Source organism: Gadus macrocephalus, chromosome 15, assembly GCF_031168955.1.
Source record: "Gadus macrocephalus chromosome 15, ASM3116895v1".
NCBI classification, from domain to species: Eukaryota; Metazoa; Chordata; class Actinopteri; order Gadiformes; family Gadidae; genus Gadus; species Gadus macrocephalus.
In genome coordinates this window covers 20012118-20156296 of record NC_082396.1, presented here as the reverse complement: position 1 = coordinate 20156296, position 144179 = coordinate 20012118, and the positions used below count along the sequence as shown (strand labels likewise).

The window sequence follows — 144179 nt, the reverse complement described above, 5'->3', positions numbered from 1 at the left end:
TCACACTGATTGACAAGAAGAACATTACAATACATGCACACACAGAACAACTGGCATAACGGACAACGAAATACAATGCAACACATAACACAAAAACAATTTAATTGTCCCAGGGTCGCTACAATATCGTAAATACGAATTCGTTCTCAGCCTATTTTTGCCATTTATTTACCGTGTTACTATGGCAGAATAAAGAATAAATTCATGCATTATCATTCAACTTGAACATGTGTTTTTACAGTATAGAGTGGTGGAGAGGGATGACGTATCGACAATAATGAACACACGAACAATGTTAATAGAACAACACGCAACCACATAACATCCCGAACCCATTAACCCCACTTAATCCTAACAACAAAACAAGTTAACAAAAGCCCCATTTGTCAACTGAGAACCCCAATTCCCAGAATCCCCCGCGGCTCCGGAACACGGCGTAGCTCATATTAATCTTTATTATCTGAATGGGAAATGCAATATTTTAGGACAGATACACCATTAAACGCGTTTCTAATGACATTTCTAGCGAGAAATGTACATTTTCCTTACATAATCTTCAGTCAGTGAATGTGTATGATCTTTATTAATCTTTATTATCTGAATGGGAAATGCAATATTTTAGGACCGATTCACCGTTAAACGTGTTTCTAATAACATTTCTAGAGAGAAATATACTTTTTACTTGCATAATCTTCAGTCAGTGATTGTGTCTGATCTTTAGTTTTATAGTTATTAGGATTTGATCGGCTCGCTCGCATGTTTCAACGACGTCAGGTTGCTTTCGCTAAACTAGCAGCTCACGTGCTTCCTGCGTTTGTGTTATTAAACTGTTACTTTATGTAACTTTTAATGATATCATCTTGTTAGAAACAAGTATATCTGCCCAGTCGCCAAAAGCATACCTACGTTGACAGTGTACGTTTCGTGAACACTGGATTACGTCGCATTTCAACATAAAATAGCGTGTTACACACACACACACACACGCACGCACACGCACAGACACACACACACACACAAGCACACACACGCACGCACAGACACACAGACACAGACACACACACACACACACACACGCACACACGCACACGGTGCATTTCGCTGCTAAAACAACAACAAAAAAACTTTGAAAACGTTGGCCAAAATGGCCAATAATATCATTTTTTATTTGGGATGCTTCTAGGACATTTTGGGTGGATTTTGAACGGTATGTGGGGGGCACGTTTTTTGCAGGACCTGGCAACCCTGCGCTGTTGCCCGAGATCTGGATCCACCCCGGCGTGGTGCCGTCTCCTTTTGACCTTTTGACCCCAGACTTCTGGGGGAATAGCTGAATCAATTCATTAGTCAATCAGAAGCATGTAAATATCTTCACGGTGGCGTAAGAGGACGAACAAGGTGTCCTTCAACATCTACGCTTCCAGGCGATTGCAACGGTGCCACACATGAGCATATTCGAACATGTTTAATGGTAGTAATTAGCTGTCGAAATTGGAGGCCTTAATCAATACTGAGCAGCTATTGATTTGCTTCCCGATAAAGATTAGTCACAAATGACATGTTATTTAGCATCTACACGTTGAGCTGAGTCCAATGACACCAAGAACGACACTCTAGCTAATGGTAACATGTATTTTACATGGTACACCTAGGTCTAGGACATGATCTCGGTGTAGCAAGAGGCCGAGCTTGATCTCATTGGACTCAGCTTAACGTGTAGATGCTAATTAACATGTAATTTGTCAAAAATCTCCATCGGGAAGCAAATCTATAGCTGGTCATTATTGATAAAGGCCTCCAAAATCGACAGCTAATTACTACCCCGAAACATATTCAAATATGATCATGTGTGGCACTGTTGCAATCGTCTCGAAACGTAGATGTCAAAGGACACCTTGTTTGCTCTGTTGCACCACCGGGAAGATATTTTCATACTTCTAATGGATTGATTCATATTTGAAGGTTCTCGGAGTGAGACTTTAAGTGGCTGCAGCAGAAGTGTTGAGACGAAAGATGATATCAAGAGATTTATAGAATATTCCCATTCACATTATGATTCTTCGTCGTAACATCCGACCAAACATCCTTTACATTCACAGAGCGAAGATTATGAAAGTCCAGGCTCAGCAAGTGCTCCATCTCGTTGCACCTGCACCCAGCGGCTCGCTTGCAAGATTTTGGCCTGAAGTTCTTCCCAGACCTATACCCTAACAGTCCAATATGCATATCTGAGAATCAGGCCTCTCTTCAATAATGACAAAATGTAATGAGAGAAATACAGATTCACTTTTTGTTATCTCATAAGCGGCGTGGTGCCGGCTCCTTTTGACCTTTTGACCCCAGACTTCAAAGAGGTGGCCACAGGTCAGCGCTGTCTACACACATTAAGCCACAAATGTACACCTCCATCCCGCAAAAAATGGGGCCTAGAAACTAACCTCTGTCTTATGTACATTGACTGTACTGTTGGAGGTCACGCCCCTTTTCCAGCCTTTTCGAGATAGCTAGGGATGCTAAAATGTTTACACACATTTCCCGGGGCCCCGTGAACGACATATCCGAGATTTGGAGTTCTAGCCCTTAGAGAAAAAAAGTTTTCCCAAATGGAGTGTCATTTGGACAAAGCCCAGGTTCAGAATGTGGTGGAAAAACAGTTTTTGAGATAGGAAGGTCCTACCGCCCTGAAATTTGAATGCCTTATTCTAGGGCCTAACTTGGACCTCGGCTCCGAAACTTGGCCCGGTCGGACCCCGAGGGCAGGAAGGGGGGGCCCTTCCTGCCCGAAACTTGGCCCGGTCAGACCCCGAGGGCAGGCCCCCCCTTCCTGCCCTCGGGGTCCGACCGGGCCAAGTTTCGGTGCGGAGGTCCCAGTTAGGCCCTAGAATAAGGTATTAAAATTTCAGGGCGGTAGGACCTTCCTATCTCAAAAACTGTTTTTCCACCACATTCTGAACCATTAGGTCTTGCAGGCTACACTTCTGAGGGGCTTTGTCCAAATGACACTCCATTTGGGAAAACTTTTTTTCTCTAAGGGCTAGAACTCCAAATCTCGGATATGTCGTACACGGGGCCCCGGGAAATGTGTGTAAACATTTTAGCATCCCTAGCTATCTCGAAAAGGTCGGCAAAGGGGCGTGACCTCCAACAGTACAGTAAATGTACGTAAGACAGAGGTTTGTTTCCAGTCCCCATTTTTTGTGGGATGGAGGTGTACATTTGTGGCTAAAGGTGTGTAGACACAGCTGGCCTGTGGCCACGTTTTTGAAGTCGGGGGTCAAAAGGTCAAAAGGAGCCGGCACCACGCCGCTTATGAGATAACAAAAAGTTAATGTGTGTTTCTCTCATAACTTTTTGTCATTATTAAAGAGAGGCCTGATTCTCAGATATGCATGTTGGATGGCTATGGGTGTAGGTCTGGGAAGAACTTCAGGCCAAAATCTTGCAAGCGAGCCGCTGGGTGCAGGTGCAACGAGATGGAGCACTTGCTGAGCCTGGACTTTCATAATCTTCGCTCTGTGAATGTAAAGGATGTTTGGTCGGATGTTACGACGAAGAATCATAATGTGAATGGGAATATTCTATAAATCTCTTGATATCATCTTTCGTCTCAACACTTCTGCTGCAGCCACTTAAAGTCTCACTCCGAGAACCTTCAAATATGAATCAATCCATTAGAAGTATGAAAATATCTTCCCGGTGGTGCAACAGAGCAAACAAGGTGTCCTTTGACATCTACGTTTCGAGACGATTGCAACAGTGCCACACATGATCATATTTGAATATGTTTCGGGGTAGTAATTAGCTGTCGATTTTGGAGGCCTTTATCAATAATGACCAGCTATAGATTTGCTTCCCGATGGAGATTTTTGACAAATTACATGTTAATTAGCATCTACACGTTAAGCTGAGTCCAATGAGATCAAGCTCGGCCTCTTGCTACACCGAGATCATGTCCTAGACCTAGGTGTACCATGTAAAATACATGTTACCATTAGCTAGAGTGTCGTTCTTGGTGTCATTGGACTCAGCTCAACGTGTAGATGCTAAATAACATGTCATTTGTGACTAATCTTTATCGGGAAGCAAATCAATAGCTGCTCAGTATTGATTAAGGCCTCCAATTTCGACAGCTAATTACTACCATTAAACATGTTCGAATATGCTCATGTGTGGCACCGTTGCAATCGCCTGGAAGCGTAGATGTTGAAGGACACCTTGTTCGTCCTCTTACGCCACCGTGAAGATATTTACATGCTTCTGATTGACTAATGAATTGATTCAGCTATTCCCCCAGAAGTCTGGGGTCAAAAGGTCAAAAGGAGACGGCACCACGCCGGGGTGGATCCAGATCTCGGGCAACAGCGCAGGGTTGCCAGGTCCTGCAAAAAACGTGCCCCCCACATACCGTTCAAAATCCACCCAAAATGTCCTAGAAGCATCCCAAATAAAAAATGATATTATTGGCCATTTTGGCCAACGTTTTGAAAGTAATACTATTTGAGGGAATATTTTTTTGTTGTTGTTTTAGCAGCGAAATGCACCGTGTGCGTGTGTGTGTGTGTGTGTGTGTGCGTGTGTCTGTGTCTGTGTGTCTGTGCGTGCGTGTGTGTGCTTGTGTGTGCTTGTGTGTGTGTGTGTGTGTGTGTGTGTCTGTGCGTGTGCGTGCGTGTGTGTGTGTGTATAACACGCTATTTTATGTTGAAATGCGACGTAATCCAGTGTTCACGAAACGTACACTGTCAACGTAGGTATGCTTTTGGCGACTGGGCAGATATACGTGTTTCTAACAAGATGATATCATTAAAAGTTACATAAAGTAACAGTTTAATAACACAAACGCAGGAAGCACGTGAGCTGCTAGTTTAGCGAAAGCAACCTGACGTCGTTGAAACATGCGAGCGAGCCGATCAAATCCTAATAACTATAAAACTAAAGAACAGACACAATCACTGACTGAAGATTATGCAAGTAAAAAGTATATTTCTCGCTAGAAATGTTATTAGAAACACGTTTAACGGTGAATCGGTCCTAAAATATTGCATTTCCCATTCAGATAATAAAGATTAATAAAGATCATACACATTCACTGACTGAAGATTATGTAAGGAAAATGTACATTTCTCGCTAGAAATGTCATTAGAAACGCGTTTAATGGTGTATCTGTCCTAAAATATTGCATTTCCCATTCAGATAATAAAGATTAATATGAGCTACGCCGTGTTCCGGAGCCGCGGGGTATTCTGGGAATTGGGGTTCTCAGTTGACAAATGGGGCTTTTGTTAACTTGTTTTGTTGTTAGGATTAAGTGGGGTTAATGGGTTCGGGATGTTATGTGGTTGCGTGTTGTTCTATTAACATTGTTCGTGTGTTCATTATTGTCGATACGTCATCCCTCTCCACCACTCTATACTGTAAAAACACATGTTCAAGTTGAATGATAATGCATGAATTTATTCTTTATTCTGCCATAGTAACACGGTAAATAAATGGCAAAAATAGGCTGAGAACGAATTCGTATTTACGATATTGTAGCGACCCTGGGACAATTAAATTGTTTTTGTGTTATGTGTTGCATTGTATTTCGTTGTCCGTTATACCAGTTGTTCTGTGTGTGCATGTATTGTAATGTTCTTCTTGTCAATCAGTGTGAGGGCGAATCATTAGGTCAGCTGGGGGAGGGCCTTGGAAGAACACGAGGGTGGGGGCCTGCACGTGAGTGAGACCGTGTTGGGGGTTGCCGGGGTAACCGGGGTTTGTTTTGGGTGGGATTTCTGCCGTTGGTTACGGGTTTCAGTGACCTGGTTTTGGTCCATTAAAAGTTCCTTCAATTACTAATGACTCGACATCGTTATGTCACCTGCGAGGTCATTACAATATGTTCAATAAAACGTAATCACGGACAAAATACGTTTTTTAGGCAAACGTAATTGAGAATGCCGAATAGTTCTCTGGGAACGTAATTTTGATGAGAAAGGGTTGCCCGCACATGTAGAGGGCCTCGTTCGCTCGTTTTGGATAAATTCCAATGGGTCGTAATCTGTGGCGGAACAAACCAACGTGGTCGTATTTTCCGAGAGGACAGGCTGATACTGGACATTGATTGGTTTGTAGGTGGGCGTGAGTCTGACGTCACCGTTCACCGGTATAGCCTTCATGAATGAATGAAGAAACGTGTGAACATAATTTCCTGCAGCTCAGTTCAGGCAGCCGCCCAGACAACGCACACTTCCCGCTTTGACCACAGCTATAGCCCTAGATAAAGAAATCAACAAAGCAACCCCCGCTCCTACAGTTACCCCGTCAGCAGCTAATTTCTCCTCTTGTGACATGTTGATATAACGTTGGACTATTAACATTACAATCAAACGTACGCTTCCCCGAGAGGTAGACCTATGCCTATATGCTGACAATAATGTGTTATCGAAATTTAACGTAGCCTATTAAGGATACGTTTCAATTAAATGTAGCCTGTAATCCAAGAGGTAGCTTAAATAAATAACAACAAAAATGTTGAGAACGAACCTATTTGCAATATGTTCAATAAGACGTAATCAGGGACAAAATAACGTTAAATTAAACGTTTCCCGAAAGGGAAATATGCCTTAATGACAATAATGTGCTATACGTTGACATTTAACATATTTGGAATGCGTTTCAACCAACCATAATCCTAGAGGTAAATGAATGGCAAAAAATAGGTTGACAACGAACGTATTTGCGATATGTTCAATAACACGTATCCACAGCCAAGATACGTTTTTCAGACAAAATACGTTAAATGAAACGTTCCCTGAAAGGGAGATATGCCTTAATGACAATAATGTGCTATACGTTGACATTTAACCTATCTGGGATACTAATCCTAGAGGTTAATAAATGGCAAAACAATAGGCTGACAACGAACGTATTTGCGATATGTTCAATAAAACGTATTCACGGCCAAGATACATTTTTCAGACAAAATACGTTAAATGAAACGTTCCCTGAAAGGAAGATATGCCTTAATGACAATAATGTGCTATACGTTGACATTTAACCTATCTGGGATACGTTTCAACCAAACATAATCCTAGAGGTTAATGAATGGCAAAAAATAGGCTGAGGACGTACGTATTTGCAATACGTTCAATAAAACGTAATCGCGGACAAAATACGTTTTATGACAAACGTAATTGAGAATGCCGAATAGTTCTATGGGAACGTAATTTTGACGAGACAGGGTTGCTCCGGATGGCCGTAGCGCGGGGAGCTCATAGGGATTGGGCTTCTCGGGAGTCGGGGTTTGTTTACCGGCGTTGCTATGGGTTCCGGTCTTGTGTGTTCCAACGGTTTATTAGGTAGGCCTATCTATTAAATGATGTCTTCGAGCGCGCCTATCGCATGATTTTAGACTCGACGATTTCGGTTGAGTATGTGGGGATTTTTTCAGTCGCAATTGGTTTGCACATTTTTAAAACTGGTGGGGACGAAATTAGTATTTCAAACAGTGGGGGGGACATGTCCCCCCCGTCCCCCCCGTAATCGACGCCTATGCCTGTGTGTTTCAAACGTTCCGACTAGGCGGGTCGTTTGAAACAGATGTCAACTTACTTTCAAAGTTAAAAAATCTGCTCGATCATCCAACATATGTATTCAATTACACTTGTAACTAAGATAACACACATGTGAGTTGTTGATCATATGCTGAAATTATTTGTATACGTAACGTCATCTTTGAAAAAGACGTTTAACTGAAAAGTGCAATCGACCCGGCTCTCCCCTATATCTTCAAAAGATGGCTGCAAGTATATCACTAGGTTCGAAGTTTCCCTTTTTTCCTTATTATTAGTGATGGCAGTGTGACACTGAAGCTTCGATACGTCCATGGCTTCAAACCCTGATCTACAACTCCCAAGAAGCACTGCTTCGAAGCTTGCTTCAGAGCAAAAAAAATCACGTGACATGTGACGTCCGAAGCAGCAACTGATTCGTTGCCTGAATGAATCACTTGACTGGTCCGCGGCTCGGTGGAGAAGCTTTGAGCAAAAAAAAAGAAACCGATTCAATCCATAAGGCAGCCTACCTCAATACAAATCTTTGAGTGTCTAACCCCATCCCACATAATCACCCCCTAGAGTTACTCAAGCACACCCAACCAACCTTGCCCGAAGCCAGCTGGTCACCGCCTAATTATTTAATGAAAAGAAAAAACACAATCGATGCTACAATCGTTTACGGGAGTTTTGCATAGTACGGTATGTATGTAATGCCGCTTTTCCACTGCATGGTACCAGCTCGACACGACTCGACACGACTCGACTCAGCTCGCATTTTTTGCGTTTCCACCGCGGTACCATGGTATCTGGTACCTGAAGTGGCTGCTTTTTCTAGTACCTACTCGCTCTAGGTTCCAAGCGAGCTGAGCCGATGCTAAAAGGTGACGTCGGCAGACGGCCGGCGACTGATTGGCCAGAGAGTGTGACGAAGTCACGAGAGCGACATGGCATCCATGCTGGTAACATCCATAGCAGCGCCGCAGCCAACATGTTCCACTTCTCCAACTTCTTCAACATGCCAGCTAATAATAGTAATGCGATCGATGTCCTCCATTGTTGTTATGTGGGTTCTGTCCATGTGTGGGTTGCGTATGTGTTGTTTGCGTCGCGTACACAAATACGTCACGGCCCTTTCGCGCAGCCGACCCCGCCCACGTCCAGGAGGTACTATTTGCGGTGGAAAAGCACCCGTGCTGCTACCGTGTCGAGTCGTGTCGAGTCGTGTCGTGTCGAGTCGTGTCGAGTCGAGCTACATGTGCGGTGGAAAAGCGGCATAGAACAACATATGGTATCGATTAGAGTAGACTAGGGGATAACACACCGACTGTGGAGTGGAGGATCCGGGTTCGAATCCCATTCCTGGGGGGAAAGTTTATATATGCTGTTATATCCTAGCCTACATCAGTTGGGTGATTCTCCGAATCCGGTGCCTTTTGTGTCCCACAGGTTTACGTCAAAGATTTAAATACAAAATAAACCACAAAATGCATTTTGAAACAAGATATGGAAAGATCCATGTGTCTTTGCATTGTAACACACAAACATATTTTTTAAATTATGTTTTGAAAAGAATTATGGGTTGCTGAAGTATCGTGGTCAGCCAAATGAGCATGTCCCCACTAACCAGTTACTTTTTCATTGAATGTAAAACAAATAAAAATAGCCAGCAACAGCAAGATTTTTCTGCTAATATAATCATTTGCCGGTCTACTTTAACCTAAACAAAAGAAATATGAGAAAAATACATGAATTATTTATAAATTTGCACTATTTAATCATGTCCCCTAGTTTTGTTCAACCCCAACAGCATACCAATCCCCCCCCCCTTTTTAAAATAATGGTTCAGTCCAACTTCCTAAGCACCCAGGAAGTGACATCACACAAGTCTTTTCCCGCTCACAACGTAAAGAGAGGTAAGTGTGTGCATACTTTCTTACCTATATTTGATTGTTTTTATCATCAGACTGACATCGTCAAGCTCAACCTTTCAGCACTGTTACATGCATAACTGATATATACTATTATTTGGGGGGAAAGCAAACAATTGTCTTGGGAAAATATATAATTTTTTTGTTTCCCTCATGCCATAGCTGCTCCATAACCTCTAGCTAATGTGGACTTGTGGCTACATTAAGCTAAAATCTTCAACCCCGTAACATTCAACCCCGTAACAAAAAACACTGTTACGGGGTTGAATCATTGTTACAGGGTTGAAGGTTGGACTGTTCTTAGGCCAGCCAGCCAGCCAGCTCTATATCTGTTAATTCATGTTCATTACTTTCAGATGTCTAAATCAAATGCTGAGAGGCAAAGGGAATACAGGGCGAGAAGAAACGCAGATTCAGAGAGAAGGGAAGACTACCTAAGGAAAGAGAGAGAGAGATGGAAAAGAGATACAGATGCAGGGAAAAAGAAAGCAATCAGTGACCTGAGTGAGAGAGGTCAAAGACGTAAGCGTAAGGAGTGGCGGAAGGCTAAAGACAGACAGAAAAGGAGAGCTGAGATTGAAAACAGTGGGCCTACCTCTCTAACCCCTCCACAAAGTCCTGACAGTGAGATTCAAGATGCAGTGCAAGCCAGACCAGGGTCCTCACGGCAGTCAAGAGGAGCTTGTAGAGAGGTTCCATACACCTCACTAAGTTTAAGAGGCATCTCTTCAATATCAGGCAACAGTATGCCTATTACCGTGGACTGCGCAGCTGCATGGCCAATGATGAATGCCTTATCCACATTGACTTCTCTGAGAACTTTTCTTGTAAGTACAGTACTGAAATTCAGTCAGTACACTTTGGATCATCCCACCAACAGGCCACACTGCACACAGGGGTCATCTATGTTGGTGGAACTCAAGAGCCAACCTGCTTTACCTCCATCTCACCATCCAAGCACAAGAGTCCAGCAGCCATATGGGAACATTTGAAACCTGTACTGGACTATGTACAGACCACGCATCCAGAGGTTTCTGTTGTGCACATGTTTAGTGATGGACCCTGTACGCAGTACAGACAAAAAGGAAACTTTTTTCTTTTCAGTACAGAGCTTGACAAGAGAGGACTGAGAGGGACCTGGAATTTTTTCGAGTCCAGTCACGGCAAAGGAGCACCAGATGGTGTAGGTGCTGCCTTAAAGAGATCAGCAGACAACCTCATCAGCCATGGCCGGGACATCATCAATGCTTATGAGCTATTCAAGGCCCTCTCCGAGACGGACACCTCAATCAAATTGTATTTTATCGAAAATGAAGCTGTTGAGCAGGCACTGCAAAGGATGCCGTCCACCATTCCACCAGTCCCAGGAACCATGCGCATCCATCAGGTCATCACTCTTGCTCGAGGGGAGATAACATATCGAGATGTCAGCTGCATGTGCTCCACCAATGGAAAGCTTGAATGTGAATGCTGGAATACAAAGCATTTCAGCTTTGTTAGCAAAATCCCAGCTACTGTGTCACCAGCTACTGTGTCCCAAGGGCAGAAACCAATCAATTGGGATGATCCTGGGGTAATAGGGGAGTGGTGCGTGCTCACCTATGACAAGGCATTGTACCCGGGGATAATCCTTGCCACAGATGAAACGAACGTACAAGTCAAATGCATGCACCATGCTGGAAGAACCAAAAACAGGTTATTTTGGCCTCTACAAGAGGATGTGCTGTGGTATGCATTTGACGATGTGCTTGAGCTCATCCCACCTCCTCAGCCCGTGACAGGACGTGATTCACGTCACATGCACATTCAGAAAGAGATCTGGGACAGACTGCTTGACTGAAGGATGAAATGTTAATAAAAATTGTAATTGTATAGTGATTGTAATGTTTATTAAAAAAAAGCAAAATTATTTGAATGTTAACAATACATTTATTGTTAAGAGCGTAACTGTGTTGAGTATGTTACAAACTGATTCCTGATTAAACTGATACAGCGTTCAGCCCAGTCATTCTTAATTTTTGTCCTCTCATAGGACAGATTATTTTCAAACAATGTAAAATATTACATACTTAATGTTATGTTTCTCTCCTGTTGTTCATTTTAATTAATTAATTAAAGTCCATTTCAGTTTGATTAAATGTTGTGTCATTCATTCAACCCTGTTACAGTGTGTTCAACTCTGTTACAGTGTGTTCAACCCTGTTACTTGATATATTTTCATATATTTTTGGAAAATAATAACATTAGATAAATGTTTGAACTGTATGCAAAGTTTGGAGGACAAGTAGAAAATATAGGAAAGTCGTATCTAATGTTTATGTTAAAGTATATTTTCAGGATTTATGAAGACCGCTTGTACAGTAAGTTGCCATATCCTACTTGAAAGTTCAATTATTATTTAGATATAAGATATACTTACAAAAAGTCATTCTACACAAGGGACAGGTGATTTACCTTGATACTGGAAGAATTAGTTTGAATATGTTTTAAATTATACTCATACAGGAATCAAATTGTCCCGTTACGGGGTTGAATTTATAACAATCTAAGTGCCAAAGAAACTCCTAATAATGTTTGGGATTTCATGCCTAAAGGTGCGGACACACCAAAAGCGTATCCCGAGTACCATGTACGTGCGTAACGCAGCTAAAATGTTGCTTGACCATTTTGTGTCAAAAATGGTCCTACATACGCAGCTACGCGCCTGTGGCTGCGCTGGATTTAGGAGTCCGAGGAAGGAAACCCAAACGCCGCCGTGTCTGGGTGCATGATAGAGCTTGAATCGGGTTAGATTAAATAATCTCGGATATAAATAACAATAATCGGGTTAAATAACTTCACATGGTGTGTCTGGTGTGTTTCCAGCATTCGTAGTGTTGATCGGCAGAGAAATAGTCCGCCAAGTTGAGGTTGCTTAGCAACCAGAGACTCTGTCCATGCAAGTGAACGGAGCGTTCACTCTTCGTCATAACTATCAAACCAAACATCCTTCACATTCACCGAGTGAACATTATGAAAGTAAAATGCACATTTCTCGCTAAAAATGTTTCCATAAACGCATTTAATGGCGTAACTATGTTACTATTTCCACCCAGAATAAAGAAAGATGTCGGCCGTATGCTTCTGTGCAAGGGTCACTACTCTCTGCCAGTGACGTCGGGTCAAGCTCCACGCTGATTGGCTATTGCGGCTAAGTATCACGCGTATGAGCGTAAAAAGTTCAATTTTTTTAACTCCTCGCGTACGCGCGTATATGTACGCGCGTATATGCACGCGCGTATATGCACGCGCGTATATGCACGCGCGTATATGCACGCGCGTATATGTACGCGCGTATATATACGCGCCTCATACGCCCCTAACGCGAGTAAAATGTTGCTTGGTACGCATGATACGCGTGTACGCACCTCATACGCGTAAACCAATGCTTCCCTATGGAAAAATTGCCGATTTTATACGCGTGGTACGCGGGTAACGCGTTTGGTGTGGCCGTACCTTAAGGTGGGAAAATGTATTTTCACAGAGGTTCAAATAGTCCTTCATCAGATGCAATGTTCAGAAACCCAATTTTTTGTGGTATATTTGTCAGTAACCAGAGAACCCAATGTGCACCGAATTCAGAGAATCACCCAGTTATCCTATCTGGTCAGAAGGCTATGCATATCCCTTTAAGAACAATTTAGAAATCTGTATTTAGATCAATCTTTATTCGTGAAAAGAACATGCTATTAAGTATTTGGGTTTGTGTGTTTGTGCGTCAAATAGTTTTCAAAGCAGGGATACGTTGAATCCACTGCAGCCTTGAACTTCGCCAGCAGAGGTCACTGTCACTGAAGCTTTAATGAACCCATTTTCGAAACATTGGCTCAACTGGTTCAATGCTTTATAAAAGCTTCATTTGCCCATCACTACTTATTATTACTGAACCTGTCTACTCCAAACAGTAGGCCTACCGGCGACTCACTGCACAGCCATGCAGTCGGAGTCCACGACGCCGAATGGCGATCCTCCACGACGCAGCAGACAGGCAGAGAAGAACGGGTCACGGCACCATTTGTAGCGGTTGGGTACTCTCTCTCGTTGCGTTGTGAATGAGACGATGAAACCATTGGCAGCCAGCCGTTTATTATTTTCTGGTTATATTTTCAAAAGGGGAAAATCACGGATGAGAACCCTTAAAATGGCAGCCTCTCCCAGCCGGGGTACACGTTCAAGGCTGCCTTAATGCACGGGCTTGCCTGGGCTGAAGCCCCAGGGCCTACGCCGATCGGGGCCTATCATGAGCTGCAGAAAAAAAAAAAATCATTCATCATTCATTTTTATATTTTTTATACTGGCCCATGATAGGCCCCCCGATCGGCGAAGGCCCAAGACAATGTGATTTTTTGTTTGGGGCTTACAAAGATCAGAGGCCTATCATGGGCCAAGAAGAAAGAGGGCCACTAGTGGTAGCTGGGCCCAGTGGCCCCTTGACACCACAGCCACAGTATCTCACCACCCCCGTCAGGATTTCTCGGCCAACCCCTGCAAGTGGGAAGCACCAACCCCGCTACATTCACAATGTGTAAAATAAAATAAATTGCTTACCGCTTATATTTTGCTTATGTTTTGTAGTTATCTTGATAAGGAATATAAAAAGAGAGAACTTTAAAGGTAAAAAGTTTGATACAAAGTCAACTGTTATAGGTTTTTCCAGCTAATTGTGATTTTTCCAAAAAAAAAAAGAGAAAAACTTGACTGTTGTATGCACTATGGGGTAAACTGCATCTGGTGTATTTTTCTTTCTATATCTTGAGTAATTACAGAGAACTTAGGCTACTATTATCCATTAAAATGTTAATTATATTTCCTTATGAATCATAGCCTGAGTAATGGGTATTTGAATGCCTTACTCAACTGTAATGTGCACTGAACACATGGACTGTTAAATTCTTGCCTTTGCAAGATAAAGCTACACTTTATCAGCATTCCTCTTAAATTGACGCCTACTAGTTATACTGCATCCTTTCAACTAGATTGAATGTGTATGGGGGCTGTATATCTGTATGGACATGTTGGTATTTATTATTGTGCTGGAGTGAAATGATGTTTTAATTGTCATCCAGAGTGAGGGTAGTGTATGTGTATGCGCGAGAATGGCAGTGTGTGAGTGAAGTCAGCGAGGGAGTGAACGAGCGAGTGAGCGAGAGATAGCGTGTGTCAGTCTAGGGAAGAATGGAACGAGTCCGGTTATATTTGGTGCAGACGTGTAGGCCTACTGTAGGTTGTTGAAACTGTGAAATATAGTATCCAGCCGTCAAGAATCAGTGCCCGTGTCATTCCGACCTAGGAGCAGACCCACTCCCGTTCATAGTGAAGGGTGTTACCCCCGAAAGGACATCGGCCCTGGAGGGAACGTCTCCCCTGCTGTGCTCCCCGACTACGGTCTGGGAGCCATAGAGCAGGAAAGGTGTAACACATGGATGGTTACGACATTATGCTAATCAAAATCTCTATGCAGAATATGACGGGATTTTCACTTCCGGAACCAAACTGTTGCGCTCTGTGGGCATGTCTGTGGCGGGCGATCGAGGAGCACAAGGAAACATAATCGAGCCCCGAGCCCTGATGGAGAACACGCATGCGCATGCGACACGCTTTCCGCTCGGATCTGGAAGTGCCTCAGTGTGAAAATGGCAGAAAGTAAAGATGAATCAAAGTTGGATCTAATCAGCAGATGTATCCGACCGTTCCCCGACTTCCCAAGTGAAGGGATTCTCTTCAGGTGCGTACATTTGAGTTGCTATCTAGTGTAATAACGGTTAAATAAATAATATGTGTTATATAACGTAAAGTAGACCATTGCTGATTAATCTATATGTAGGTTTACGTTATGTGTGAGGCTGACATCGTGTGTTCGAAACATGATGTGTTTAATTTGCAGAGATATTTGCCCTATAATGAAAAGTCCAGCAGCACTGACAGCAGTGATCGATCTGTTTGAACAACACGTCCTAGAGTGCCACCCGGTGGTTGATCTGATAGTTGGTAAGTAGCCGTCATGTCGCCACACATACACCTCCCTTAAAGGCACCCAGTGCAACTTTATGTAAACATTCAATGAAAAATAAACATTCAATTTCTAGTCTTTTTTACACGTAGTAAGTTTCAATAACTCCATACCATTACATATCGACATTCAAGGAGCAAAGATGAGACGTCGTTGTGTGGTGAGAACTGATAGAAAATCGTAAACAACAACAATCGCCGGTGGGGAGAAGCCATTTTTCCATTGACTGGAAGCCTGCTTTATTTATTGTAGGTTACAAAAAATAAAGAAAATGGCGGCATTGTTGTTGTTATCGATTTTCTATCAGTTCTCACCACACAACGACGTCTCATCTTTGCTGCTTGAATGTCGGTATGTAATGGTATGGAGTTATTGAAACTTACTACGTGTAAAAAAGACTAGAAATTGAATGTTTATTTTTAAGCCTCGAAAGTTGCACTGGGTGCCTTTAACCCCCCTGCTCATCTTTGGTAAATTCGACCCGGTGCTTGATTTAATTTCTATAAATTGTCCGAAACCCAAAAATCCCACAAAACTAATTTTAACTCTTTACTAACACCATTTCCAACAATTAAATCAATATTTAGTTCAACAAGGTTATTAATCTCTCACAGATCATTGTTCAATCAGATTAATACAATGTGAAAACTTCTTTTACCACAGGTATTGATGCTCGTGGGTTCCTCTTCGGCCCTCTTCTGGCACAGAGGTTAGGAGTAGGCTTTGTTATGGTGAGGAAGAAAGGCAAGCTGCCAGGGCCTACTGTGTCTGTGGCGTACACGTTGGAGTATGGCACGGTAAGGTGGATTTGGATGTTCTCAGTTTAATGATTATTCAAAGTATAAATGTAGTCATTATGTAAGGATTATTTTGGTAAACACCATACTTTAGAGCCTACTATTTATGTACTATAAATAAGGATACTTGATGATTGAAATGTGCAGTTAGACAAGAATAATTAGGTTCCCCCTCCCTCTATGTGAGTGACTTTATTGGTAAGATAATGTTTTGTTTCTAACATAGGCTGAGGCTGAAGTTCAGGAAGATTCTGTGTCCCCTGGACAGAAAGTTATTCTTATTGATGATCTTTTGGCCACTGGAGGTGAGAAAATATGTTTTTATGAAATGTTGACGTTGTTTATTTCTGTGTTTTTAAAAGTAGAATTTAACAATCCATCGCTACCATATTGATAAATGAACATGCACCAAACATGAAACAGAACTGCTTTAAATGTTTTGGTTGTCTGCCGTCTGTGTTCTGTTTTACAAGGGACCCTGTTTGCTGCATGCGAACTGATGAAGAAGCTACGTGCCGAGGTCCTTGGATGCTTGGTGGTGGTGTCGCTCAAGGACTTGAGCGGTGCAGACAAACTGAAGCCACACACCGTTTTCCCTCTTATTCAGTATTGACCCTCTCTTAGTAAGAGTTTTTTTTGCTAGCAGCATGATGTGATCAGATGTGATAAATAATCAATACATTTTCTTCCTTCCACATGCATCATACATCACCCATGGGTTTCGGCAAGGGTCCTAATTCTAATAATTGTAAATCTTTGTATTAGTATGCAAATAGAAAAAAAATCATAATGGAGCCTTGGATTTGAGAGTCTGCATGCAGTGCGTACAACTAGGCCTACCTTGTAACTACCTTGTACAGTGTTGTTTATATTAAACCGTGTGTGTGTGTGTGTGTGTGTGTGTGTGTGTGTGTGTGTGTGTGTGTGTGTGTGTGTGTGTGTGTGTGTGTGTGTGTGTGTGTGTGTGTGTGTGTGTGTGTGTGTGTGTGTGATGTTTGTTGCTTCCTATCAACACTTGCCCAATGCAAACATGTTGCCGAATAAGTTATTTGTTCTATTGTAGAACTGCATTATTTTCCTTATTAGGTTGTACCACAACGTAAACAGGCTCCAGTCTCCCCTACATGCATAGAACACCATCCCCATCCAGACTTAGAGCCGAACTGTTTGAATCGTTACACCCTGCAGAAAATCAACATTTAAAAAGCTGACCATGGACCTTTGACGCATAGTACAGAGGAAGAGTCATTTTGTCTAAATTTAAATCAGAACAGTGAGGTTTTGTTATATTAAAGGACCCAAATCATTAAGAAATTAGAAATAAACGTTTTTCTGATTTTGCGGTACTCCGGATATGGCAGTAATTTCCTGCTTCGACAGTTTGTTGTCATCTGACCGCCCCTTGCCTGAAGCGGAAGGCATGGCAACCCCAACTTCCTTTGAGGGTCCCTCATACTGGGATGAAAGCATCATCTTAAACTCAACAAACGTCGCTGGGTCCTCAAAGACGAGCCCCATCCTCATAACCTGTAAAACATTGCATTCAAATAGTCATTTTGTGTTTTTTAACAAATAACTTCTGAATCCCTCTTCCTTGTACATATGTCAAGTGTGTTAATAATCATTTAAAATTTTTACATTTTATTATGTTTAATGCAAATGTTTTACAAAGTAAAAGAAGGGCCTGTTTTTATTGGCTGTGCGTTACATTCACTCTTCTTGGATTTGGGGAAAGCACAGTAGGAAACAGCTTGACCACAAATCAAATGTAAACACAATATCTGAGCTGACTAACCAAAACAGTTGAACACTAACGTGAGTTGGTGAATCTTCCTTTGGAAGGTGAGGTTCCACTTTTCCTCGAGGCCATATGGTTACTTCTCAAATATGGGATGGATGACACTGGCAGTGTCAAATATGAGCGCTTGGGCAGGTAGCCTTCAGTTTTTGCAAACAAATTCCCTCAGCTGTTCCTATAGCTTTTGTGGATCCTTCTGATTGATGGAATGCGCAAAAAAATAATCTCATTACATGACCTGAAGGCTGCCCTACTACTTTGGTAAAAGATCAAACTCATCAACTAATCTTCACTTCACTTACGAACTTGCTCACTTGGCATACTCAAGGTCAATCCCCAAATACATTTGAAAAATAACTTGAAGGACTTACTGGCTCAGAGGAATCTGAGCCACATCATTCTTGCATGTCCTTCCAGTGCTGAGACCAGCTGGCCTGCACTACCCACTTCGTTCCCTTTATATTATATGCATTTGTTTTTGGCTGAGAGTTTAAAGGACAATTCCGGTATTTTGAACATTGAGCCCCCTTTCTGGTTTGTTTAGGATGAAATAGAGTGGGTGACACCGAAATTTGAACTATTAGTCCTTTCTCGGGTATTTGGCTCATTTTGAATCGCTCCTGCCTGCTTCACAATGGTTGTCTGTGTGCATACACAAACCTGTCAACCCAGCAACCCTAAACGTTCGTTTTCAAAAATGTGCAAGTAACCGAGTGGTTAGTGGCATTCGTGAAGTTTAAAAAAATTATATCGGCGCAATATATGGTTTCTGTCCGTGTTAGTTGCTAAATTGAACTATTTTTTCAGATACCTCACAACCGCATATAAACTTCCGCACAAGGTCCCACTCCGTGCAGCACCTACTTTCGACTTCCGTCGGCATCTGCCTGCACTTCCCACAGGCACACCACCCGCCCGTGATCCTGGGGGGACCACTCCAGCCGGAGCTTCAGGCGCCTCCGTAGCCCTAGCCTCCATCTCACGTAGCTCCTCTTGGGTGAATTCTGGTTCAAAACGATATCCTCTGCCGTCAAAATCGAGTGCGTCCTCCAGAAGCCACCTTTCATAATCCATTTTCAGTGATTTTCTATGTGATTTTCCCTAATCCGAAGTGCTCACGGTACAAGACTTCAAACCAACGTAAACAGCCCACCTTTCCGGTTCGGCGGAGTAATATCATCGTGCAGTAATGAGTCTTCCAACTGAAATCAACTGGCGATAAATGTGCAATAAAACACGACAGAAACCATATATTGCGCCGATAGTTTTTTTTTAAACTTCACGAATGCCACTAACCACTCGGTTACTTGCACATTTTTGAAAACGAACGTTTAGGGTTGCTGGGTTGACAGGTTTGTGTATGCACACAGACAACCATTGTGAAGCAGGCAGGAGCGATTCAAAATGAGCCAAATACCCGAGAAAGGACTAATAGTTCAAATTTCGGTGTCACCCACTCTATTTCATCCTAAACAAACCAGAAAGGGGGCTCAATGTTCAAAATACCGGAATTGTCCTTTAAGGACAGAGGGGGGCGTGTTATCCCAATGATAACGATCCATGCCAACTTTTAGTTACTTTTTTTAGTACCATCTTGGATATGCTGCTCTGGCTTAAGAGCAAGAAAATATTAATAGCTATAAGAGCTTGGGCTTCTGAATCCTCCTGAAATATAGTGTTTTCAAAAACTTTACCTTTGCTCTCACTGGACACTCTAGAAACGTGCAGACTGGGTCAATGTGTCTCTCTGTGGCTTCTGTTGTTCCTTGATATGAGAGAAGTGTGAACATGTGCTCTTTGGGGTTGTGTATAAGATGGGTCGGGAGGAGGACGGAGGTAACGGTGGAACAAGTATCAACTAGAAAATGCATTTCCTGCAGAAAATGCGGTGAGTTCTGTAGTACAAAGTGAGGTTGAAAATATTTTTTTAATAAAGCCACATACATTAAGACATAAAGGAATGTTAAATGGCTTAACTCAAGTGAAGGGATTTGAACAAAAGTTCAAAGTCTAAATGGAGTAAACCTGCACATCCATGGCAGTCCACTCCTCCAGTTGAAGTAGGCCTACCAGAGTCCTCCCATTGACTCTCATGTTTAAAAAAAAAAGCTAATATTTTAATAGTAGAATATCTTAAAATGTTTAAAATATTCAAAAAATCTGAAAAGAAGTGCATACCCAAAGCTATGAATATGAAAGGAGATAGGTCCCAAAGTTTGTAGAGAAAGAAAATAAATCACTGAGTGCCTACAAGTGTGCGCAGCTGAATCAGCTTCACGTTCCGCCCTGTACACGCCCCTTTTTAACCATAAATGGTCAATGCAAATGACCTCATGAATTCGATCTGCATATAAAACAGACTCAGATGCAAGTATTATGTCTTGTCGGAAACAATGGCAGAAATAGGCCTACTGAGAAAAGCGAAATTTCACGGAGGTTGAAGTGGAGACACTTGTGGGTGAGATGGAGGCCCGAAAGGTAGTTTTGTTCGGCGGTCACGGGATTGGGATCGACAACAACAAAAAGCAGAGTGAGTGGCAACATGTTGCTGCAGCAGTGAACTCTGTCAGTAGCACGGAGCGCACAGTCCCAGAATTAAAAAAGAATTGGTCTGACATAGTTACATATTTTTATGTAGCCTAGTGTTATGGTCCCTAAAGACCCTCTCCCTCCGAATCCTGCCATTTGCATGGTCCGCCAGAAGTGCCATATGGTGCAGCATTACCACGGCGCTCACCTCTGTATTTATAGGGTTACGGTAATAAGACTGACCGAGAACACCTTGGATAATCAGTTTGTAATCACCCACGTAAAATGTTCTTGAACATAACCCCTTTTTAATGCATGATTTGTCATGAAAAGCATCAAGAGTAACGGACAACGATTGTGATGAGGAGTGTGGCTTGGTTTTCCACACTTAATTGACATTTGATTACCTGTTTACAGTGTCACATAAAAATATTATGTTATTGACACATGTTGGACAGATGCTTTATTCCATGCAGTCGCGCCGTCAGTGGACAGTATGGAGTGACGGGATTAAATATAGAGAATTTTTTTAAATTTATATTCTAAGGAGATGTTTCTGGAGTTATAACTGAGAAATAACGCAGTTGACTTAAATTATTAAGTCAACTGCGACCCCTGGCCATTCTCTTAGGCGCACACAGCTGTTTCACAAGCTCCAGAATAAATCTCTTTCTGGTCATGTTGACGTCCATGCACTGTTTGTACAGAATGTGTGCATTGATTGCAGCCAGGTCTAGGATGTTGTAGAACTTTTTTCAATTTATATTCTAAGGAGATGTTTCTGGAGTTATAACTGAGAAATAACGCAGTTGACTTAAATTATTCTGATTACATAGATGTAACGCATGATACGGGTTGAAATTAAATTAATGAAGGGAGATGATGAAACATAATCATTCTTCTCACTCTACAATTCTTCGGTCTGACTTCAGTTCACCACCACACCATCTGTGTCGCCAATTCTCCTTTTCCTCTGAACTATGCGTACGCATGGGTCAGAGTTTGCTTAGGGCTGCGCACATTTTCCCGTCAAGTTGGTTTTTTATAGATCACAACCTTAGCGTGGAAAGTCACGTACGCCAATTTCAGCCCCGTTTTGTGCGTACGCAACGGTTATAAATGAGACCCCAGGGGCCTCATGTGCTAAGACTTGCGTGGATTTCATACTGAAACTTGGCGTACGCCAAAACCCAGAAACTGTCTTACGCACAAATAAATTCAGATGTATCAAAGTGTGCGAACGCATGGATCCAAGCACGTTTCTTTTGTACATCTCGATCAACGTGGAATTGAGCGCACATGCCGAGGTGCCAAACTCCTCCCTGTCCACGCCCTCATTTAAATATGCAATTTCATTTAAATAGGCCTCTGGACCTGAGATTCACCTCTTAATCCGATCACCGGAGTCTGAGCTCGAGATTTTGCTCCACGAGGTAGAAATGCGCAAGCATATGCTATTTGGAACCCTGTCAACAGGAATAAATGCAAAACAAAAGAGAAGTGAGTGGGAGCGTGTTTGCGAGGCCGTCAATGCAGTGGGGTCTCAGCAAGGGCGTAACCACGCATTCTTTGGGGGGGTCGTGTCCCCCCCAATGTTGAGAAAATACTAACCTGTCCCCCCCAATATACAGCAGGATAAAATGTAAAATATATGTTCTCTTTTTATGAACCCTGTCAATGGATCGGTCTCTTGTTATGTCTTATTTATTTTCAATTTATTTCCGTTTGTTAAGTGTGTGAATCCCCCTCCTAATTGTACACTTGTGCGATTTAGTTTGAAACCACCTCGCGACTTTCTGCGTTGTCATGGTTACCCCACACTCTTTCTTCAGTGAGAGCCAAGAAAGAAAAGTTGAGTAATGGAGGATTTGAGGTTACCTAAAAAGCAGAAGAAACTGGACCAACAGCCAAGCAGTTTTTTTCAGACAGTAAGTAACTTGATACCGAGCTTTGAGTAAGCAAATAAAACGAGTAGCCTCGTAAAAGCAGAATATTAAATATAGCTCATGAAGGTCAGTCGCTGTTCTTTTGATAAAATGACATGGTTACGATGCAGGCAGCACAGAGAGAGAAGGAGAGAGACAGGCATGCTGAAAGCAGTGGCCAGACAGGGACATGCTCTGAACATGCAGGTGATCAGGTGAGTCATTTGAATGTAAGTAACGTTATTTAACGTGTTGGAGAGGAGGTAACGGACAATTTAAGGTTACTTAAAAAGCGGATAAAACTGGACCAGCAGCCGAGCGTACACGTTTTTTTTTTCTCCAGACAATTAGTAGCTTGATACCGAGCTAAATGTGTGAGCAAATAAAACGAGTAGCCTAATTAAAATATGAGTCGCTGTTTTTTCTGATAAAATGACGTGTGGTCACAATGCAGGCAGGTGTGTGTGTATGTGTGTGTGTGTGTGTGTGGGGGGGGGGGGGGGGGGGGGGCGGGGCAGACATTACATTATTACATGCTTTGGGTATGTGGTATTTTTCCATTGGAAGCTATCCTTTTTGCTACAGTACTACTGGAAGAGCATAATTGTAATTGGTAGGTGTGTTTAAGGTCAGTAAGCAACTAACCAAAACAAAGTGTGTGTGTATGTGTGCGTGTGTGTGTGTGTGTGGGGGGGGCGGGGCAGACATTACATTATTACACTATTCCTTTAGATGTGAATTCAAATGGTCAATGTAGTCCTCGAAACTATGCTCTAAATGTCCACATTTTCATATATAAATATAGAATTGTAGGCAATGCACTTAACAAATAATAATAAAAAATTGGACCCCCCCAATGTCTAAACCATGGTTACGCCCTTGGGTCTCAGCAGCGCACACACTCTGAAATTAAAAAAAAGTGGTCAGACCTCAAGGTGGAGGTGAAGCGGAGGGTTTCTGCCCACCGCCGAAGCGTGACCGCAACAGGTGGGGGGACGGGAGTGGGGAAACTCTCCCCCTTCAATTTGAGAGTGGCCGCTTTGATCGGTGACACAGCTCTCACCGGAGTGGTGGGAGCCCATGAAGGGGACACCGATCATCCCCAAGGTAAATATGCTGAAGTCATAAATGCTGTAATTATACTGGTCATACAATTGGCTGCTTACAATACACATAAGTCGTGCGTAAAGATGCCAGGATATTAAAGACTTTGACTCGTGTTTATTAACTTAAATTTTTTATTTTTGAATAGACAAGCAAGGAGAGGGCACGGATTGCTCCGTCGGCCCCGGCGTCTCCTCCGTCGCACGCGGCGCCTCGAATTCATCTGCTGACCACCCGACCGGCCGTGTCCTCACCTGAGGCCTGTTTCAGGTAGCTGGTTTTGAGGCAACCCCGAGTTTGTTCGCTCTGAGTTAATGGAAACTCTGGGTTTTCCGTTTCAGGTAGCAGGTTCAGCGCAACCGAGAGTTAGTTGCTGCGGCAACATACGCCGTGGGTCTAACCTGCTCGGGAGGTGGTTAGTAGTGATGTTACGTTTTGCGTCGAGGCATCGAGGCGTGTGTCGAGTATCTCGGCTCCTCCCCCAGCGAAGCTCCGCTTCGAGTAGGATTCACGTTGGCAAAATGACGTAGGGTGTGACGTTCGAGGCTTCGCCTCGGGCTTCTGCTTCGAAATATGGGTTCAGTCGGGAGATTTCGACTATAAAGATGTCCCGTATGCGATCACAACCTTGTGGTATATTCAATATACCACTAGTCTGTGATCGTAGTAGTTTGAGCATTGCATTTTCTGTAGTATCAATCGAAACATCACACATTGTGTAAACATCACGTAGGGAGCTACGTGAAACATTACCCCCCCTGCACCTCCCTCCAAAGTTGACTGTCGCCTTGCATGGTTGACTCTGCCGTCGGTGTGTCAATGTGTGTATTTACCGATGTAAGTCGCTTTGGATAAAAGCGTCTGTTAAGACACACTTTTGCCAAATGATTTATTTTCTAGCATGAGCTCTGTGCCATTTTATGAATGTCACACTCACACACATGTATCACTGAAATGACTTCAATTCTCAAATGATTTAATGTTGTATCGGCACACGAAGCAAAAATCACATTTTGGGTTGGGTTGTCATAATTTCATTCACCACTAGATGTCCCTAGCGTACTCATTTGAAGCTTCGAGCACGAACCACTTAGGTGGTTCATCTGGCTTTGAGGCTTTGACGTTTCATGAGGCATCATCTCGGCACCACTAGTGGTTAGACCTACTATGAGTTTGTTGTCTATAAGGCTGAAGGCAGCTCTCCGACAGAAGGAAGTGTTAGAAATGCCATGTCCTTTTCTACGAGAGCCTGCGGACGTAGAGGCTGCGATCCTCAGAGGGAATCTCCGTGAGGAACGATTATAGAGTGGCGAAGTCACGCCCCTTCCGGTAGGGCTCATGGGACCTATGAGATCGAAAAATATGAATGGGTGTCAATGGAGAGAAAATAATTATTTTCTGGTCCCGGTCTTTATATGCCCTGGATTACACATATGTTGTTTGTGGATTTAAAGGATAATTTTTCATGCAAAGAGTTCGACCGTTTATTGTGCAATTGTTCAGATAAAGGCTGTAGAGAAAACACAACGAGAAAGACTACACGGCTCGTATGTGACGTCACGCTCCCTGCGACTGGCGTGGAGAAGACCGACAATCTTCCCATCGGCATAACTGAAACTCTGCACGTGCCCCGACTTATAATGGTTTTCACCTCTTTCGATGCTTTTATCCTCCCCTTGGAAAAAGCGGTGAAGTGGGGCAGAGAGATCGCCATCTCTGTGCCGAGTTCCAAGGGCGGGTGTGGTGACGTATATCATATGCGTCGAGAGCAGCGAAGAGCTGTAGTTCACAAAGCGGCCTCACATAAAACCTAAAATTATCAAACTTCTTCACGAACATTTTTAGTTTTCTTTGCATGAAAAATTATCATTTAAATCCACAAACAACATATGTGTAATCCAGGGCATATAAAGACTGGGACCAGAAAATAATTATTTTCTCTCCATTGACACCCATTCATATTTTTCGATCTCATAGGTCCCATGAGCCCTACCGGAAGGGGCGTGACTTCGCCACTCTATTAAGACGCCGGCTGGATACACTTTATTTTCCTGAAAATATTCTTCACGAGCGCTATCGTTTTTCAGCGCAATCTATCAGACCACCTTCTCAGCCCCCATGTTAACTCTCAAACGCAGCGGGGGCATGCTTTTATGTTTTTTTTTTTAACGCAATTAACGCATTTGCAGAATGATCCGCCCCGTGCATCCCACCCGCGCTGTAGGCTACTACAGTCACTTTAACGTTGTGGCTTTCCAATGATCAGAGTAGCTGGCTAACCACGGACCTATAACTGCTGCAAGTCAAGAAACGCATATTAAGAATGCAGGGCAGAAAATACCCTGGTAGGCCTACTGCTTTTAACCAGATGCTTCACTACATGCACATGCTCAGCATAATCGTCTGCATTGTTCACTGGAGTAAAACCCTTTGAGTAAACTGTTCAACAAAATAACTTGTCCAACCACAGCCCGTGTTCTAATAAAGACAATCTACTTTTTATGAGGATTTCTTTATTTCCTGAAAGCACAAAAAAAGTCATTCATATTGGGTATGTTTTTAGAGCAGGGAACAGTATCCCAGTTTGCACCTCACCCACCTTTAACTTATGTTCCAAAATGTGGATCTCCAAAGCATCCTTTTGCATCTTTTGCCTAAGGTGGTCCATTTCCAAGTCTGCTTTGTGTATATGCTTTTCTAGATAGATTTTATATAAGTCTTTGACTGGAAGCTATAGGAATGCAAAAGATGAGATTGGATTTCACAGTGCCAAGTAGAGCGTTTCATTATAATTCCAGGGAGAATCTTACAGAGGTAAGCTGTGATTTAGAAGTGGATGGCCTCTCATTGGATTCGATTTCATCCTGTTTGAGAGAAAGAAGATGTCAGTTTTAAATTGTACAACGCTATCATCAACTTTTAGAGGTTATTTTTAAAAGGTGTTAACCTCAATAGGCCTTTCCTCTTCCCTTTCGAATGCCGCAGACAATGTTTCTCCATCATCTTCCTGTAATGACATTAACGGTTGTGTTCAGCAATTACAAAGACATTATTAATAATCTGTGGAAGGTGAAGAATTGTTACAATTGCATGGAGGTTGGTGAGGAGCTCCCCCCAGGGATGCCCTCAGCCACAGGACCCATACTCTGTTGGCTGAGGGCCATCTCCTCAGCCTCTGTGAGGGCTGCAGAGGTGGACCCCCTCCAGTCTGCCGGGGCTCTGCTTTTTTTCGATTTGCTAACATGGAGGAAAATGTTACCCTAATATTCAGTAAGCGCTATTTTGAAGACATATATATATATATATATATATATATATAATGCATTTTGCCTAGGAGTAGCCTTCTAATATATCTAAATCCTATTAAATATTGGCAGTGTTGGGGTGGCTGAGAAATGTACTACTTACATTTCCTGCTTAAATATAGGCCCATCACATGTTGAATATAGCTGTTAAATTAGGTAGAGCAGGCAAAACAGCACAATTGATTTGATTTCAATTAAACATTAGTTTACCTGTTTGAACCATATTTTTGTACTTCATCTTCATTTGCTGCCAAGTCCTCTTGGGGCAACTCGGGTTGTTCCTGCGTAAATTGACACACACACACACACACGCACACGCACACGCACACAAATTACATATTGAATAAGTGGAAGATATTAAACTTTCCTCTTATTTTTATTTTTATTTTACTAATTTATTTTACTCACGCATTGACTTGTTCAGCTATTGCCTGCCGAGCTCTCTCTCACGCTCTCGCTGCCGCGGGAGCATACGCGTTCATTAGAATTTCCAATTCCGTGGGGGAAAAGTAAGTGGATCTACGCTTTTGGTCCATGTTTGATCATGTTATCAGGGATCCATTGATGATGGCTCTTCATAGTCAACAGGCACGCCCTCAACCCAGAGTGAACATACTCAGAGTTGATTAACCCAACGCTGATCACCTGTTCTGAAACCGAAATCCCAGAGTTGCTTTTCAACCCTGAACTCTGAGTCAACCAACTCAGAGCGCAGGATTAAACTCAGAGTATGTTAAACCAGCTACCTGAAACAGGCCTCTGAGCTGTGCTGGAGTCACAGGCAGAAATCGTCAGAGCCATCGGTGGCATTAATGATCGCCTTGATCGGCTTATGAATGTACTCAGTGACATAAGCGCGTCAATAAATACACTTGTGTCAAAGTAAATTCTGTCCTTGCCTCTTTACATGCTTGAAATCACATTCTGCCGGGCCCGTATGGCTCCTCGGGGTGGGTTGCAGTTGACGGGTCCGGTATCCGGTTCCTCCAGTGGGGGGTTGTGCTGCTCTGGCAGTGGTATGCCATGGCGGTGTGCCACATTGTGGAGAACGCCACAGGCCCTCACAATGTGGCACACCTTCTCAGGTCTGTACAGTAGCATCCCCCCCGACCTGTCCAGGCATCGCCACCGTCCCTTCAGCAGGCCGATTGCCCTCTCCACAATTAGGCCTATTCTCGTCCGGGAATGGAGGTCATTATACCTCCTCTCTTGGTCGGTGTTGGGGTTTGTAAGAGGGGTCATCAGCCACGACGGTCCCCTGGGGTCAGATGAAGGCAGAATACAATACACAACGTAAAAACCACACAATGAATGAATGCAGAAGTGCACCGCGGGCGACATTTCTAACTTTACGCCCGCTTTTACTGACGTGAATACTGAACACGTCAGAGAAACATGATATTTGGATGTGCACAAGCCCCAGATGTGCATTACGCTGGTTTATACATACGGGACAATTACACAAATAAAGCATTTACTCACCCAGAAGCCACCCATCGCGCACAGTGCCAGCCTCCAGCCTGTTCCCAACCATGCTGTTGGTCAGAATGAATGAATCGTGCGTTGAACCAGGCCACCTTGCCACGATGTTAAGAAGCTGCATTTGCGCATCACATATGACTTGGACATTGATAGAATGAAAGTGTTTCCTGTTGACGTAAACAAATTCATCCTGTGATGGCGCTTTTATGGCAATATGTGTGCAGTCAACAGCTCCGATTACATTAGGGAAACCGGCTGTTGCTGCAAATTGCGCTTTAATGTGGGCCTGTTCAACAGCATTGTATGGGAATTTGATGTATGACATTCGGATGATTCCGTCCCACACAGCTGGCATGGCTCGGCTCAGGGTGGACTGGCACACTCCTGACCGATCGGCCAGCTCCCGCTGGAAGGCCCCTGTTGCCAGGAACCCCAGCGTGGTCAGCACCTGTGTGGGCACGGACAACCCCTGGCTCCTGGCTGTGTGGCGCTCTAGGGCCGGCCGCAGCTCTGCGCACAGCTCCAGTAATACTGGCCTGGGGAAACGAAATCGGCTCATGAGCCAATCATCATCATTTGCGAGTAAGTCCTCGCGTTCCCTAAATATACGTTCCCTTCGGATTTGACCATTTGCGATGTCCTCTAACAACGCTAACACAGCCATTTTTAAAACAATTTTCTTCATCCATTGCGCATGCTTTTATAGCCACCCATATAATTGCAAGGTGTGTTAATTGTTCATTAGTGTGTCTCTGATGTGCAAATCACTCTGATGAGTCATTGTTTTCACCTTTTTTCCCAGTTTCCCAGCGTCACCTCTAAGTGTCGCCAAAGGAACAATAGCTGTAGAAACGTGCGTACGACAGCTCTGGAGCTGGCGTGGGGACCGCACATTTTTACGTTTTTTTTTCATTTCACGTTTTGTACATCTGAACGTGAGCGTGGAAAAGGACGTACGCCACGTTTTTGTGCGTACGCAACCTTAGTACATGAGGCCCCAGGTGAGTAGAGGTTGGCCTATTAGTCCTGAAACAATCATATGGTTGAGGCCAGGGCCGGCGATCGGCATAGGCGAGCGGAGGGGGCGCAGGAGCAATCGCCAGGGCGACCCGAAACCGTCACCGTAGCACCCCCCCCCCCCCGCTCGGAAGACCTCAACTTAAAGAGATACTTCACCGGTGGGAATATGAAGGTTTTATGAATTAAATAATTCAATGTATTATAAATGTGAAAAAAAAATTGAAATCGGTTCATCCTAGCCTGAAAAAAGGCAGAAAGAGTGTTTTCATGGTCTCTCTGGCTCAAAGTAAGAAAACCTCCAACTACCACAGTGCATTGCGCTCGCTGCCCCGCCCACCTGTCGGTCTCCCGTCCCGCTCATTCCCCCTCAGTACGCGAGCTCCCGCCCCCTCTCATTCCTTATTGGTTGAAAAATTTTCCACCAAAAGTGTGTTGTAGTCCTCGGCCCTTCTAGCGGGAAAAGAGGTTTCTCCCGAAATGACGTCAAACGCGTCATTTGACGTCATTTCGGGAGAAAATTAGATGAGAAAAAATGGGCCAAGGGGAGACTGGTTTAGACTGATATTTATTTATATATTTATTTATATTACAATAGCGATTTTATAATGATAGAACGCCGGTTCTAAATGGGTGAAGTCTCCCTTTAAAGACCTGTCCAGGGCGCAAGTTGATTTCGAGACGCCTAGGGCGCCGAAACGGCCAGCGCCGGCTCTGGTTGAGGCAGGTCACTATTTCCAACTAGACCTTACTCTAGTAAAGACTGAAACTCCAATTACAAACATGACACTAATCTTATGTTTGGAAAAAGTTGTTGGTGGTAATAACATTGTTGTTCCTACTATAATCCTGCAATTTTTACATTGTTCTGTGCCCTGATTGCCTACAGCCGTACCACCCTTGTATGAACTTATGTATGAAGTTACGCTTGTTCAGGTCAAACTTAATAGAAATACACAATTTCATGGGCTGCTTATTGTATTCTTTCTCAAAACAATGTATATAATGTCATTGCGCTTTGTGTTGGAAGCTGCATTCTTTGCTATGACATTACACCATTCTATTGTCACCAGAGCAGGGCTCCACTGCTCCGTTGCATCCATCTGCAGTTTGTATTTTTACTTTTGGATTCGATTTTCTTAACCTTTTTCAGACCTCAAGGTAATATGCTCTGGGTTTGATCTGTACTTCTAGCAACTTTAGCATTTAAACCCAAGTAGCACTTAAGAATACAATTGATAAATCCAGCCGCAACGTATTTTATAAAAGCTTAGTAAGGCGTAGTCCTCACTTTAGATAAGCTCAAAGAAATACCTAATAATGCCAACTACCGGACCTAATCCTGATTGCAGCATTGTTTGTTTCTAAAGCACTATTAGCACATTGAAATCTATTTTTTTAAACCATTGACACACTTTTAAATAAATCTTCAAAAAATATCTCAATCATTTTAAATGATTGTAAATAGCTTACAAATGCATATTCATATATGAACAATGCTTACTAGGAATCCACTATTTACTACCCCTATTTAATGCTTTCAAGTTGTTATCCTAAAGTGCTATTCATCCCTCCCAAAAACCCGTTACTAGATTAGTTATTCTATTTATGTCATTATGTCAAGTATAAGTATTAAATAAACATATTTAAAATAAACAAATCACGTTAGACAAAATCCAAAAAGCTCAGAGTATCAGCATCCTGGTATTTATCAATATATTTAATTCATATAAAAAGTTTGCAGAATCAGGGATGCAATAGGTCTGTTAATCATAAACTTAACAGCTTCAAATGGAAATTCAGAGCTCACTTGAACAACCCATAACTTAGTAACAAAAGTAGTGATGTGCTAATATCGTCTTTGTCGCATCGTTTGAATAAGCTTCCAAATACAAAATAACTGATTTTTTTCTGATACACATATGTACATTCATGCCCTTAAAATCTGACACACCAACACAGTAGCATTTATTAATGCTAAACCAAAATAAAAATGTAAAGCTCAGCAAGCCACACCTATACACAAACATGCACACTATCCCCTCAAAATCCTGCATTATCCATGTTGTTCACTTGAGGTGTGCCATTATTATTGGACAAAAGCTGCCATCGAATGTCAAGGACACAACCTCTGTCAAAATGATTATTCAACTGCTATGCAGGTTCCAGGTATTTTGAGAGGAACGGGGGTAAAACAGTCCAGGTTACAAACGGAGATGGTCATCTTAAAACCACTTGGTTATTAAACGTTTTTTCAGCCTGCTTACTAATCACTTTTGACACCATTAATGACTGATTAAAACTTCAAGACCAAAAGATGCATATTGAAATACGTATACACACAAAAACACATTTCTTCAGAGCCTCTGTTCCTCTTTAAGCCTAAGGGAAAGTTTGTCCTGAACAATGTGGAGGTCCATATTCTTGCAGAGCTTTAGGTAGAAGTCCTTCCTGACTGGATGGATTGTCAGCCAATCAGGGACCAACTCTGCCAACAGCTGGAGGTGTTTCTCCATCTCACCTAGAAGAGGGCGACAAAAGTGTGAGCAACAAAAATAACACATTTCCCAAGATACCGTTTGATGCACCAGTAGCCTACCAAAAGCTGTGACTATAACGAATACTGTAAATACACATTTACATTAGAGCTGTTATTTTATACTAAATACTATATCTGGTTTGGTTGAAGGAATAGTCTAACGCACAAATAGGACTAATCTGCATGCCAAAATCAACGTCGCTTGTGGTCTTTTAGTTAAACAAGCAATCATCGCCAAGGAAAGTGCTATGATCCGGTAACTTCCCCTTAAATCCGATGGAAGGCATCCAGGAATACATCAACCCCTGGCTGGCTGTTATAGAGCTTAAATATGGAACGGCAGACGGAACGCAAAGGGACACGAATCAGCTGGAAGCACTCATATTCTTCTCAAGGCTAATTGTTTGAGTATTTCTAATACAGACGTTCTGTAGGAATTTCCCTGATAGAAAAAAAATCTCAATAATGTCAAGCAATATATCAAAAGTTGGCACATCTCAGTACCACCACGGCCCCTGACAGTTATTTTTGCAACATGCATTATTGCAGTTGGCCCTCATGCCGTGAATGTGTTCCGCCACACACCAGTTGGTACGTAGGTATCAAAACAGTAAGCAGTTCCTTGAAAGTTAAAATATAAAAATAAATACTCTTAGCCTTTTAAGAGACTGGAGCACAATCTCGTCCATACTGGCACGTTATTATGTAGTTTCTAATTATAAAGGATATGAGAAAAGTCATGAAAGGCCGATCTTACCGACCGGTTTGAAAAGGGCTGTCCAGAATTTTCCCCCAGATTAAATTAATGATCAGATGTTTTGGGAACCTGCATGTTGTTTAACATCGGTTAACCTCAGGGCTGTAGGACTCAAGACCTTTTATAATCTCGGACTAGTTTTATTTTAACTCTGACTTGTCCTTAAAAAAACCGGACCGCCAGTTCAGTACTGTGTCCAGAGACCAAAAACACCACTGACCGAAATGACCGAAATGACCGAAATGAGTATATATGAACCCGATTCAAAACGGCTCCGCAAAATGAATAAGGACATAGTCATTTCGAGTTCATAGGGAGAGTTACACGGAGAACAGAGACCAGGTTTACATCTTTGGTAAAGACACTGGATAACAGTACAGCACGCCACCACGTACAGGTTTTGGTTGGGCTGCCCTACCAGGGATAGAAACAGAGTTTTGCGCCACTACCTCTGACATCTGGTCAGGTTGTACATTCTACATGTCTATTACAAGGACTTGATGATCATAATCACAAATTCGAACACGGTTCTCGGGGTTACTTGCAGTTTTGTCTTTGGAGAGTGTTGAGTATGATATCAAGTGAAATGGCTAATGAAAGCCTAATTTGATCCTAACAAATAGTGCAAAAAGGTTTTTAAAATAGAAGATACTGTGTTTCTAGCATCACACAAATTATAAAACGGTTAGTCAGTGTTCTCGGAGAGTATTCATTTTTCTGTCCCTCTCATTTGGTCTTCACCTGAACCCTAACCTCTTTGGACTCAGACTCGACAAGCCTTGGCCTTGACAAAGATGGTCTTGACTACAACTTTGGTTGATTAGGCATATTAGATGCATATTCTAATTCTTCAATTAATATTTCCAACATTAGTGCAGAGCATCATGGTTTCAGGACATAAAAACTGTAGAAATAAAACCTTTAACCAACTGCTCTTTGTGGTGTCGACTTCCAAACACAGCCTAACCGTCGTGAGCTAATTTATACCACAACACAGGATCTACATCTAAATACACGATCATCTGAAATAACATTGATTATACAATACATAATACCCATTAGCTTTGGTTACTTGTACTGCACATTTGTCCTATAAAACCCTATGTGTACGCACCTGTGGAGAGGGCAGACCTGTAGCTGGCCACCATGCGGTTACACGCCATCTCCATGATCAGAGCCGGTTTCCTCTCTGCAACGAACACTGTCCTCAGGATGCGGGCCAGCTCCGTCAGACGGGTCATCATGAGGAGGCGCAGCTCCTGGGCCGGGTTCCTCGTCATGGCGGCCTCCAGATTCTGGGCCTCCTTTGCACGGATCTGACAAAACAGACACCTATTTTAAAAAAACTGACCGACTCAAGTCAAAGACCCGGTGGCTGCGACGCAAACCTCTGCTTTTGGTACAGAAGTCAAAATTACTGTACCGACAGCGATACATTGTTTCACCTTCTTCTGCCAAATGTACTTATTTTAAGTCGCTTTGGAGAAAAGTGTCTGCTAAATGGTCTGAATGTATATGTAGAAGTCCTTCAGCGACCTGAACCCAGATTCAGCTGTAGACATCATAATAAGGACTGTGGTACTGTTACATGGCACCTACCCGATCTAGAAGGGCCTGAGAAACTCCTTTGAGGTCCCTGGAGGTTGTTGAAGCAGGAGCTACCGGCTCGTTGGTCCCTGTGGTCGGTGATGAGACAGGCTGTGGCTCCTCACCAACAGTGGATGCTGCGGTCGTCTTTAAGGCTGCACAGGTCAACGCGCTCGCCATCTGGAATGCAAGCATTACATGTTAAAGTGGCAGGCTAGGGCTGAACGATTTGGGGAAATAATCGAATTGCGATCATTTCAACAAATATTTTAAGTAGGGACATTTTTTTTTGTGATTTACATATCGCGTTTTATTATACCAGTCCACGAGTCTTGCTAGACATTACCTGGAAAATACAAATATGACATGATTTGTAATCCTGAATTTTTTACGTTTTATTTAACAAACGGCACTATATCCTAAACTGAATGCAGATAAAGTGAGGGGCAACGGACCATTAAACCTCATGTCTTGGCTACAGAACTGCAACATAACGTCTCACATAGCAGCAGTAGTGTACCTTGGGGGTCAGTAGTGAGCGAGCCCTGTTCAGAACCTCCTGAGCGGAGGTGAGTTTCTCCACGTGAGGGGGAGCGGGGAGCTCGTCTGGCACGATGGCAGGCACCATGTCCACTTGGAAGCGAGGGTGCCAGCGAGTGAGTTTGTCCTCTGGCACCAATAGGGCAGGAAACCGTGAAGACAGGAAGGTCTGAAAATATTACAACAGATTAATTAGCCAAGAGTTTGAATCTTATGAATGGGTTAAACGGATATAGCCCATTTCACAAACGACGCATTGATGCAACCTCATATTGTAAAAACGTTATGCCATCAAAGCTGAAAACATTGCATCTTAAGTGCTGATACATTCAACAAAACAACAGACATTGGCAAAATTGGTATTATTATAGCCAAGGGGAACATCTAGGTGTAGTACTTACCTTGTGATGCTCTTTGACGTGGCCCACCAGATTCTGGTGGAAGATGCGTCTTCTCTCCAGGAGGCGAGACGCTGTGAGAAGTGGCCGGGCCTCTTTTTGACCTGAAAGAAGACACCACAATGAAGGCACACTTTACAATGCTACGCTCTGTGGCAACTTCACATCCACATAAACTAAAAATGTAGTTATACAAGGTTTGGCAGAAGGCATTAGTATACATCCTTACAAATGTATGCCAATGATTTGGGCTTGACACATCATTGTACACTGAAGACCTCTGGCAACTATGAATATGTATACTATAACGTTTCTCAGCTTTAATGATGTCATGCTATCAATGTAGAACAAGGAATGCGCGCAGGATCCAAACTATACAGCAGTGCAAAGTGCCTCCCCCCACCTGTTACTACCCACAAGAAGGTTTGCAGACCATTGCATTGAATGACTTCAATTCAGTGTTAATTTCGTTAACGAAAAATATGACGAAAAATGTTTGTCAACAACCTTTTTTCCGTGACTAAGACGAGACGTTGACGAGCTAAAAATAGATCTGTGATAATAAAAACGATGACGAAATGTCATTTTGTTTTCGTTGACGAGACGAGACAGGACGAAAATGTTATTGGTGTGCTATTTGGACATTCAAAATGCACGATATTTTCCAATCCGTACACTCCCGTAAGGTTCTTATGCAACTGTTCACTCCTCCAGTAAATAGGACGGACCTTAGCTACGACTTGGCAACGGGATGTTTGGTCCACTCAGCTATGAGCTAACGTTATGCATTGTACATGATTCGAAATTCTTCCCCGCTTTTATTCCACAGATACTAGGGTCTATAGCATATAACCGCGTTGTCCGATTACAGTTTAATTAATTTTTCACAATTTACCGGCTCTCATTTGGAAGAAAATCACCGCGCCATTCGTTTCAATGGGAATCGCCACGGTCTATACTTCAACATAAGGTGGACTTTGAAATTCGTCCCAGCCTTTATACCCAAGATACTATAGGGTTTATAGCATATAACCGCGTTTTCTGATTACAGTTTAATGCATTTTTCACAATTTACCAGCTATCGTTTTGAAGGCTGAACAGACAAGAGTACTAAAGTGTGACGTCACGTTTCGAGAGCAACAGATTTTCGGTTCTACACAAACCAAATGAACAAGGGGAAATCCTATGCCACACAAACCTTTTATAGAAAAGGAACAATCTTTTTGCGAATTGATTTGTGAGTTTGCTTTACCAATGATGTAAGTAATATTGAGAATAGATTGTCTTCATATTAAAAAAAAAACTAAACTAACGTTAACAAACTTTTCCTTTTAATACCCCAGGGGAATACATGAACGCCTCGACATTTTTCGATTGGTAGTGATTTTCACCTCTTGAAATTGATTTATTTTAATTTTGAAAGAAACAACACATGGAAGCAATGGAGAACGCCATCTCTCGTTTGGTTGTTTAGAACTGAAAATCCGGTTGCCAGGAGAACCTAACGTTTTCACTTTAGTACTCTATTTGAGTGGAACAACTTAGCAGGTGTCCATATAGCCTATATAGGGTTAGCCTAATTGAACTAGTTTAAAAAGAGAAAACATTTTGACTAAAAGTAATGACTAAAAGTTGACTAAAATGTAAGGACTTTTCGTCGACTAAAACTAGACTAAAACTACAAAGGAAAACAATGACTAAAATCTGACTAAATATACTAAGCATTTTCGTCAAAAGACTAAGACTAAATCTAAAATAGCTGACAAAATTAACACTGATTCAATTCCATAAAATATAACTATGGTCAAACAAAGCCCATCATATCACCGTTTCCTTGAAAGCCCCATGACAGCAAATGTTCAAGAGAAAGCAAATGTTACAAGGGCCCATTGGCCTCCTTCTCACCTGTATTCATGACAGGCTCCAGGGTCAGCTGATAGCTTCCCTTCTTGATATTGGAATTGAAAGTTGGGATGTTTCTTTCCTGCCTGAACGCATAGGCGCCAGGAAAAACTGTTTTCATCTGTCCCATGTGACTCTGCTCAAAACGCCTATAGAGCAGACAAACAGGAAAGGTCCATAACCAGATACACAGACACAAAGAACACAATGAGGTGCAACACCAAAGAACACTTACTTATGCATCATATCCCGAACCCCTTGCTGGACCTTGGCGAAAGTCACCGTTTCATTGCGGTTGTAGAGCATTCCAACAATGGTGTCTGCACTTCTAAACATCTCAGCCAGGAGCTTGTACTGGTACGGTAGTGTGAGGCCGGGGGTCTCATCCTGGGCCAGCGCGTGGTAGCACTGGTAGGCTGGCAGATTGCTGTAGAATAAAACAAAAAGCATAATCACGCAAAAGTGTTTTTTTGTTTCATTTAATAACCAGTCAACCCAACACGTTTACCCTTTACACACCTATCCTGAGCTTCAGTGTTCCCAGCATCCGTCTTCCCCTCCTTTTCCTGCGTTGTATTTTTGGAAGTATTCGTTGACTTAGCAGATAGTTCTTTGGCTCGAACCACCCTCTTCTTCAAGGCAGCAATGTCAATGCAAACTGGTGGTGTTTTAGAAGAAGTGTCTTCGTCCTCTGCCACCGGGGTCGTCTTTATGGAAGAGATGCTGGGAAGATTCTCAGCCCGTCTTCTGATAGTCTCTAGGCGTGATTTGAGACCCACCAGGTCTTCTTTGGACATGGCCTGTGATAGCCAAAAAGGAAGAATGTAACTTACCGGCCTTTTTATTATTTATGCATACATATCCAACTTAAACCTCTGTAGAGGGATTTGGCCCGAAGCTTACATTAGTGTCGAGACTGCCTGCATGTTGTCTGGAGGAGATCCTTGCTGCCGGGATATTCAGCTCCACTCCTTCGGATACATGAACCAGTGCTGCCGCTGCAGCCAGGTCGTCTGCACGGCATTTTTCCGTAGCCTAGAGAGAAAAATATCAGAAAAAAGTTTGATTACTATTGTATACGTACTGCAACGTTATAATTTCAATGTTGGAAGTTTTAATAATTTAGCTGACGTAATTGACGCCGAAGAAAACAAGCAGTAAATCTTCCAGAATTCCATACCTCTTCATTTTTTGAGAGTATCAATCTTTTTCTGGCCGTTTTCCTCTCCGTCTTTCGATCTTCTTGTGCGCCTTTGCTCACATCCAGCTGTCTTCTCTTCTTCGCAGTGCTGTGGTCCTTTGCAGCCGACGTTACGGAGCCCAGGTCCGCGTCCACCGAGGTCCGCTTGGGGGTGACGGGACTCGGAGGGGTCTTCGTCTGGCCATTAGGGTCAGACCAGTGGTCGGTCTCTTCTCCAACCACCTCTGTGGCAGCAACGATATTCCTGACGAAGTCCCGATGTATGGACTTTGAACAACTCGAAGAAAGTGGCGTCGAGCAGACTGTGGATGGCAAAAACACTTTACCGGACAGACCATTGTCCCCCGACACGCTGCTGGTTCTCGGTCCCTTTCGGCGCGTCGCTTCTTGAGCGCTGCTCTTCTTCTTCTGCGGGAAAAACGCCGTAACGCGAAGCTGCGCCATGGAACTGAAGACAAGTTATTGTAAAGATCTCGGCGATATTTGTCCACTAGAGTTGTTGTTGTAAGCAGCGTTGTTTATATAGATCGCAGCGAAACAGCAGCACCGGAAATGGAGCTTAGCTTTGCCGCGAAAAAGTTGTACTATTCTGTCCCCGATTGGCTAGAGACGAGTGACGTAGAAGAATGCGACGGAAGTAACTAGTTTATTTCTTAGTGATCCCTTTAACCATAGATATATATAGAAGATAGATGGATAGATGAGCAATGTTTACTTCAGTCCACTGGGTAGGCTGGTAGATAGATCTATCCAGCACAGATCTAGGTGGACACACCCACTAGTGATGTCATATTAGGCAGATTTTCGAAACGGCTTGTAAGGCTAATCACACTCACACCTGGTGGTATAATAAGTCCCCTTTAATGAACTGTAGTGGTTATGGGATGAAAAATCAATTGAGAGAATTGGGTATGCAGGAGTATACTTTGGAAAATATTTTAAGATTAACGAAGAGGAATTGTATAAAAGTATTGTTTGGCTTTTTGAGAGAAACAGGGTTATATGATAGGATATAGAGTAGAAAGAAGGTGTGAATGAGTGAGTGTTTGGATATTTTTGTTTTGATTCATTAACTGGATCAGAAGAGGGCGGTAATGCACCAAGTTGTGGATGCCAACCGCCGTAAAACCCCAAGAAGAAGAAGAAGAACAATAGGTTCATGCCTTTAAACCTAGTATATCTTTTGTTTATTTATTGGTAATCCTTTAACCTTATTATAACTTTAGTTTATTTACTAGTAATCCCTTTAACGTAGTAAATGTACCCAGGCCCGTTTTGGGAATTTTCCAAAATTTTGGAAATATATTTTATGCATCCCTACACCTATAGGTGATCAATCCATAATGAAGTTATTGATTTAATCTCATTAATTATTTTTAAGTAGTTAGAATTCTAAGATTCATTAGAAAGGAAAGATACCTGTATAACATCTTACAAACAATTTTATACATTCCTGATGTGTGAGTAGCACTATGATTCAGGAGATTTCTCCAGAGTTAAAAAAAAAAAACGTTGCTAGAGAGTTTCTAAAAACCTCCACAGCATGTCTCAGTGCTTCAGTGTGGTCGAAATTCAGTAAGTATCAAAATATTGCTTGATTGATTTCAAGGCCTGTGGGAAAGATTTTCAAATACTGCATAAACAGGTTTTCATACTGCATAACTGAATTACTGGAAAGAAATACAGGAGATTAATCGTGGGAGTCAGGGGAATTAGGTCTCAAACACTCATACGGATAGTATGGGTGGTGGAAATTCCTTAAGAAAGATTGGAGATAAACTTAAATGTTCGTTGTCCTTACTTTCACTCTTCAACTTGTACCTCAATTAAAGATGTGTGTGTGTGTGTGTGTGCGCCTGCTTATATACTATTTCCATACAAGATCAAATCAGTAGCCCTATCTATATAATTCACAAATCATATCAACCTTTTTTTTTTAACATATAAATCAACTAATCTGTCTGTTTAGATTACCTATAACAAAGCATAATGAGGTGATGACAGTATGCGGTTTCTATCACAATAATGCTCTTGAGCTATTAGACTGTAAGTTTAAGGTTTAGGCCAGCTTCGGCTTCGAGACTCTCCTGTGACTGGAGAATTAGGACAGATCCCTTAAAAGTGTGTGGTGAACCCTGAGCTGTGGTCGGGCAGATTGGTCTTGACATGAGCTGAACAGGCACCTTGGTGAACCAGTGACTGTAACCACAAATCTGAATGCAAATAGAGAGGTGAGGGAGCTAAACCGATAGAAGCAAAGGTGGACATTCATTTTATGTAAAAAATGTTACATAAAATACTATGTGTATTAACACAATGAATCATAAGCACCTATTATGCTTTTTTGACTTTATGACCTATAAACGTTGTTATAAGGATTTATAGTCATGTTTAACCATATTAAAGTGTAAAATAAGGACATGGATGTATCATCCAGGCAGACCTCAGTTATTCCAACTGCATCCAATTCTCATGGTTTATTCGCGCCATCTTAGTTTGACTCGTCATGGTTTGACCAGAGAATGTCTAATATGAGGAGAATGGGCACTCGCTGGTTAGTTCTGGTTTTCTGGACTGGTTGCAGTAATAATCTCTGTCGACGCGGGGCGCTCGCAGGCGAGTCCAGAATGAATGGGAGCCTATGGGGTTTTATCCTCAGAATCCACTTTTCTCACGATGTCATTTTTTGTCAAGTAATTTGAAAGTTGCGTTCAAAAGGAGGGGCTAAGAAAATAAACTCAGCTGAATATTGCATTTTTTAAGGTCACGTATCTATTCTAAAAAGGCGTTAAAAACATGCGATGACGTCACACATTGTCATACTGTCAGAGGTACTGCTTTACAGTTTCATAAGCACTTCGGCACTTACGCATTTCCCCGCAACGATAACACCAGCTGTTGGAGGTAAGGCATTTTTTTGCTTCATACACTAGCTACAGAGTTTTAGTGAGCCAATGTAAAAAGAAAAAAAAAGAAATGCGCAAATGTTTTACATATGTATGTTACTTACAGAGTGTTTTTTTTAATCCTCACGAGTGCCGATGATAAAGCTTTTTTTTTAGTAACGATTATGAGCTATTTCTTTCTCCTGAAATGGAAACCTTGATTAGAGTCATCATTTTAACACTGCATCAACTTAGTTTACATCAGTAAACAATCTCCTAGAGAGCAGTGTTCTGTTGTACTCCTCCTCATGCCTCTTCCTTTCTTGATCTCTTCAGTTGGACCTTGATGCTGTGACAACGGACAAGTTCTATGTCGTATAGGCTTCGCCTTTTAAGGCTATCGCTATTGGATTATCCCTAGGCGTGAGCCGTAGCACTGAAAAATTTGTAATCCCCGCCCACCAACAGCGTGGGCCTCAATTACGTCCGCGTGCGGCGTGCCTCAACAACATCCGCATTTCGCAGATATAGTCGGGCGCCGGCAGACGTTCTGCTCCCATTTTCTTCAGGACGATCCTGTAGCATACTGAAGTAAATAAATAGATATTATGGACTCAACGGCGAACGGCATCTGCAGGCGCATAACATCTCCTCCATGGCGGTTGACCCTCATCGTCGACGTGGTGAAAACCGCCGGTGTCATCCTCTGCCTCTGCTCCACCGGCGCGGTGGCAGCGGCCCGGACGGCGGCATGGCAGCACCTCATACAGAGGAACCTGTGGCTGCAGCAGACCCCGGGCATCCCTGAGCCGATGAGTCGGCAGTTCCTGGAGTGCCCCATCAGCCCGGACGTGCTGTTCGGGCCCCGTCTGTCATCTATGGTGGATGACATGCAGGCCGCTTCCGAGGAGGCAGAGAAATTCCGGAGACACGTCTCCCGCCCTCCGCCTCCACCCGGGCGGCAGCGCTCTGCTCCAAGCCCCCGTCGCCGCCATAGGCCCCCGGTAGTCACTGTCGCGGCGCCGCCGGCAGCTCCTCCTCCTGGCCCCCAGGCTTACCAGCCCCGCCCGCCTCCATCGCAGGCTGCGGCGAGCGGCCAGCGAAGGCCCAGGGCAGCGGGCTCATGGGGGCTATGCGCCCCACAAGCGCTGGCGAAGGCAATTACGGGGCGAGGGAGAAGCGTGTGACAGCGAGAAACACCTCTTTACTAAATACGGCTGTTATTTCCCCACACAGTTAACGCCGGAGCCTACCGGCTCGGCCATAACTGTTTCGCACGCATCTTCTGCTACGTATGGGCGGGCCGTCAATACACCTCGTGTCATTGGTCGAGCCAGCCCTTCATTGCTTTTAAAAAGGCAACCTCGCCCTGCTTACCAGCCCCGCCCACCTCCATCGCAGGCGGCGGCGAGCGGCCAGCAAGAGCCTCAGGCAGCGGGCTCATGGGGCGATGTCCCGCCCCACAAGCACCGACTATTACGGGGCAAGGGAGGAGCGTGTGACAGCGGGGAACATCTCTTTACTAAAGACGGCTGTTTTCTCAAGCATCTTCCACCACATATAGGCAGGCCGTCAATAAACCTTGTATTATTGATCTAGCCAGACCTTCATTACCTTTACATAGGCAGCCTTGCTAGGGAAACCACCTAGCGTCGCAGCCCGTTGCAGCCAGTGTGAACGGCCCAGTTTTAGAACGTCGCAGCCCGTCTCATCGCAAGGAGTCGCAAGGAGTTGCGAGTTGCAAGCCGTTGCAAGGTGAATCTTTGGTCTGAACTGGGCTTTACAGTGTGTAAAGCCGGGCGACTGGTTCACCTCAATAGATTTGAAGGATTCCTACTTCCACGTCACAGTGATCCCCAAACACAGGAAATTCCTGTGTTTGGGGAGGGTCACACTACCAGTCACACTACCAGTACAACCGTCTCCCGTTCGGCTATTCTCTAGCCCCACGAACGTTTTCCAAGTGCGTGGAGACGGCTCTCCGGCCGCTTCACGCAACAGGAATGAGAGTACTGTTCTACTTGGACGATCTGCTTTTGATGGCTCGCTCCAAGGAGGAAGCAGCTATTCAAACAAAAAAGCTGGTGAGTCACCTGTCGAATTTAGGCTTCGCAATAAATTGGAAGAAGAGCTCCCCCCTCCCCTCACAGAGTGTGATGTATTTGGGGGTAGAGCTGGATTCAGCTGTAATGAGAGCACGGCTCTCACAGCAGAGGACGGAGACGCTGTGGTCTCTCCTCCGCCGCTGTTCCCCGGGCAGCGTCGTGACAGCCTCTCTGTCATGAGGCTGCTGGGCATGATGTCAGCCGCTCACACAGTGGTGCCGCTGGGGCTGCTTCACATGAGGCGGCTGCAGAGATGGTTTTCTCGCCGGCGCATCAACCCAGTGCGCCAACGGGGGCGCAAAGTGACCATTCCCCCATCAGTGGGCCCCGATTTGACCCACTGGGGCGATCCCCGAACTCTCGCGAGAGGGGTGCCGTTGGGCAGAGCAACGTCACACATCTCGGTGTTCACGGATGCTTCTCTGTCGGGCTGGGGAGGAACATGCGAGTTTCACGTGGTGGGCGGCGTTTGGCCCCCCCCCGTGACCATGCATATAAACTAGAGCTGTCAAGCGATTAAAATATTTAATCGTGATTAATCGCATTAATGTCATAGTTAACTCACGATTAATCGCAAATTATTTTTCTATGCTAAATATCCCTTGATTTTTTTGTCCCATAATTCTTCTCATTTTAATTCTCTTATCAACATGGTGAAGCGCATCAGCTTGTCTTGTGCAAATGATTTTTTATTGATAACAACATTGGCATATACTGATCAAAACAGGACGATACAAAAAAAGAGCCTATAGTGCAATTAAACGACTGCTTTGAACAAATGTCATTTGAACATAGCAGTCAGGCTACTGCTTCTTTGTTTTGAGGCAAAAAAAAAAAAAAAAAAATTTTTTTTTGTAAATAAAATATTTGCGTTAATCGCGCAATAATTTTTTTAACGCCGTTAAAATTGGTTTGCGTTAACGCTGTTAATAACGCGTTTAACTGACAGCTCTAATATAAACGCATTGGAGCTCCTCACTGTGTTGAAAGTGGTCCAACACTTTGCCCCATTGTTGACGAATCAACACGTAATGATTCGCACGGACAACAAGGCGACAGCAGCATACATAAATCGCCAAGGGGGCGTGCGCTCGGCACAGCTGCTGAGCAGAGCGAGACAGCTGTTATGCTGGGCGCACACACACTTGCTCTCCATCAGAGCAGCGTATATCCCCGGTGTCCTGAACAGAGGGGCCGACATAATGTCGAGGGGGGGTCCCCAACCAGGAGACTGGACTCTGCACCACGATCTGATCAATCAGATATGGAGCGAGTTTGGGAAGGCGGAGGTCGACCTATTCGCCACACGGGAGAACACAGTGCGAGCTGTGGTTCTCTCTCAGCGCGAAGGACAATCCCCCACTCGGGGTGGATGCGTTCGCTCACAGACCGTGGCCGAACACACTCCTGTACGCTTTCCTGCCCGCCCCCCTGATTCCCCAAGTCTTGGACCGAGTCCAAGAGGAGCGGCTGTGTATGATTCTCATAGCACCGCAACGCACGAGTGCACCGTGGTTTCCCTGCCTCCAGCTCTCGGGGTCTGCTCTCGGGGCCGCCGAGGGAAACTCCCTTGGCGGCAGGACGCTCTCTCACAGGCAGGAGGAGCAATCATAGATTACCCAGAGATCGGCCAGCGCTTGTGGGCCTGGCCGCTGAACGCGAGCGCCTAGAGGGTCTCAGCCTCTCCCAGGAGGTCGTACGGACCATCCAGGGTGCCAGAGCTGACTCCACCAGAGCGTGTTACTCGGCTAAATGGGCGGCTTTCCAGAAATGGTGCACGGAGAGGGGTTGTGATCCCATCTCCTGCCCTTTGCCGCGTGTGCTCTCTTTCCTCCAGATGCTGATGGAAAGAGGGCTGGCTTTTAGCACGGTTAATACGTACGCTGCTGCTGTTTCATCATGCCACAAAGGCTTCGGGGATAAAACTGTTTTTAGTCACCCCTTAATGAAGCGCTTCCTAAAAGGTGTGAGGAGAGAGAGACCCGTGACGCGCTCTCTCATTCCACAATGGGATTTAACACTGGTTAAAGCCCCATTTGAGCCTCTTGACCGGTGACCCTCAAGTTTGTGTCAGCCAAGACAGCTTTGCTGCTGGCCCTGACGTCAGCTAAGAGAGTGAGAGACCTGTCTGCATTCTCTGTAGCCCCTTCTTGTCTTAGAATACAAGGAGACGGCAGTTCGGCCATATTACGCCCAAACCCGGCTTTTACACCAAAGAGTATTTCTAGCTCGTTCAGATTGAGAGTAATAACACTCAATGGTTTCTCTCTCCCTCCTCATCAATCTGAGGAGGAGGCAACAGCCCATCTCTTGTGCCCCGTACGGCGCTTGCCTGTTATGTGAAGCACACGGAGGCTCTGCGCAAATCTCAACAGTTATTTGTGCATTACAGAGAACATTCCCTGGGCCTCCCCCTGACGAAACAACGGCTGTCGCATTGGCTGTGTGATGCTATCACACAGGCTTATGTGTCAGCGGGGGCAGAGCCGCCTGAGACTATCAGAGCTCACTCGACCAGAGGAATATCGTCCTCTGTCGCTCTGCAAAGAGGGATGCCTATGGAGGATATCTGCACAGCAGCCTCCTGGGCTTCCCCATGCTCTTTTATTAGGTTTTACCTAAGAGACATGTCGCGCCTCTCTATGACACACTCAGTTCTAGGTGCTTTGTCAGAGTGAGTGTGATTGTGTGACTATTCCCCATGCATATTAGACAATGTGAGGAGGAGTCAAATATTCATGCTGAGAGCTCTTGTGTCTTATCAGACACATTGGAGCTGCTCGTTGATGACATGCCGTTAGACGCATGACGTATGTTATGCTACGTCTGACGCTAGCGCGTATGTGGCTGTGTTTCTGGTACTCATCGGGACCAATGAGGCATAGACTATATCGTGCTTCGCCCTTTAACCCAATAGCGATAGCCTTAAAAGGCGAAGCCTATACGACATAGAACGATAGTTACTAGGGCTGTCACTTTTTATTCGAAGTTCGAATATTCGTTCGAAGGTGGGGTGAAAAGTTCGAATTCGAAGTGTAATTCTCCATTCGAACTGTGTGTGCTGCCGTCTCATAAGAACTTCAGACCATTTTAAGTAGTCTGCTTTCGATCCAGCAGAGGGCGCGCTGAAATTTTATATCAGTTTGACCTGTTGCCGACCCTCTTGGCCTGGCTATCTGTATCGAATGTTGAATCAACATTCGATACAGATAGGCCAAGAGGGCTTTGAAACAAAACGTAACTGAAGAGAACGCGAACCGAGATACGGCTATTAAAAAACTGCTATTAAAAATGGAGAATTGCGAGGAGTACAATGCTGAGCGGACCATAACGACACCATCACATTTAAAAAGCAGCGTATGGAAGCATTTTGGCTTTTACACCGTGGGTGGAAAAGTCACAAACAAAGACAAGGCCGTTTGTCGTCTTTGTAAAAGAGAGCTGTCGTACTTATCGACAACATCAAATGTGCGCACTCATCTGCTAGCTTACCACCGAAATGTAGCAGCAGAGGAACAACTGCCGAGCGGAGCAGCACAGAGCACAGAGTGTACAGCCGCGCGTGACAGCATTCTATTCGGCTCACTCAGCAGGCCCCTTACCTTGACGCCCGTAACAAGGCCATCACCGGTAAAATCGTTTATATAGGCTGTGTGTGCCATGGACGACATGCGCTCCGCATATCGCGCTCCGAGCAGTTATTGTTAATGTGTAAAAGACAGCCGCACTTGGCCGTCGGAGCTTCCTCTTGTTGTGTTTACAAATGTGTTATCAAAGATGTGTTTTTATCCTGTGCTGTTATGAATTCAGTAGGTATACGTGATTTCCACAAGAAATAAAAAGCAACATAAAAAATCAAGACTGTTGTCGTGTTCTATGCGGGGGGGGGGGGGGGGGGTCGAATGTATTCTAATGTATTCGAATTAATTATGGGCATTCGGAATTCGTTCGAATTTCATTTTTGGAAAAAGTGACAGCCCTAATAGTTACGTATTGTAACTCTAGAGTCTATGAGTATAGGCGCAGCCTTTTAAGTGTCGGCCTCATTGTCCTTTAAATAGATGAGGCAAAGCTGTTTATTGGGAGCAGAACGTCTGCCGGCGCCCGACTATATCTGCGAAATGCGGACGTCGTTGAGGCACGCGGACGTAATTGAGGCCCACGCTGTTGGTGGGCGGGGATTACAATTTTTTCAGTGCTACGGCTCACGCCTAGGGATAACCCAATAGCGATAGACTTAAAAGGCTGCGCCTATACTCATAGAATCTAGAGTTACAATACGTAACTATCGTTTCCATGGTTGTTTTGCTGTTCGTCAGTCTCTTCCCCCAGATACAGGCTAAATCCCCGAATCAAGGTTCTTGTTTGTTTAGATCACTATCGAATGCCTCAGATTTTCCTGAGAGTGTAGCCTTTATCATGTGATATGTATGGCTGGCCATATAATGTAGTACCCTGCTCCAGAGCTGCTAGTTAGCACATATTCGTCGGTGACAGAATTTCACGAGACGTGAACCTCCATTATAGATTTACCAATGTTATACCTTTGGTGTAGTTCCCCGCGTGTCCATGATGTAAACATGTTTGTAAAAAGATTGCGTTGTATTTTTTCTTAGTTACAAGCGTTGGAAAACAGCATTGTTATGAGTTATCGTTAGGAGGCTTGATGACCCAAGATGGCTCGGCCTGCTTGCCCCGGTACAGCCACCACCCACATCCGAACTTGTGCGGTACAAATGTCACGATGAAATCAAGAGAACCCTCAAGAGGATGCTACACAATTGCTGTTACTTGAATTTTTTTCAATTTCCAAAATAAATATTTTAACCAAAAAGTGTATAGTATTGAACAAATGAAGGACAGGTGGTGATAACATCTGTTATCTAAAGGGAACATATTTTAAAACCATATACAATAATAATTATTTTCAATTTTTTTATTCGCAAACCTTTAAGGTGCGGACACACCAAAAGCGTATCCCGCGTACCATGTACGCGCGTAACGCAGCTAAAATGTTGCTTGACCATTTTGTGTCAAAAATGGTCCTACATACGCAGCTACGCGCCTGTGGCTGCGCTGGATTTAGGAGTCCGAGGAAGGAAACCCAAACGCCGCCGTGTCTGGGTGCATGATAGAGCTTGAATCGGGTTAGATTAAATAATCTCGGATATAAATAACAATAATCTGGTTAAATAACTTCACATGGTGTGTCTGGTGTGTTTCCAGCATTCGTAGTGTTGATCGGCAGAGAAATAGTCCGCCAAGACGTTGAGGTTGCTTAGCAACCAGTGAACATTATGAAAGTAAAATGCACATTTCTCGCTAACTATGTTACTATTTCCACCCAGAATAAAGAAAGATGTCGGCCGTATGCTTCTGTGCAAGGGTCACTACTCTCTGCCAGTGACGTCGGGTCAAGCTCCACGCTGATTGGCTATTGCGGCTAAGTATCACGCGTATGAGCGTAAAGTTAAATTTTTTGAACTCCTCGCGTACGCGCGTATATGTACGCGCGTATATATACGCGCCTCATACGCCCCTAACGCGAGTAAAATGTTGCTTGGTACGCATGATACGCGTGTACGCACCTCATACGCGCGTAAACCAATGCTTCCCTATGGAAAAATTGCCGATTTTATACGCGTGGTACGCGGGTAACGCGTTTGGTGTGGCCGTACCTTTACACGTAAACAAATGTGTCCCTAATCTTCCAGAAACTGCATCTGGCTATGATAATGGTGCGTTCGAGTATTCTCTGCGAACCGACTCGGATCTCGGATCTGACGCCACGCCCACACTTCAAGCGTTTTATTATTTCGCTCGGTCGTTGGAGGAAAACATGGACGCCACCCGGAAAGCTGTTGGCAGAGGACCAGGCGATCCAATATAAGTAGGCTATAGGCCATAGTCAAGTCAAGTCAAGTTTATTTAGATAGCACATTTAAAACAACAGTAGTTGACCGAAGTGCTGTAATAATAATAATAATAATATCTTTATTTTATATTGCGCTTTTCAGATACCCAAAGTCGCAAATTACAAAGTCATAGAGGGGGGGGGGGGGGTATTACAGACAGGGGGACAGTACAAGCAGGACACATTTACATTTACAGGCAAAGAAGGGGGGGGGGGGGGGATTACAGACAGGACACAAATGTACACAAATACAATATATTTGTGTACATAGGCAGAGATACGGACGCAGTAAGGTATTGCAGTAATACGAGTGATTGAAATTACAATTTAAGCCACCAAAGTGGTCCAAGCACAATGAAAACAGTTCATACTTCAAGTCACAATGGGCGCAGCCATCTTGAATTCTGTCTCGGAATTTCGCTCGGTCACCACTGAGTTCAACCGAGATGGCGAGATCGCCGTCCGAGGAAAAGGGGCGTGTTTGTGCTTGTCGCTAGGCAACGTCCTCGGACCTCCGAGACGGATGGATATTAAAACGCACAATCACTCTCCTGCCGGGTCTGGCGACAGCATGCCCTCTCGATGTCTGAATCCATCTCCCTGCCTACACAAGTTGAGCAGATACATAAATGTACGATTGCTGCGCAAATTGTTAATGCTATCGTTATGTATTATGTTGGCCAATCTTATACAGATCGTTCGGTTCAACAACCAAATACAAACCAATTATAATCTAGGATATAACATCTCCCCATCAACTATAAAAAAGGATGGGTTCATGTTTATTGTAACACAAATACACCATTTCAAAATGTATAACCTTGTCTACCCTTCATGAACAGCGAACATCAACCTCGGATATGGCTCCAAGCATTCGCCGGCTTCTTTGAAAACAAATACACATGGCTAGCTAACGTAGAAGTTGATGGGGAAGGGTCGTCAACGAGTTGTTACGACAGTGTTGTAAAATATCTACTCTGAAGCGTAGGGGGAGCTGTGTAGAGAAAAGTGTGAGCGCAAACCGAAGAAAACAGCGAAGAAATGGCCGATCATGCATAGGGGCCTTTAATCTATGTGGCCTTATTAAAAAATATTTTCAACCTCGGTTTATAGGCTACTACAGCGCTCACCGTAATTTCTGCAGGAAATGCATTTTCTAGTTTGTATCGTTCCACAAATCCACAGATTCATAGTTTCAAGTCATCCCCCTCTTCTCAGGCGTCCCAGTGGTGGTTAATAGGCGAGCTGTAGGTTACAGGACGCCCCAGTGTTATTGGTGGTATACTGACTGTGGGTTACAGGCTCCAACCATACCGGTGAACTAATGCCGCTTTTCCACTGCATGGTACCAGCTCGACACGACTCGACTCGACTCGACTCGACTCGACTCGACTCAGCTCGCATTTTTTGCGTTTCCACCGCGAAAACATGGTACCTGGTAGGCCTACCTGAAGTGGCTGCTTTTTCTAGTACCGCCTCGCTCTAGGTTCCAAGCGGCTGAGCCGATGCTAAAAGGTGACGTCGGCAGACGGCCGGCCACTTATTGGCCAGAGAGTGTGACGAAGTCACGAGAGCGACATGGCAACCATGCTGGTAACAGCCATAGCAGCGCCGCAGCCAACATATATTCCACTTCTTCAACTTCTTCAACATGCCAGCTAATTATAGTAATGTTATCGATGTCCTCCATTGTTGTTATGTGGGTTCTGTCCATGTGTGGGTTGCGTAGGTCTTGTTTGCGTCGCGTACAAAAATACGTCACGGCCCTATCGCGCAGCCGACCCCGCCCACGTCCAGGAGGTACTATTTGCGGTGGAAAAGCACCCGTGCTGCTACCGTGTCGAGTCGTGTCGTGTCGAGTCGTGTCGAGTCGAGCTACATGTGCGGTGGAAAAGCGGCATAAGTAGGCCTATGCACACGTAATATGTAGCTCTCTCCTGACACCACACACACACACACACACACACACACACACACACACACACACACACACACACACACACACACACACACACCGTAGGAATACTAGGATTATGTTTTTACACGTGTTGCCTACTATGCTCCTTTGAGTCAATATGTGAAGAAAATCCCTTTCATACAATGGGTCTGCTACAAAAACAGTGTTTTTGTAGTGTTTGTGCAGCAGCAGGGAGGTGGCATGGCGTCAGTATAGCAGGGTGTCACAGAGAGAAGGTCCGCAGCAGCAGCACACAGAGGGCTTGTTGAATCATAGTTTCCACTCTGGAACATCACCGAGGAGGAACGCCTTGAGGAGAACACACACACGCACACACACGCAGGCAGGCTCAGGCTGGGGCGGACCCACGGACTAACTTGGTTTTAAAATCTAAAGCATATAAATTGAGCTGCTTAATTTTATTTCAAAGAATGGTTCTAGCTCAAGTGACACCAAAGAAAGAAGTGTATTGAACACTTCCAACTTTTTACACAAACTTTTTACGCAGTTCCGATCTACGATGACCGCACCGGGGAGTAAATGTGTTATCGTTCAGCCGGACTGTTTATCAACTAGTTGAACCGACGATTGATGTTTTATTTTTAAACATGTAGTGCACTACATATTATTGTACGGTTTATTGGAGGATTGGCCCGCAGTGTGCAACGAGTTGTTGGTCCGCCTCTGAAGGCTTCGTGACGGCTCTGTGCCGAAGCACGGCTCCTCAACATGGAGCTCCAGCTGGTCATAGGCTTCTTCTACTGTATGATCCTACCTGCAGTGCTTCTGACAGGTAAGACTGGACATGGTTTTATAATGTAACTACATCGATACACTCAGAACAGGCAAGAACGTTCAATATTCAAATACTGTAGTTCAAAAAGGTACAGTCCATTTATGTGAAACGCCTGTGTTTACACACACACACACACACACACACACACACACACACACACACACACACACACACACACACACACACACACACACACACACACACACACACACACCAAGACACCCCCCCCACACACACACACACACACACACACACACACACACGCACACCAAGACACCCACACACACGTCATATTTCAGGGTTCTGCCTCCTGCTTTTGTTCTATCATGATATATTGCAATCAGCCTTGTTCATACTCAAAATATGTAGAGAGGGGGAGAGCAAGAGAGAGAGAGAGAGAGAGAGAGATATCCTGGTATGTTGCTAAGCCAGTGAGACATTTCTTGACTTGATGTGAGAAGTGATCAGGATGACATCTCCCCGGTTTTAGTGTACGATTTCTGTGGGAAATGTGTGCTGGTTGATCTCAGCCGATGAGAACTCCAGAGATGAAACACAAAATATGACCACACTGTCACTTCAAAATATGATCACACTGAGTGTCAATTCATTTTTGTCATGTTCTCTTCAGCATCTGCTGCCTATTTCAATTCAAGAGAGCAGACTGTGCCTTTAACAGTTAAACAAATGTACCTTTATGGGTACATCTATATTTCCGATAAGCCCTAATTTAAGGGAAAGTCCATGACAAAGAACAAAATTACAATTTGCTGTATGGGTTAAGGTCATTGCTGAATATATGGTCTTACGTTGAATGTGCTTTTGTTTTCCTCCTCTTCTCTTGCCAGTGTTACATGTTTCCAATAGTGTGGATATCTTGGTGTCATGTGCGAGGGCTCATGTGCCCAGGGGCGGGGTGGTTTTAACTGGGCCTCCAGGTCTCGGGCATTACAAGTTCAACCTGAAGCTAGTTGAGAAAGTCTTTACCCTCAGAACACCAAGGATTTACAAGAGAGGCAGTACGCTATCCAACTAGCCATAAATTATCTCAAGTGCCACCCACTGATTAGGTCAACACCACCCTTTTTTAACTGCTTACAGCTAGATGTATTTGTTCCGTGTGTGTGTGTGAGAGTGATAGTGTGTGTGCCAACACACAGGCACACACGTGCGTGTGGGGAGGTTAGACAAAAACAGGAAAGCATGTCAATTCAGATTCACCAGTTGCTAACACACACACACACACACACACACACACACACACACACACACACACACACACACACACACACACACACACACACACACACACACACAGAGAATGGAACATTTCTGGGCTTATTGTTGTTGGACCAGTTGTCGTCATAATGACTGACAAAAGCAACAATGGTTATGGTAACATCAAGCCTGCTAACACATAGCTTAGTATGATCTCGTTAATATTTATTTTGTACTAGTCCGGAATAGTTTTTACAGAACATTAAACAGAGTTACGGCTTAACTTTTTCCATAGCTCCACTGTAATCCCAAAATAACCACGTTGGTTGCCAAGATTTGAACTGCTTTACCTTAATTGTCTACAGCTTTACTTTCCAAATGAGAAGATAATAATTTGTAGGCATTCAAACCCTCTCTACTTTACTCTATTTAATATTTAGTTAAAGTGGTTTGCTGTGTGTGTCTGTGTCATTGGCACACTGTATAGGCTCATATTGTTCAAAGTCAATTTCAAATTACCTCTCTATATCTAAGTTGATAGTTGGTAAGGCGTGTAGTATGTCCATTGTGCAATGCCCGTAAATCGGTTGGTTCAACAAGCATAATGGTTTATAGCACATTATGGCCTCGAAAACTCTCATCACGAAAGCGACTTCCTTCCTCAGATCAAATTCACATTTTGAGTCATGATCATATTTCTTATGTTCATTGTATTGTATCCCTTCTCAACACATACGTTACATATTATTGCCTCAGACAAACTATTATTATTCCATGATCACAGCGACAATATATTTTTTTTAAATTCAAAAAAGTAGACCTATCTAGTGAGAGCAGACTAAAGCAGTGAACAACTGCAATCTGTTGCACTGTGCTGTTTTAAGTGATAAAGAACGTCCGCACGTTGTAAAGAGCGGGTTTATTTCTATGGCCTTGGAAATATGTAAAATGCTAATTGTTTTGAAATATTTCCACGCAAAACCATTGCAATAGGGCTTGAACATTGTGAATTCACTTCACATTGACCGCCTCTATTCCGAAGCGTTGGAGAATAGGAATGTATTTGTTAATAAGGTTTTTTGGTTTTTTGGTTATTGTTGGGCAATTACTTGGGAAATCATTGGTCATTATGGGGAGAAATTGTTAGGTTTGAAACATGGTAAAACAAAAAATTTATTAGCCACAGTTACGGCATATTTACTTTTATTTATGATTTTACTGCAACTACCTGAAGATTGCGGAGTATCAGCAACATAAATCTCATGATATGTTCTGATCGACAAGCCATATGATTATTAAACATGATTTGCAGCATTATCTTTAGCAATGAAAACAGGTAGACCACAGTCTACGTCTCCCATTCTTGGAGATTGTTCAAACCATGTACAGTATGTGGTTCTCAAACCTGCAACCTGTTAGTGTTTGCACATATCAGCGGGGATCTTTCAAAAATGCCCCCAAGTGTAAAAAAGCTCAAGCCCAAATCACACATCTCCGTTTCAGAGCCGTGTTGCTGCTCAGAGACCGTACACGTCCCGTTAGATGATACATGAAGATATAGGTATATTAGCATATATATTAATCTCTCTGGGACTTGGAGTCCTCTGAGAGCCTAGCGAGGTGTCACACAACACTGCATGGGTCTCGGCTTGAACACATTGCTTATTGTATCGAGAGACATTCTAAATTCTAGAACCGTTGTTGAATCTAGATACTTATCTTGTGTAAATGTGTTATGTATGTATGTATGTATGTATGTATGTATGTATATATGTATATATATATATATCTCTAGATGATTAACAGACAATTCAAAAAGTGACCCAAGCGTATAGATTATTCATGTATAGTTTGAAGTAAGAGCAGATCCTTTTATACCTGCAATGAAACGTGTGTGTGTGTGTGTGTGTGTGTGTGTGTGTGTGTGTGTGTGTGTGTGTGTGTGTGTGTGTGTGTGTGTGTGTGTGTGTGTGTGTGTGTGTGTGTGTGTGTGTGTGTGTGTGTGTGAGGGGTTTGCATGGATGTGTTTGGTCTTTTTTGGAAATGGTTGAAGGGCTGATAACCTTTATCTATTGTTTATCTAAGCTGCTACTGCTCAGAGAAGCCTGCTACTACCTGCTGCAGCATATAATGTCTGTGTATATATGAATGGGTAAATACAGTCTTTAATGTAGATGTCAGTAGTTGCAGGATTTGAAAACCATTGCAGAGGGAACAAAACATTACTTGGGTCAGAGCAGATGAATGGAATCAACTAACAGAAACAAGAACTTAAACATAAGGAAACCAACAAATAGGCAGAAGACATAGACGGTACTATCTAATTGCTGATATCTCCCACAGGGTGATAGCAAGGAAGAAGGATGCTTTCATCTGATTAGCGAGAGTTTTGACGTTCCACCTTTGAATAAACTAAACCATTACATTTGAACAAGATACAATCTAAGAACTATTCAGCAGCTTTAAAACATCAAATATTTAAAGGGCCCATGCCACCAAGTGTGGGTGTGATTAACTGGTGGCACACCTGGTGGCATGACATGAGCCCTTTAAGGAAGGGTTTATGTGGAGAAACTAGGAGGAGAAGTGGGGTGTTGTAGGGATGGTCTATGCCAGTGTCCATAAAACCATGGGAATCCCCAATGGTGTTATGCTGACAAAGTGCATCCGGTCTCGTGGCAGCAGTTATTCAGGCCTAGTGATTGTGGCAGCTGCTTAAAAAAAAAAAAAAAGACCAGTTCCTCTTCAGACAATTTTCAGACGGCTATGGTATTTTGCTACCCAAGTGTAAACATTTGATCAGTTTACCTGCTAATATCAGGGCTAGCGATAGGGAAAACATGCTTTTGACCCACTAACGGGCATATCCTTCTGCTTAATTTACACCACATTAATCGACCCCATACTAGGCCGACATTGCGTACGTGTTTGAATTCCCAAATTGATACAAATAAAATGCAAGTAAACCGCGATATAACACGGTTTGACATAGTGCCTATATGGATGTAACGTGGTGCGACCATGGACCCCGATTAGAGGGGCGATTTCTGCACAGAACTGCCTAAAAAACAAATGAAACGTCTGTGTCTAATCTATAGTCGGGTGTAGTTTTGATAGTGAAATATTAGAATGCCTTCCTGCGGCGCCCTTTGTAAGAAGAAGCTTACAAGAAGATTTGTCAGCAATAAGCCAATTACAAATAAAAAGCCCTTTGTTGTTTCATATTAATCACAGGCTTCGGCTAAATCTAAAGTATTCTACAAAGCTTGTTTACGGGTGTGTTGTTAATTAATCACAGAGCTCTTCTGGCTATCTGTGTCGCCACATGAGGTCAGATTGATACAAATAATAGGCTTCCCATCCCAGGTCATTCACTGAGCAGTCAACGAGCAGTCAATGTGGGAAAATCATGATTAACGCACTCCCAGAATTATATGTTTATACTATAATAACGAGGTCATCATTTTGTGGAGCCAAACAAAGGCGTTAAATTGGGTTTTACCTATATCAGGGATCTCCTCAAACAATGCTATAGTGGTGCTGCGCCACCATACTCATTTCAATTAAAGGTATTTGTATGTAGCCCTTAATCACAGTTACAGTCTCAGGGCTTCACAGGCCATATATTCATGAGATCCACCTAGGAGTGGTTGCATCCTCCTTCCTGGGATGGTGAGGAGTGCAATGGGTGAAATAATTGACAAGGCAATTCTGTTGTCTTGGTGATAGGGTGGTGGCCGGTGAGCAGGCTGGTTACCTTCTGGGAATTCCAGGCATCCAGTCAGGGTGCAAATAAAAAATGTTTTCAACCACTAATATACAGTGGTGGGTAGAGTACTGAAAATCTATACTCAAGTAAAAGTAAAATTACCTCCTTCAAAATCTACTTAAGTAAAAGTAAATATTCCAATTTGAAAACCTACTTGAGTAAGAGTAAAAAAGTACTTTGTTTTAAAGTTACTCAAATTACAAGTTACTTTACATTTTTGTATTGGAGTGCTTGGATCAGTGAAAAAGAATCAGTAGCATGCGGTGCCCCTTCATTTTGGTGTGGCAGAAACTACTGCGTATGACCACACCCACAATTTATATATATTTTTTACATATATATTTTGAGCTACATTAAAACATGTTAACTAAACTAATTGTGAGTAAGAAATAAACTAATAGCCTAATGTTACTGCACGCTTTTGAAGTGCCATCCGCAACACTCGTCATATGATGTCCCTTATAGGGAAGTTATTTCTTCCATATTTTATTTTAACAACAGGCTTAGCGAGTGCATTGCAAATACATGAAAAGTAGAAATACAAGTCATCAATCAAGCAGACCTTCGATTTGGAACTTGGCCCGACGATGTGTGCAAATCTCTCAATAACAACACTTTTGAAATCAGATATTTCTCAATAACAAATCAGGTATGAAATCAGGTATGCAATTTGAATACCTGTTGAAATAAATAAATAAATAAATAGTCTTCAATGCCGAAAGATACAGGCGGAGTAAAGTGATTTTAAACAACAACAGTCCTAGAATATGACCATGGGGCAGACTACTTTACGACCATATGGGCGTCTTATATCGCTGATTGCAATTCTTATTGCAGCCTGCAGGGTTATGCGAGAAACATACGGAGGGACGCGGTCGTTGAGCTCCGCCGCCCCACATTGCATGACACGTTAAACTCAACTAGAATCACCACCATCAATTTGATATCAACAGACCAAAAATTGTCGGAAAGCCTACAGAAACTATAGATAGTTAATGTGACAATCACATTATTAACAATAAACTTGGAGCAATGATTTACTGAGGACCAATTTTTTTTGGGAGCATGCTTTTGCAGGGAGTTCGCCGCCCCACCTGCCCATATGGACGGCACGCGGCTGGTTAGAATGCGTGAGTGAGTGAGGGAGAGAAAGAGATGCACTCCTAAAACATTTCTTCACAAGTTGTACAAAAAGCAATTGCATTAAGCTCTGTGCATGTGACAAAAGGCAAGAGCTTTGTAGGAACACAACCAATTAAACACAAACGAGACTGACTTGGTTGGCTGATTGGGCAATCAGATTGATCCAGCCCACGCACACTCACAGAGCCAGACACGACAATGTCGAACAAGTTTGTGAGTGGTCTGCAGAATACAGTGTAACATAGTTTCTTTAGAATTATATAAACTATAGCCTGCCCTACGTGGACCGTAACTCTGCACCCCCTGGCGAAAATATCTTTCTGCGCGTCTGCATCCATGCGTTTCTAGTCCTCAGTCCCAACGTAACGGTCGACTCACGTTGCAACCTAGGGAAAGCGCGTCGCTAACGTGTACGCTTGTATTACAGTCAACAAAGATAATGTTTTAATCAAAATACTAATTTTAATGAAAGCACAATGGAAAATGTAATTGAGTAAAGAGTAGAATTCTAAATCAAATATTTACTTGAGTAAGAGTAAAATTACAGACTTAAAAAAGGAACGTGAAAAGTACTCGTCAGCCGAAAAATGTACTTTTTTACTAATTTGCGTTACTTGTAATGCGTTACTACCCACCACTGCTAATATAGTGCGAGTCATCTGCAGCAATCTCAGCAAACCCAGTGCAACAGCAGCTTAGTGCGCCTCTAGGCCAAATAAAAGAGTAAAATAGTAGGTAGGTTTTCAGCTTGTCTTTGAATATCTCAGTAGAGTCAGTTTCCCTGATTACAGATGGTAGACCATTCCAAAGATAGGGGGCTCGATTGAAGGACCATCAGGTAGGATGGTGCTAATTCATGCAAGGCTAGGTAAACAGTAGCACCTTAAAATCCGAACTGGCAGTTCTATGGTTGTTGTGTTTTTTCCCCCACTTATGTTCTGAAATGGTTCAATTGGTTAGAAGGTATGTTTACGGCTTGGTGAAGGCAGAACTTCACTATGAAGCGGCTCACACACCAGACAAGGAGCACCGCGCGGGACAGCCTTATGTAGTGGAAAGGATAAACCTGTGAGAAGATTATATTTTAGGTGATAGGGGAGGTCATGAAAGGTTCGAGCCAAGCTGGAAGTTATAGAGTGGCTCTAATTGGAAACATGACCCACTGAAGTGAAGTTAAAACATAGGGCTTAAAAGGAGATTTTTACACTCTGCAAAGTGTCAATGAAATTGCACAGTAACACTTGTGCTATAAAAGACAAGAGCATACAGACAAAATACAAACAATCACTATTCTGACGACTGAGAGCCAGAAAAGGAAATGAAGATCAGGTATAATACCTGTTTACCAGCCTGTTGTTATTAGTGGTTGAGGTTTTTAATGTGTGTGAGAGCAGTGTTGGTAGTGAGGAAAGAAAAGACCCCGGCAGTAAAAAAGGAAAAAGGCATTTACAAGTTATTGCAAGTAAGTTCATCTTTACAAATAAATCTACAGAGATGGATGAAACGGGACAGAGGATGTGCCAATACTGTGACAAAGTGGGGAAAAAGGGTGTGTGACAAATTCTGTTTGGGTGACACAGATCTCCAGTAGCGCCGAGATCATTCATTGGCCTGTGACATGTGCCACCGCGACCACTGACATACCATGGCACATGCCGTTCTGGAACGGCAGATGCCGCTCAGGAGCGGTAACTGCCGTTCAGGAGCGGTAACAGGTCTGACTAATCGATAACAGAGATTTAGAGCTATAGTTATGGCTACAGAGGCAGTTCCCTAAATTGACTGTCTAAAAAAAATTCCACTTGTGTTTTATCAAGGTGTCCTAGTAGCGTAGCCTATATAGCCTACTGTATGACTGCTTCAGCTCATAACTATTCAATAGGCCAAATATTAAGTTTGTTCTTATTGGTGTTTAACCCAAAAATTTAAGTAGGCCTACAGGTTAAATGTAAATGTAAATGGACTGCATTTATATAGCGCTTTTCTGACCATCGGCCACCCAAAGCGCTTTACAATGTTGCCTCACATTCACCATTCACGCACACATTCACACACCGACGGCGGAGTCAACCATGCAAGGCGACAGCCAGCTCGTCGGGAGCTAACAGTCAGGGTTAGGTGCCTTGCTCAAGGACACCTCGACACTCAGCTAGGAGGAGCCGGATTGAACCAGCAACCTTCAGGTTACCAGCCAACCCGCTCTACCTCCTGAGCTACTGCCGCCCATGCAAGGTTATATATATAGCGAGGTTCCTATCATTTAACACTGATCCAGTGTCATAAACCTTTCTATACCGACATGATCCAGTGGTATCATGGCATAAAGGCTAGTCCAACCGTTTTTCCGCTGGCGAGCCAATTATGATAAATGGAAGTTCCATTTCCTACTGGAACCACCGTTTTTCCGCTAGCATGCCACTCATGTAAAATGGTAATTACCAGTTTATACTGGCTGGCACCTACCGTTTTTCCACTGGCATGCCACTTATGTAAAATGGTAATTACCAGTTTATACTGGCACCTACCGTTTTTCCACTGGCATGCCACTCATGTAAAATGGTAATTACCAATTTATACTGGCACCTACCGTTTTTCCACTGGCATGCCACTTAGCATATGTACAATGGTAAGTACTGGGGATGTGCATTTCTGGCAAAAATACTATTCAATATTCGCTGAGAAGTATTTGGTATTTGAAAATCGGTCAATCAAGAACCCACACGCACCTCGGATACACTCACACAGAGGCTTGTTGATTTGTATGAAATCAATCAAAATTATTAAAACATCGCTATTTATTTTACTGAACACAGCCTGCATGACGGTGAACTAGACACGTCTTTAGGCCAAACAAATTTACACGGTGTGTCTTTTTACAATTTATTTGTTACCAGCATTCGTAGTGTGATCAGCTGAGAAATAGTCTGCCAAAGACGATGACGTCGCTTAGCAACAGAGGAGTCGGAGGGATTATTAGTCTGCGTCACTCCCCGCTCTAAGCGCATGTTATGCAGAAAGAGACAAGAGCCCCAATCATGTCTTGTTGTGCACAAACAGTTTTAATAAGACGCAGAAGTTTTACAGGATACCATCAACTCGCACCCCATTTAATGCAAACAGAAGACGTCTTTGGTTACAAGCTATCAGAAGAAGCGATTGGAATGAGCAGATGATTAAGCTTACTACCGTCACCGGAGTCCGGCGGTTTTCAAAAGCATCTGTCATTTCAAAAGCAACAACAAACAGATCGCACATATCCGAGTCCCTCCAGAAAAATGCGGTGTTTTTTTGTGATTTATGCGGCCAAAAATCCTTGATTATGCAGCACGTTTTCTACAAAAATGCGATGAAATATGTGGCATATTTATGCAATTTTATGAGATTTAATTGCGGGAACTTGTGAAAATTGCGGTTTGATGAAAGAGGGGAAAAAAGTGATTCCCCCAACACCCTGTTCTCAAAGTCCATCTCTTTAACTATCCTTGCGTGTTCGGCTGCGGCAAAGTGGTTTTCCAGCTTCGACTTCCGCCTGTGGTCCAACACGCAGTTGCACAGAGTGCAAATTAATTTGCCCCCACTGTCGTGTAACAATCCGGGAAACTGCTTTGCACGGTCTTTTGCACTTATCTTTGTTGGCAAATGACACCGCTTCATCTTGCCTTCGTCACAGGGTTTGCCATGACGTTCACGACGCGTAATTACGTCACTCCATGACGTTCCCATGGCAACAGGGGGAAATGGCTGCTTTATGCGGTGAAAGTGCGGCATATTTAAAAAAATGCGCCCCCCGCATGAATATGCGGACTCGCTGATTATGCGTTGAATTATGCGATCACATGATCGCTTTTTTCTGGAGGGACTGATATCCTAACAACAGAACGGACAAGAGAACCGTATGAATCCCTTTATTCACGGCGTTATATTGTTATATAGTGTCGATAAAGACCCAATATATATAGCTTTACATTTACGGCAATATGGCCTACTTGTCTTGGAATTATACGGGGGAAGCGGGAAGTGCTAAGGATTGGTTTTGGGTCGTTTTAGAAAAATAAATGGCTTTGGTGGAATTTGTAAAGACATAATTTGAATACCTCATAGATTAGAGAGACATATAGAAATACATAATACAAATCTCACTGGCTCATACACAGGCAGTGACAATCAACTCGGAAAACTGATTCTCATAGCGCATGCTCACTAAGAGAAGGCAGATGGCTTTGCCTTTTTCGAAATATTACACTTTATTAAGTGCTGGAAAACTGGATCTAGAAGCTTAAAATAACCATTACATATCCCATTATCCATGACACATCTACCAAATATCTAGGACATTTTTGAAAATGATATAAATATACATCTCAAAGACGGCTAATAACTCTTCCCCTCAATGCTTTGTTTGGCTTGTACTTCCCCAACCCATACAATAGGCACTATTGCCTGGATTAGCCATTTGAGAGTATGGTCATTCATACCCACCACTCCTTGCTATTACGAGTCACTTATTTCTGTTGTCCATCACTTTTTATTTTACAGGCAGCTCCTTTAAAGGTATAATTCGCCCTGATAATCTATAATAAATGATAATCTCTCGCTCTCTTAATGTGTTGCCTATTACAGTCAGACAGTTTTTAATTCATATTTTGAAGAGGCAGGGGCAGGGCACAACCTTCTCCTATCAGTCTTTTTCACCTGCGCTATTCTTATTGGAACATGCCAAATAAACGCGTCATTACTGATGAAATGCATACTGAAAAAACATTGTTTGTCCAAATTATTTAAGTTTTTCTCAGAGTGAAGTTGTGTTCTCTGTGTTATAATTATATTATTTTAATGATAAAACAGCCAAGAGACACCAGGGTAGCCTCATTGTAAAACTCTTCCGGATGTCCCTCCCCTACAGCCTCCGCAAATCCCTACTTAGATATTTCCTACGTGTATGCGTAGTGTTAACGATATATTGTTATAAAACATGTTCTATGATTGTAGCTGCAAGCTTCATTGGCTTGTTGATTGTAGGTGCAAGCCTTATTGGCTATGTATACTAAATGAATGATAACCAACGAAAACAGTGGGGACACACAGATCCTCCCCACGGTTGAGTTGGAGAGAGTTTCTCACTACGGGGGCAGGAGATTAAAATCCTGGACATAGCTCAACTTTGTGGTTAGCTTTTGTCTTCTTTTTGCTGATCAAAAACTTGATTTGCAAATAATACATTGATGTTTGTAAGCCTCTTGGACTGGAGTTGTGTGTCACCTGGTCCCCACATGTCTGAAACGGCTGCTCTTTCCTGTGGGGGGCCTAAAAGCCTTGTATATGCTCCCCTCAGTTCATATTGTGAGCAAATTTAAAGGTATCAAATATCCCTTCTACCCTGACGATATCCAGGGTAAATATCCCTGGATATCGTCAGGTATGTCTCTTTTAAGTCCTAATGAGACTGACAAAGTGTGAGAGTGACTGTTTTTGCACATTTGTCTTACTTTCTTAGGGAATTGGTTCCTTATCATTGCTTCAGAAAGAAGTGTGTCCAAGCTTGCGTATTGGGTCTCCTTCTGCAGCAGTACTATCTAACTATACAAATCACTGGGTTATATTTGACGCTTTGTACTTCGATCAACTTGTAAAATCGTTGTCCTCAATAGATTTTTTTTATCTAAGATACATTGCCAAACTCAGGTTTGCTGTATGCCTGTGTGGTGAGACGCAGGGGCAGAGCCCTTTGTAATGATCAGGGCCGTCACAGCCAATGGCTTCCGTCTCCACCTTATTTATTCTGAGGTAGCTTTTTGTGTCGGGAGGTGCCACAATTTGTCTCCTCGTTATTTCCTGTCTATCCCCTACATACCAATTGATTTCATTTATCCTGTTTGTTACATGTGGAACACACATGTTTTAGTTAATAAAAACAACCTATTTTTGGAACTTCGTCTCTGGTGCAGTCAGTCAACGAACGTGTGTGCTATATAATTGTTTGGATTTAATTGATCAGTATATCCCTGGGTGCAATCCCTAGGGTGGCGTTTTCGGTTAGCTTGTTTTTCCCCTTAATGCCACATTTGGCGTTGTCGGCAGGATGACTTTCTAAAAACACCAGAGGCGTATGTTCCGATATTTATAGGTTGTACTTTACTTATATATATATATATATATATATATATATATATATATATATATATATATATATATATTTTATTTTTTCTCCCTTCACTTCAGGTATTTGGATTGACCTTTCTCTCTGTCTGCGTGAGTGTATGTTGGCAAAAACAGCAGTTGTCCTGACCGTCGTAGCAGTTGGCTGCTGTGCTCCTTTTACAGTGGACCAAAAACCTCGCTGGCACAGGTAAATCATAGTTTAGCCATGAATATAGAAGAGCTACAAGAGCTGAGGGAATTGGTGGCACAGCTTAAAGCAGATAATGAGAGATTGAACCTAAGACCGAATCCAGCACCTTCGGGCGATGCCTTACTTGCTGAGCCTGGGGCCTCTGTGGCAGAGAGATTGGTGTTCGTCCCCCGTGATAGAAAGTGTCCCATGTTTAAAGGAAAGTCAGGGATTAAGGTAAATGAATGGATTGAAGAGGCAGAGGCATGCATGCGGGCACGTCACCTTTCTGTGAATGATCAAGCTTTCTTTCTGTTTGATCAGTTAGAAGGGGAGGCCAGAGAGGAGATAAAGTATCGCCCGAGCACCGATAGAAATGATCCCAAAAAGATCAAAAGTATTCTCCGGGAATTGTACGGATGCTCTCAGTCTTATGTAGCCCTGCAAGAGGCTTTCTTTTCGAGGAAGCAGCAGGATGGTGAAACCTTGTTGGAGTTCTCTTTGGCTTTGATGAGTATTATGAATAGAGTAAAGCATCGTGCACCCGATGGTTTGGTGAATGCTGAGGTTTTGTTGCGCGATCAATTCTCTGAACATGTTATCGATGGTGCTTTGCGGAGGGAACTTAAGCAGCTTATAAGACGCCAGCCAACCATGACCATGCTAGAGCTCAGAGCAGAGGCTATTAGGTGGGAGCACGAGGGCATGCCGGGTGGCGCGAGGGGTCGCAGTCAGTCTGTTCCATCCATACATGGTGTCCAGTATGCAGTGCATGGTGGTCATATGCCCGTTTCTAGCAGCTCCACAGAGGGGTCTGAACTATCAGAGCTAAAGGACATGTTGAGACGTCAACAAGAGCAGCTTAATCAACTGTCCCAGAGTGTTGCCACGTTACAGCGCCCTTATCAAAGGCCTCGTGGCAACTCCATTATATGCAGGCGGTGCCAACAGCCTGGCCATTTTGCCCAAGATTGTGACGGGCCAAGGGTTCCTCCTCATGCCCAGGCCTTCTCGGCAAACCACCCTAGGAGCAATGGACAGGTTTCACCTCGTCCGTCGGCGGGAAACTAGCACCCACCGAACTGCAGAGCCAAAGTTCTGGTGGGGGGTTGCCTGGCTCGAGTAATGTGTCCGTCGGATCTAGCTTAATCTCATCATGTCCCCATTTAGATGTACTCATTGGTGGGGTCCCGGTACCATGCCTAATAGACACCGGGTCAATGGTGTCTACCGTCACCGAGACCTTCTTTTTGAATCACTTTGAACCCTGGGGCTCTGACCGTCTGCGCTCTTGTCAATGGCTACAGCTCCGGGCAGCCAATGGGCTGAGCATACCCTACGTCGGCTATTTAGAACTGGATGTTGAGCTTTGTGGAAAGTCCATAGCACAGTGCGGTGTTCTGGTTGTGAGAGACCCACCTGGGGGGATTGGCCTCCAGGCACCTGGTGTGCTCGGCATGAACATTTTGAATAAATGCTACCATGAGCTTTTTGGGCAGCATGGTCTGGCCCTCTTCGGACTGCCCTCTGTCTCTCAGGCTCATGGTGCTGTTGCTGAGGCCCTACAGCGGTGTCATTTTGCAGAAACTCACCCCATAAGGCCAGGGAGGGTCAAAGTCCGTGGAGGCCGAGCCCATCGTATCCCGGGTGGCACTATGGTTATGGTAGCTGCTACATGTTCAGCACAGTTTTCCGACACCTCGGTATTGTTTGAGCCCACGGACAGAGGACTTCCTGCGGGCTTGTTGGCCTCGCCATCTCTGATCCGGGTGAGCCGTAGTACTAGCTACATACCGATAGTTAATGTGGGCACGGAAGATGTGTTACTGTATCCTCGCACCGATTTGGGAAGTTTGTGTTGTGTGCAAGTGGTGAGTTTGCCCGCAAGTGTCACCGAGGTCAACACTGTGATGGCCACTGTTGCCTCCCAGATGGTTACATCATCAGTACCATCCCAGATTGAGGAAATTGACCTCTCTGTCTTGGAGGCTTCAGACCAGGAAAGGGTCCGGAATTTGCTACAGCGGTTCAGCGGAATCTTTGCCTCCCATGATGGGGACCTGGGTTGTACTAACCTCCTCTCTCATCAGATTCCACTAGTCGATGAGGCGCCAGTTCGACAACGATACAGGCGTATCCCCACATCGGAATATTAGATGGCTAAGGCTCATATCAATTTATTGATGGAGGCACAAGTTATCACTGAGAGTTGTAGCCCATATGCGTCCCCTATAGTGTTGGCCCGAAAGAAGGATGGTAGTCTCCGCATGTGTGTTGACTACCGCCAACTAAACGCGAAGACACGCAAAGACGCTTTCCCTCTTCCTCGCATCGAGGAGTCCCTCGATGCATTGACAGGAGCCCACTGGTTCTCTACTATGGACCTAGCCAGCGGGTATCACCAGGTCCCTGTTGCGGTGGGTGATCGTGCCAAGACGGCCTTCTGTACACCTTTCGGCCTTTTCGAATGGCAGCGAATGCCATTCGGCCTTTGTAACGCGCCAGCAACCTTTCAACGGTTGATGGAAAGGATTTTTGGGGACCAGCAATGTCAAACCTTGTTGTTGTACTTGGATGACATTGTGGTCTTTTCTACTTCTGTTTCCCAACACCTGGAACGTTTGGAACTTGTTCTGGGGCGTTTGCAGCATGAGGGCCTTAAGGCCAAGTTGAGCAAATGTGCATTTTTCAAACAGGAGGTTGGCTACCTCGGTCACGTCATTTCGAGTCAGGGGGTGGTGACGGACCCTAAAAAGATTGAGGCAGTGGCTAGTTGGCGTTGCCCTAGCACCGTCTCGGAGGTGCGTTCTTTCTTGGGGTTCGCCAGCTACTACCGCCGGTTTGTGGAGGGTTTTGCCAAGGCGGCGGCCCCCCTCCACAAGCTGGTGGCGGCGCTGGGTGGCACTAAATCAAAGCGAGGCCCGGGCCAAAGTTTGCTGTCCCATTGGTCTGAAGAGTGCCAGCAAAGCTTTGATGCCCTAAAGAGAAAGCTGACCACGGCCCCTGTCCTTGCCTACGCCGATTTCAGCTTGCCATTCATCTTAGAAGTGGATGCGAGTTACAGCGGATTAGGGGCTGTTCTATCTGAGGAACAGGGGGGGAAGGTGCGCCCTATAGCTTATGCCAGCCGTGGTCTTAGGCCCACTGAGCGCAACATGTCCAACTACAGTTCCATGAAGTTGGAGTTCGTCGCGCTCAAGTGGGCCCTCACCGAAAAGTTTAGGGAGTATCTGTTGGGGCAGCGCTGTATTATCTTTACGGACAACAATCCCCTAAGTCACCTGTCTACTGCAAAACTAGGAGCAGTAGAGCAGCGCTGGGTTGCCCAGATGGCTCCATTCGACTACGAGATCAAATATCGCTCCGGCAGACAGAACCGCAATGCGGATGCTCTGTCGAGGCAGAACCCCTCGGACCATCCTGTTTTGGCGGATTTGGCCCTGGGCACGACCCTTCCAACTGCCTTACAGCAAGTTGAGCAGGCACAGCCAGTAACGCAGGTGGTTCAAGCGGTGGTTACGGCGTTCCCTGATAACAAAACCTCCCATTTGCACTCTAGTCAGGAACAAGATCCCGTCTTCCAGGAGGTTGTGCCACATTGGAGGCGAGGTGTTAAACCTGGGCCTGCTGAGAGACAGCGAATGTCCAAGTCGGCATTGGTTCTCTTACGCCAGTGGGACCGACTAGTGGAAAGGGAAGGTGCCATATACCGTAGGGTGTTTCGTTCAGACGGAGCAGAGGAATATTTCCAACTGTTGCTTCCTGCTAAGTTGAAGTCTGATGTTCTGACCCAGCTACATCAGGAGCATGGCCACCAGGGGGTGGAGCGCACCTTGGACTTGGCCCGTAAACGGTGCTATTGGCCCGGGATGTCCTCCGATGTGGCTCGTTGGTGCCTTGAGTGCGAGCGATGTCAAACTGCAAAAGACACTAAACCCCCAGCACGTAGCTTCATGGGGCATTTGTTGGCCTCAAGGCCAAATGAGGTGCTTGCTGTGGATTTCACGTCACTGGAACCGTCTCGGTCGGGTGTGGAAAATGTTCTAGTTATGACCGACGTGTTCAGTAAGTTTTCGCTGGCCATCCCAACCCAGGACCAGCGTGCCTCCACCGTGGCAAGAGTGCTTGTCCATGAGTGGTTTTACAAGTTCGGTGTCCCTGCTCGCATCCATTCCGACCAAGGTCGTTGTTTTGAGGCAATTCTCATCCAACAACTTTGCCAGCTCTATGGTGTGGAGAAATCACGCACCACGCCCTACCATCCTGCCGGTAATGGCCAGTGTGAGCGGTTTAACCGCACCCTACATAACCTCCTCCGTACTCTGCCAGCATCTCGAAAAAGAGATTGGGTTGCGTGCCTCCCACAGCTGCTCTTCTGTTATAATACCACCCCGCATTCAGCAACCGGTGAGTCCCCTCACTTCCTGTTGTTCGGCCAGGAGCCACGCCTACCGCTTGACTTTTTGCTGGGAACAGTACCCGACCCTGTAGCCGGGACGGTGCATGATTGGATTGACGAACACCAAGCCAGGCTGCAAGTCGCCTTTCAGGGGGCTGAAGGCCGGCTTCGAGCTGCAGCCGGTAAACGGAAAGAGGCCCATGACCGTCAGGTTAAAGATCTACCACTGGGGGAGGGTGAGTTGGTCTACCTCCGTAACCTCAGTAGGAGGGGCTGCCACAAAATTCAGGACCTGTGGAGCCCAGTGGTATACGAGGTTATCAAAGCCCCCCCAGTAAACGGGGCGGTGTACACTATTGCTCCAGTGACTGATCGGAGCAAAGTCCGACAGGTACATCGTGGTCTCATTAAAGCCCGGCTAGGGAGCGATGCACCGGTAGGCCCGCCTTACACAAGTCCGCCAGTCGTTGAGACTGTTGTCGTGACGGAGGACGACATGGATGTTGATCTGGCGTTCTTGCCCCCGACGTCACTGCTACATCCAGTAGCGACGCCTGTTGTTGCCCTTGCCTGTCCGGGCCCCCAGGTGTTGCCTGCTGACCCCCCAACATCATCGGCTGGACCAAGATCTACTGCGGTAAACACCAGTATCCCAGCCAGCCCCTCCCCTAGTCTAGACACTCAAACTAGTACTAGCGGAGAGGTTCATACTGACAGTACACCCGTAGTACGGGTGGTAGAGAGTCTGGATCAGGTAGAGGTCAGTATGCCAGGGCTATCGCCAGTGGTCCCAGAGTCGAGCATTGGTGGAGTGGCTCTACGCCGGACATGTAGAGCCATGGCAGGCCAACATTCTAACATTCACCATTTACCTCAGACAGCCGGCCAGATGGGGGTGTGCCCCAGTGGCCCTGTGTCGAGTCCAGTTGGTGCTGCTCTTCAAACCCAGGGTTCGAATGGGGCTGCCAACCGGCCTATCGTCGGGACGCCGACTGAAAATGTGGGGGTAGATTGTGGTGAGACGCAGGGGCAGAGCCCTTTGTAATGATCAGGGCCGTCACAGCCAATGGCTTCCGTCTCCACCTTATTTATTCTGAGGTAGCTTTTTGTGTCGGGAGGTGCCACAATTTGTCTCCTCGTTATTTCCTGTCTATCCCCTACATACCAATTGATTTCATTTATCCTGTTTGTTACACACATGTTTGTTACACACATGTTTTAGTTAATAAAAACAACCTATTTTTGGAACTTCGTCTCTGGTGCAGTCAGTCAACGAACGTGTGTGCTATATAATTGTTTGGATTTAATTGATTAGTATATCCCTGGGTGCAATCCCTAGGGTGGCGTTGTCGGTTAGCTTGTTTTTCCCCTTAATGCCACACCTGCCTGCTCTAGAGGTGATCATTCGCACTTTAATAGAATTCAGGCTAGAACCGCGATCCCCTTTTCCCCTGCCTAAGCAAGGCATCTGTGACAATCTACACATGGTGTAGAATTCTGCAGGAAGGCTGTTGACAAGGTCTAGCTGGACCACTCAAATTACATTCTTCTTCACATTTGTTTCCCATGAAGTTCAGGATTTATTTTAAGGTACTTGTTTATTTTACGTATAGAGCCTTGCATGGTCCAGGACCAGTGTACATCTCTGACCTGCTCAATCCTTATATCACCGCTGAAAACAAAGCTGGTTGGCACTTTGAAGTGTTAAAGTGTAATTCCGGCGCAAATTTAACCCAGGATCTTTGTTTTGGCATTAAAACCCATCAAATAAGCCTCCCAGATACCTTTTTCATTGAAAATCGAGTATTATAGTTTGCCGGGCGCAATGTTTGGCGTCCATGTTGTTGACTTGGGGCATAGTGTTTCGCTTCGCATTTTTGAACCACTAAATAGCACCAAACCTCTGCAGTAGCATGACTAGGGTCCCTACACATAAAACGAAGCACAAACAACTTAGTTTGCAAACCCGGAGTTTATTTAAAAAGACAGTTTAACAAGCATTACCGGGAGGTCCGTGTTTACAGGAAGTCCACACAAGTCGATTGCCGAATACGCCGGAGTTCAGTTCAAGGAGGAAAGTTTTGGAATTTCTAATTTATATAATATATATTTATAAATAATATATAGCAAGTGTTGACACGTAAATTAAAGGAATTGCATATGTAAGTTACAGTTACAAAATAATTGTTCGCTACAATCAAGCATGGCACGTTGTTGACGGAAGACGCACTGCACACGTGATTGACGCATAGAGTGAAGGACAGCTCAAGCACCGGAGAAGACGACCCATCCACAGCTTGAAAATCTACACGGATTTCACCAACGTGGAGGGGTGGGCCGATACTCAGGCGAGGGGGATCCCTCGCCTGGAGCCTCCACTGGCAACGCTTCTCTGTCCGGGCGCCGGATGGCTCCCTAATGAAAAGCCGCTGCCCCCCGACCGCCTCCAGAAGCAGGTTGTCGGCCTAACGGACAGGGTGTTCGTTTGTGCCTCTCAATCCGCGGCGGCGGTCAACAACATCGCCCTACTCTCCTCTGCCATGGTCTCCTTGTCGGCTGACAGGGAGGCCTACGGCCCGGAGGAAGCCGTGAGATGGCTGGCGGTTTTCCGCTTTTCCAGCGCCATCCTCCAGCTATGCCAGCCGATAGCCGTTTCGGCCGGCCGGCATATGGTGTGGGCTACCATAATTCAAAGGGTCATATGGCTCTCCCACACTGCGGTGCCGGAACGAGAGCGGGCCAGCCTCGTCCAGGGTCCACTAGCGCCGGATGGCCTATTTGGTCCCAGGTTCTCCGAGGTGCTCGTGCACCAGCAGTCAGTCCGTGAGAATCTTTCCCGGTTCGGGGCGATTCTCACGGGCTCCTCCCGCCAGCAGGCTGGGAGGAAGCGGGGTCTAGGCCGGTCCCATCGTTCCAGGGGGCCGCCTCCGACTCCAGCCCCGGTGCAGCAGCCGCAGCCGCAGCCGCCGCGCACGGGGAGAGCAGCAGCGCAACGGACCGGGAAGTTCCGGACGCTTGCTCCTACTTTTTCTTTCCCTATTAAAGAAAAAAGTAAAGACCGTTCGGCCGAACGGCGGTACATGGTACCTAAAGAGCGATATTCCTCAGGCCACCTGCGTCCTACGCTTGTGGTGCGCTCCTCCATGTTGCCTCTTTCCCCCTCTCAGCCCGGTGGCTGTAGGGTGGCGGTCGGACGGCGTGTTCACATGGCCTCTGGTTCACCTGCTTCTAAGAAGCGGCGTCCCTTGGAGCCTGGTGGACGGATCAGAGACTCGTTGCACGAGCCAGTGGATACGGCCGCTTGTACCGGTCTCCTGGTTCCCCACATTGTAGGTGAGGAGACGGGTCCGCACGCTGTGGCTACAGCCTGCGGACAGCGCATGCGCACAGGTGCTGCGGCCGGACGGCTTGCTCCCTGTTCAGCGGGCACGAGCGCGACGTCTAGACAGCTCGTTGTTTTTACAGCTGCTAGTTCTGGTACGTCTCCTACGCTAGCTGAGCCTCCTCCCTTTCATGGGAAGCCCCCCTTGGTTCACACGCAGTGTGGAGGCGGTAGGGGCAGAGGAATGCGGGTTATTCCTGGACGGTCTTCCTCAGGTTTGGGCTCGCCCTCTCTCCGACCGCTATGCGTGTTGGCAAGAGCGGTGCGTTCTGCCATCGTGGTTGGACACCACGTTGAGATGGGGCCATCCCATACAGTTCAAGCGTCGTCCCCCACCCTTTATGGGGTTGGTGGAGACCACGCTACGGGACCCGGCTGCGAGCACGGCTCTAGCAGCAGAGGTGGCACGTCTCTTGGTAAAGGGGGCCATCACTGTCGTTCCCCCCTACGAGTCTCACCTAGGGTTTTATTCCCTCTACTTCCTGGTTTCCAAGAAGTCAGAGGAAAAGAGACCTATTCTGGATCTTCGCGTGTTCAACAGATTCGTTGCCACGAGGAAGTTCAGAATGCTCACTGTCGGAGCGTTGTTCCGGTGTGTGAGAGAGGGCGATTGGTTCACATCCCTGGATCTCAAGGATGCTTACTTCCACGTCCCTGTTCGGCAGGCGCACAGGAAGTTTCTCCACTTTGCCTTCATCGGGATGGCGTACGAGTACCAGTGTCTGCCGTTCGGCTATTCCCTGGCTCCGCGCACCTTCTCGAAGTGTGTGGAGACGGCGTTGGAACCGCTCAGGCGTCAGGGAAAGAGGATTCTCTTCTACCTAGACGACCTGCTTATTCTGAGCAACTCAGAAGAGACCGCGAGAAGGGACACCATGTTGGTGATAAACCATCTCTCCTTCCTGGGTTTTGCAGTCAACTGGGAGAAGAGCTCCCCGCTCCCCAGCCGGCAGACAGTCTATTTGGGGCTTTGCCTGGACTCAGCCACCATGACGGCGTCTCGCCTCCTCGGCGAGACGCCATCGTGTCGGCGCTCTCCCGTTTTCACGTTTGCAGAAACGTGACCGCACTGTCCACCATGCGCCTGTTAGGGCTGATGGCAGCTGCCCACCCCGTGGTCCCCCTGGGTCTGCTTTTTAATGCGCAGACTCCAGCAGTGGTTTGCTCGCCAACGGTTGGACCCAAGGCGACACAAGCTCAGGGTGCTCCTCGTTCCCCGTTCGGTGTCGCCAGACCTGGAATATTGGAAAGGACCCTCCGCCCTTCTCAGGGGTGTTCCCCTGGGCAGGGTGGCGTCCTACGTGGTGGTCTTCACGGACGCCTCGTTGACGGGTTGGGGAGGAACGTGCCTCTCTCACTCGGTCGGAGACGAGTGGCGCACGCCCCCTACAGCACACATAAATGTGTTGGAGCTCGACGCTGTGAGGAAAGTGCTGTTGCATTTCTTTCACCTGGTGCGCGGCCGCCACGTTCTGATCAGGACAGACAGCGTGTCGGCGGCGGCGTACATCAACAGACAGGGGGGAGTCCGCTCCCCTGCTCTCCACCGAAAGGCGGTCGAGCTCTGGCTTTGGGCTCATCAGTATCTCCTCAGTCTGAGAGCCCTGCATATCGCGGGCGCCCAGAACTTTGGGGCGGACCTCATGTCTCGAGGCGGTCCCCGCCGCGACGAGTGGCGGTTACATCCCGACATTGTCAGACTGATCTGGCAGAGGTTCGGGACAGCGCAGGTGGACCTCTTCGCGTCCAGGGAGAAAACGCACTGCAGGTGGTGGTTCTCCCTCAGCCCTCGGGATCTTCCCCCGTTGGGGGTAGATGCGTTGGCACACACACCTTGGCCGCAGGCTCTCTTGTATGCGTTTCCCCCGCTCCAGCTGATCCTTCCTCTTCTGGAACGGGTCAGACAGGAGAGACTGTCCCTGATATTAGTGGCCCCGGAGAACCATTCAGCTCTGTGGTTTCCAGAGCTGGCCGCGCTCTCGCGGTCGGCGCCTTGGCCAGTACCGTTCAGGCCGGATGCGCTTTCACAGGCCCACGGGAGGGTGCACCACCCGCCTGATGTCTCGGGACGGCTGTTGGTTTGGCTCCTGAGAGGTTGATCCTGCAGGGCAAAGGTTTGCCTGAGACGGTTATCAACACTATTCAGAGTGCTTGTGCGCCTTCTACTTCTTCCCTCTATGCGGCGAAGTGGTGCGCCTTCTCTAATTGGTGTGAGACGAACCACGCTGTCCCATCTCAATGCGAGGTGGGAAGCGTGCTTTCGTTTCTGCAAAACTTATTGGAAAAAGGTTTGGCCTTCTCCACTATCAAGGTCTATGCGGCAGCCGTTTCGGCTGGCCATGCAGGCTGTGATGGTGGACCGATCTTCAGCCATCCACTGGTCATGAGATCCTTGCGTGGGGCTAGACGGGTTAGGCCTGTTTCATGCCTGCTTACACCACGCTGGGATCTCCCCACCGTGTTGCGCGGATTGTCCAGGGATCCTTTCGAGCCTCTTTCTCAGGCCCCTTTGGATGCCCTGTCATTTAAGACGGCGCTCTTGTTGGCCTTGGTTTCTGCCAAGCGGGCCGGTGAGCTAACCGCTCTGTCTGTCAGCCCGAGTTGCTTGTTGCTAAACGAGGACAGCTCCTTCGAGTTGCTCAGACCTAATCCTGCGTTCCTCCCGAAGAACATTAATAGTTCTTTTTGGTCTAGGGATATTGTGCTTAAGGCTTTTCACCCCCGCCTCATTCTAGTGAGGCGGAGGCGGAGTTGCATCTCCTGTGCCCGGTTCGGGCGTTGGCTATGTACGTGAATAGCTCGGCCGCGTTCCGCTCCACACAACAGTTGTTTGTGTGTTATAGCGACGCTAGCAGGGGCCACGCTCTCTCTAAGCAGCGGTTTTCTCGCTGGGTATGTGAGGGTGTTTGCTTAGCCTACTCTCGGCAGGGCTTGGCGCCACCATTGGGAGTTAAAGCTCACTACACACGGAGCGTGGCCGCTTCAACGGCTCTACTCAAGGGCGTTTCGGTGGAAGACATCTGCGCGGCTGCGTCTTGGTCTTCTAGTCATGGCCCCTGGACATGTCCAGGGGCTCACTCGGCAACTCTGTGCTGGAGTCCGGGACCCCTTTTACGGCTTAAGAATATAGACATGTTCTTTAAAGCGGCGTGGTTGGATTTCCTCTCGCCGGCTGGCGAGTTGGACTTGATTACCAGTCTTACTCTCCCACCTTTTTTCAAATGAAAAACAGGCTTGGGGTTTTTCTATTGGCTCGCCAATTGTCTGGTGGTTTTGTTTACCAGTGTGGTACTCCCGCCCGTTTTCTTCAAATAAGAAACGGCCGAGAGAGTCCCATTATTGGAGAGCCGGATTCCGTAGCTCCGCCCCCGGTGGTAGTGGACCTAATGGAAACCGTGTTGCTCTGGTTTTTCTTTTCCTTTTCATGGGTTCCATGAAGCACGGATTAGAGCCGGAGTCTTTACAGACTAAATTTTTTCTACTAGGAGGAATTCATTTTTTATTAAGCTGTTGTGCTTTACACTTCCTTGGCTTTTTGAGTCTTAATGTGCTCTGGTGACTTAGGTCGTTTTGACTGGGGTCCAGCAGGAGTACATTGATCGGGCTCCGCTCGCAGCTTCACCTTAGCCCATAAGGCGAAGCCTAGACGGCGTAGCCTACATGAAATAGAACGATAGTTATGTTATTATAACTCTAGTTCTATGATTGTAGGCGTAGCCGTCTAGTTCCCCACCTGCTGTACCCTCCAAATGCTGAAAGAAAAGCGTGGAGGATGAGCGACGGTATACACCGCGTTATATAGACACGATACCGTGGGAGGTGGGACGCTGGTAGGTGCATAGTTTGAATTTTCAGCGCGCGCAAGGGACAAGCCCATAAGGCGAAGCCTAGACGGCTACGCCTACAATCATAGAACTAGAGTTATAATAACATAACTATCGTTTTCTCTCGCGAAAAATTTGACCGATACGCGTCTATACGTTCACTTTGTATGGGATCCTGTCGCCCCATCGCGTTTGGTGTGTGAACGCACAGTGAACGCACTGGAGAAGTTTCAAGACAGACAGCCAAAATTGACAGTTTTATTCAGAAAATAAAAAAAGCATGTTTGTGACACTGGATAACGATATGGATACATTATCTAGCCTGCATGTGGAGGGCCACATAAGGTAAGAAATTGGTTTACGTAAACTTTGCTGCTGGTTCTGTTTGCTCGTGATGACCTGGCCAAAGGTTACCTGCGGTCCAAAGCGATTGTGATCTGATTCTGGTTGGTGCTCCAGCTAGTATGCATTGTATATATAGATTGCAGCTTGTAGCAGCTACACACGGTGCGATTGCTATGCCAATGTGGTTATAGTTGTTTTGTCTGATTGAGATATGTTTCGACTTGGAGCCTGGTAGGCCTATCCTGACATAAATATGTTACCTGTGTGATCATGCTAAACTGTAGGGGATTTTATTTGCGGGCAATTTGCTCATGATGTTGTAACGAGTGAAGTCTACATTGGTCCTTCGCAAGTGTTTACTGGTGGTCAAGATTTGGCAGATGCAATTCTCCTCTGGGTGCTTTTATTTTTTTTATGCAGCATAACATATGCTACCAGCAGCCCTTGCTCGTCTTCAAAAGGCTGATGCTCAGTACCTCGTTTCATTTCGTACCCCCTTTACAGTCTGGCATTGTTTGTCTGGTAAACTTTGGTAATGTCAAGATAAGTGTTAAATTGCCAACACTGTTCTTTGTCCTGTGTGTATTAGTATTACATATCCCGAGCCAATACCCTGGTGTTTCCAACGCCGTTTTGCAAAACAAGCCAATACACAAACTGTGGTTTTCAACTTGTATTGTTCGGATAGGATTCAACACCTGACAATACACAGCATATTGTAATGCAGCGTTGAATGGATGAATAGCTTACATAAGGGTACCCAGCACTTTTCAAACCACACTCAAGCTTATGGTTATTGTCCCCACCACTTCTAAAAACAAACTGACGCCCTTGAAAAGGATCATATATACGCCTCAATCGGAATATAATTATCTGTTCGGAATATAATTCTATTCGGCTACAGAAGAGGTGGTGTAGTCCGCTATAATCGACATGCACACACTTATTCCGATTAGTTTGGGGTTTAACTTAGAGCAGCTGCAGTAGTTCGCATTTGGTCAACTCCGCACACCAAACTTGACCGCTGTCAAGCAAGGTGGATTTATTGCCTGATTCATGTCTTTGTTATCACTCCGTAGTAGTTACAGTAGTCCGGTAACATATCAACCCCAGCGTGTCCGGTTGCTAAGCGACGGGACTTGGGTGATTATGGGTGACACGGGTGGGTTCATGTGTTCGCGTATCGTCGTGTCTGCGCGCTTCCGAGATAACTTTGCAAGAGTACTACTACTGCTAGTACTACGGCTATGGTTGATGTGTATAAGTGACTCAATAAATTCCCTTTTCTATCAAATAATATTTCAGACATTTTTTGGGTCTTAATTTATGTATGTGTTGGTCTTAAAAAGGTCTTAAAAAGTCTTAAATTTGACTTTAAAAATTGTGCAAGAACCATGCTGCCAATCTCCTCCCATCAGAGACAGCGCCCCTATCCTTCAAAAAGGATAGGGGCATCCCATCAAATGAATTAACTTCTTAATAATTCTCATGATTTACAAAACTTTCCTCACTGGCAGGACCTGAGCTGTAGGGTCCTGCCAGTGGTGTAGCATAGCTACACCATTCCTCTTGAACCAAGAACAGCAGTGATTTTCCCTCCCCTTGAACCATTCAAACCCTTTCAATCCTTCAAACCCCCTCTCTCCAAACACCCTCTCAAAGCGCCAGTGAACCCACTGTTTCAGCTGGAATTTGAACAGTATGAGTTAGAACTTTGAGTCAAAAAGGTCTGAGAATTGTATTACAAAACCATAATAAATAAAATGGATAATTACTATAATTATTACTTTGTTTTACCTGTTGGAATGGAAATGTTACTGTCAATGACCTATAGAATTGAACAATGACTAGATAGCGCAAATGTTTGCAAAATAAATAATGACAATGCATCAATCAGAATTGGAGGGTGAGAAGTTGATTCATGCAGTTGATCACATCTAATTTGAGAAGGTATTGTGGGACAGTATTTTACTGACTACAAACTTTGTTTTTTACACCCCACAGCATGTTTGTTGCGCTACACTGTATTCTCCCTGGTCTACCTGTTCTACTTGTTGCTGCTACCATGGTTCTTCTGGCCCAACAAGCACACAGTCAGAGGTAAGACAGATAGATTTGTGTGTGTATATTCTGCTGCCTGTCTTCAAGAAGCCTGTGTGTAACTTAACCATTCATCTTGTCGATTGCCGATTCTGTGTAAAAGAAGGAAGAGCCCTTAGAGGCTAAGGAGACACAGGGAGAGTCCTAATTGATTAAAACTTTAATCAATTAAGAATTCCTTTAGTTCCTTTAGTTCACCTTTTTCACAGCGGTGTCATCATAGGACACAGACAGCGGTCACTCATATCACTAATTACATGTCTGCTGTTTTTATGGGCATGGTACATAAACCAGCCATACATGATTGGAGCTGCCCATGTAGTGTTGGAGACACACACACACGACACACACACACACACACACACACACACACACACACACACACACACACACACACACACACACACACACACACACACACACACACCAACCTACCTATCTACACCCCTCATGGGAAAAGGTTTGTCTGTAATCCGAGCCTGCCTCACCAGGCATTATTTAGCTTTATATAGTAACACAGAGAACCTGATAGGGACAGCTGGTTAGGTTTGGTAATCAATAATATGTTCTGTCCAAAAGAGAACGCAAATGCTCCCATAAGCGTAACAAGCCAGAAGGTAGCAAGAAAAAATTATGTTAAACAGCACAGTGGAACCGTTGGAGTAAACAAATTGATGGGCAATGTTATGAAACCTAACAGTACAGAGTCACGTAATCACCGGTAGTCCGCCATTCCCTCATGTAATTTATTACCAACTCATATTAATTATGTAAGCATAATTCTTCCTGCCTGGTAACCCTGGAATGTTTGACTTATGTCCTTAGCAAACATCATGTATGACAAAGCTACTGCCGAGATTCCCCCATGTTATGTCTTACATCTCCAATGATAATCACAATCTATTTTGCCTCCTCTATCATTTGTCTGTTGCAGGTCCTACAGGCCTATACATCAAAGGATTGTTTTGCACCAGTCTGGTTTTTGTGCTGGCTCATGTCTGTTTCCAGACGATGCTATACACATATCCACCTCTGTATACAGCTCTGGCTGACAACTGCACGCAATGGGACATGCTCTCCAAACACATAGGACTGTCAAGGTACCAATGTCACGTTTCAGTTGGTTTGACTTTGCTGGTGTTTGTTGACATTTACGTTTACATTTTTTTATTTGTGTCTTCCGAAGGCTTTCATTGGACGACCCATGGGGTCTGATGCGTCAGTTATGCCCGGATGTAGGGGTGTGCATGGTTGCCCTGGTAACCATGGTACTCTGCAGCCAAATATCGAAGAACAGGGAGCTGCTGGCTGCTTCTAACATCACCTCGGTAAGTTGCAGCATATACCTTAAGGGTTGCTCAATATATTAAACCTTTTCCTTAACCCAGCCACTTCTCCACCATCAGCCCACACTGGACAGTGGTGCTTTTCCACCATCAACTGAAACTTACTTTGCTACGGATCTGCTGACGCTGCGTTTTAGTTATGGAGTACCAAAGAGGCAATGCTGCAGACCTTTAACTGGGTGATTAGTGTGGTTTCAAAGCAAGCCCCACTATTGTTATTCTGTGTCTTATTATTATAAGCCGGCCAACTAAATCCGTAGGAACCCTATTGTATACGTTTGTATTATTAGGTGTCTGTAACCACTGAAAAAAAGACTCAATCGCACAACTCAGATTGGTTAGAAATCAAACAAACAGATAAAGATGTAGTCAGGAGAAACAAGCAGGAATCAACAAACCAGGAACTGTAGTAATCTCAGAGTGAACGCTTGGACATTTGACACATTGAGTACACAGATAAACTAGCACAGAGGGAGGGCACCAGGCTGACTAAATACACAAGGAAGGAGATGATAACGTGGAACAGGTGGAACTTATCAGGGAGAGGGAAGGACAAAAAAGGATAAAGACAGCTGGTCGACCCAAAAGCTGGAGACTCAAGACTCATGACTAGATTTGAGTTGGACATGAGCCGCAATAGTGACCATCATTGTTCACAGACAAATAAAAACAATGGCGTGTGGAATATTGAAGGCTGGCTGATTTAATACACCCTTTCGTGTATCCTATGCATTAATACAAAACAGTGCTGCCAAGTTTTCAGAAAACCTTGGAGGGATAGTTGCGGTAAATTTAGGCAAGCTGGACATTACTTTTGGGCCTGTTTGCACTGCACACTGAAGATATTTATTTATTAATTCCTGTACTTGATGAAACTTTTTACAGCCGCTAACCCTAACCAAAGTTTCAGCACTTATTTTCCTTACCGCAACCATATGACCTGACAATCAAGGGACTGGTTGGGGTTCGTCTCCTCAGTATCGCGGCAATATTTTCTATTCAGTTGGCCATCCTTGATTAACTTACTTATCACTGCATGACATCTTGAACAATAATTCAATCATGAAAAATGAAAGTAGTGTAGTGATTTATTATTAACGTGTCGTGATAACAAACAGACGTTAATAGGTATATGTACAATAAGTATTATAGACTGCATAATTACATTTACAATTACATTGCATAAATGCAATTTTTATTGTAAATGTAATTAAATGTAATTTGCCTAAATCTATCAATTTTTCCATTCCTCCATCCATCCATCCATCTATCCATCTATCCATCTATCCATCGATCAACACGTGTCTAGTTTTAATGTGATGTATTTTGTGTATTGTGGCATCCCGCCCCATAAACCTCGGCCCGGGCGGGTCCGAGGTGAGGTGGTGGACGGCATATACCGCCGCCACCCACCGACCGGCGACAGAGAGCACCACGTCTCTCTCCCTAATCAGCGTGATTGGGGGACACCTGCTGGATGGTACCGGAGCCATGTTAAAAGGGCCATGAGGAAAGACAGAAGGGACCGGGAACCACGGAGAGCGAGGAAGCCCACGAGACGACGACCCATTAGAGGATCACGGAGACCCTAAGTCGTTCTTGTTAATGGACCCTGTATACCCCGGTTTTCCTGTGAATAAATGCCCTGCAGCGGGAGACCACGGAGAGCCTTGCCCTGCTCCGTGAGGCTGTACTACGGCTCACTCAGCACGCCGTCCGCGAAGCTCCAACCGCCGCCCCGACCAGCCGGCTCACCAAGCTCGGCCCTGATGACGACGTGGAGGCGTACCTGGAGACGTTTGAGCGGACCGCCCAGAGGGAATGTTGGCCGGAGGAACAATGGGCCCAAATCGTGGCACCGTTCCTCACCGGACCTGCACAACAGGCGAGCCAAGACCTACCAGCCGAGACGGCCCGACCGTACCCCGCCCTCAAGCAGGCGATCCTGGCCTACTACGGCCACAACCCCGCGGCCGTCCGAAACCCGCCGAGACCGCCGGGGACCCACGACCGGGGCCCCACGACCGGGGCCCCTGCTCCACCACCAGACTCGCCGACACGGGCTCAGGGGAGCCGCGAGGGGAGGCGGTGTTATGAGTGTGGCCAGGCCGGCCACATAGCCCGCTATTGCCCCGGAGACCGGGATGTGTCGATGCCGTCGGCGTACGCAGGCGAGGGGACGAGCCGGCCCTGCCTGCTGGCGACCTGCTGGGCACGGGGGACGACCGGGAGCCCCACCATCCCCGTGCAGGTCATGAATACGGACGCACAGGCCCTACTGGACACCGGCAGCGTAGTCACCCTTCTCCGCCCCGACCTGGCAGGTGGAAAGGAGGGGGGGCCCCTGGAGGTGGCCTGCGTGCACGGGGACACACGGATCTACAAGACCTGCCATGTGGTCGTCCGGACGCCGCATGGCGTGTTCACGGCGCGGGCGGGGATCTTACCGCACCTCCCGGTACCACTCCTGATTGGCAGAGATTGCCCAATATTCCACCGGCTGTGGGACCCGGAGCGGGAAGGCCGGGGAAGGAGAGAGCCTCCCCGCCGAGGGGGGAGGGGAGCTCGGCAAGCCTGCGGGGCCGCGCGGATCCCAGCATCTCCCAGGGAGTCGACGGCAGAGGACCAGGGATCCGACGGGAACGGTCCCTCACCACCGGGATCCCCGATCTCCTCAGGGGGAGGAGGGACCGCCAGGACCGGCTCAACGGGCCCCCACCACGACACCCCGGACACCCTCACCGCGTCTGAGCCACATGGCCCACCGAGGGAGCCGGAGAGCTCCCCTCTGACCGAGTTCTCGGACTTCTTCCCCGTGAGAGGGGGGAGCTCGGACCATCCAGGCCAGTTCGCCAGCGCCCAGCTCCAAGACGAGGCCCTGAAACACGACTGGAGCCATGTGTTGGCCCACGACGGACAGACTCGAGACTCTGACTTCCGTTTTAGGGTGGACCACAGACCGGGCAGGGAGCACGCCAACGCCGACGCCCTTTCCCGACGGGACAACTGCTTTGGCGGGTTCCCCGGCGACCAGAGGCCAGAGCAAGCGGTGGAGGAGTGTGGCATCCCGCCCCATAAACCTCGGCCCGGGCGGGTCCGTGAGGTGGTGGACGGCATATACCGACGCCACCCACCGACCGGCGACAGAGAGCACCACTTCTCTCTCCCTAATCAGCGTGATTGGGGGACCTGCTGGATGGTACCGGAGCCATGTTAAAAGGGCCATGAGGACAGACAGAAGGGACCGGGAACCATTAGAGGCTCACGAAGACCCTAAGTCGTTCTTGTTAATGGACCCTGTATACCCCGGTTTTCCTGTGAATAAATGCCAAGCAGGGCTAGAACCCTGACTAATCGACTCATTTGTACCTGGAACCCGCCCCACCGAGCACCGGGTTACCACAGTATGTCCAGTCAGACTTGTCTCCCTTGTTATGTGTGGTCTTGTAGGCTACTGTCCTGTGTGAGCCGAATCACCCAAATGAATTCCTGATGATTTGTGTCTTTTGGTATTAATAAAGACTTCACTAGGCTATATATCTATCTAGGCTATTTAATTAAAAAAGATTCACCTTAGGCTCCATGAATGGTGGGGAATAAAGGGATAAAAGACAAGAGATATATCCCTTGACATTTATCCCTCGTCTTGTCGATTAGTTTGTGTATGTGACGATTTAAAAAAACGTGTTTTGTTTAAAGCATGACTACGCGCGATTGGTTGGTTAGATTGGTCGTAGGGAGAGCAAATTAAATTGATTCTAGCTTAAATACTCACGTTCTAGGTCGCAAATATTTTCTATAAATACTCGCGCTTATCACTTGGTATCAAAATCACTATGGATGTTGCACTCATTAACTATTGAACACAAAACAGAAAACACAGCTGTCATTATCATTGTCACTGACAGCGATATATTGTTTCACTTCTTATGGCAAATGTACTTATTGTAAGTCGCTTTGGATAAAAGCGTCTGCTAAATGGTCATTTGTCCGCCGTCTATCCTCAATTAAACTGCATTGAGGTGACACGTTTGTTCCATGCATTATTCATTTGCATTATTATTACATTATTATGCGTGCATTATTCCTTTGCACAACTTATTAGTCCTTTGCACAACGTATGTATTTTCGATATTTCAAAACGATATCGTCCCATTCAGAGCAAGGAAGATTAGTATGCTAGGATCTCGGTTAGCAGGCATGTATCGCGCCTATATTACAATAATCTCAAACGTTTCATTAACTCACACACCAGACCAACCAACCACGCACCTCCGCCCAGGCCACAGCCTTTTTGTTGCGATTTCTGAAATGAAAAAGGCTGGGATCGTACAACACCGGAATTTTCAGTCGACATTTTGTGCAGTGAGTAGAAACCAAAAAAGTAGGTAGGAACCAAAGTGCCGATGTTAGTGTTGGCTTGTTCGTTCGCGAACCGGTTCGAATGAACGAGTCTTTAGGACGAACGAACCGAACCGGTTCGTTTATCCCGTTTGTTCCGTCGTCTCGTTCACCATTCGATTCACCGGAAACTCGACTGAACGAACGAACGAGTTTCCGGTAGCACTATCTCCACTGAGTCTGACTGACTCAGCTGAGAACCGTGCAATGGCGTGCATTCCATGATGCGATTTACCGCTACCGGAAACCAGGCTGAACGAACAAACGATTCGCGAACGACTCCTCCCAGTTCAGTCGAGTTTCCGGTAGCACTGAGTCTGACTGACTCAGCTGAGAACTGTGCAATGGCATGCATTCCATGATGCGATTCACCGCTACCGGAAACTAGGCTGATTCGCGAACGATTCCTCCACCAAGTTTCCGGTGAATAATTTCACCGGAAACTCGACGGAGGAGTCGTTCGCGAACCGTTTGTCCGTTCATCCTGGTTTCCGGTAGCGGTAAATCGCATCATGGAATGGACGCCATTGCACGGTCCCCAGCTGAGTCAGTCAGACTCAGTGGAGTTAGTGCTACCAGAAACTCGACTGAACGAACGAACAAACGAACGATTTGCGAACGACTCCTCTTGGCGAACTGAATCACGCAAACTGGGTCACGGAAACGAATCATTGAATCCACCACTAGCCGGTGTTCGGTGTTCCCTGGGATCCACGCAAACGAAGAGTCTACATTCCGATTGGCTGTCAGTGTTTTGCCGCCGAAATGTGTCATAGTAATTTGCATAAAGATCAGCCGCTCACCTTTTGCCGCTGGTAGCGTTTGACGCTTGTGTTGCTCTGGCTTCCGGTGATTTGGCAGGGTTGTTGTTAGGGCTGGGTCAGCGGTCAAGTGAACCACTGTCATAAATAATGTATAAAAGTCACAAATTGGGAGCAGCCAAAACTTTTTAGAGCTAAATTAAGATAAATCTGAAATCCTCTGCCTTGGCCCCAACAATAAGATGGATATGCTGTCCATTAGGAATAGTTTTAGGATAGTTTACTTCTTGGATTAAATGCGGGTCTCAAATTAAGGTGATATTATGCAGAGAAAATTATTCGTGCAATTATTTCTTGTAGCCTTGGCTAATGCTATGCACTATTTACCGACGTGTGGCTTGGTGCATTTTGGTGATACTGAAGGTCTTGAAGTGACAGAGTGTGGCTGAAAGTCCTGCAATTTTTCTTTTTTTTTTCTTTTTTTTCCTTTATTCTGTTATGATTGTATAATGTGTCACAGTGTAAACAAGTATAGTGTATAGCACAGAACCATTTCTTACCTAACCCTAAACGTAAGCCTCTGTAACCTAAAACCTTCACCTAAACATCTCCAATGAACAATAGTAATAATAATAATAATAATAATACATTTAATTTAGAGGCGCCCTTCAAGGCACCCAAGGTCACCTACAACATCCACTGAAGCATCTCTAGCCTCAAACCTAAACTTTAACGTATGATAGGTAGCAATTCCACATTCAGATATCTAAACATGATTAGAATGATGTTAGATAGTTTATGGAGTTGTGTACTTAAATTATCTAAGTTGTTTCATACAAAGTTCAAACCTAGAGAAAACCGTAGTCTTATTCATGGTGGTGGACGGTTGCATGTCGATGGCGTCATATGTGTCATAAATGCCATATTTGTCTTATTTCTGATGTGTTTCTTGCATCTCTCAACCCAGATTGAAGATGTACTCACAGACATTGAAGAAGAAGAAGAAGAAGAGGAAGAGGAAGAAGAAGAAGATGAGGTGAATGAAGCAGTCATTGATGAATTTGTTGAAGCAGACATCGATGTTGAAGCAGGCATTGTAGATGCAGACGAGGATGAGACGATGCTTTCATCCAACATGCCTGCTGAGAAGGTTTCCACAGCGACCAGAGCTAAGCAGCTGGCCCAGCGCCTTCGAACCACAGCACACGAGGTTCTCCAGGACGTAGGACGGATCCTAACCATATGTCTTTTGGCTTTAGCTGGTAAGATTATTGTTGAATCTCTAATACATAGGAGATTATGAATATGTGTATTCAAAGCAAATGATCTATGTATGTTAAGTGTTTGAGGCTTAAAGGTCCCATGACATGAAAATCTCAATTTATGAGGTTTTCTAACATAAATATGAGTTGCCCTAGCCTGCCTATGGTCCCCCAGTGGCTAAAACTTGCGTTTGGTGTAAAACGAGCACTAGCTGTTCTGCTCGCCTTTGAAAAAACGGAGGCTCAAGCGTGCTGATTTGGAAATCTGTGCTCATGACGTCATGAGGAATCTCAGCTCCTCCCCTTACTCTGCCTGGCCCGCCCAGAGACGTTGGCCCGCCAATGAGACTCGACCGTGCGAGCGCCACATGTGTGTGTGTGAATACACACACTGTAACGCAAGTGTTTCTTGTCGGTTCTTTGACGTGTCTTGTATTTCCACAACGAGACTGTCGTGGGGGTTATCTAAGCCATTGTTGAGAAGGAATTGGGGGAAAGGAACTTTGGTTTGACTCGCTGAAGTACATGAACTGCGACATGCCGCCGGTTGCCGCGAGGCACCATCGCCCGGCAGCGGGCAGCCGGCCGCAGGCAGCGCGCGGTTCAGTCGACTTCAGGTTGATGTGAAAGTGGAAGAACCAGAGACGTCGCAGAACCCGACAAAGTCGTTTGTGATTCATAATATCGTCTGGAGGCGCACACAATATGTTATATGATATAGATATCTATGTATTATATGATATTATTTAGATATAGAGCTCCAGGACTGTAACGCAAGTGTTGTACACTTCCTTGTTATTTGGATAACCGTTCTGCTGTTGGTGTGATGGCGCATAACACGTCGGACTCTCGTATCTGGTATTTCTACAACGAGACTCGTATTGGGGGTTATCTCAGCCAAGGTTGAGAATGAATTGGGGGGAAGGAACTTTGGCTTTGACTCCCTCAAGAACATGAACCACGACAAGGAGGAGAAAGGGATCTTTGCCGGGCAGCGCTTATGCACCTCCGCCTCCGGCGGTGGTCCCTCAGCGGGGCTCAAGCGGGAGACATTCGCCGCCAACAATCCCTTTCTCCTCCATGTCGTGGTTCATGTTCTTGAGGGAGTCAAAGCCAAAGTTCCTTCCCCCCATTTCATTCTCAACCTTGGCTGAGATAACCCCCAACACGAGTCTCATTGTAGAAATACCAGATACGAGAGTCCGACGTGTTATGCGCCATCACACCAACAGCAGAACGGTTATCCAAATAACAAGGAAGTGTACAACACTTGCGTTACAGTCCTGGAGCTCTATATCTAAATAATATCATATACATAGATATCTATATCATATGACATATTGTGTGCGCCTCCAGACGATATTATGAATCACAAACGACTTTGTCGGGTTCTGCGACGTCTCTGGTTCTTCTACTTCAGGGTATCTGCAGGTTTCAGCAAGTCAAATTTAAGACTCTTTAAGACCTTTTTAATACCACCTTGAATGAAATTTAAGACCTTAAACCCGCGATGGCGGGGGCGATCCCGCTGTATTACAACCCAAGCATAGCATGTGTGTCACTCAATGAGACTCATTCAATTTTACTTTCTGTCTGTTTATTGAACATAAAGTGATACTCCAGGGCTCCGGACTAACTTTTTCCTTGGGTGCACTGGTGCGCCTACATTTTTAATTTGGGTGCACCAGCACGTGTTTATGGTGCACCCAAGTTGTAAGTTGTTGAGAGGGGGGTGACAGCGTCTGGGCCCCCGGGCAGCTGCACCGGTTGCACTGTCGATATTTACGCCACTTATTAATAATATTTTCACCATTAAATAAATGCCTTCAGTAAGACCTGGGGGGTATACCACGAACCTCGTTGAACATACCCAGGCTTTCTTGGGAAAACCTGGCTCGACAGAGCCGCAACTCGCAATCACAGTTAAATGGTACCACGACGCTCACTTTAGATTCAATTAGTTGAACCAGGTTTTCCGCTTTAGGTTCAATGCGCGTTCACATAAAAGGGGCGTTTCTCGCGTCATTTGAATCACCCTTATGCAAAATAAATCGCGCAAGAGCGTTGTATTTCATCCAAGGCGAGCAATGTATTATTATGAACTCCTACGAGGAATTCAAAGTTCAAATCACAGCCAAGGGGAACACGGTTGCCCATAATATGGCTAGGGTGGCGTGCTGGCAAAAATAGCCAACCGTGTTAATTCGTAAGTGAAAAGATTCTGCATATTGTCTACAAAATATTATGTATCATCATCCCTTTTACCCCCATATATGTGGGGCCCCATGAATTGCGAGCCCAAGTACCGGGAATGCACTCGATCTCCGACCCAATATCGGACGTGCACGTCAAGTTGCTTGCTTTTAGTGGCGTGGTTCAACGTCTCAAATATCAAAACAAAATCAGCCTTGTTGACGCTGCAGATTCGCTCGTTTCGGATGAAAGGCGCTGGTCCGAAGCGAGTTATATACGCCGTTTTGTCCCTTCCAGCAGTAAAGGTGCTCGCGATTTGAGAGTCAGGGAACATCAAACCGAAGAGATCTCCTATCCCCTCATTCGAGTTGTAGGACTGGTGCTTGACCACTGTGTTTAGAATCCACAACACCTCCGCTTTCAGTGTTGGTGTCGCACCAAATGCTACCCTCAGATCAGTGCTAGCAGCGCGGACCGTCTGCGGCGGTGGCGCCGGGGCAGAGATGCAAAACGTAGAAATGGCTGGGGTCTGTGTGTGGTTCCTGGCAGAGGTTTTATGTTTTTGGCTCTGCATATGGCTGACGACAGCCTTAATCCCCATGGTGCCGATCTTGAATGTAGGCTACTTTTGCACGGAATGCATCTGGCCTGTTCTGGGTTGGCAACAGACGCTATAGCCAACCTCGGAAACGGACGTCTTCCAGCCAACTGACGTTGAACTTGCATTTACCCATTGTTGCAGACTAGCTACTAGCTAGCAAGCGCGCAGACATCCGTTTATATATGCAGCTAGCAAGAAAGTAGCCCCTCGTACATCTCCTTCCCGAAAAGTCCCGCGAGAAAAATAAAAATTTAATTACCCTGCCCCGACAAATTTAAGACCTCCGAGTTATAAATTTAAGACCAGCATATGACATTTTAGACGAATTTAAGACTTTTTAAGGCCTTAAATTTAGAAAAATGAATTTAAGACTTTTTAAGACTTTTAAGACCTCCGCGGACACCCTGTACTTTCACATCAACCTGAAGTCGACTGAACCGCGCGCTGCCTGCTGCCGGCTGCCCGCTGCCGGGCGATGGTGCCTCGCGGCAACCGGCGGCATGTCGCAGTTCATGTACTTCAGAGAGTCAAATCAAAGTTCCTTTCCCCCAATTCCTTCTCAACCATGGCTCAGATAACCCCCACGACAGTCTCGTTGTGGAAATACAAGACACGTCAAAGAACCGACAAGAAACACTTGCGTTACAGTGTGTGTATTCACATTGATGTGGACGTTGAAGAACCAGGAATGTCGGAGAACCCAACGCGGTCGTTTGAGATTCATAATATCGGCTCACACAGCTTTTGGCCGTGATAATATCTATTATATGATATAGATATCTGTGTAGGCTATATGATAATATTTAGATATAGAGCTCCAGGACTCCCGTGTGTTCTAGAATATTTACAGAACACGGCTAAAGGCTGTGTGCGGCTCGCCATTGCGATACATCCACTGTAAACAGAGCGCATGGTGGCTGCAAGCTGCTCAGGGCCACACCCCCACCCTCCTCCTTGACACGCCCACCGAAACAGCGCATTTGGGGGAAGCTCAATGTGCGACTGGCTCGGAGTGGCTGTAACTCTGCACCACGGCTGAATTTAGGGAACGTCTTTGAATACTGTGTTAGTTGCCCACTAATACCTATATTAAAGAATACATAAAATAGCATGTCATGGGACCTTTAAGTGCTTATAGTAAAGTAAGTGCTAATTAAAATGTTTTATTATTGTTAAATTAATTTACCGTATCCTTTTGTCTGTTGCTTTGTCCATGACAACTGCCGTGTTTGTGTGATTGCCTCTGCAGGCATAACTCTTCCATCTACGTTCTCTGCGGTCTACTTTATTCTCTTCATTGGCCTGTGCACATGGTGGGCGTGTCACCTTCCCATCAGCCCCGTGGGGTTCAACGCGCTGTGTGTCATGGTGGGATTCTTCACTGCTGGACACATGGTCTGTCTGTATCTGTACCAGAGTCAGGTGGCACAAAGCCTGTTCCCACCTGAAAGTCTATGGGCCAGGTAAAGTATTGTTCCTTTTTACACTTATTCCCTTAGCGGCACTCAAAACACATTTTCAACATGTAGACTTGTTGCAGATGAAAGTTGATTTATTACTACTTTCCGTCATCAGATTTTTTTAATCTGTAAATTTTAACAACTCATTTGGATGGATGGATTTATTTGAGTATCTATTTTGCAAATTTACAGTTTTGGTCTTATTAGGTGAGTGCTGCATGCAGCGCTCAATTATTGTTCTTCATAAATTGTGTTCTTTCTTTTTTTCTTTCTTTCTTTCTTTCTTTCTTTCTTTCTTTCTTTCTTTCTTTCTTTCTTTCTTTCTTTCTTTCTTTCTTTCTTTCTTTCTTATTCTCTACAAACTTTGGGACCTATCTCCTTCCTCAATTTTTCACCTAGAGACTCCATTCAAATTTTCAGAATAGCTTGGAATCGCGCGCTTCATTTCAGATTTCTTAATATTTTATACTTTTTAAGATATTCTACTTTTAAAATACTGTATTTTTTCAACATGGGTGTCAATGGGTGTTTAAGACGTAACTAAATCAATTTCCAACCGTTTATCTTTGTTCAAACCATTTAACAAATCTACACACTTGTATCTTCAATAATATCTAAACAGAATTTCGATATGATTTAAACTTTCTTCAGAATCACAGTTATAGTTTCATACCGGCTTCGTTTTCAGCTTGTTTTCTATGGAAACATTTATGTAGAATTCAAATGGCATTGCAATTTGCAATTCAATAAGTCATTACATTATGCAATTGACAATTCATTCTGCAATTGAATAATGTAATTCGTAAAGACGTCATTCAAATACGTTATACGGGGACGCTATAGCTTTTCAATTTGAATAAAGGAACTCCAAAAATTTGACAATGTTATTCTATTTTTATTGTTATAACTTTTGCAAATTGTATTGAGGATTTCATTGTCACTTTGCATCTTAAAATACACTTTGAATAACGTGTTTACAAATTACATTATTAAATTGCGTAATTAATTGTCAATTGCACAATGAAATGACTTATTGAATTGCAAATTGCAATTTGCATTGCCATTTGAATTTTGCTACATATGCTTCCATAGTTTTCATTGAATACGTCTGCCCATTCTGACACATCTACTTCTTAAGACATCGTAACTCAATCATTTTTCAACCGTTTACCTTCGTTCAAACTATTTAACAAATCGACACACTTGTGTTTTCAATAGTATCCAAACGGAATTTGGATTTCATTCAAACTTTATTCAGAATCACAGTTTTAGTTTCATAACGGCTTCGTTTTCAGTTGGTCTCTTTGATTTACGTTGACGCTGGAGCGTGAGGACGTTCAGCAGTGTTGCTCTAGTGGGCTCCCTATTCTCTTAAAGACGCACGCACGCACACACGCACACACACACACACAAACGCACGCGCACACGCGCACCAGCAGTGCAGGGCAATACATTTGACCTTTCAGATTAATCAGGTCAATTCATTTTACATTTCTGCATTTTTTGCAATGCTTTGTGCTTTTCATTCATTTGTCACTTTATTTGTTTCCAACCATTTACATTGCATATGTGGAGCCTGATAGTTGGCCTCCGGTTAATGGACATTTAAGATCAAAATGCTACATTTTGTTATTCGTGGTGATGTCAGGGAACACAAAAGCTGAATGCTGGCCCAAGTCCACTCCTCCTTTAGTTTGTGAATGCTAATAGACATCAGGGGCCCTATTTTAACGGCCTGAAATGCAAGTGAGAAGCGCCAAGCGCAATTATCTTTGTTGGCGGTTCTATGGCGATGTCGCTAGTTTACCGGCGCGAAAAATGACTCTTGCGCCCGGCGCAAATCTTAAAAGGGTTGGTCTGAAGTAGCCTAATTACCCGTAGGTGTGGTTTGTGCGTAACGTGCAATAAACCAATGAGAGTGCCAGCTCCCATCCCCTTTAAGTTCCATGAGCGCATTTGAATCTGACAAGTTTATATTTTGACACCGCGTCTGCAGTCTCCGATGAGACGGATCCACATGAATTTCAAACTTCAAATGGCTCAGGTTATAATAATATGGCCTAATTCACACATGGAATAAGGTTTTCTTCCACAACTTCAAATACTGAGTCCTATTTAATAGGGTCTATTTAATGATATTTAATGATACACGCAATACATTATAAACATCGTTTCTTATCAGTGTTGTATTCATTATGTATTCATCATGTATTATGCGTTACGTGTTTAGTTTGCGTGTGTTTAAACAGATGACGCACACACATGCGGTAAAACAATATTTTCTCACGATCAAATACTCATCATCCTAAAAGTTGTGGGCATGTACACGATGTCTGTGTCAAGAAAATATGTGTTTGCTGTACAGTGTTTGCAGATGCATTGATTTAAAAGTACAACTTATTACCGCTGTATCAGCTGTTCTTTCCCAAATAATTTACCAAGAATGTGTGGCTAGGTAGATGAGAGAAGCAAAGTGTTAGCGCGAGGTGCAAAAGCAACATTATGCATGCGCCCTTAAAATAGCATCTCAACAATGCGGTATTTCCTGGTTTGTGGCGCAATTGTTTTCTGAAACTGCAGAATAGCACAAGGGAACGTTTGCGCCAGAACAGGCCTCCTCCTTTCGCAGAGCCGCCCCTTGGGGCGCAAGATCATTCCCTAATTTACCGACGCGTGGTGCAGGAGGAAAAAGAACGCTCTGCGCCAGTTGCAAACTAGCAACGACACATGCGCCAGTGATTAAGTCAATTGCGCCGGATGCAAGATGCGGCCCAATAACTACTACTGTCTGGGTATAATTACATACATTTCAATGAGTGTCAGAGAGTCAAAGGATAGCCCCCCGCTCATGGAGACACTAAGCCCCAAAAAACTGTTTTGCACATACCTCTAGAGGATAATGAAGTCATCATTGTTGTAAATATTAAGTGTAAGATTTGTTCATAAATTCACAAACACAATGGGTTAGCAGCTAACTAGACTTTCCAAATGTACATTATAGGATGAGGTCATGTAGTGGTGGGAAGTCATGACTGGAGTCCATTTATTCTGATCTGTACTCTATCTGACGACATATATTATATTAGTAGAGAATAAAAAAGTTAACCGCAATTACTGACTACAAGAAACAAATAAATATCTACCATAAAACAAAACACACAAAAAAGGTTAAAATACAGAAAGACTATGTAGGAAGAGTCTGTTAGAATTCCTTTCATTCAATAATCGTGGCTTTCCTGATCTGCCCTCTACAGTTCTAAATATTCACCATACGACACTTTTCACAATGTTCCTGATTTATCTGAGGTATAAAGACACAGTGTTGATTTTCTCTTTCTTTAAATCCCCTCCACTAGACTGTTTGGCCTGAAGGACATCATTCAACATGGAAACTGTTCTGCCCCCTCAGACCTCATCGTGAACCTCAACCATGATTGGCCCGTCTATGTCAATCCGGGTATATTGCTCCTTCTCTACATAACAATAGCCATCGTGCTGAAGACCAGCAGCCACAGGACACCAGCCAAGGTATCAACTGCCACACCGACCCATGACCTTGACTATCGCCAGTCAAGGTTTAAGGGCGCTGTCACATGCACACAATATGGTCCCTTTTAATCTGACTGTAGCAGGTCAAAGAGCGTGTGGAGACCACAGTTCGTCGTCCCTCACTGGGATCTCATTTATTTTAATATACAGCAAAACAAATCAGAGGCTTGAAATTATAAATCAACAACATCCGGAAGAATCCTTGCATTCAGCGTTCCACGACCTGCGATCTCTGGTGGGGATCTCTGGTGGGGATCTCTGGTGGGGATCTCTGGTGGGGATCTCTGGTGGGGATCTCTGGTGGGGATCCCTGGTGGGGATCTCTGGTGGGGATCTCTGGTGGGGATCTCTGGTGGGGATCGTGTTGGATCTCTCCCTCTCTCTCTCTGCTCCCCGGTTCCTACTACAAACAAAGCAGGCACATAAATACACACTCCCTGATTAGCCTGATTGCGAGCAGGTGCCCGCAATCAGACCCAATCCCCCCAGCCGATCCGGTGCCCTCCCAACCTGCCCATACTCCCCCCACACTGACCCTGGTACGGGGGCCTCATTGACATTAAAGGGTTGGATAGGTTTGTCCTTTTTAATTGGAACCTGGTACGGGCCCCTCATTGACTCAAAGGGGTGGATCGGTTTGTCATTTTTAATCTGACCCTGGTACGGGGCCATCATTGACACATAGGTGTGGATAGGCTGAACCAGAGAACTCAGGGGACTGGTAAGAATGCACAATTGTATTTTCTCCAAAAAAGGAGGAATCGAGGCATTCGCCGTGACTTCCAATAGAAGAACATAAAACTAGTCATAGACTAAGGGGCCAGAAATGTCGCCAAAGAGAAAACAGAAACATAGAAAACAACAAGGTTATATGAAGACTAAGCATGCAGAACCCCGACTTAGGAACATTTATACATTGGAACTAATCAACCACAGGGGAAGATGTCTAACAAAGAGCCAAACAAAGGAGAGCATCCACTGAACACACTAAGGAGTTTAACCTGGAACCGGGACCCTGGTCATGTTGGTTGGGGTGCTTTTTCACCCAGCTCACCCAGACCAAAGCATCCAGTCCCTGACTGCATGGTCTGAAGCCCACTACAGAATGACATAGAACAGACAATAGGGCCTGTCATATACCTGTGTAATACATGTGTGTGTGTGTGTGTGTGTGTGTGTGTGTGTGTGTGTGTGTGTGTGTGTGTGTGTGTGTGTGTGTGTGTGTGTGTGTGTGTGTGTGTGTGTGTGTGTGTGTGTGTGTGTGTGTATTTTCATCAGAAAAAAGGTGAGCCAACAAGTGATAATGTGGAGCTCAGTTCCAGGAGGACACAGAGGCAAAACTATGAGGATGAAACACAGGTACATGTATATTAACACAAGAAAATAAGAATTGTTGTTTACAGCCTCATCTTTTATTTACTGTGTGTGTGTGTGTGTGTGTGTGTGTGTATGTGTATGTGTATGTGTGTGTGTGTGTGTGTGTGTGTGTGTGTGTGTGTGTGTGTGTGTGTGTGTGTGAGTTAGCTTATGCTCCTGTCTTCAGGTCATTCAGAGAGACCAGACACTGGGGGAGAGGCCATTAGTGGTAAGCTGCATCTATAAAATATATTTAACTTAATATTGATTATTTTACGGTATAAATTTAAAAAACTAAAAACACATTTTTAGCAGCAGGATACGATATAGTTCATTTCTTAATTCAGCCTTTTTTCCCCAGACCTCTGCCCTGCCATTAACCCAGAAGGAGAAAACCCGTTCTTTGTCATGGGACGAGTGGTGATGCAGCAGAGCTACGTCTGTGCTCTCATAGCCATGATGGTACATCTCACTAGGGTCAAACAAGTGCATCCAATGTTATGCTCTGTCATGGGTCCTCAAAGTCTTCCCCTCAGGACCCAGAAGAAACCTAAGTGTTTGGCAACGGGCCCCAGAACGTTCTGAGCTCCAGTCCTCGGCTTAGTGGCGAACTTCTGCTCTGTATTATCGGCCCGGAAAGGCCAATGTACCCCATCAGGAATGTCAGGTTTATCCGTGCGGGTTCCAGAGGGCTTCCCCCCCGGTGGCCATCAAAGCGCCGACTGACACTGTGCTGTGCACAGTGTGCACAGTGCCCCCCCCCCCACCCCCCGTGGACATCGGAGAGCCGACAGCCACGGGCGCGACTCAGCCCCGGAGCCGTACTGTGTCCCGGCCAAAGCCCTCTTGAACCTGCATGTCCATTCCTGACATTCCATTCTCTGTCTGTATCGTAGAAATGCAATTTGTTGATACATAACTGGATAGGGTAGATCACACAATATATAACTATTACAAATTAATTTCAGTAGAGGCTAATATTAGCATGACTGTTAAGATATACAGTACACAGTTAAAAATACAGTCAAACAATTCTTCATAGTTATTCTGCCACCTTACCTACCACAAAATCATAAACATTGAGAAGTTCCAGATCCCTTGTCTTTCGCAATCCACTCTGAACACCATGTTCATGCAGAGCAGTGTCAAGCAACCTTCCTTCACATAGCCTACTGAAATTACGTCTTCTGAACTCGCAACCACTTAAAAACGTTTGGATCACGCTAATTCCGCCGGAAGTCTCCAAAGAGAAAGACCCATAATATTCTAAACTAGGTATCATTAAAAGCCTGCAGGAAGTGGTTACCTTATTAATGAACCTTCCTAAGAGTAATTTACAGCAAGATAGTGATAGTGATAGGTAGTGTACATTGAACTGTGATCCGGAGGAGCTGGTGTACATTGGTCTGACGCCTCTTGGCTCCTCTCGCTGTTTGGAGGTCATATCTCTTACGCTGACCCTCATCTTCATGCTCTGCTCAGCTCTGTGTGTTAGTCTGTAAGTTGTCAGGCAGAAGATGATTAAACACATTCTCAGTTTTCAGCTACTCAATCACTTCAGTGGCATCAGCTGCCTCAACATTCACTGTTTCGGGGACAGAGCCTTCTCCAGGGTTGCTCCCAGGCTCTGGAACTCCCTCCCCAAAGACATCAGAGACTCAAAGTCCCTCCCATTTTTCCAATGCCGCCTCAAGACCAATCTTTTCTCTACTGCCTTCTCTTAGCCCCAACCCCCCCTCCTATCTGAGCGTGTGTCAGTGATGTATGTCTGTTGTTTGTTTTACCACCACCTCCCCTCAGTTTAAAGCGACTTTGAGTCCTAGAAATGCGCTATATAAATCGAATTTATTATTATTATTATTATTATTATTATTATTATGTTACTACATCAAGTTCATGTTTTTTCTTCATAATTTACATTTTCGTTAGGTGTGGAGCATCACTTACCACAGCTGGCTGACCTTTGTGCTGTTGCTATGGGCTTGTCTCATATGGATTGTGCGGTCCAGGTACTATAAAGACAATAACATTCAGGTCTGAAGCCAATGTATTGAAAAACTTTCCTATACATTTTGAACAATCCTATTTCCTTGTTTTGTGTTTGTTCAGACGCCACGTGGCCATGCTGTGCTCGCCATTCATCCTGTTCTACGGCCTGGCGCTGTGTTCTCTGCAGTTCATCTGGGCCATGGAGTTCCAGCTAGAGCTGCCCAACAATGTGGGGCTGCTGAGTCTCAGACAGCTCGGCTTAGATAGGGCTCAGTACCCATGCCTCAGGCTAGGCGCTATGGTAAGCAGGTCCCTATTTAATTGACAATAAAGTAAGAGAAACCAAGGACTTGAAAGCAGGTCTTAGAAGTCACACAAGATAGTCTCACAAGATGGCTCGGAACTGGGTGTTTAACTTTATTTAGATAGAAATTTGTTTAAATCCACTTATGTTTCTGTACATTTCTTTTCTCCTCAGCTTCTCTTTACTCTTACCTTCTGGCTGTTGTTGCGGCAATCAGTGAAAGAGATTTTCAGTAGGAAAATTAAGATGTTCACTCAACTCCAAGAGGTCAATACCAGAGGTGAAGGTTATTCCTTTCCTCTTGCTTACACAGACATGCCCACCTGCAGAAGTGTATATTTAGCCATGAAACGCTAACATAAACAATATCACAATATTATTTTATTACAAACATCTTTAAAAGCCTGTGCATGTTTTAGAGACACGTAAACAAATATGAGATGAGAGGCCAGTAACAAACAACTGACGGAGCGTTATAGTTTAGTGGCTGTTTGACTACTTAGCTAAGTCTATGGGTCTGGTGTGTATAGGACTGTTCACTTAGAATACCTTGTCACCATTTCTCAATGTTCTCTTTGTGTTTACTTCTCCTGTGATGACCATATATAGGACAGAGTGGGGGTGATGCATCAGTGCTGAAGGTGGTGGGAGGAGTGGTGATGAGCTGCTATGCCAAGTACTGGATCTACGTCTGTGGAGGGATGTTTATCATGGTCTCCTTCGCTGGGAAGCTTGTTGGATACAAAATCGTTTACATGCTGCTCTTCCTTCTCTGCCTATGCCTCTATCAGGTCGGATATTGTCACCACCCCACTGCATTCCTCTACGTCATTGTACTATTTATTATTGTGTTATATTATGTGTTTTATTATTTGATTCATTATAGTGTTTGTGAATAATGTAAATGTATTTATAATTTACCTTTTACATTTAGGGCATTTAGCAGACGCTTTTATTCAAAGCAAATTACAATAAGTACATTTGTCAGAAGAAAGATAAAAATCAATATATCGCTTTCGGTACAGTAAGGATGTTCAGTGCCAAGCACTTACAATCGCTAGGTAAACTGCTTCCCCGTATACAACAAAGATAGGGTAATTATGTAAAGTAATTATTTAATTCTGTCCAGTCACCCATATGTCATGTGTCCAGGTGTACTACTCCCTGTGGAGGAAGCTGCTGAAGGTGTTCTGGTGGCTGGTAGTGGCCTACACCATGCTTATCTTAATCTCAATCTACACCTACCAGTTTGAGGACTTCCCTGGCTACTGGAGGAACCTCACTGGGTTCACAGAGGAACAGTGGGTTGACCTTTTCTTATCTCCTCATAGGTCTTTCAACCATTCAAATACATTGTTTATAGCTTACCAGAATAAATTTACTTCTATGTTTTGTAATGTGGCTGAGAACAAATAAAGAATACAGTCAAAATTTGACAACAGAAAAGGTTCGGAGGAAAGGATTGACTAATGGTCATCAGTAGACAGTAGACTTACTGCATTTGAAGAAGAAGAAGGTGAGGGGTTCTGCAACCATAAGGATGCTAGGTAGCTCCACCATTAGGGGGAACTTATCCAGGCATGGTTTTCTTGACCGGTGACCGGGTTACGGTTGTTTGACCCTAACCTTAACCCCTGCTCCCATAGTCTAACATAACGTCTGCGTTTCCAGGTTGGCTGACATCGGCCTGGAGACATTTGCTCTGTCAGAGCTGTTCAGCAGCATCCTGATCCCCGGCTTCTTCTTGCTGGCATGCATATTGCAGCTGCACTATTTCCACACGCCATTCATGAGCCTCACAGACCTGGAGCACGTAAACCCTTTACACAGGTGATTAATGAGATGATTGTTTATACATGTTTTAGGCTTTTGCTATAAATCCATCTATTTTACAATACGCTGTAGTTATTGACTGCTGTTATTATACAATGTGTAATACATGCGTTAAATATTAATGTTAATCATATGATGTTTATATGGTGATTACTAAATATATCATCCTGAAATCAGAAAGAGTGGCTGCGCCAATTCTGAGGGCACTGAGTGCCTTGATGAAGATCTGGAGATCGGAAACCACGATCTAGAGGATGGAGGTGAGTGGTTCTCCCATTCTTTAGCTTGAACTTATGATCAGATCGTCCAGTTTATAGTTAAATTGAGGTAGGAATTCATTATGTAGCTCTTGTTTATGTAATGCCTTCCTGAGAGAGAACATATTGAAGTATGTGACGTAATATACAAATTATGATCAGATGTTAAGTAACAGCTCCTGCTTGTAAAATCTATGTGGTCGTTTCTACTGAAATTACCCAACTTAAACCAAATCAGGAAGAACTTACCAATAGATATGAATATATTTTTATTTTGTTTTTCAAATTATCTGATATCACGCCTGTCGCTAAACCATTCTTCTCTCCTCCACATCCTCGACTCCAGCGCTTATGCCAAGTAAATGGGGTCTAGTGATGGACAGGTTGCTGGTTCTTTGCAGACAGTTTTCAGATACGTTGACCCAGACTCAGGAGTTTCTCTGGAGGTTACTTGAACTCCACATTGTTAAGATGGTGGCCTTCTACACCGTGTGGGTCGCTCTAGGAGAGGTAACCACCTCTTCTCTCTTAATCCGATCTGTCTTTTAAGGCTCTATTCAGAATTGGAATATTAAGAAATAAGTACAAGCTCATATCATCCTCTCTTTTAATGTTTTCACCTCTCCCCCCTGCAGCCTTCAGTCATGAACCTGTTGCTGGTGGTCCTGTGGTCCCTAGCCATGCCCTACGGCCGCTTCAGGCCCATGGCGTCCTGTCTGTCCACCGTCTGGGTGTGTGTCATCATCGTGTGTAAGATGCTGTACCAGCTGGTCATCGTCAATCCGGACAAGTACTCAAACAACTGCAGCCTGGTAAGATTTAACGTACGGTATATAAAGAGATTGTTACTGAAAGAAGATATATAATCCTTTATAATCCGACAGTCTCTGAACCAAACCAGACACAGTTGGCACCACAATCTGCTCTACTTGTTAGTCATCTAGGTTAGATTCTTCATTGGTCATGTTTTCCTCCCCCCCCCTCCCCACATCCCATTAAAATGAATGACGTGAAAGTGACACAAATGTAATATTTTAAAGTGATTTTAAAAGTGCTGTAAGCTTGTTATGGGTACTTGCGAAGGTAATCAGTAACATTTCTCCTGAAGTGATGTGAGTTTGAGAACAGTTAATGATGGGTGAAGTCGGGTTGGTCTGAGCTATCATCTTCACCTCCTCCCCATCAGCCTTTCGCCAACATGACCAACCTGTCCCCGGAGCAGATGAAGAACTCTACGCTGTACAAGGGGCCCGTGGACCCCGCCAACTGGTTCGGCTTCAGGAAAGATGCCACAGTGCTGGGATACAGCAAAGTGCGCTTGCACCTATAATTCCTTTATTGTATAAAATGTAAATTTTTAACAACATAGTTGCCCTGTCTACACAAGACAAAGCTTTTGCAATCTAGACTGTATCTGTATTAAATATTAAATATATACATTTTACATACAGGGCACAACAATGTTGAATAAATGCAGCGTAAAACATCTATGGAGGGGGTTTGATGAAGGGTGTCTGTATCTCTCGTTCAACTCTTCCCGCCTGATAGGACTGAGAAAAACATCCCTCTTTGCATTGCAAGGTTCAGAAAGCTTGTGTAAACATAGTCAATGCTAAACTCTATCCCCATGATGGCTCACACTAAACGTGTAACATTGCTTTTCCAGTTCAGTGGGTTGGAGCAGTGAGATTTATTCAGATGACTATTCTCTTCTTTCAGAATCATTTGGTGGTCCTTATGCTGCTGGTGTTTGAAGCCACAGTCTACCGTCACCAGATCCACCACTACTGCCAGGTCCAGTGCTCCCCCCCTGCGGTCCAGACCCTGTTCCCCGCGGCCACCAGGGACACTCTGGACCAGGGCCTCATGAACTGCCTCAAGTACCTGCTCAACTACGCCTTCTACAAGTTTGGGCTGGAGGTTTGTTGGTTTTGTGCTTTTCAACACATTGTTAAGCAACAACCTCTTGTTTTTATACCCTACAATTAGCCCCAGCTGTGGTTATTTTAACAGCTTAATTATGTGTTTCCCTTCATAAAATGGTTTGATCCCACAGTCATGGTGTAGGCATTGAATTACACAATTGATCACATATCACATGCGTCATTGTGTAGTTCTGTTCTATTCTCCTGACCAATCAACTGTATGAAATCAGTTCTATATTAGGCCGAGAAGCAGCTGGGGCCGTTAGTAAGACGTCTGTTACTCTGCAAGATCGTTTGTAGTTCACAGCCTCTCCCACGGACGCAGCTAACTGTGCTAGTAGCTTGATAGGCATGTTGAACACAGGAGTGCTGAAGTGTAAAGTAGGAGCCCTGGTTGTGTATACGTAGAGTCCAAGCCTCTTCAACCAATAACACATCATCACCAGATCTCTTGAGTGCTTTCACATTTCACATGTATCTGTAACTCTCTGTCTCTCCTACTTCATTTATCTCTCCCTCTCTCCTTCCTATACATCCATTTCTTGTTCTCTTTCATCATTCTCTAGCTTGCTTTCCATTTTGTCTCACCTCAAAGCATGTGGATAGACTTTAAGATGAGCAAAGTGTGTGTGTGTGTGTGTGTGTGTGTGTGTGTGTGTGTGTGTGTGTGTGTGTGTGTGTGTGTGTGTGTGTGTGTGTGTGTGTGTGTGTGTGTGTGTGTGTGTGTGTGTGTGTGTGTGCGTGTGTGTGGGGAGTTTATTCTGTTTGGAAGAGAGTGTTTTTGTGTGTGTCAGAGTGACAAATAAGATATTCTTAGTGTGTGCTTGTGTGTGCGTGTGTTTGTGTTTTAGTTTGTGTGTGTGTGTGTCTCTGTGTGTGTGTGTGGGGGGGAGTTTAATCTGTTTGGAAGAGAGTGTTTTTTTGTGCGTCAGAGTGACAAATACGATTTTCTATTTTTGTGTGTGTGTGTGTGTGTGTGTGTGTGTGTGTGTGTGTGTGTGTGTGTGTGTGTGTGTGTGTGTGTGTGTGTGTGTGTGTGTGTGTGTGTGTGTGTGTGTGTGTGTGCCAGCATATCTGTGTGTTCAGCACGAGTCCTGCTACTCCCATAATTGATGGGTTAAAGCATGGTATGTGTCATCAAACGACTTCTGTTTAGGTTGGGCAGCCTCGGAGTACTCTCCAAACTAAAACAGAATTTGCTGGCTTGGAAGTTCCAAGAGATTGCGCTGATGCTGATGACTCCAAGCTAAAATGATTGGTGGTGGTCTTTGCGATGTGAAGTTGTGATGTACAAGACCTACTCATGTGTCGAATACCCTTGAATGATGACTGGGGATTTTTCAAGCTTGACCCTATCTTCCCATTATTTTGGCTTCAAGGGGCTAGAGTTATTTGCCCCTCATTACCCCTTAGGGGCTATTAAGGGTTATTAGCGCCTTAGAGCCAAGGCAAGACTTGGTTAGGCACACAAAAAGAAACAGACAGCATCAAGCAAAAGGTAATAAAACAGTTGTATTTCTCTGTAGGGATTAGGGCCCGAACGATTCATCGGACTGCCGATTTAATCGGCCGATTATAGCCTTTTCGAAAATAATCAACATCTGTCAAAAAGACGCAGATTACAACCGATTTTTTTTTATTATTATTATTTTTTTTTAAATGTTATTGCGCTTAGTATCCTGCAGATTGCGCTCCTACTCGCCTTGCTAACTAACAACTTTAGCTGGAGTAAAAAAGAGGAGATTGAATTTTACCGTACAACATGAAAGCACGCTCGCTCAGGCAGCTGCGCGCTCACCTCACCAATGTACACAAGACGCGTTGTTTGAGCATGTTGCGCTTGTTTTTCTTTAGGTCCCAGGCCATGTTAATTTGTTATACTGTAGACTCTAACGGTGAGACCATACTGCTCAGCACGCACGTGTTAGTCACTGCTCACGAGCGCAGCACATTGGGAGTTAGTTATTTATTTTACATTTTACATTACACTAATTTTTGACTGTAAATGTATTCTAAAACACTCAAAGGTTCTGCATTCAATTCACATATTCGTCAAAAGTGTTTAAAGTATATTTAAGGTATCAAAAGCTACGTTTTATATGCTTTTTTTTGTTTTGTTTTTAATCGGCCGATTAAATCGTAATCGTAATTTTTCTCTGAAAATAATCGGCATCGGCACTCAAAAATCAATATCGGTCGGGCCCTAGTAGGGATCATTTCCATCATCAATATTGATGGCTAAGTGTTTAGCCATCTAAGTCTTTAAACTATTCAAGAGTAAGTACCAGAAACTGATTTTAGTATGTTTTGTTGTGAAGGACTGGATTTAAACATGGTGGTTTATCTTATATGATCTTCGCCAAATTAATTGATTTAATTTGTCGAAGATCAAAACTACGATGAACTATCTTATCATTTGTAAAATTAACATTGAAAACTAGATGCATTGATTTGCAACAGTGTCCCGTTATTAAATAAAAATGCACACCCGTGGAATGTTGTGTATCAACCGATCAGTGGTATTCTACAATGCTCAGGTGTATGTATAATAATTGTAATTAGACCCATAGCAATTATGTGGAAACCCAAGTCGATATTGTAACAAATTTCTGAGTGCATAATATAATAACATTTTGCCTATAATTGTTCAACGTATAAAACAAATCACAAAATTCACCACAAATGACTCTTAAAATCAGTGCCAACATTTAAATATTTTTTAACCATTCAGCGAACAAACGGCAACTGGTTGATTATCATTTAGGGGGCCACTCAATGACATGCAGAAGCGTCATCAACACACCCACTGAAGTGGTGTGAGAAATACAGACTTTCTACTCCTCACTTATAAGGTAATTTACATACCTTACATACCTACCTACAGAGAAAATACTACCTCAGGAAAGTATTATTCAGAAGATTTCCAGGGTACAAATGTCAGTATATGTTGTTCACACATACGGCCAATCAGGAGAATATCAGGACTTACACGTGTGTCTGAAAGCAGAGCTAGTGTGTGAGAATTTGATTACATTATAAAATTAGTCAATTTATGGTAACAGGTAATTGTTCAATGGAAAGTGTAGTATACTATGCATGCAAATCAATTATTAAATAGCTTTTATTGTTATTCAGGGCTGAAAAGTGCATTGATATTTAAAATGCAATGCAACTACTATTGGTTAGTTGAAAATAATAATCATTGAGATTAAACATCTCTTCCAGTGTCCTGGCCAAGACAGGCAGCATTAGTCTGCCCTACAGCCACACATAGCATACACAGAAAAACATACGAAAAAATATAACCGCAAGCGGTGATTAACAGGGCCCAAGCTAAATTAAAAGTCAAGAACACACTAATGGAAGATATAAAAATATAACGAAAGATGTTCCACTGCAGCCTCATTCACATGGTCAAAATGTCTATTGATAAGCACACAACATCCAGAAAACTCAAAGCATTTCTCAAATGAATTAAGGGGTTTCTTCAAAGCATATACCTGAAAAATCTTAGGAATTCTGGGGAAATTAAACATTTGTAGTCAAGAACACTAACAGAAGAAATATAAATATGACAAGAGTTAATTATGAAGGAAAAATGGTCAATGAGGAGTTCCCCTTAATGCCATACTGTGTCTGGGCCATCCGACTCTTGGAAACAAAAGAGCCGGAATGTTGATTGCCTGATGAATTTCAGGTGCTGTTCAATGTTGTGTTTCTTAAATGACTGGCAATGACAGAATGTCATGTTCAGCTTGTTCATAATGCTCTAAACAGGATTCAAACTTTCAACCCAGGTATCATTAGTACACAGCATTATTCCGTTGAGCCACTGACATTCCTGAACTGCATGAAGCCTAATTCACATGGTGAAAATGTCGATTCATAAGCACACAATGAAGAAAACTCCAAGCACACATTTCACAAGAGAATAAAGGGATTTCTTAAAAGAGTAAAGATCTGAAAATTGGCACTGTTAATGGTATTTGTTTTGTTATCCATCCCTTTTAGGGGGAAATTCTTCTCTGCTTTTGACCCATCCGGGTAGCCGGTGAACACATACACACACAGAGGTCCACACACATGGGGGCACACCGGCACTACCGGAGCAGTGGGCTGCCGCGGTGCAGCGCCCGTGGAGCAGGTGGGGGTTTCAGGTGCCTTGCTCAAGGGCACCTCATCCGTGGAGGGTCGGGGTTACCTCCGGTTACCAGTCCAACTCCTTAACCAGTATCCTAAAGATAGCCGTATGGTAGTTATACAATAACAAAATGTTCATATAGGCAAAATGGGTTGAGAATGTGGACGTTTGGCTTTTCTATGAAATTGTGGGAAAAGTAAACATTTTTAGAGCAGAAGACCAGGGTGAAAAAGATGTGTCTGATTCTAGAGATTGATATTGAGTCCAGGTCAATCTGGTGAAGAGAAATAAGCCTAATTCATGATTTTCTAACAATAGCGCCACCTTTGGGTGCAGTACCACAAAAAAATTCAAGATTTTTTGATTTACGGTATGGCTGCAGTCTGACTTTTACAGAATTTGAAGGGGAAAAAAAACGTTTTTAGAGCAGAAGACCAGGGTGAAAAAGATGCGTCTGATTCTAGAGATTGATATTGAGTCCGGGTTAATCTGGTGAGGAGAAATAAGCCTAATTCATGATTTTTTAACAATAGCGCCACCGTATGACTTTTACAGAATTTGAAGGGGAAAAAAAACGTTACAGAAACGAGTGAACGAGTCTTTAGGATGAACAAACCGAACCGGTTCGTTTCTCTCGTTTGTTTGTTCGTCTCGTTCACCATTCGATTCACCGGAAACTCGACTGAACGAACGAACGAGTTTCCGGTAGCACTAACTCTACTGAGTCTGACTGACTCAGCTGAGAACCGTGCAATGGCGTGCATTCCATGATGCGATTTACCGCTACCGGAAACCAGGCTGGACGAACAAACGATTCGCAAACGACTTCTCCCAATTCAGTCGAGTTTCCGGTAGCATTGAGTCTGACTGACTCAGCTGAGAACCGTGCAATGGCGTGCATTCCATGATGCGATTCACTGCTACCGGAAACTAGGCTGATTCGCGAACGACTCCTCCACCGAGTTTCCGGTGAATCGATTCACAGGAAACTCGACTGATCTGGGAGGTGTCGTTCGCGAATCGTTTGTTCGTTCAGCCTGGTTTCTGGTAGCGGTAAATCTCATCATGGAATGGACGCCATTGCATGGTTCTCAGCTGAGTCAGTCAGACTCAGTGGAGTTAGTGCTACCGGAAACTCGACTGAACAAACGAACGAACGAACGAACGATTCGCGAACGACTCCTCTTGGCGAACTGAATCACGCGAACTGGGTCACGGAAACTAATCATTAAATCCACCACTAATTCTGACCTCATCTGGCTCCAGTAGGCGTGGCCTATGTGAAGTAGGCGTGGTCTATGTGACTGAGGCTTCCGTGTCTGTCTTAAAGATGCTGCCTTCTGTGGCTGGGGTAGATATTACAGCTTGTATGTTTGATCCTGCTCTCTTGTGGCTGTGTGTAGTAATTACAGCTTATGTGCTTTATTTACGTAACATTGTTCTAACCTGCGCGTGTGTCGATGGCCGAGCCGTTTTAAGGCTGAGTGTCGCTGGTTGTGTGCGCGTGCGTGTGTGTTTTTACCTGCACATGTGTCGATGGCGGAGCCGTTATGATTAAAAACATAACGTCTGTCGCTGCCTTTCTCTTGACGTGTGGTGTGTGCGCGTGCGTGTAAGTGTGTGTTGTGTGTGTGTGTGCGTTTCCATGTATGTTTGTGCGCATGTGCGTGTGTGTGCGGTGTTTGTATGCGGTGTGTATGTGCATGCTTGCGGTGTATGTATGCGTTTGCGTGTGCTGTGTGTGTGTATGAGCTGCAGGCTGCTTGGCACATGCGCACATGAGTAACTTGAGTAACTGGTGCGACAGGCCTGCTATTATTATTATAGTAGTAAGATTTAAACAAAATTATCATTTTTTTATACTCTATATATGTTTTGTTATACTTAAAGGTACACTGAGCATACATCAAATCATAAATAGTACAAAATACAATGTAGAGTGCCAAGCTGCTTCTGTAATAGGGTAGCTTGTTTCCGTCACTCTACAGAAACCATCACAGCAAAACAGATGGTAGAACACGTAATCAAACAAAGACAAAGATGTTGGGCAGCTAGGGCAAAACATTGCATCATGCTCACAAATCATAGTCTTAATCTTAATCTTCCCAACAGGAAATGTTGCACACAGTCCAGATCAGACCGATAGTGTTTTAAGTGTAAAAGGAAAGTTTCATAGATATTTGTATGTCTTTTACTTTCCCTTGTTTTTCCCAGTTTTAAAAATGTTAACCCTATTGATAAGACTTGAACTATGCCTTTGTCAAAATTCAGACCGGCTGAATGAGAAGAACCGTACAATCCAGAGGTTCTTGGACCCCTGCTCATTGTACATTACATAGGCAAAGTGCTTCCGCAAACAGCCCAGGCCTATAGGATTCAAGAACATTTGAAAAGTAGGACATAAAGTTGGACTATTCCCTCATTCCTTCCTTCATATATTTTCTCTTATCTCATTTCTAACAGATATGCTTTCTGATGACGATTAATGTGATTGGCCAGAGGATGAACTTTGTGGTTATAATCCATGGCTGCTGGCTGGTGATCATCATAGTGAGGCGGAGGCGGGCAGCGATGGCTCGGATCTGGCCTAAGTACTGCCTATTCCTGTGCGTTTTCATGATTTATCAGTATGTCCTCTGCGTGGGGATGCCGCCCGCCCTCTGTATCGGTAAGGCCATGCTCTGTACTCTCTCCAAAGAGGCGTCATCATAGGACAGACACAGGTGTCCCTCCTAAAGCGAGTTATGGGTCTTTAATGCACCAGCAGATTGAACCAGTCAAGGTATCCCCCGACCTCTGCAAGAAGCTTTGCAAAAACACGAATATATTGCAGAGCAGAAAATCAATAAAACAAAAAACAAGAAATATTTAGCAGTCAGTAGTGGCATCAGAGCCCCTTCTGAGGTGAAGGAGTTGGGAAAAATAACCAATGCTTTCATGCCTGCACAGTATCCGAAAGAAAATAACTGTTTGATTTGATTTGAAATTGATTCCGATAGAGATGTTGGCAAGGCAAAGCGACCCATGTGCCCATGTAGTTAAAGCGATTTTACTGCTGCAAACCTAAAATATTGGTCATGTTTAATAATATTAAAAGATGTTCTGAGGAGTATAGGGGCTATAAAAGGCAGCACAGTTTGGGCCAGAAGCGCACAGAGTCCAGCCGCCTTAAAGACTGGTAGATCGCTTCCTTCATGTTCAACAGATTAGAGAGGATAAGGTAGATAGGATAGGATTAGAAGGTTGGAGTTGTCGTGATAAGTAATGAATAAGGCCTAACGTGTGATACTCACTCAGCGATTATAAATCTTTGTTTTGAGTTATTCTAGAGCCTATAAAAGGCAAAACAATATTTTAACCGGCTTATTCTTATTAATACTATTTTATTGTTTATTGTTGTATAAAGGTTAATACATTCAAAGCCCTTGTACAAGCCTTATAGGCACAGATGTGTGCGTACGAGTTGTCCATGAGGCCAAATGACGATGTGCCCTTTAATAGCAGACCCATAATTAGTGTTGGAGCGACAACTATGTGTCCTATGGTGAATCCTGTGAAAAGGGTCTATTCAATGGATTTTAAATATATATATATTCACTATAAGTATCCTGATGACGGGTGGTTTGAGGCAGTCTCCACTATAACCCTCTTGACTCTCCGTCCCTCCTCTGTTTAGACTATCCTTGGCGGTGGAACACTCCAGTGATGATCAACTCCGCTCTGATTAAGTGGATCTATCTGCCCGATTTCTACACTGAGCCCAACTCACAAAATCTTATAGGTATTCAAATCAGGACCTAAATGCCGTACTCATAAGGAGCTGTTCCAATTGGTTGTGTACAATTATACATTTTCTGAAAACACAGCAAATGCTTATTTTGAACAAGCAACATGTTTCCTTATAATGCAGTTTTTTGGACTTGAGTGAGGGATTAATTGAAGTGATGAGGTCATGTAAAACATGGTTATGGTTCATCCAACAGTGGTAGAAGCCAAAGGTTTTGTTACGTGTTGGTCTTGATGCATGTGTTTGTGTGTCTACAGCGGATTTTGTCCTGCTGATGTGTGCCTCCCAGCAGTGGAAGGTGTTTGAGAATGAGCGGACAGAGGATTGGATGGTTCTTGCGGGGGAGAACACAGACTGTCCTGATCCAATGGAGAACCAACTATTCAACCCAACACCCAATTTCATCAACTGCAGGCAAAAAGCATCCTCTATTGAACTATTCACCTCATAATCTGTCGAACCATCAAACATTCATATGTAAACTATTGCTTGGTGCATCATGCCAGCTTGTCACTTACTCATCTGTCACTCTGGAATGGAAGGCAGGATTAACCATGTCACAACACCTACCACATTTATATCATTCTGTACACTGCAACTAGTCTACGATCTGCACAAGATTCAGCTGTTTTCCTATATTGTTCCATAGTAATGACTCCTCTCTTGTTCCCTTTGTTTCCCTCTGCTCATCCCAGGTGTTACCTCGACATGGCTAAAGTCCTGGTGTTCCGATACCTCTACTGGTTTGTGCTGTCAGTGGTCTTTGTCACAGGAGCGACAAGGATCTCTGTGTTCGGACTGGGTTATTTGCTGGCGTGTTTCTTCTTCTTTTTGTTTGGGACTCAGCTATTGGTCAAACCAGCAAGGGCCCGCCTTGCTGTGTGGGACTGCCTTATCATCTATAATGTAGCAGTTATCATTGCAAAGAATCTGTTATCGGTAAGTGAGGTCCTCAAAAAACCTCAAACACACACAGGACACATCTACAGACCCAGATTACCCTGATTAAGTCCTTTTGTCTGTGGATGGTTATCAAATTATTATTATCAAAGTACTTGAAATCATGGATTAAAATAAACTACATTTGTCTCCGAACTAGGAATAATAGTTAATATACACATACTTATATATATATATATCATAATATTATGAAATAATCCTACTGACTTGTGTTTTGTTTGTGTTTTGAATGCAGATCCTGGCATGTGTATTTGTAGTTGGGATGCAGAAAGATTTTTGTTGGGTGATACAGCTCTTCAGTCTAGTTTGCACAGTGAAGGGTTATTATGACCGTAAGTACTGATTTCCTCAAGCACTTCTATACAAATGGAATGACCCATTTTCTCATCCACTGACAACGTGACTTCTTGCATGATGCAATTCTGTGGACATCCTGTATTTCTTGCATTTCTATCTTAATGACACCTCAAGTGCTCTTTTTCACATGCATGTTATTTGAATTCCTTCCATCAGCCAAGTCTGTGGGCGACAAGACCTGCACCCTCCCAGTGGAGGAGGCGGGCATCATCTGGGACAGCATCTGTTTCCTCTTCCTGCTGCTCCAGAGGCGGGTCTTCCTCAGCTTCTACTTCCTGCACGTGACAGCAGAGCTCCAGGCCTCCGCCAAACAGGCTTCAAGGTAAGAGTGGAAACCACCATCCCAGGTTGATTTTGGTTTTGTAAAAATATCTTAACAGACTTTTTTCAATTTAGAGACCCAGTCACTTCCTCAAATTCTGCAGGTAAAACATGCAGAATGTTTAACAGCATAGTATTCATTTATTTTTAGCATTAACAGATTGAAGGCATTAACATTTTCAATCAGTTAAATAATAGTTAATAATAGATGCGTAAGTGTAGTATGGCTGGTAAGACAAAGACCAACTAAATGCGGTATTGCTTTGCTCCCAGGGGTTTTGAGCTGTTCAGAGCCAGTCTGGTGAAGGACATGACGTTCCACCAGAAGGCCGAGGAGAAGTCCCTCTCACAGCTAAAGAGATCGTAAGGATGTTTTGTAGCTTCAGTGCCTCAGTTCTAGTGACATTCTTGAGAAGGTATCTACAAAGATTTGCTAAAATATATTATTCCTAATTGATATTATATTTAACAAACATTGACGCTCCTCTCGTAGCCACACAGGAATTGAAGAATTTTTATGTGTTGTAATTGTAATAAATACAGCTATAAAATAAAATCGGATAACAATGTATGACGATGAAGCATCGTCATGGGGATATTAGTTGCTGATTTACTTATATAAAAGGAGAATCCCTCATGTTTCCTTTATCTATATTATCTTATCTGTGTTAAAGCATGCAGAGAATCCGCTCCAGACAGAAGAAGTACCGAGCAGGACGTAGATCTTCTGGAGGTTCTCTGGAAGATGAAGCTGATGGTAAAGTTTTTAACTGTTAATGGAAAAAAACTTCTGCTCATTGTGAGGGATCTCAATGGTTTATAAATTGTTTATGGAGGTTATTGAGGAATATGAAAACACAGCCATATTCTCTATAATGTAGTTGTTCACATGTTAAACAGAACCGCTTATCACAAGGGTCTGAAGCTCCATGAAGAAATTCAAGCCGCCATCTTGGTACTTCTTGACCAAAAATTGTAGAATAACCAAGCAACCAGTTTTTATTGATTCAATAATAATGATGAATTAAAGCTGCAAGCAGCATTTTACGGGTTTCAAGCCTAAAGCCGCCAATTAGACCCTGTCAGACCATTAAGACCCTGACAGGCCATTAAAACCCTGACGCAGACCAATAAGACCCTGTCAGACCATTAAGACCCTGACAGACCATTACGATCCTGACGCAGATAATTAAGACTGTTTTTGTTTGCATACGGTTGACAACGCTGGAATAGCCTCAGCTTGGATCTGTTGATGGGGAAACAAAACGTCATGACCGTACGTCAAAAGGCTGAGGAGTTATAATTCTTTAAAGTTTTCAATTGATCGCTTTAGCGCCCCCTATAGTCCTATTTTGACGAACCTTGACCTATGCTTCTTTAAATACACCAAGTTTGGTGATTATTGACTCAAGTTAACCCCACCTTTAGTCACCTATCATTGATTTGGCTAATTTGGAAGCCAGCTGCCATTTTGTTACAGGTTCTTGGTTTCCTGGGAACATTTGCTGAACATGAGGATACACAAATGTCTACCGGATTTCATGACTGTAGAAGAAAAAGTTCAGAAAATATGTCCTTCCAAAGTCTGCATTTTCAGTTAATTGATATAGCTCCCCCTATCGCCCGATCTGGATACAATTTGGAGGAGTTTATCCGGACCCATGTTTCTTTTATTACACCAAGTTTGATGAGGATTGGGTTAAGTTAACATTGCTTTTGCATTAAGTTAATTTTGGACGATTCCTCTGGTGGCCATGTTGTTTGTCAATCAACTTCATGCTGCCATCCATTTGGATGTACAAAGTGGTAAAGTCGCCAATCTCCCAGCTTTCTTGCGGCATTTCACTGAGGCACGCCCCCTTTCGGTCGTAGTATCTCGTCGCTTTCAAAGTAGAGCGAGCAGATCTGTACAACTAGCAAACAAGATGGCTGCGCCCATAGTCAATGGGGATCGAGCTGTATTTTCTTTGTATTTGTACTACGTTGGGGGTTGTAATGTCGATTTTAAATCCTCTTACACACTTTTGCCTATCATTGCTGCTTTAATCCGGTCACCAATTTAAGGTCTTGCTTTGCGTGAAATTCAATGTAAAGTTGTGCTTTCAAGCTGGTTTGCCAAAGAGGCTATGTTGCTAATGATGACTAGCCCGCTACTACCCCTCGTGGCTCGACAGAAACACGACAGCACTTGTTGAAATAAAAATTGGCAAAAATGGCAAAATATTATTGCAATGTAAAAGGCTTGCAATGTTAATGTTTCTGTAAAGGCTGGCAACCATTATACACTGGATTATTTCTTTTTTCCAAAATAGTTTTCTTCTTAAACTCGTCGGACACAAATAGCAAACTGGAAGGCTGGAGCAAGGGAAATACGTCACGTTCTCGCTGAAGCTGGTCGTTCGTACCAGCCTACCATCAAAATGGATAGCAGCATCATTTTACTTAAGCAGTTGGGACTTTGGTCCCCAATAGCCACTAAGTTGGTCTCGCTCAAATCAAACATTCCGTCTATGAACTGTTGTGATTTTTTTTTCCTAATTTGAAATATGTTGAATCTTTCTTGTTCAAAATTTGATTCAGAACAACTTTTGATCGGTCTCAAGATCATAGGAATCCAATTTGATGTTGATAAGCATTTAAGTCTTTACGCGTTTTAAACCAGACCCTTTTTAGAAGTCAATGGCTCCTGGGTGCTTTAATCTTTATTGGACAGACTTCGCTTTAAGGCAGATTGAAGAAATTGGTCCATAGATGATGCGTGCTAAAGGATTTTTGTCTACGTCTAAAAACCTAGGATCCTTAGAGAATTGAGTGCTTTTAATGTCGAAAAAAAAATCTATCAAAATAAAGTCATATTTGCTCAACCTGAGGATATGCATTTGTAAACAAAGTTTCATGACTCGACGTCAAAGCGGTTATATGAGATATGTTTGTTCAAAGTTTGCATTTTTGGACTGTTGCTATAGCGCCACCTTTGGCCCAATCAGTGCAATATTTGTTCTCTGTTAATTTTGCGTCAGCCTCTACAGCTGTAGTAAGTTTCATAAAAAGCGAGCGAGCGGTTTAGGCTGTGTAAGTCAAACGTGGAGGAATAATAATAATAATAATAAAACTAACTATTACAATAGGTTGCATTCACACTTTGTGCTTGGCACCCTATCTAGCAGCAGGTTGGTGGCTTGGATTGTTTGTGACATTATGTGAACCCCTCCTCAACACAGGGCATGTATCAAGTGGACAATTTAATGTTTACTGCTACAAATCGGACATGTATCTATCTACTACTAAAGTTATTAAAATATCAAAAGAGATAAAATACCATTAACCACAGAGAAAGATAACTAATGATTGGTTATTCACACTCCCAGACCCTTCCTCTCGTCCAGACCCCAGAAGGAAGACCCCGAAGAGATGGCATCAGCCATGGATGCACCACGCTACCGGTCGGAGAACTTACATCTTTCATTTGAGTTGTGCAAGTTGTGTTTCTCATACAGACATTTGTTCTACACAAGCTAACACATGTTGCTGTTTAATCCCTGCAGTGCTCCACTCTGGCGAGTACTACCTGTTTGAGTCAGACAGTGAGGATGAGGAAGACACGCCCTTTGAGGAGCCAACCCCTCAGAAGCAGACTGCATGTCAGGTTGGCACCTTTATTTATTCAGCTTTTGAATATGTGCTTCTGATTGGTCAAGAACATTCCAGATTTGTGCATTATTTTCAATAATGGGACACCTATGCCTTTCAAAAGTTCCAAATCAATGCGCTGCAAATGCAACTTTGAGACAATGTTTAAATGTAACTATTGACAAGATTTTTCCATGATAACGTTCAAACTATATGCTGAAAACACAGCGGATTATAAATATGTAAGCTGATAGAAAACAATCCTATTATTATGTTTGAAAGTAACTAATATCTATTATAAACTTGTATAATCTACGAGTTGCTATAAGTTTTAGGGGGAATATGTACATAGGTTGAACGTCCTCATATTCAAATCATTTTATTTTGTTTATTAGTAGAGAGCGTTAAGAGTTTAGAGTACTTATGTTATGTTGACGCTATATGATTGTTCAACTTTGTGGCCTTCAGCTGGCGTACCAGGCCTGGGTGACCAGTGTGAAGGCCGCTCTACGCGACCGCCAGAGACGACAGCGAGAGCTGAGGCGGTTGGAGAGAGGAGACAAGAGCAAGGAGAGGGACAACAGAAGTAACCAAGAGGCTAGGCTGGAGTCTGGTACATTTGCAGATACACACCAAGACCACATAGTGAAGGAGCTTTACTGAAGTCTATATCCAATCTATCCATTTGTTATCTTGTACAGTATTGTAAATTGTAAATTCAAATCATAAACCAAATGTCATTGTGTCACTAAAGTTGATCAAAAATGTTTTATTTATATTTTCACAATGTGTTGTCTCATCCCTTTCACCGATCATTCAAACGAGAAACCATGCACGCACGGTTGCACACACTCACAAACACACTACTACGGAACAATTCTGCTCATGTGTGTTTGCCTGTGCTTCTATGTGTGTTAAGGTGACCATAATGTCTTTGAGGATCTGATCCAGGATGGACAGCAGTCAACTGAGCAGTCAGACTCTGGTAAGTATATATATCTCCTGATATATTATCCTTTCTTAAACAACAGCCAGTTAAAGTAATTGCATATTTTAGGCTTTGGGCCCTATCTTGCATCCGGTGCAATTGACTTTCTACACTGACGCATGCGTCGTTGCTAGTTTGCAACTGGCGCAGAGCGTTCTTTTCCCTCCACCGCCACTCGCGGTAGATTAGGGAATGATCTTGCGCCCCAAGGCAGGGCTGTACAGTGCGACAGTTTTGATCGCATTTGCTATTGAAATATTTAGCGTGCGAAAGGGTACGGCTTTCAATGGCACCACTAAGCGCGAGTGTGTGGGAGCATGATGGGAGCGTTGAATGTTGGGAAATGTATTTTGAGTTATAGGCTCGCCAGTTCCGCTGGATATTAAAAAACTACCATTCCCGAACATTCACACGTTGAGGAAGCGGTTTGTAACGGTCACGGGACATTCACTTTTTAAACAAAACAGAAAAATGAAAAGGTATTTCCCTGTATTCTGAAGTTATTCTTCATCAAATAAAGATGGAAACTTTGAAAAAAAAATCCACGTATGGAAGAGATTGACTCGGCGACCACAAGCACGGAACCGGCACCTTCGGACGAAGCCGACTCCACCCATGACTCCGTCTCGGCCAATGGGAAAACGTACAGGTTTAACCCCCAGTGGTTAAAAACGTTCAATTGGCTGGTCTACGACCAGTCAGGGACGCTGGAAGTAATTCACAGTTGGGGGGGCTGAGAAACGTATCGCGTTTGTATCGCGAACCTGCTGACTTCGGTGAGAGTTTCATTTATTTTATACTGCTTGTGACATTTATAGTCAAATATATTGTTTGACTTATGTCAATAAAATGGCAATAGTATAATAATAGTCTGATATATTTATGTATTTATGTATTTATTTCCACGAGGGTTTTTGCATTTCACATTCAGCCTCTCGCCACCAGGGGGGGCTGCAGCCCCCCCAGCCCCCCCACTTCCAGCGTCCCTGCGACCAGTCCAAGAAGTCTATGTTTTGTAAATATTGCCTCGAGGCAGGGGAAAGGACATCAGAGGTTAATAAATAAGTGTTTGTTAAATTTGTAATAATTACTTAATTTTGTTGAATGTGTTCACCACTTCTGGCTGCTGATGTTTTAAAAGAGGCTCTCATAGTCACTTTACTATTTAATATGTTCATTGTCACTTTCCTGTTGTTAAATTTGTTCATATAGTGTTGCTTTTGTATATACGTCCTATTCTGTTCATATAGTATTTTTATTTTTTTGACTGTAGTATGTGTGCTACCAAAATAATTGTTGTGCTACTGAATTTTTTCGCTTGCTAGCACCAGTGCTACCATTTTAAAAAGTAAGCGTACAGCCCTGCAAGGGGCGGTTCAGCGAAAGGAGGAGGCGTGTTCTAGCGCAAACGTACCCTGGTGCTATTCTGCAGTTTCAGAAAACAATTGCGCCACAAACCAGGAAATACCTGGTTTAAAGCAGAAGCGCGTTGTTCAGATGCTATTTTAGGGGCGCATGCATAATGTTGCTTGTGTACCTCGCGCATACACTTTGCTTCTCTCATCTACCTAGCCACACATCTATGCAAATTATTTGGGAAAGAACAGCTGATACAGCGGTAATAATAAGTTGACACATTTTCTTGACACAGACATCGAGTACAAGCCCATAACTTTTAAGATTGATGAGTTGATCGTGAGAAAACATTGTTTTACCGCGAGTGATTGTTAAAAAGAATGAATGAATGCGGGCGCGCGTGTGTGTATGTGTAAAATAATTAATGAATGCGGGTGCGCGAGTGTGCGTCCATCTGTTTAAATACACGCAAACTAAACACGTAGGCCTAACGCATAATACATTCCATGGCAATGTATATTAACGGGGGGACACATGCATATTAGGAACACAAGTCAATAACGATAGTGCATACAATACTGGTAAGAAATTATGTTTTTTAATGTATTGCGTATATCATTAAATAGAACAACAGTTACCGCACATCATATGTGTGTTAAGTTTTCCTCGCCAAAATTTATTTGACGACTCACTATTTCTGAAGTTGTGGAAGAAAACACCATTCCATGTGTGAATTAGGCCATATTATTTTGCCATAAACTGAGCCATTTGAACTTTGAAATTCATAAATTTCTAACAATTCCACTCATACATCTACTCTATAGCTGTAGAATGTGTGGGGTGTGACCCTCTGTCTTCTGCTTCATGTTGATGTGCAGGTCATGGAGCAGTGGTCCAAAGGATCCTGGATATCCTGAGGTTCTTATGGGCCATCGTGTTGGCGATGGTGGACGGGCTGTCTGAGTGGCTCAATCTGTTGACTAAACAGTACAGGGATACTTCTACTGTTCTGTGCAAAGAACGCTACCTGCACATACACAAGATAGGACAGGTAATGTCCACAGACAATACCAGAAGGGTGTTAAACATAAACTACTCCAAATGCTCCATTACGTGGCCCCTAAATCTGCTTTCCCCTTCCAGCCGGGGACCACAGCAGAGCCTTCAGGGGACAATCTCCCTGAGGACGGGGACACACTGGAGAACAGCTTAAATGAGACGGATGCAGAAACAAACAAGTGAGCCTGTCTGTCCCAGGTTTCTTGAAACAACAATTAAAAAGAGAAATAATAGTTATAACAATAACAACATTAACAATCAATCAATAATATATTCAAATACGAAAAATACTTTGGGAAACCATAACACTGCTAGCCCTTATCATATATATTTATATGCATATATATGTATATCTATATGTATATGTATATACATGTAAATAAATATGTGTATGTATATACTGTATATATATATATATATATATATATATATATATATGTGTATGTATATATATATATATATATATATATATATATATATATAGACAGCAGGTGAAAAAACTAATATATATATTAGTGCTTTAAAGCGATTAAAATATTTAATCGCGATTAATCGTATTAATGCCATTGTTAACTCGCGATTAATCGCATATTTTTTTCTATTCTAAATATCCCTTGATTTCGTGCTGCTAGCCTTTTAGTGAGATCAGAGAGTCTCACACACACACACACACACACACACACACACACACACACACACACACACACACACACACACACACACACACACACACACACACACGGTGGCGGATTGGTAATCGGGAGAGTCGGGAGAATTCCCGGTGGGCCGTTAACATTTCAGGGCTGTCGGGCTGATTACTGCGGGATAACAATATTGCGTTTATGAAAGTTCCTTGCAGCGCCGAAGCCCCTCCCAAAGTGGTACAGCCTAGGTGGGCCTTGAACTGCGATTGGTCAGAAAGACGTAACAGCTAATGACAAGTTAAAAAAATAAAGCTGTTAAAATTGGTTTGCGTTAATGCTGTTAATAACGTGTTAAACTGACAGCACTAATATATATATATATCAGTGGAGGCTTCTCCATTGAGGAGAGGGAGGAAGATCCTCCTTAACATTGTTGAGAATAAAAAAATGTAGATTGCCCAGACTACTGTAATGAATTAATGCCCTTAAATATGACTACTTTAATGACTTTGAATATATAATGTTTGTTTCCCTGGGTAAAGGGATATTAGCACCCCCTATCGCCTATTGACAATAACTTCAGGGAGGGCGTTCCTCCCTCAGCCTACGTTGTCGCCCATTCATTTCCTCGAAAGTACTGGCGGCCGGGGAATAACATGGGTTTCAATGGGAGAGAGGAGGAAAGTCCTCCTCTGAGCGGGTGTGACCTTAAGGGGTCTGATTCGCGCAAAACTGCCTGCGTGCAGTATGCAAACATTCAGTCACGTGGAGATTCAACCTTTTCAATTGAGCAGAAATACTTTTTAATGTACCGTTAGTCCTTAAATTTATCAAGGGGCTTTATTTAAAGCTACAAAAATAATACAAATAAAATAATAAATAAAAAATTCAACGCAACTCTGACGTCCCCCAGCTGGTGGGGGGCTAATGACGTTATCGTTTGCGTTTCAGGCGTCCACACGAATCCTAACACGAAACCGCATAGGTCCGGATAGATTTGAAACCACTTCCGTGGGTGGTTTCAGAAATGTGCGGTTTCGGGGACCGGATTCGCCGGCTCCTTCTGGACGGTCGGCCGAAATGCACAAGACTTATGCGGTTTGACCAAAAAATCGGCTTTGTGTGGACGGGGCCTAAGAGACGCAAAGCAGGTGAAAGTATCTGAGCGATGGCGAGATTCGAACATTTGCGAATAAAGTGTACAATGGAAACATTGGAAACAGAGGACATTGTTCATGTTTTATTACACAAAGCATTCCATTCATTGAGTTACAGTGCTAAGTTAGCGACCAAAGAAAAATGTAGACCACTTCGCAAAATCGAGATCACCAAAAGTAATGGCAACATCAGTGTTGTGGGTGCTACATGGTATGCTAAGTACTCATGGCTTAATTGTAGCATTACCAGCACCACCAGACAATACTGCACCACCAGACAATACTCTGTCTGGTGGTTTGCTAATGAATAATGGCAAATCTCCAACGTGGTCCGTTCTTGATAGGGCTACCAAACGCCACGACAAGTGTCAAGATCACGTTGGTGCTGCTATGCGACTTTCCTTGCTAGGCACCATGCCTATAGATCAGGTTGTTTGAAATAATGTTCTTGTTCTTTTACTAGTTTGTTACTCTGACCTTTCTGTTTGATATTGTGGAAAGGGTGTGAAAAGGGTGAATGATTCAGAGCATGATTCATTTTAAATGGCATCACTTTTGGTCTTGAGGCTTTCTTAAAACAATTGTAACTGAAAATAAACATAGCTAAATTACAACCATTAACTTCAGTCATTGAGGGCAAAAATAGGCCCAGATTTTTTTATTTACTTTTACTAATCAGGAGTAGGCCTGATTTGACTTATGGGCTTTGCATCCTTTCCTTCTGCCCTTTTAGTCCATTTCAAAGACATGCTGCCCACCAGCTTTCAAATGACAGTGATGCCACTGGTGGCTTTGTATCAATTTTATACACATAACTATCCCTCCCTACTATTTTGTAGTTCACCAAATCACCCTGAAACAACTTGAGTCTCACATTCTTATGCCGCCATACACATAGACGGATTATGACATATCGGGCCCCTGGGCACGTGGACTCCGCAGCCCCCCCCCCCCCTTCCAACATAAACACACGCACCCAGAATACACACACACACTTATTGGCGATAATAAGTCATTGGCCTATACCTGCAACTCAGCAGGATTTGTAGCACAGGAAAGGCAACCTCACAATAATTATTACAAATAAATGCATCTTTATTTAACCAAAACAGGATAAAAAAAATACATAATTGATGCAATTTTTGGCAATTTGAACGAATTTCGAATGCACCGCTTTCAACCACAAATAAAAACGACTTAAAGCAACTCAATACGAACAGTTCCTTACATTAATTGACAGTAATGCATTTCACCTATGAAATGCATTTTTCGGGCTCTGTTCCGTGCAAAATCCTCCACGATATCATCAAACTCCAGTGCATTGGTAAGGTCGCTCTCAATGAGAGAAAGTGCCTTGAGGCGTTTTTGTGACATTTTCGTCCTCAGTTAATTTTTTATCCTGGACAGAAGAGAGAATGCCTGCTCCCCTTCGCAATTACTGACGGGCAGAGTCAGAAAAAGCCGTAGCGCTACATACACATTTGGAAACATAGATTGCAGTCCACAATCGAGTATAATTCGTAGCAGTCCTTATGGGGTTGCATCATCTCCAGGCTTGTTAAATTATCTGAACTGAATAAATTCATTGCTTCAACGCTCCACTTAGAGTTCGCCGTTGCTCCATGTTTAAATGACAGTGACTTGTTCGTGAATGGTCTCAAATTCAAACTGAAATAGTGCCCCCTAGTGATCTTTTTATTAATTTATTTACTCAGTAGTAATAGGCCTACTATTGTTGTTTTCGCTTGAATTTTTGTATTTCTCTACTGATTGCTTCGACAATGCAACATTAAAAGTTACTAACGCTGGAGCCCTGGGCCCCACTGTTAGTAACTTGTGGGGCCCTGGACCCCACTGTTAGTAACTTGTGGGGCGGCTCAGGGGGGCGGCCCAAGGGCCCCCCTGAGCCCTTTGGCCCCTGGGCATGTGCCCGGTGTGCCCGTGCAGTAATCCACCCATGGCCATACACCAACAGTGCAAGCAGGCCAATGGCAACCAAGCGCGCAGTCTTTCCTCCCTCACTTTAAAAACCACCAGCCACCACTGATATATATATATATATATATATATATATATATATATATACACATACAGTTGTTTAAGTGGGATTTGGCAGGTGGGGGAACTCTCAAATTTTGTGTCGGCGCAACAAAGAAAAATTACTCACCATGTAACAACATATTGGGTATTGTGTATTATTTTTCAGATACGATAGAGTCACTTTCGTTCTGAGTATCACACAACTTAATTGCTTGACATTTAATGGTTTTACTTTGGTCCAGCCATACTGATATGGCAATATGCAAACATTGCTGAACACCACAATATGGAACACAACCTTGCTTTCCCAATTTTAATTCAAAAATAAAAATGGGAAGTCCAAAACGGACTCATATTTTAAACACCCCAAAATGTTTGCAGACAAGAACAAAGAATCACAACCTATGTAGAGTTTTCTGTAAAACATAACAATAAAAAAACACCAAACAATAATCTCTCTACGTTCATACAGTCGCATACAGTCAAAATAGCTCCCATACTGACTAGTACTATGACTTAATTGTCACAGTTTTTATTTTTAGACAGGCTGTGTGACCTTTTTGTTAGAACCCATTTTTTAACCCATTTATCGCTGTGGATTCCACTGTTCAACAGGAGGCCCAACCAAAGAAATAAACATCAACGCTGACACCTTAAGTTATCCATTAGGCTATTTCCTGATTTAACTAGGCCAGGGATGGGCAACTTTCATGATTAAGAGGGCCAACATTTTTCATCATCACCATCAGAGGGCCACATGAATGCGCACTTCAACTAATTGGATATGAGAGAAGGTACCAATCATTCAAAATCAGAACAAAATATGTGCATATATATGTCTTATTCAGTGGCGGCTGGTGATAACATTTGTGTTTGGGACATAGTCATGGACGGAGGGTCTCTGGGTCCTCCCACAGAAAATTTTGAATTTGGTAGATGTGATGTCCTGTATTCTGGTAACCCTAACCCTCAAAATTCATTCAGATTCATAGCCTAAGTATGTTCATTCAACCAAAATATATTAATTTCATATTTTCCATGCTGAAATGTTTTTTAACATGTCTATACTCTTGTTAAATTTCCCATGGCATGCTACTTTATAGATGCTTGAGGGCCCCTAACACAGTATTTGAAGACATTCCGAAATTCAGCCGTGGTACAGAATTACAGCCACTACGAGCTAGTCGCACATTGAGCTTTCCCCCAAACGCTTTAATGCAAATGAGGAGGAGAGAGGCGGGTCAAGGAGGAGGGTGGGGGTGTGGCCCTGAGCAGCTTGCGGCCACGGTACCATGCGCTCTGTTTACAGTGGATGTATCACAATGGCGAGGCGCACACAGCCTTTGGCCGTGTTCTGTAAATATTCTAGAACACTCCGGGTGCTCCGGCGGGAATCCTGGAGCTCTATATCTCAATAATATCATATTATACATAGATATCTATATCATATAATATATATGATCACGGCCAAAAGCTGTGTGCGCCTCCAGACGATATTATGAATCTCAAACGACTGCGTCGGGTTCTCCGACGTCTCTGGTTCTTCCACGCCCAAAACATCAATCTGAAGTAGACTGAACCACGACATGGAGGAGGAAGGGACTGTTGCCCACGATTGTCTCCTGCCGGAGCCTAGCTGCCGAGGGACCACCGCCTCGGCAGCGGGTAGCGCTTAGGCACCACCGCCTCCTGCAGCAGGCAGCACCAAGGCAGCACCAAGGTGGATCCAACGTAGCTAACCGGCGTCGGCGCGGGTTTGATTTTGGTTTTGCCAAAACGCGGCCCGGGGCTGCGGGCCCTGAAGCGGGAGACAATCGCGGCCAACAACCCCTTTCTCCTCCATGTCGTGGTTCATGTACTTCAGGGAGACAAAGCCAAAGTTTCTTTCCCCCAATTCCTTCTCAACCATGGCTGAGATAACTCCCACTACAAGTCTCGTTATGGAAATACCAAAGACGAGAGTCCGACGTGTTATGCGCCATAACACCAACAGCAGAACGGTTATCCAAATAACAAAGAAGTTTACAACACTTGCGTTACAGTGTGTGTAATCACACAAACACACACACACACACACATGTGCCGCACGTACGGTCGTAGCTCATTGTCTCATTGGCGGGCCAAATTCTCTGGGCAGGCAAGGCAGAGAAAGGGGAGGTAACTTGGCCCCTTATGACGACGTATGGGGCCACATGACAAATAAGCACGCGCGAGCAGGGTACCTAGTGCTCGTTTTACACTGAACGCAAGTTTTAGCCACGTGGGGACGGGAGGCAAGCTTGCTAGGGGAACTCATATTAATGTTAGAAAACCTCATAAAGTGAGATTTTCATGCCATGGGACCTTTAAAGAGTAACAACAACAGCCACATGAGTGATTAGTATTCTTTCAGTGCAAAGGGCTCACATACATCATCATTCAATGGTGATGAAAACTGAAAAACAAAGGCCCAACATTAAGTGCAACAACTAGCATTATATTCAGTCCAGTTTTGCTATATGTAGTGGCAACTTAAGTTGAAATTACTTTCATGACTGTAATTGTTTCTAAGCAAACTAGACACATGGGTTTGCCTTTGAATTCTATGAACAGATACTCTGCCTTTCATCTTGACTGAAAGGTACGGTTTTCTTGATCAAGTTTTCTGTAAAAATCTATTTATCTATTCATTTATCTGAGGTGCCGGAACACAGTTCCGGAGCGTTCCGGCCCACTTTAACCCCTGTATATGTATATATATATATTTATATATATATATATATATATATATATATATATACACATATATAATTTGTCCTCCCCTTGTCTCTCAGTTTCCTGGCCATCACAGGTTGGTCCACAGTACCACCAGCAGTCTATGATGGTGGAACTGAGCAGTCATCAGAATCCACATCGTGCAGCACCGTGAGGCTGGCAGTAGAGCCACAGGGGGGTCACAAACAACACAGACACTCCAGAACAGCCAGTGAAATGCTGGGAGAAAGGTAAGGGAAGGTCGCTAACCTTCTCAGTGGATGGATAAAGAACTCATCCGTAGTGCATGGATAGAAGCATACGTCAATGAAAAGATATGTACGAGTAGATTTGTGACAGATTTGGGATAGATTTGTGACATGAAACCAACTAACTCAGATCTGTCTCTGCAGTTCTCAGTTCTTCATCGAGGAGCTGGAGCAAAGCAGGGACTTCTACGCCAAGCAGAACCGCCTCTTAAAGCTCCTCTTTGCCTTGTACAGCCTGTTGGCTGCCAACTCAGAGCTGGTCTGCTATTTAATAATAGTGCTCAATAATGTGGTCTCAGCCTCGGCCATATCCCTTGTCCTGCCCATACTCGTGTTTCTGTGGGCCATGCTAGCTGTCCCACGACCCACCAAGAAATTCTGGATGACGGCTATTATCTACACAGAGGTACGTGGAAAATGAAAAGGCATGTATGGATATTGTGGTTAATTGTATTGATCAATGTTACTGTCATAATTGTCAGAATGATGCTTTGGCTTGTACTAATCCACAGTGCTTGTGTGAACAGGAGATCGGTCATTCACCATTTACTAAATGTTGATCTTTCAACAGGTGATGGTGGTGGTCAAGTACCTGTTTCAGTTTGGCTTCTTTCCATGGAATAGCGTTTATGAGATGACTTTAAACGAGGACAAGCCCTTCTTTACACCGCGGATCTTGGGCCTTGAGAAGACAGACAACTACATCCGATACGATCTGTTACAACTACTAGCACTCTTCTTCCACAGGTCTTTGCTGATGGTGAGTAACTTATCTTATTTATTATTATTAATAAATTTATTTTAAATGTATTATTATTATTATTATTATTATTATTATTCTACTTCATTTAAGAATGCTCGATTCTGATTGGCTGGGAGGGGTGCATTAATCCGGCATATTGCCCGCTGACTTGTCGGTTCTACTTGCTGCTGACTGAGCACAGTAGATCAATACGCCGCTTGTATCGTTTTCTATCACATACATTTCAAACATGAGGTCCGTTGTAAAAATAAACCAAGGAGTGCATGTTTGATCGATCGTCATTGAAGCTGACTTGATACGAATGTAACAACTACGTTGTTAAACTAGTGATCAGTTGCAACCTTGTGTGGTTGCTATAGAAACGCGTTACCTACAGCTGAGCTAACGTTATTCACCGTAGTTCTAAAGGGAACTACTTTTCGAGGGAAATGAACTTAAACAGAGCATACATTTAATAAGCATGCAATACGAATAAGAAAAAGGCTAATTATTAAAGTATTTGAATTGTTTTATTATATTGGCCGGCGCGAAGTAGAATAAACGGAATAATCACCTCAAGGCAGGGCAATAAACAGTTTGATATGCCCGGCTCGCGGAAGGTTACCGCCCTCGACTTCGTCTCGGGCGGTAAGCCGTCCACGAGCCGGGCATATCAAACTGTTTATTGCCCGGCCTCTCGGTGATTATTCCTTACATATTATCTAGGTCAAATGTGTGTCTTCTTTTGGTCACCGAGCAAAGCACTCAGGCTTTGATTAAGGGCATGCTCACTTTAGTCATTTGCATGCACGCTTTAGAGGGTGCCGGCCGCTCTAATGAAGTTACACTCACACTTTACTGAAGTGCACGCCCTGAAGCTTCAATGCACCGTTGACAAAAATGTAGTAAAGTCATATAAATAATTTATTGGTCAATTAATTGACGATACAATTTGATACAAAAGTTAAGCGCCACTATGGATCACGGTTGATGGATTTGTTGGGCCCAACCTTAAGAAGAGCTGCAACACGCTGCAATCAGATGCATGGACAACAGTAAACTTGTGTTCCTTTTCCAAAGCGCTACGGCCTGTGGCACCAGGAGGGCCCGCTGGAGGAGAACACAGAGGCCAACGAGGACGGCATGGACAGAGAACGGCAAGGAAGGGAGAAGGAGGAAGCAGCAAGGGGATCAGATGAAGACGTTTTTCAGAGAGGAGTTGCGAACAAGGACACCAATGAATCCGACTGGACCGACCAGCAAGGCCCAGTCCTGATTCAGTCAGAAAAGGCTTGTACTATTTTCTTTAAAACACAAGTGACACAGGATGGTGGTGATAGTGAGAAGCTCCTATACTGCATACTGAGCTTCTTGTGTTTGATCTGATGGGAGTAATCTTTATTGAATCCCAAACCGTGTCCAATCAATCCAGGATGAACACCGTGACCCTGCTATTGTTATTGGATACACCCAAGAGATACCTGCCACTGGACCGCAGGATGGTTTGGAAAACCCTGCTGGTCCAGAGAACACCAAGCTAGAGGGAGAAGGACACACGGAAAAGACTGAACCGAGAAAGAGAAGCAGACTCCGCTTCCGGAAGGCCAAACGAAAGACGAGCAACGGTATTCATCTACGATATCTTGGGGGCTACATTGGTTTTAGGAAACAATATTTCTCTATGCATATACTTATATCTCACATATATGCATGTGAATATATGTGTGTGTGTGTGTGTGTGTGTTTGTGTGTCATGTGTGTCTGTTCACTTTCTAACTTTCATGTAGATTTGCCAACAGAAGCTTCACAGCCAATCAAGGAGCCGGTTAAGAAGAAGGGGGAGAGCAGACGAGCTGAGAGACTTTTAGCTGCAGGACAGAAGATAAAGCATGTGTTAGTCTCCCGGTGAGATGAACCCTCACTGAAAAGACTCAAGACTCAATTGTTCAGAGTTCATCTAGACTCTGTATAGCAAATCCCTCCCACCCCTCCTTAATGTACGCACTTACGCAGGCTTGCTTCTATGAACATCCTTACTGTACAAACAGCGATAGATTGTTTCTCTGTCTTCTGACAAATGTTCTTATTGTAAGGCTCTTTGGATAAAAGCATCTGCTAAATGCCCTGAATGTAAATGTAGCTCACACTTTGTAAATACCTGCTGTTGTGAGTTCCCTTCATACTACGAGAAGTTTGTACACTATGACCTTTTTGTATAAGGCTAATGCAACAGGAAATATAATTAGTTGTTATTTGTTGCCTTTCTTTTCCTCTAGCGTTCAGGATGTTTACAGACCTACCCGCTGTTTCTTTGTGAATATCCTCCACACGGAATACCGTGCAGCTACAGACGTCTACGCTCTCATGTTCCTGACAGACGTGGTTGACTTTATCATCATTGTGTTTGGATTCTGGGCGTTTGGTGTGAGTATTAAACCAAAGTAGTAAACCGTTTCTATTTTCATCTGTATTCTATTTTTTTGCAACATTCTTCAATGGCTTCATTCTCTAATTTTTCCTGCCCGGGTCCTCTGTTTACCGTCGGTCTCTCAGTCTGTCATCTTACATGAGTGGTCCAACAAAGTGGTTGGTTGATTTTTCCCTGTGTTTTTCTTGTCTGTTGTATGGGACTGTTACTGCTGCACGCACTGCCTTAAAGGCACCCAGTGCAACTTTATGTAAACATTCAATGAAAAATAAACATTCAATTTCTAGTCTTCTTTACACGTAGTAAGTTTCAATAACTCCATACCATTACATATCGACATTCAAGGAGCAAAGATGAGACGTCGTTGTGTGGTGAGAACTGATAGAAAATCGTAAACAACAACAATCGCCGGTGGGGAGAAGCCATTTTTCCATTGACTGGAAGCCTGCTTTATTTATTGTAGGTTACAAAAAATAAAGAAAATGGCGGCATTGTTGTTGTTATCGATTTTGTATCAGTTCTCACCACACAACGACGTCTCATCTTTGCTGCTTAAATGTCGGTATGTAATGGTATGGAGTTATTGAAACTTACTACGTGTAAAAAAGACTAGAAATTGAATGTTTATTTTTAAGCCTCGAAAGTTGCACTGGGTGCCTTTAAAGGACAATTCCGGTATTTTGAACATTGAGCCCCCTTTCTGGTTTGTTTAGGATGAAATAGAGTGGGTGACACCGAAATTTGAACTATTAGTCCTTTCTCGGGTATTTGGCTCATTTTGAATCGCTCCTGCCTGCTTCACAATGGTTGTCTGTGTGCATACACAAACCTGTCAACCCAGCAACCCTAAACGTTCGTTTTCAAAAATGTGCAAGTAACCGAGTGGTTAGTGGCATTCGTGAAGTTTAAAAAAAAACTATCGGCGCAATATATGGTTTCTGTCGTGTTTTATTGCACATTTATCGCCAGTTGATTTCAGTTGGAAGACTCATTACTGCACGATGATATTACTCCGCCGAACCGGAAAGGTGGGCTGTTTACGTTGGTTTGAAGTCTTGTACCGTGAGCACTTCGGATTAGGGAAAATCACATAGAAAATCACTGAAAATGGATTATGAAAGGTGGCTTCTGGAGGACGCACTCGATTTTGACGGCAGAGGATATCGTTTTGAACCAGAATTCACCCAAGAGGAGCTACGTGAGATGGAGGCTAGGGCTACGGAGGCGCCTGAAGCTCCGGCTGGAGTGGTCCCCCCAGGATCACGGGCGGGTGGTGTGCCTGTGGGAAGTGCAGGCAGATGCCGACGGAAGTCGAAAGTAGGTGCTGCACGGAGTGGGACCTTGTGCGGAAGTTTATATGCGGTTGTGAGGTATCTGAAAAAATAGTTCAATTTAGCAACTAACACGGACAGAAACCATATATTGCGCCGATATAATTTTTTTAAACTTCACGAATGCCACTAACCACTCGGTTACTTGCACATTTTTGAAAACGAACGTTTAGGGTTGCTGGGTTGACAGGTTTGTGTATGCACACAGACAACCATTGTGAAGCAGGCAGGAGCGATTCAAAATGAGCCAAATACCCGAGAAAGGACTAATAGTTCAAATTTCGGTGTCACCCACTCTATTTCATCCTAAACAAACCAGAAAGGGGGCTCAATGTTCAAAATACCGGAATTGTCCTTTAACATTTCCACCAGCAGATGTTTGTTCCAGATGTTACGGTCCGAAACCTTAGGCAGGGAGAACTAATAACTAATAATGGAAAAGATGTTGCTAGGAATACACAGATAACCTGTTATCCCTCTATCCCAGAGAGGGGTGGAGGTGTTGGGTGGTGCAGACAGAGGGCTGGTGGTGTTGGGTTGTGCAGACAGAGGGGTGGAGGCGTTGGGTGGTGCAGACAGAGAGGTGTTGGGTGGTGCAGACAGAGAGGTGTGGAGGAGTTGGGTGGGGCAGATAGAGAGTTGTGGAGGTGTTGGGTTGTGCAGACAGAGAGGTGGAGGTGTTGGGTGGTGCAGACAGAGGTGTGGAGGTGTTGGGTGGTGCAGACAGAGAGTTGTGGAGGAGTTGGGTGGGGCACATAAAGAGTTGTGGAGGTGTTGGGTTCTGCAGACAGAGAGGTGGAGGTGTTGGGTGGTGCAGACAGAGGGGTGGAGGTGTTGGGTGGTGCAGACAGAGGGGTGGAGGTGATGGGTGGGGCAGACAGAGAGGTGGAGGTGTTGGGTGGTGCAGACAGAGAGGTGGAGGTGTTGGTTGGTGAAGACAGAGAGGTGGAGGTGTTGGGTGGTGCAGACAGAGAGGTGGAGGTGTTGGGTGGTGCAGACAGAGAGGTGGAGGTGTTGGGTGGTGCAGACAGAGAGGTGTGGAGGTGTTGGGTGGTGCAGACAGAGAGGTGTGGAGGTGTTGGGTGGTGCAGACAGAGGGGTGGAGGTGATGGGTGGGGCAGACAGAGAGGTGGAGGTGTTGGGTGGTGCAGACAGAGAGGTGGAGGTGTTGGTTGGTGAAGACAGAGAGGTGGAGGTGTTGGGTGGTGCAGACAGAGAGGTGGAGGTGTTGGGTGGTGCAGACAGAGAGGTGTGGAGGTGTTGGGTGGGGCAGACAGAGGTGGAGGTGTTGGGTGGGGCAGACAGAGAGGTGGAGGTGTTGGGTTGTGCAGACAGAGAGGTGGAGGTGTTGGGTGGTGCAGACAGAGAGGTGGAGGCTGTTGGGTGGTGCAGACAGAGAGTTGTGGAGGTGTTGGGTGGTGCAGACAGAGAGGTGGAGGTGTTGGGTGGGCCAGACAGAGGTGGAGGTGTTGGGTGGTGCAGACAGAGAGTTGTGGTGGTGCTGACAGAGAGGTGGAGGTGTTGGGTGGTGCAGACAGAGAGTTGTGGAGGGGCAGACAGAGAGGTGGAGGTGTTGGGTGGTGCAGACAGAGGTGTTGGGTGGTGCAGACAGAGAGGTGGAGGTGTTGGGTGGTGCAGAGAGAGAGTTGTGGAGGTGTTGGGTGGTGCAGACAGAGAGGTGGAGGTGTTGGGTGGTGCAGACAGAGAGGTGGAGGTGTTGGGTGGTGCAGACAGAGAGGTGGAGGTGTTGGGTGGTGCAGACAGAGAGGTGTGGAGGTGTTGGGTGGGGCAGACAGAGGTGGAGGTGTTGGGTGGGGCAGACAGAGAGGTGGAGGTGTTGGGTGGTGCAGACAGAGAGGTGGAGGCTGTTGGGTGGTGCAGACAGAGAGTTGTGGAGGTGTTGGGTGGTGCAGACAGAGAGGTGGAGGTGTTGGGTGGGCCAGACAGAGGTGGAGGTGTTGGGTGGTGCAGACAGAGAGTTGTGGTGGTGCTGACAGAGAGGTGGAGGTGTTGGGTGGTGCAGACAGAGAGTTGTGGAGGGGCAGACAGAGAGGTGGAGGTGTTGGGTGGTGCAGACAGAGGTGTTGGGTGGTGCAGACAGAGAGGTGGAGGTGTTGGGTGGTGCAGAGAGAGAGTTGTGGAGGTGTTGGGTGGTGCAGACAGAGAGGTGGAGGTATTGGGTGGTGCAGACAGAGAGGTGGAGGTGTTGGGTGGTGCAGACAGAAAGTTGTGGTGGTGCAGACAGAGAGGTGGAGGTGTTGGGTGGTGCAGACAGAGGTGGAGGTGTTGGGTGGTGCAGACAGAGAGGTGGAGGTGTTGGGTGGTGCAGACAAAGAGTTGTGGAGGTGTTGGGTGGTGCAGACAGAGAGGTGTGGAGGTGTTGGTTGGTGCAGACAGAGAGGTGGAGGTGTTGGGTGGTGCAGACAGAGAGGTGGAGGTGTTGGGTGGTGCAGACAGAGTTGTGGAGGTGTTGGGTGGTGCAGACAGAGAGGCAAGGAGAAGGAGGAAGACAAGGGAGGACTTTGCAAGCTTTAGCCAACTGCACTGATTTCAAATGAACGTTGTGGATGAAAAAGAAAGTAGTAGGAAGCATGAGAGTAGCATCTTCTGGAGCTATGGTTCTGTTTATTAAGGAGCATAAAGGGAACAGGCATAGGCACCATCATAACACAATGATTGAATACACTTATTGCTAAACTGTCTCCCCAGAAACACAGCGCTGCAGCAGATATCGCCTCCTCTCTGTCGGACGACCAAGTCCCCGAGGCCTTCCTGGTGATGCTGCTCATCCAGTTTAGCACCATGATCATCGACAGAGCTCTGTACCTCCGCAAGACTGTACTGGGAAAGCTCATATTTCAGGTGAGAGTGCAGATTTTCAGGGAGACCATACAATGTATATTTTATATACCTAGATATTTGGCTAAGCAAAGATAATTATCGGTTATTTTTGGTTAAAAAATATCATTTGAACATTGAAGGTAACATTACAATTTGTTAATCTTGTGAAAAAACGGTTCTTGTTTCAGGTGACTTCCTAACAAATTACAATCAGATGATCTTTTTTAAGGCTTACCTACAGCACCTTTAGGATGCTGGAAGACATCAGACATGTTTTCATCTGTTTCTCTTCTTTCACTCCTATAGATAATCTTAGTGTTTGGTATTCACCTGTGGATGTTCTTTATTCTTCCTGCAGTCACTGAGAGGTGAGTACAAAACAATCTAGTAGCTCATACAAATTTGGGTCAAATTATTATTATTGAAAACAAAATTTGTTTTCTATCTTTCAATAGAGTAGCTTTTTAATAATAAAAAATACTAATGCCTCTCTCTCTCATTCTCTGTTTCTCTCTCTCTCTCTCAGGATGTTTAACCAGAACTTCGTGGCCCAACTATGGTACTTTGTCAAGTGCATCTACTTCGGCCTTTCTGCCTATCAGATCCGGTGTGGATACCCCACCCGAATTCTGGGCAATTTCCTTACCAAGGGATACAACCACCTCAACCTTTTTCTGTTCCAAGGGTGAGGATAGATGCAAGTATGAATAGGAAAGAGTTCTGCCAGTTGTTGCTGTGTCCCCCTAAAACAAATAAAAATATATATTATTAGTTGACGAAAAAACACCAAGGTATTCCATCAACTGACTTTAAGGGGGCAAATTCCATAAACATAAATTGTATCTACAAATATGTTTCCATGCTCTTTTCCATGATTGTGTAAAGGTTCCGACTCGTTCCATTCCTGGTTGAGCTGCGTGCTGTCATGGATTGGGTGTGGACTGACACAACCTTGTCTCTGTCAAATTGGATGTGTGTTGAAGATATCTACGCAAATATCTTCATAATAAAGTGCAGCCGTGAGACAGAGAAGGTAAGGACCTGTGTACCCTCCTGTCCTGGCTCAGGTCTAGCTTTACATTGAAGCCTCTGTCTAGGCAGAAATCAGTGTTTTCTTTCAGGTATGTTAGTGTTTAGTGCCGGTTTTAAAATTGTGAGGGACCACACACAAAACGGCATGTAAATCATACATTCTGCACGTTTTAACCTGTAGTAATTGGATTGTAGCGGTGTGGAGTGCTTTTGCCTCATCGGCAAACCACACACGACCAATACCATTCACAACCAACCCTGATCCACACTCTACAATCAAACACGACGTGAGACTAAACCATGGACGTAAACATAGCTGGATGCATCTGTCCGTCAAGCTTTGATCTGTAGTCTGCCGAAGATTCTCTGTCCAAGCTCAGGGGCCTCCTCGGTTTATTTAGAGGAAGAAGGGGTAAAATCCTTGTTTTGGCCATTCTCCCCAAATCACTACGTGAACGTTAAAAACAGGTGGCATCCTTTCCGTTCTTCTTTTAATCAAATAGTGTCCAAATTCCATGTTAAACAGTGGTTTCACTTGCTTTTTGAGGCAAGTTTGATAGTCGGTTATCCAGTTCTCGATCTCTCTGAATGAGCCCCTGGACTGTCTGGACACTGCCATACGTAGGGCTCGGCATTCCCACAGAAAAGACACAGCCTCCTGATCTCCTGCTGCTTGGCCTCCGACCAGAACGTCTCGAGCCCCTCCACCTCTGCACCCGAGCAGAGCTCCGCTCTGTCAGCGTTTACCTCGAGCCAGTAGCCAAGGTCCACCGGTTTTAAGGGTTCAGGGTTAATTGTTGAGGTGACCTAGAACATGAAGATGCTCCACAAAGCTTACCCAAGAGCCAATCCACATCATTTCATAATTTCCATCTCGTTGAGCCCTTCCAGCAAAGTTGCAAAGGGTCAAGCTCTTGTGGCAATCTTGCTCTGTGCGAGTTGATTGGGCTGTGCCTATCACCACTCTATCCCGTCCATGGCAGCAGTGAGAGCTGCAAATAATGCCTACAAGGCTTGTAAACGGGCTTCCTCTAGAACGTAGCACTGCATGAGTACACTATAAGGTTCAGTATGGCAAATTAGTTGGTGATCCAGTGCCATCTTCAACTTCCTCTGTCTATCTTTGGGCATGTTAGTTAGTTCAGGTATTGAAACTAGCTCAGCAATGGTGGCTGGAGAGTGTATGGAGAGGCTTCTGCAACACAGGATACAATGACTGATGGCAGGCTGTGTCAGGCTGGGTTGGCACAGGCTGATAAGGGGCTTTGCGAGTGTATACAGCTGGTAGGCTGGGGGAGCCTGTGGAGCAGGATGTACTTGGTGAGGTGATTGTGTGCTCAGCTGCTGAGGCATTGATAAGATGACTGCTGATACGCTGACTGCGCTGCGATGCCAGCGGAAGGCGGAAACACTGTCTTTAGGAGCACAGTAGATGTGTGTGTGTAGTTATTGTGGATGGCCATACACTAGGTCGATAGGAGACCTGCCGATGCATGATGGCCTTTTTTTTTGGATCTATGGCGCATTTCCACCGGTGGGAGCGCTTCGGCCCAGCCAGCTCAACCCAGTAGCGAAGGTGCGGTATAGAGTGGCGAAGACACGCCTCTTCCGGTAGAGCCAATGGGACCCATGAGATCAAAAAATATGAATGGGTTTCAATTGAGAGAAAGTAACTATTTTCTGGTCCCAGTCTTTATATGCCATGGATTACACATATGTTGTTTGTGGATTTAAATTATAATTTTTCATGTCAAGAGTTTATTGGGAAATTGTTCAGGGCCCAGTTTCCTGAAAGCATCGTTAGCCTAAGTGGATCGTGAAGTGCGTCGTACAAGCATCGTACCGTTTTGATCGTCGTGAAAAATCTCGTAGCTAACGAGGACTCCAGGGGTACTCGTAGGATGCTAAGAGCATCGTTAGCCTACTATAGCCTCAGTGGCATCACAAGCGGACATTCCGTGTATTGGATGTGTTTTATTAAAGCACATCCAATAGCGCGGGATGCCCAGCTGGCACAATTTCGCAACCAAAAACAGTGGTTACCGCCTATATATTACTCATAGACTACTATTAGATTTAATCAGCAACGATAGAGAAATGTTAGAAGTCAACAACAACATAATTTATTAAGGCAATTTAAAATTCCAAAAATACATGCGCAGCCGAAATGAACCGATCAAACGCCACTTCACAAGGCATATAATAAAATCAAATGATTCCATTGCTCTTGTGTGGGAGGTCGCTTTCGAGCTGCACTTGCTCTCTTCCTCTGATTTTAATTCAACCATCGTGGTTAAAATGTCTTCATTCGTAAAAAAATAAAACATTTGGGAGTATGAAATAATCCAAATTATTCTAAAGAGGGCTAGACTCCATGCGCCGCCCCGCCTCCTCCAGTGAACCAAGAAAGCCCGCGCAGTGAATACCGGGGTTGAGCCCTCGGTTTTATGCAGGAAACTTGAGATAAGAAGGTGAAATCGCCGGGCGTGCCAAGCTGCGATCGAACCGGCTTGGCAGCGTAAAAAGACCTATAGCCTACATCATCCTGCCCAACAATATGGGCAGGATCTAGACCAAGCTCTCCCAATCAGGTCAGCAATAGTTTTAATGTCTACAAATATCCTAGACTAGAGAGTGCGCGCCAATCAATGAAACCTTATGCGGAATCAGATAAAGTCTTTGCTGCGCAAAGCATGTTTCTGAAATCAGCACGTAATTGTCACACAAGCTATTTTTTATTTTTGGGATATGGAAGGGGGGAAAAGGCCATGAAAAAATGTACGCACAGTGCATTCAGGATTAGGACCGATACATCTGTCGGCCTAGGGCTAATCAATTGTGTTTTAATATCTTTAGCATTCAAATTATTGCAGGCTCCAGTTTAACCATTCAGAGGTTTTCCTTTAACTAGCCCCTAGAGAAAATACCTTACACACACCAAAACACAGCCACATGAGTGAATGTGAGAACGTACATTAATGAGGTCTGAACCAGGCGCAGGCATACAGAAAACACACCAAAGCAACAAATATAGTAACATATATGGAAGGTAAATGTGTACTACATCCACTATTTATCCCTCCAATGTCGAGGAAGGGAATGTTTGCATTACTCCTCGTTTGTGTTTGTTCGTTTGTTGAGGTGCATGTTGTTTGTGTGTTTGAACATGTTTTTTCTTCTTTTGTCAGAAATACCCCCAGCCTAAAGGGCAGAAGAAGAAGAAGATAGTGAAATACGGAATGGGCGGACTGATAATTTTCTTCCTGATATGCATTATTTGGTTCCCACTTCTCTTCATCTCATTGGTCAGATCTGTGGTGGGTGTGGTCAACCATCCCATTGATGTGACTGTGACAGTGAAGCTCGGAGGTTATGAGGTAATGATTAAATATATGATGCTGATATTGTTAACCCCATATCTATAATGAATCTAGACTGTTGATATCATTCGGCCAACGGCTGAATGATTTTTTGTGGCTAAACATGACTCACATCTGAAGCGGTGTTAACTTTGTGCAACAAACCAGACAACATATATATATATATATATATATATATATAGACGTTATATAATTGATACTAATACAATACCAATGGGCATAGTTTAAGTAGCTACACACAGTGTCTTCTTCCATAAGCCTTACATAACGACCACAGCTTCAAATAACTTTCATTATTCCTAATTAGAGTGTTTGAGATCTGTAAAGTAAAATCAAATAGATAGGACCATGAAATCCCAAAGCTTAATATGTATGATGCACGCATACATGACTGAAGACAATGTTTGATCCATGGGATTTCCTGGCAGGTAAGTCTGTGATTTGAGTGAAGGTCTCCCCTCCCCGGTAACAACCCTTGGTCCATCATCCTGTAGCTACATACCTATATCTTTCTGAGGGTGGAACTTGTGTGTTCCAGCCCCTGTTCACTATGAGTGCTCAGCAGCAGTCCATCCAGCCCTTCTCTGAGGCAGACTATGACAGACTTACAACACTTTTTGGAGACAACGCTGTAAGTATCCATGCTTTAGATTGCTTTCTGCTATCCATCTCACGATGCATGATAGTGTCCTCTGTGAGGTTATTTTTCTTCTGGCGATTTAACTTAAATATAGTCACTGAAATCAACCAATTTCCAATCTACGTTTGAATGCTGTGTGGTTTTGTAGGTCGCCATGCAGTTCATAACGTTCTACAGTTCTGAGGACATCGTGACAGCCCGGATCGAGGGGAGCTCGGGGTCGGTGTGGAGGATCAGCCCCCCCAGCCGACAGGAGGTGGTGAAGGAGCTGATGGGGAGTCCTGGTGATCTAACGCTGCGGCTTGCATGGAACTTTCAGAGGTAAACAACACATCAGGTCAATGAGTAGAGCAGCAATAGCAGCAGCTATTGAATGTCATAATTAGTTATAGAACTAAGTTGTGTAGCTTATTATCCCAAATATCTTTGTTGTATACAGGGAATGGGTTAACCAATTGATTGGTTCTATGAACATCCTTATGCCGCTTTTCCACTGCATGGTACCAGCTCGACACGACTCGACTCGACTCGACTCAGCTCGCCTTTTTTGCGTTTCCACCGCGAAAACATGGTATCTGGTACCTGAAGTGGCTGCTTTTTCTAGTACCGCCTCGCTCTAGGTTCCAAGCGGCTGAGCCGATGCTAAAAGGTGACGTCGGCAGACGGCCGGCCACTGATTGGCCAGAGAGTGTGACGAAGTCACGAGTGCGACATGGCAACCATGCTGGTAACAGCCATAGCAGCGCCGCAGCCAACATATTCCACTTCTTCAACATGCCAGCTAATAATACGAACACGAATACCCTCGCATCGATGTTCTCCATTGTTGTTATGTGGGTTCTGTCCATGTGTGGGTTACGTAGGTGTTGTTTGCGTCGCGTACAAAAATACGTCACGGCCCTTTCGCGCAGCCGACCCCGCCCACGTCCCGGAGGTACTATTTGCGGTGGAAAAGGACCCGCGCTGCTACCGTGTCGAGTCGTGTCGAGTCGTGTCGTGTCGAGTCGAGCTACATGTGCGGTGGAAAAGCGGCATTACTGTACCGACAGATATATATTGTTGTGCTAAATGCCCTAAATGTAAATGTACGTATTGTACATTGTGACCAAACCTAGGGTTAAGTAACATGGTGTGAGAAGTAATAAATAAAAATGGAAACTTGTAAAAATATGTTTTATTTAACATTATTATTAATTTTTCCAAATTGGGAGTCACTTTAAAATACGTTTGTTGAATGAAGAGACTTAACCCCTAATTTCTGTGTTTCTCCCTCCTACAGAGACTTGGGCAAAGGTGGGACTGTTGAACACTCGTTTGACAAACACTCCATAAACCTGGAGCCAGGAAACCCAGTCAGAGCGGACCTGGCTTCACTACTGGTTGGCAACCGCACTGAGCCTGTGTAGGTCATCTTGGCAGAAATGTGTATGTATGTGCATGCAAACATGTTAGTATAACATGCTTGGAAAGCAAAAACAGCTGGTTGAACACATTTCTTAGCTTACACAGTTAACTTGACATCTTTGTTTGAATCTTTCTCTTCTGAGAATCCATAATTAGGAACATTTATTGGGCATATATTTGCAGATGAATTTGCAGGTGAATTGCACACTGCAATTATTCCAGAACCTCTCTGTAATTTTTTGGATTTCCCTGGACGTGGTTAACGGGTTAGACCAAAAGGCCTCTGGGCGATATTTCAGATCAACCAATCAGAGCAAATAAACAGGGGACGCAGCACTGAGCGAAGATTTTTTTATTTTATTTAAGTACCGTCATATTTATCCTTTCATTGTATTAATCCTGCCTCCAGATAGATAAAGGTGGAACTTTAGTCGGTCCATCTTGTACCGGGCAGAACTCTTTTTGTATGGGAGGGGAGCCAGAGCCTATCTGCACAGCAAATTATACATTGTGAGATTCGTCTGGTTTCCAGGCTTTATATTTCAGGGTTGCATTTTATTTCTGAATTCTGTGTCTGATGACCTTTCAATTTAAATCTGTCCAGGCGTATTCCTCATATGTTCCCCAATTACATCCGGGCCCCGAATGGCGCTGAGGCCAAGCCGGTGACCCAGCTCTATGAAGGTCAGAGTCATCCCTAATATCACATGTTCCTATTTACATCACAGGAACAACGTGCAGCAAAAGAATGAACGCATTCATTACCCCAAGTTAGTCTCAACTTGTAATTCGCTTTGAATGTACTAGTGCAGTGCCTGTTGGGAATGGGCCGGTTGCCTCCCGTATCGCTGCTGGCAGCTTTCTGGAGAGGCGCTCATTCAAACACCTACACTCGACCCCTTGGATTCCATCGAATTACAATTATTTAGTTAACTGAAGTATTTGCAGACAAACAGAAACTACACTCATTATAGTAAGAGAAATATTAGAGTACTGTATCCAGAAGTAGAGTGCCATACTGAGGTTCAGACAGTGAGCCGGGGAGTGTGGGCATATTTAGTGTCGTCTGTCCAGAGCCATGAAGCCCAGCCCCGACTGCCGTGCAGCTGGCTGTTGTTTTTGTTCATTCATATTTATTCATATCGAACAACATCTCCAAATAAGTCAACATTACCCTTCATCGGTCCCCAACAGTAAACATGCCAAGTGGGCAGTAGATCAGACATACAGATATACAGATTAGGACATACCTACACCCATACATACATGATTACACGCTTTATAGCTCTACTATTCAGATAAGATCAGATGTTCTCTATACATTCAATATGGGTATTATTCAACTTGAACATTCTTTGTTTATATCCGTTAATAAGTGTAACACATTGACTTTGGATCATGAATGATCGTTCATCTGCTGCAGTGTTTTTCATAAAAGTAATTATTGATTTTCTTTTCAGGGGATGAGGATGGGTACCAGAATGTGACTCTGTCCCTAATGAGCGACAGGTCCTTAAACCGCAGTGGGACCCAGGAGTGGTGGGACATTGCCATCGATGACTGTAAACCTTCCACAGGCAGCTGTCGCGTGTTGCCCATGATCATATTTAATGACAAAGTCAGTCCGCCGAGCTTGGGTTTCCTTGCTGGATACGGGTAAAGTATACAAAAATCTAATGTATACAGGTCACACAACAGACATACTCCACCACAAGAGGGGCAGTGCCATGTATTGAGGAACAGTAACTTATGTCTCTTCTATTCAAACCACTCTATTCCTTGCAGAATCATGGGTCTGTATGTGTCGGTGGTCCTGGTGATTGGAAAGTTTGTCCGCGGGTTCTTCAGTGAGATCTCCCACTCCATCATGTTTGAGGAACTTCCCTGTGTGGATCGCATCCTAAAGTTGTGCACTGACATATTCCTGGTGAGTGTATGCGCACATAAAACCATACAAGACGCGCACTAAAACACACCGCAGTGCATTGATCTGCTGAATACTGAGATAACCTAAAATCCCCATCCAATTGAGACCCAACCCTAGATTGTATGTTAAAGGCACCCAGTGCAACTTTCGAGGCTTAAAAATAAACATTCAATTTCTAGTCTTTTTTACACGTAGTAAGTTTCAATAACTCCATACCATTACGTACCGACATTTAAGCAGCAAAGATGAGACGTCGTTGTGTGGTGAGAACTGATACAAAATCGATAACAACAACAATGCCGCCATTTTCTTTATTTTTTGTAACCTACAATAAATAAAGCAGGCTTCCAGTCAATGGAAAAATGGCTTCTCCCCACCGGCGATTGTTGTTGTTTACGATTTTCTATCAGTTCTCACCACACAACGACGTCTCATCTTTGCTCCTTGAATGTCGATATGTAATGGTATGGAGTTATTGAAACTTACTACGTGTAAAAAAGACTAGAAATTGAATGTTTATTTTTCATTGAATGTTTACATAAAGTTGCACTGGGTGCCTTTAAAGATCCCATATCATGCTTCTTGCCATAATTGCATTTGAGGTTACTACAACAATAGGATTACATGCCTGTATTTTAGGAATACCCTGTTTTATTCTCACACTGTATTCAAACAAAACTACTTTCCTCATCTTTCACAAACGTTCTGTTTTGTATCGTGCCGCGCGTAGCCCAGTCTGCTGTGATTGTTCAGCACGCCCACTCTGTTGCGATTGGTCGAACGCTTTGAACGTGTGTCGGCAAATTCAATACCCCGAGTATGTAAACATCGCGGGTGGCCGGGAGGCGGGACTTCTACTCTTTAAGCACCGCCCACTGCATTTATTAAGGGGCGTTCTCGGTGGGCGCGAATACTCCCCCTGGCTCCAGCTTAGATTTTTCTAGTTTAGCAGACGTAAAACATGTATAAATGCGTCATATAACAGTCTAATGTCTAAAGCAAAGGGAAAAGTCGAAAAAGCATGATATCACCCCTTTAATGGTTGGTTGTATTTATGTCTAGGTCCGTGAGACAGGAGAACTGGAGCTGGAGGAGGAGCTCTACTCAAAACTCATCTTCCTGTACCGCTCCCCGGAGACCATGATCAAATGGACCAGAGACATGCAAGTCAGGGGTCGAAGAAGAAACTGACCCTTTAATCTAAAGAAGTATTTATGAAACAGTACAATGAATAGCAAAAAATGCAGTGCATTTACAACGGAATGTAAGCAGACATGACAGGACGTATGAATTATTTCCTAGATGACCTCTTGCAACCATCATTTGGACTCTTGTGGATTCTTGGTGTTTTTTTATTCATTTTCTATTTTTTTTATTCAGACTCAAATGAATAAGGGAACAAAAAATAAAAGCATAATAGACTAGCTGTGAACATGAAATGAGAATGGCGATTTTATCGTTAAAATAATAATGTTAATATTTTTATGGTTGATAAATTCCCCCTGAAAGGAGGACTTTATGAAGTGAAAACAATGCAAATAAATGAAATGCAACATTTGTCAGGTTGCTTATGTTTAACAAAGATATGAAGAAGATTGTTCTGGTTAGAATAACCATCAACAAAGGGGATACATTTATTGCAGATGTAGATATCTTGTATAGATATGGATACCAAACGATTCGGATACTTTAATAATTTTCAATGTGAAACGCCCACTAATAATAATAATACATATAATTTGTAAAGCAATGTTCATAAAATAATCTCAAAGTGCTACAGAAACCGAAAAAATAAAATAACAAAACACTAAGGGCAATAACTAATTAAAATCCAGTGATAAAATATATTAATAAAAAACAGCTAAAAGAGGAGTTGATGTGCAGATTGAATTTTGAAAAATCGAAGGACAACTTAAGAACGCCTGCTTGAACAAAAAGGTTTTTAGCTCTTTTTTAAAAGTGTCCACAGACTGGAGTTTTCGCAGATGTTCAGGGAGGGAGTTCCAGATGTGAGGGTCAGCGGAGCAGAAGGCTCGGTCTCCCATGGTGCGAAGTCTTGTGCGGGGCTGATGGAGGTTTGTGCTTTGGGACCGGAGGTAACGGGTGAATGAGTGAGGTGTAAGGAGGTCTTTGAGGTATTGCAGGGCGTTGCTGTAGATTCAAAGGTGGGTGATGAGGGAGATCTTGTATTGAATACTTGAAATTCTGGGGAGCCTGTGGAGGTTCTGAAGAAAGGGGGTGGTGTGGTCTTATCTGCGGGTTTTCATCAGAGTTCGGGCAGCGCAGTTCTGAATGAATTAAAGTTTCTGAAGGTGTTTACTAAGTATAACGATGAGCAGGCTGTTACAGCATTCAAGCCTGGAGGAGATTAAGGCGTGGACGAGTTTCTCTGAGTCAGAGAAAGTGAGGGGCGGAGTTTAGAAATGTTCTTGATATGGAAAAAGCAGGTTTTTACAGATGTTTGATGTGGTTTGCAAAGGTCAGTTGTGGGTCCAGCTTCACAACGAGGTTGGTAACTGTGGTTAAAAGGGGGATGTCTTGACCGGAGAAGGAGATTTGTGGTTATGGGTGATGATGACTGGACCTGATGAGGGGTGCCAATTTGTATGGTTTCAGTTTTAGAGCTGTTCAGCTGGAGGAAGTTGTGACTCATCCACGCCCTAATCTCCTCCAGTTAGTTGGAGAGAGCTAGAAAAGATGGTAAACATAAACTAAACATTGTTATGGCTGGAACTGGTATATTAAAACAGCTAAATAATAACCAGCAATCCTTTTCCAAGTAAAGGAAAAATGGATCAAATAAATACTATGCTTTCAAATTAAATTAACAGAACCACCACGCGTGGAAGGGGCTGGACAGTTGACCATGAAATCAGCAAGTCCTGCAGCGCGCATTCAGCCATGTGATTGGACAGAATCTCCTCAAACGATGGTAGATTGGGTAAAGCATAGCAACCTAATTTGATAGAATATTGTTATGTGGCTCAGAAGCCACAGCTGTTTGTGTCTTCCAGTTTATAATGCCCGGTGGAAGGAAAAAAAGGTACAGGTTATCCATCCGGGATCTGGTCTGACCGGGCCTTCAGTAAGTGTGATTAACCGCAACAAGCCGTTTTGAAAATCAGCCTCTTCTGACATCACAAGTGGGCGTGTCCACCTAGATATGTGTGGGATAGATCAGTCTACCAGCCTACCCAGTGGACTGTAGCAAATGTTG

At 44.2% G+C, this 144179-nt stretch overlaps 3 protein-coding genes and 3 long non-coding RNA genes across 9 annotated transcripts; 4 read left to right on the top strand and 2 right to left on the bottom strand.

The window, feature by feature from the left end:
• The first annotated feature begins 15044 nt into the window (after positions 1–15044).
• Positions 15045–18005, top strand: aprt (adenine phosphoribosyltransferase). Of its 3 annotated transcripts, none has more exons than XM_060073051.1 (6): positions 15045–15227; positions 15387–15490; positions 16176–16309; positions 16536–16614; positions 16783–16872; positions 17396–18005. In XM_060073051.1, the coding sequence occupies exons 1-6, from the start codon at positions 15136–15138 to the stop codon at positions 17410–17412; spliced, it is 516 nt and encodes a 171-aa protein (XP_059929034.1). In that variant the 5' UTR covers positions 15045–15135; the 3' UTR covers positions 17413–18005. The 3 variants fall into 3 exon arrangements, with proteins under 3 accessions (XP_059929034.1, XP_059929033.1, XP_059929032.1); XM_060073050.1 differs by having other exon boundaries at positions 15047–15227; positions 16783–16932; XM_060073049.1 differs by having other exon boundaries at positions 15047–15227; positions 16783–18005.
• A 592-nt stretch (positions 18006–18597) lies between these two features.
• LOC132473094 (uncharacterized) lies at positions 18598–19358 on the top strand. Its single transcript, XR_009529250.1, has 2 exons — positions 18598–19024; positions 19061–19358. It is a non-coding gene; the product is annotated as an uncharacterized LOC132473094 (long non-coding RNA).
• Positions 19359–26263: 6905 nt separating this feature from the next.
• Positions 26264–26699, bottom strand: LOC132473824 (uncharacterized). Its single transcript, XR_009529480.1, has 2 exons — positions 26613–26699; positions 26264–26529 (listed from the first exon to the last, which is right to left on the bottom strand). It is a non-coding gene; the product is annotated as an uncharacterized LOC132473824 (long non-coding RNA).
• Positions 26700–31171: 4472 nt separating this feature from the next.
• cdt1 (chromatin licensing and DNA replication factor 1) lies at positions 31172–39009 on the bottom strand. Its single transcript, XM_060073012.1, has 10 exons — positions 38373–39009; positions 38096–38227; positions 37712–37992; positions 37428–37619; positions 37196–37341; positions 35294–35394; positions 34873–35061; positions 34365–34532; positions 33880–34081; positions 31172–31990 (listed from the first exon to the last, which is right to left on the bottom strand). The coding sequence occupies exons 1-10, from the start codon at positions 38835–38837 to the stop codon at positions 31827–31829; spliced, it is 2040 nt and encodes a 679-aa protein (XP_059928995.1). The 5' UTR covers positions 38838–39009; the 3' UTR covers positions 31172–31826.
• LOC132473064 (uncharacterized) lies at positions 35740–47220 on the top strand. Its single transcript, XR_009529247.1, has 3 exons — positions 35740–35845; positions 46344–46995; positions 47125–47220. It is a non-coding gene; the product is annotated as an uncharacterized LOC132473064 (long non-coding RNA).
• A 4334-nt stretch (positions 47221–51554) lies between these two features.
• On the top strand, positions 51555–142519 carry piezo1 (piezo-type mechanosensitive ion channel component 1). 2 transcript variants are annotated; one of them, XM_060072404.1, is made up of 54 exons: positions 51555–52047; positions 78463–78558; positions 79493–79658; positions 79745–79886; positions 86034–86328; positions 90372–90585; positions 93939–94110; positions 95410–95490; positions 95656–95716; positions 95849–95949; positions 97417–97496; positions 97597–97777; positions 97955–98060; positions 98390–98571; positions 98933–99081; positions 99452–99610; positions 99791–99873; positions 100217–100380; positions 100506–100682; positions 101057–101182; positions 101590–101790; positions 108400–108604; positions 109613–109717; positions 109981–110137; positions 110419–110662; positions 110919–111015; positions 111197–111362; positions 111635–111724; positions 112036–112118; positions 114730–114804; positions 114907–115007; positions 115460–115604; positions 115911–115976; positions 118214–118386; positions 118479–118573; positions 125049–125219; positions 125382–125643; positions 125809–125997; positions 127060–127269; positions 127412–127604; positions 127767–127884; positions 128256–128403; positions 132448–132600; positions 132886–132947; positions 133106–133264; positions 133465–133612; positions 136800–136988; positions 137530–137622; positions 137780–137952; positions 138911–139033; positions 139640–139719; positions 140496–140691; positions 140821–140962; positions 142025–142519. In XM_060072404.1, exons 1-54 carry the CDS (start codon positions 51984–51986, stop codon positions 142151–142153), a joined length of 7740 nt encoding a protein of 2579 aa, XP_059928387.1. In that variant the 5' UTR covers positions 51555–51983; the 3' UTR covers positions 142154–142519. The 2 variants fall into 2 exon arrangements, 1 of the variants encoding a protein (XP_059928387.1); XR_009529148.1 differs by lacking the exons at positions 140821–140962; positions 142025–142519 and having other exon boundaries at positions 138911–139056; positions 140496–140547.
• The last annotated feature ends 1660 nt before the right edge of the window (positions 142520–144179 follow it).

Bases quoted from the DNA above. Each gene is read 5' to 3' on its own strand.
- aprt (XM_060073050.1), top strand. From the start codon at position 15,136: ATGGCAGAAAGTAAAGATGAATCAAAGTTGGATCTAATCAGCAGATGT. The intron at 15,491-16,175 runs GTAAGTAGCCGT...CTTTTACCACAG, and splicing joins GGTGGTTGATCTGATAGTTG to GTATTGATGCTCGTGGGTTC. The intron at 16,310-16,535 runs GTAAGGTGGATT...TTTCTAACATAG, and splicing joins ACACGTTGGAGTATGGCACG to GCTGAGGCTGAAGTTCAGGA.
- cdt1 (XM_060073012.1), bottom strand. From the start codon at position 38,837: ATGGCGCAGCTTCGCGTTACGGCGTTTTTCCCGCAGAAGAAGAAGAGC. The intron at 35,395-37,195 runs GTGAGAAGGAGG...GTCTTCTTTCAG, and splicing joins GGAGCCTGTCATGAATACAG to GTCAAAAAGAGGCCCGGCCA. The intron at 34,533-34,872 runs GTACACTACTGC...CTTGCATTCCAG, and splicing joins GCTCACTACTGACCCCCAAG to ATGGCGAGCGCGTTGACCTG.
- piezo1 (XM_060072404.1), top strand. From the start codon at position 51,984: ATGGAGCTCCAGCTGGTCATAGGCTTCTTCTACTGTATGATCCTACCT. The intron at 78,559-79,492 runs GTAAGACAGATA...TGTCTGTTGCAG, and splicing joins CAACAAGCACACAGTCAGAG to GTCCTACAGGCCTATACATC. The intron at 98,061-98,389 runs GTGAAGGTTATT...GACCATATATAG, and splicing joins CCAAGAGGTCAATACCAGAG to GACAGAGTGGGGGTGATGCA.